General features: G+C 43.7%; 1 protein-coding gene across 4 annotated transcripts; it reads left to right on the forward strand.

The window, feature by feature from the left end:
• Positions 1-17999: 17999 nt before the first annotated feature.
• Positions 18000-78433, forward strand: LOC147898623 (uncharacterized). Of its 4 annotated transcripts, none has more exons than XM_087378958.1 (10): positions 18000-18122; positions 18223-18868; positions 19801-19929; positions 31389-31636; positions 32300-32428; positions 32557-32713; positions 66958-67100; positions 75638-75673; positions 76023-76854; positions 77783-78433. In XM_087378958.1, the coding sequence occupies exons 2-9, from the start codon at positions 18796-18798 to the stop codon at positions 76848-76850; spliced, it is 1743 nt and encodes a 580-aa protein (XP_087235084.1). In that variant the 5' UTR covers positions 18000-18122; positions 18223-18795; the 3' UTR covers positions 76851-76854; positions 77783-78433. The 4 variants fall into 4 exon arrangements, with proteins under 4 accessions (XP_087235084.1, XP_087235083.1, XP_087235082.1 ...); XM_087378957.1 differs by lacking the exon at positions 77783-78433 and adding an exon at positions 76944-77089; XM_087378956.1 differs by lacking the exon at positions 77783-78433 and having other exon boundaries at positions 76023-77089.
• Positions 78434-144179: the final 65746 nt, after the last annotated feature.

The following is a 144179-nucleotide window of genomic DNA, read 5'->3' on the forward strand; positions in this document are numbered from 1 at the left end:
TGCTTAAAGCACAAGACACAAGGCATAGAACATGCAGCAAGAGTATAACCATACCGAATGACACCAAGAGCACAGGAGCTTTGCATAGTGAACTACATCTAAAGGAAGGAATGATAGTATAAATATGCTCCATAAACCTCGACATTAACAATGGGATTGAATGGTGCAGACGGTGTCTTCAAGGGTTGCAAGACAACAACAATGATAAACCTATCAGGATTTCAATCAACTTCAATGACAGAGGGCTTGGGATTGGCAACATTCTACAAAGACACAATGAAATTGCTTCAATAAGAAACTATGTTCACAGAAGGATGCGAGTGCTTGCTCACAAGATTCATGAGACCAAACAATGAAACCATAATGATAATAAATGTGTACAAATAACAAAATACAAGCACAAAAGCACTACTACAAACACTAGATTCGTTAATCAAAACCATTCCAAATAGTATTGCTACATACTGCAATAGGCAACTTCAACATCAATTACAACACCCACACAACAAACAACAAGCAATTGCAAGATTTAATGTCAAAAAATTCAATGAAGCAAATTATAACTGAACCAACAACAACCCATGGGTCCACAATTAGTCACATTTGGACAAACAAAAGTGGCATACAACACAAACATGGAACAAATTTTGTAAATTGGTGGGATTATTCTGTCATATATACCACCATACACTGAATACTCTTCAATTTCTTCATGAGGGCAGGCCTTATGAAGTAAATTCAACTTGTTTTTGAAAATTATGTATTTTTGATTGGTTGTGTTGGATACTTTCACTACACCACATTTGTGCATGCCATTGGCATGTGTGTCATGCTTGTTGCTAAAACTCCAATTAGGCCCATGCAAAGGTGTCCTTTCTCTTTGTGGCGATGGTGGTGGCTTATCTTCAGGTTTCCTTCCGTGGGTTGGGCTACTCTGTCACATTTGTTGCTGGAACTCCAATTGGCCCCATGAAAAGGAATCCTTTCTCTCTATGGTGATGGCGGTCGATGATCTTTAGGCTTCCTTTCGTGGGTGGCATTGCTCTAGGTTTCCTTATGCAGATGTATGTGTCTCCATTCTCCATGGTGTCCTTTTGTTTTGCTCTACGGGTATGTCTTGCAGTTCCTCCTTGTTCCCTTTCTTTGTGTGGATGGTGGTGTGCTTCCTTTTGGTTCAAGATGGGTGCCTATGGATTCATTAGTGATAAAAAGTTTTCAAGATGTAGCTAGAAGATGCGAAAATGGGTGGAAATACACCGCATAGAACTTAGCATTTTGTCCGATAGGATCAAAAAGCTATTTGTTCTAGATCACAACACTCAAGCTGCAAGGAGGCTGCAAGCCCATCGAGTTGAGCAAATTGCTAATTACAAGAACATTTTCATGGAAGAACAAGAAGGCAAATGAAAGATTGTAGAACCTCAAGCCATTATATGTAAGCTAGGGAATGAAAAGATCATCCTTGAGCCAATTTAAGGCTGGGGGGTCACTATGTGAAAACCTCATATAGCATGTGACTGAGCTTGAGCATTGGTAGTCAGTCATTGAACTCATGGAAGGTTTTCGTTTTTCTTGTGGTTCTAGCAATACTCCATATGTTAGGAAAATAAAGAAGAAGAGAGCTACAAAATATATCAACTGAAAAGTCACTAGGCATTAAGACAAAACTGGGACAAAACTCAAGTCCCTCACTACTATCACTATGCAAAGAATCTTGTTTTCTTAGATTTTCTTGCTTGCAATATGCACATGTCTGGTGATGGTTCTCTCTAAGTCTTTGTAAAGGGATTAGACATTGCCATTATTGGTAAGACCTTCCCTATGGCTACCAAAACAAAGATAGACAAGTTTGAGGGTGAGGGATTTCACACATGGCAGGCCAAACTCAAGGTTTTCTCATGAAAAAGGGGATTTGGAATATTGCTAATGGCAAAGAGAAGAAACCTACTACTAGGGAAGGAGAAGCATTATGGTGGTTACCTAGGGATGAAAAGGCATTGGCTATAATTGCACTAGGATTGAGTGATTCCTTTATTCATCACATTGATGGTTGTGAAACTGCAAATGCTGCATGGAGGCAACTTGAGACTGTCTTTGGAGCACAGGGGAATTGTTCCAAGTATAGTCTACTAATTAAGTTCTTTAATCTGAAGCTGGACAAGAGAGAATCAATATCCTCACATCTAAACTCCATGAAAAGTATATTGACTCAACTAGCTAGCATCAAATTTGACCTTGATGATGATATTGTGATTGCTATATTGCTTAAAAGTCTACCTAATGATGAGTATGGTACTATTATGACTACTCCTACAAATCTATCAGAATCCAACTTGGTAGATATTGAGGCATCCCTCTCGGAAGAAGAAAGAAAGATTGAACAAAGGAATTTTCAAAGTTTGCCCTAATCCCAAAGTAAATTTATCATCTAAATTCAATTTATACTATAATTGCTTCAACATGTCACTCTATTGCAAACTATTTCTTTGTTGTAGTCCACCACTACAAGACATGGCCCAAATGTAAGAAAATGCAACATTATAGTCTTACAACATAATAAAATACAAATTTTGAAGTAAAATACAACATCCCCAACAAGTGCCTCCAATTCTTTGAAAACCAAATTAAACTTCATAACAATTCAACTTATTGCACAGATCTAGTTCAATTTGTACTCCATGCTCACAATAGAATGTATGAATCATTTTGCATGCATGATAAAATAATAGATCTAAAGCATATCAAACTTTTTTTTTTTGGGACAAAAAAAAGAGAGACTTTTTATTAAATCCTTCAAGATAATTTGTACAATATAGCTCTTACAAAAGAAAACTTTCTGAGTAATAGATAGCATAGCTAGAGCTACATATTTTATCCTAGAAAACAATAGAGCCAAGTATAGAGAAGTGTCTTCAGTCTTGAGGTTCTTCTTTGACTTGACAAAATATGAAGAGGGGAGAGGAGAAGAGTGGAGATGAGGAGAGAGGGCACAGCTAGAGAGCACACCACAAATGACTAACTGTACACTAGAATTAGTTGAAAAAATAGAATATATACAAACCCTTTTAGGGTTAGGGTTAGGGGATCTAACCCTTTACTTTATAGCACTCTATAAGGTTAGTGCTATGCACATATGATCACGTGATGGTGCTATGCACACATGATCACATGATGTTTCACACCCCTTTAATGGGAATGTCCTTCCTCTGCATCAAACCAAGAGCTAGTCGGTGTTTCTCAAATAGCTCTTTACCGAGTGGTTTGGTAAAGATGTCTGCAACATTTTCTTTGCTATCACAATGCTGCAATGTGATGTCACCAAGTAACACTCTTTCTCTGATGAAGTGCTCTCTGACATCAATGTGCTTTGTCCTGGAGTGATATACTAGATTTTTGGCCAATGCTTGAGCCGATTGATTATCACAGTATATTGTTGTTGGCTTTGACTCATCAAAGTAATCTGTTTCTGACAATAGTCTTCTGAGCCATATAGCCTCACATGCACCTGTAGTGAGTGCTCTATATTCTGCTTCAGTCGAGGACAAAGAAACAGTTGGTTGTTTGTTTGACAACCATGATATAGCACCTTGACCAAGGAAAAATGCATATCCCTGTGTCGATCTCCTGGTCTCATGATCTCCGGCATAGTCACTATCACAGTATCCATGCAACCATGGATGACTTCCTCTGTATTCTATCCCAAACTGTCTTGTACCTCTGATGTATCTCAAGACTCTTTTGGCTGCATTCCAGTGAGACTGTTTTGGATTTGCCATAAACTGTGCTAGTGAGCTTACTGCATAACAAATATCTGGCCGTGTGATTGTCAGATATATAAGAGATCCAATGAGTTGCCTGTAGTATCTGTCATTGACTGTAGGCTTTTCTGAATCTTTAGTAAGTTTCAAACTCTGTTCCATGGGAGTGGCTGCAATCTTGCAATCTGCCATATGAAACTTCTTCAGGAGACTGTCAACATACTTGAGCTAACTCATGAATGTGCTATCTGAATCTCTCCAGAACTCAATTCCAAGACAATAGTGCATAAGTTCAAGATCTTTCATGTCGAACTCTGCAGATAAGTCTTGTTTTAGTTTTCTGATGAAGCTATCCTTGCTTCCTGTCACAATCAGATCATCTACGTACAAAAGTGCAATAGTAATGTCGTCCCCTTGAACTTTGTAGTAGAGAGTATGATCTGCATTGGACTTCATGTATCCCAGATCAGCAAAATACTTGTCAATTCTGCTGTACCAACTTCTGGGTGCTTGCTTTAAGCCATAGAGACTTTTCTTTAGATGGCAAACCTTGTTCTCCTTTCCTGGTTCAACATAACCGGCTGGTTGTTGCATGTAGACTTCCTCGTCTAGATAACCATTGAGAAATGCATTCTTGACATCGAGCTGATACACATTCCATTTACTGAGTGTTGCTAGTGATATCAAGAACCGTATGGAATCCATCTTTGCTACTGGAGCATAAGTCTCATCATAATCTTGGCCATATTGTTGTGCAAATCCTTTTGCAACTAATCTGGCTTTGTATCTCTGAATACTGCCATCTGGATTGTACTTCACTTTGTATACCCATTTGTTGGCTATGGCCTTCTTTCCTGGTGGAAGGTCGCATAATTCCCAAGTGTTATTTTTATACAAAGCATCCATTTCTTCATTCATAGCAGTTTGCCATTCGGGCTTGTCTACTGCGTCTTCGAAGTACACTGGCTCTTCTGTAGCCATGATGGTAGTCATAAGAGCATAGTTGGTGGTTTCCACCTGAATTGCTTTGCCTTTCTGAGCATATGTCAATCTGGCTGGTGGTCTGCTTTCCCTAGTAGGCCGTCTGAGCTGCTGTGGCGCTGCTTGGGGTGTTGCTGGCAATTCTTGCTCTTCTTCATCAACCTGTTCTGTAGATGACTATGAAGTCGATGCTTCTATCTCCTGTGTAGGTGAGGTTTTCCATTCTGATTCCTCATCGAAGATTACATCTCTGGAGATAATGACTTTGCGGTTGATGGGATCATACAATTTGTATGCTTTGCTTTCTTCACTGTAGCCAACCATGATGCATTTGCGTGACTTTGCATCCAATTTCCTGCGATGATCATCATGTATGTGGGCATATGCTATGCAACCAAATATGCGGAGATGCCCAATGCGTGGCTTGTGTCCACTGAATGCTTCATAAGGAGTCATACCTTGTATCGGTTCGGTAGGAAGCTGATTAAGCAAGTAGTTAGCTGTAGCTATTGCTTCTGCCCAATACTGATTCGGAAGATGCTTTTCACTAAGCATTGCTCTAGCGCTGTCTGCTAAAGTCCCATTTTTCCTTTCAGCTCTTGCATTTTGCTGAGGAGTATCTGCACATGTGAATTGTCTTCGAATGCCGTGATTTTTGCAAAAGTTCATGAATGCTGAAGACATGTATTCACCTCCTCTGTCTGATCTCATGACCTTGATCTTTCTGCCTGTTTGGTTTTCTACCATGGCTTTGAATTCTTGAAATCTGGCAAACACTTCAGATTTCTCTTTCAGAAAGTAGACCCAACAATATCTGCTGTAGTCGTCGATGAAGGTCAAGTAATAAAGTGAACCATTGATGCTGCGGGTCTGGGCATAACCCCATACATCTGTATGAATCAAATCAAGAATACCTCGTGCACGAGAGGTACTTCTGACAAAGTTGGTTCGCTTTTGTTTGCCGAAGCAGCATGCTTCACAAACTTTTCCAAGAAACTGTAGCTTCGGAATCCCAATTGCCATATTCTGATTCCTGAGATCTAACATGTACTTGAAGTTGACATGACCATATCTTTTGTGCCATTTTGCAGATAGTGGCATCTGTTGCATTTGAGCTGACATGGCATGCTTATCTGGTACTATAGCTAGCATCCTGTATAAGCGTCCTTCCTTGACACCTTTTGCTACTAGCTGATCTCTTTTGGATTTGTCTCTGATAGTGCATTCATCACCGTCGAAGATGACTTTGTAGTTGTGTTCCGTCATTTGACTTACTGACAAGAGGTTCTTGCTGAGCTTCGGAACATAGAGCACATCTTTGACTAATCCTTTTGTACCAGTGAAATTGTTCATAGGGATAACACATGTCCCTTGAACCGGATTCGGTGTATTGTCTGCTGTGTAGATGACATTCTTTTGACCTTCTAATGGCTTCATTTCTATGAACCATTCCTGGTGATTTGTCATATGAGATGATGCACCGCTGTCGATGTACCAAGGATCATGTTCTACTTGGTCGACTTGATAGCTGAAATCCTCTTTGGGATTGAAATCAGTGTCTAGGTGCATTGTCTCAGTCTGATGCAATTCCTCACTTGCAAGAAACATATTTCCATGTTCATTTGCAAAATGACTGTGACTAGAATGTCCACCACGATGATTTCCTCTTCCTCGGGAATTCCCTCGATTATTGCTGGATTGACCGCCTTGGTCATACTGCTTCTTGCGGCAATCTCTTTCATAGTGTCCAAACTTGTGACAGTAGTTGCATTGAATGTTTGACACATTGGTGGATGCATTCCCTCGTCCTTGGAATCTTCCTCGGTTGGAATGATTTCCTCTTTGCTGATTTTGATGTTGCTGAGGATGATGCTGATGCTGATGCTGATTCTGACTTTGATTTTGTTGATGATGACCACTTTTCTGATATGTTCTACCTCTGTTTCTGCCTTTGCCTCTGCTTCTGTCTGAAGCTATGAATGCTTGATCATTAGAATGACCTTTACGTGCTTGAATGGCCTGAGTCCTGAGTTCTTCACCAAGTAGAACTGACTGAAGTTCTTTCAGTGTTGGAATTTGCCATTGTGGATGGCAATACTCTGGACTAGATTCTCATATCCTTCTCCTAGTCCATTCAGGATTACTTGAACCATTTCTGCGGGATTCATAGTCTCTCCTGCTGCTGCAAGTTGATTGTTGTAGTCTTTGATGCGGAGTACATAAGCATGACCGGTTTCACTGCTATTGCGGAAACTCTAGTTGATCTGGTTTCTCAGGGTGAGAATCCTGGATGTGTTCTTGGACTCGTAGAAAGCTGCGAACATATCCCATGCTTCTTTTGATGTCTTGACTGTGTTGAGCTGTCCTAGCATGACATCTTGCACATTCTGCTTGATCAGGTGATAGGCATACTTGTCTTTCTTATCCCATTCTGCTTGAGCTCGGGCAATGGCAAGATCTGCTACTGGTGCGGAAACTGTTTGTGTAGATGTAGATCCCGATGTAGATCCCGTTGCTGGTGCTGTGACAACAGATGGAGTAGAGCTACTGGTGGCTGTGGATCGGCCAATGGTCTAGGTATAGATCCATCGACATAATCCCATTTGTCCTGAAGCACAAGAATGGTCTCCATTCGGTATTTCCATGTACCGTAATTGGAGTTGTCTAACTTAGCAGATGCCTCCAGATTGAGGTTGCTAGTCGACATGGTGCAAACAATGTACTCAAAAGTGTCCTGAAAAACTCTGTATGAATCAACTGCAAATACACTGAAGATGCCAAGTGAAATCTCTATACCATCGGTGAAGATAGAACTGCAGTATATAAGATCTGATCTGTGTTACAAGGCTTGTGGCAATGATGCCGGGAATAGCCAAGAGGCTTTACAAGGCTGAAAATGATGTGCACAATGCCGTGAGATAGCCGAATAGGCTTTACAATGGTGGCATGTGTGTGTGAAATCAAGTGCTATCTGCCCACTGAATCAATCTGCAATGCCTCTGAACTGTGAAGTCTGCTCACTGAACTGATGAACGTAAGGTTTCAGGTAATGTAATGATGTGAAATCGGATGTGAGCGTATGGACTGACTCCGAGTAGGTACTAGTCGGGAATTTCGGGCATGGCTTAGATTGGCAACTTGGGGAATTCAAAGCGTCCCCTCTATGGCAATCTAGTCTACTCTGATCTAGATCTAAACCAACCGTCGATCGATGAAAGAGCAGCAAATAATTCCTTTTCTTTTGTTCTTTTTAAGTGCTGGGTCAGATGCGTCGATGTAGAGGCAAATGTGCGTGAAGGAAGTGGTTTTGTCGGCGAGGCACAAATGTGAGTGTAACTTGCGCCGAAATATGCGCGTGATGTAACGAGCGTGTAGAGCACGAAAAACCGAGCGACTTTCCTTTTTGGAGCACCCTCAAATTCTTCCTGGATCAAGAGATATGACTTGATCTAGGTGGAGGGGCAAAAGGAGTGCAAATGGTGCTCAATGATGATGTGTCACTATGAGTCACATGCAATGATGATGTGGCACTGTGCTTAGCAAGAGGTGTGCCAGTGAAGCTCTGTGCTGAGGTGGCAGGAGTGTGCACAGTGTGCCTGGCAAGGGACTGTGCCTGCAGGGGTCAGTGCTGACTGGACTGCTGAGGTGGCAGTGCTGAGGTGGCACAGATGATGTCAGCAGGGTGACGTGGCAATGCTGACGTGGCACTAATGATGTGTCCCTGATGATGTGGCACAGGTGATGTGGCTGATGACATGGCACAGATGACGTGGTTGATGATGTGTCACTGATGACGTGGCAAGTGACGTGGCTGATGACGTGTCACTGATGACGTGGCAGGTGATGTGGCAGTGGTGACATGTCAGCTGACGTGGCGCTAGTGATGTGGCACTGTGGATAAGGGTGCCACGTGGCTGTGGTCCTTGACCAAGCTCTAGGGTGTGGTGACCTTGAGGATAGGGTCCAAGTCAACTGCCACGTGTCGTAAGAACAACGACCGGAATCTTTTGAGATTCTGACGGAATCTCAAAGATTCCGTCTTCTTCTTCGATGGAGCCCTCTGGAGATCTCCGCTCGTTGGTGGCGCCAGTGTTGTAGTAGATGGCGATGGAGATGGCACGTGAGTTCGCGATGAGCCCGTTGTTGTTGCGCGGAGCGGCCGTTTGGTCGTCGATGCAGGTCGCCCGTTGTTGTTACAGGAGGCGGCCGTTGATGCTTTCGAGGGTCGTCGATGCTTTCGCCCGTGTGTGTGCGCAGATGGAGGCGACCTTTGCCAAGACTAGCGCAGCTCGTGGGTGTTCAGTTGTAGAGTGTTGAGGAGCTATGGGGGTGCCGTCCGCGCTGGAGGCAGTCGTCGTTGAAGATGCCGTTCGTTGGTGATGGAGCGCAGGCCAGCGATGGAGCCTTAGCTTCGATGTGGGTGGCGTTTGCCGTAGAGCTAGGAGCTAGAAGCTGGAGCCGCGAAAGGAGGTTGCCCATCCATTGTAGGCGGTGTAGAAGATGCTTTGCAGGAGGCTAGGTACGTCGGTTGGAGTCCCCTGTCGATAGCGCAGTGCGGGTTCAGGGCACCGATTGCCATGAGCACAGAGGCGGCTCCCAACGGCTGACTGTTGAAGGCCTTGTGTAGAAGACCTTTGAGGCTGCCTTTGAAGCGGTCATTTGAAGAGGAAGCTTGTGCATGGGCATTCGTTGGAGAGGTATTTTTTGCAAAGGAGCAAGCTAACCTTCTCTCAAAACAACAGGCTCTCCCTCGAAGGCTCAAAAGTACTCAGAGAAAGTACACATCTCTCTTTCTCATAGATTTGAAATCAGAAACCTCCCTCTCTCTCACTGAATCTCCCAAGAAGCACTCAAAGAAAGAATAATGGACGGAAATTTCCTCTCAATGGACGGAAATTTCTCTCAACGGAAGTGAACTCTCACAAGAACACTCGAGAACTCTCAATCTCATAATCTCTCTCACACTCTCAAGAAGAATGGCGCCTCAGCGGAAGGCAGAACCAAGCTCTGATACCATGACAAAATATGAAGAGGGGAGAGGAGAAGAGTGGAGATGAGGAGAGAGGGCACAGCTAGAGAGCACACCACAAATGACTAACTATACACTAGAATTAGTTGAAAAAATAGAATATATACAAACCCTTTTAGGGTTAGGGTTAGGGGATCTAACCCTTTACTTTATAGCACTCTATAAGGTTAGTGCTATGCACATATGATCACGTGATGGTGCTATGCACACATGATCACATGATGTTGAGCGTGAACTCTCAACATGACTAGTACCAAGGATGGACGGGCTGGTATAACTTGATTTTGAAGATTCTGTGGGGTATTAGAGCATCTAGAATAAGAAGCCAAATGATCCTGGGCTTCATCCTACAACTGAGAGATGTACTCATTGAAATTGTGTATGTCTAGATTGAGTAGGAACCTAGCTTGAGGTATAAAAATAACATGTTAGCTTTTAAAAAAATTGTGTATGTCGTGATTTCATAGGAATATAGCGTGAGGCAGAAAAATAACATGTTAGCTTTTAAATTTTTTGGCAATTTTGGAAAACTAATTAGAGAACAACTGCTTTGGCACTAAAGTCTTTATCCTTAAACTGAAATGCATTTTGGAAACCCAAATAAACCATAGTGCATGTGCTCCAACCACTACCCACAGGGCATAAGGGGTTTTGAAAGCATCTCCCAACAGTATGGATTTCCAATTGACAAGTTCTCCCATTTTGAACTGAATGAACTTCCAAACTTGCCTAGCACCAAGACAAGTAATGAAGAGGTGGACAATGTCTTCCTTGTGGCTTGGGCACATTTGCAAAGTCCATCCCCCGTTCCTATCTTGTGACCCTTGCAATTTGTCCATACAGCTTTATGTAAAAGTAGCCAGAGCAACATAGATATTTTCTCTGGTATCCTTTTGTCCCATATTAATAGGAACCTGGACCTCCATTTGTGTGTGTTATCTGAGAGTTTCCATCTGATTTTCAGAGTGGTTGCAACTTCCTCAATGCTGTCAGAGGGTGTGAGAATTGGAAGTAAGTGAGGGCTGCCAACCCAACTAAATTCTCTAGAGTAGATCAAGACTCTCCCTCCCTTCCAAGTTATCTCATTGTTCCAAATTTGTAACCTGTCCATGACCAAAATTTGATCTTGATTAGAAAGCTTGAATTCTCCTCTGATTTCTAACCAGGTTTTCCATCTTAGGTTACGTTTGTCCCAAAGCTACTCCCAACACTACAGTCCCTTCTTAAATAACTACCAGGCTCTAAAGAGATCAGCATCTCCTAAGTATTGTGTCTTGACGATTGTAGGGATCCAAATTGAGTCCAGAGCCATAAATGATCCTTTCCTAGTAAATATGATTTGACTCTTTATCTGTTCAAAAGCATGCCATAAGGTTCTCCCCAATTGACTGTGCAAGGTTTTGGGTTACATAAAGCTGATAGGATGGGATAATTTTTCCATTTAGGGACCCTACAAGGCCTGACAAATTTGAAATTTCTTACCAACTGGTTTGCCCATTCACTCTCAGGGTGGGTGATAGCCTTTAAAGTCCAAGTAGTTGCCTGTGTATAGGTTGCTTGTTGAATGTTGATAACTCCTAGCCCTCCTTCATTTCTAAGTCTTGTATAGAAAGCCCAATTGACTTTGGACTTTGGAAATTCTCCTCTTGGTTTCCTTCCCTCCCCACCATAAGAAGGATCTACATGTTCAAATAAATTTCTCTAGACCACTTCGAGAGGGGCACCAGCAAGAGAGGTAAAACATAGCTATAGTGTAAATGCTATGGTTAAGAACAACCCTTCTTCCAACCAGATTTGCTTGAAAGCCTCTCCATCTATCCAGCTTAGATTTTAATCTACTAAGAAACCATTCCCATCTGTCTTTCATACTCACCTTGAAGCCCATGGGAATGCCTAATAACCTGAATATTGCCCCTATTGTATTTTCTTACACCCCAATTGAGATAGCTCCTCTTGATCCTTTCCTGATAGGAGAACATACCCCGTTTTAGCATGGTTTACTTTGGATCCCGAGGCAAGGCGAAAGAGTTCAATACATTGTAGGGCATTTTTTATGTCTTGTTCTATGGTTCTTATAATAAGATTGGTATCATCGGCAAATTGATGACTCAACAATTGTTGTCCAAAAGGTAGATCAATCCCTAATATGTCGCCCTTTGCAACCTGCTTTGATCAGCTAGCCCAAAGTGTCTATTGTTAGCAAAAATAAGTGGGGCTAATGGATAGCCTTGTTTTATGGATCTTATAATCTCTATGGGCTGAGACATGTCTCCATGTATGCATACTTTTGCTGAAGCATTTGATAAAAGTATAGACACATATGAATAGAACTTGTCCCCCATACCAATATCCTTGAGTGATTGGAGTAGGAAATCCCAATTGAGCCTATCATAGGCTTTGTCAAAGTCAATCTTGATACAGCACATATCCTGATGGGTTTCCTCTGCATGGGTGCATCCTTCCCATATATTAATAATTGCTTCCAAAAGATGTCTCCCTTTAATGAAACCTTTTTGTTCCTAAAGAATCCATTTGTCCATTTTGTTCTGCAATCTCAAAGCAATGGCCTTGGCAAACACTTTATAACTAAAGTTCAGTATTGTTAGTGGCCTCCAATTCTTTAGTTTAGTTCTATCTCCTTCCTTTAGTATGAGCTTAATAATTCCTCCGTTTAAGTGTCCAGGAAAAGAGCCCACTTCCAAGCACCTATTACTTCCCAAAAAGCTTTATAAAATTCTATGGGAAGACAATCCTCTCCTGGCGTTTTTCTAAGGTGCCATCCATATGCACAATTGTCAACAGCATAGAAAGCAGTCACCCATTGAGAGCTAATCTCTTGTTGAACAGATTTGTCAACCATCTTTCTGAAGCACCAGTAGGGGCATAAACAGTTGTGACTGAAAATTCAATGTTCTAACCTTACAGTGTAAGGAAATCAATCTGCTACCGCTGTCTTTGTGAAAGCTAGAAATTCCCTCTTTGTAAATGTGAGTCCACAATGGAAGAAAAATAAGAGAGAGTGAGAGGAACGCATAGATTTGTGGGTGCTGAACCACCCTTATCTTCTATGTCATTCATATACATATGATGAGTATTGTCTACATAACCGGGGCTAAGGCACAATGGCCTTTAATCCTCCCCACAACCTCCCACTTAAAGGACAATGTGCCTTTAAGGGAGAACAACTAGTGGACAAACTATCCAATGCCCATCGAGACATGACAATACTCAAACCGCTGACTAGATAGACTCTTCGTTAGCATATCTGTAGGGTTATCATCTGTATGAACCTTGACAAGCTCTATGCACTTATCCTCAAGTACCTCCCTGATGAAATGGTACCTAATCTCAATGTGTTTGGTCTTTGCATGAAAGACCGGATTTTGTGCTAGCTGAATAACACTTATGGAATCACTATGCAATGCCAATACACCTGTATGAATCCCCAAGTCTCCCACTAGCTGATCAAGCCATATAGCCTCCTTGCAACCCTCAGTGGCTACAACATACTTGGCTTCTGTGGTAGACAAAGCAACACACTTCTGTGCACGAGAGAGATCCATGACACTGCGCCACCTGCAAAGGTGAACACATAACTAGAAGTGGATCCTCTGCTACCCACATGCCTTGCATAGTCTGAGTCTGTGTACCCAAGTACATGCATCTCTCCTCTACCAAAGCAGATGCACATCTCCTTGGTACCCTTCATGTAACTCCCAATGCCTCTTTCCTGGACTAGCCATATACCGGCTAACAACTCCCACTCCAAATGTAATGTCCAGTGTATTAACTATCATAGCATACATTAGACTCCCAACCGCTGATGCATAAGGAACCTTGGCCATCATGGACCTCTCCTCATCTGATTTGGGACTATTTGCCTAACTCAGTCTCACATATGGAGCCAATAGAGTACTTACTCCCTTCCCCTCCTCCATATTGAAATGCTGCAATACTTTTGTAACATACTCATTCTGTGAAAGCCAAAGGAGTTTCCTACTCCGGTCATGCATGATGCACATACCAAGAATATGACTTGCAGGTCCCAAATCCTTCATGTCAAAGGCCTCATGCAACTTGGCCTTTAATGCATCCAGCTCATAAGTGTTCTTGCTAGCCAATAGCATATCATCCACATAAAGTGCCATGAGTATATATATATATATATATGAATGACATAGAAGATAACGGTGAGAGAGTATTCCTATTGCAACATCTCCTTTCCCTTCCTCATGGGTAGTGTAGTATCAAACTCGTCTTTTGTCTATGACCATTAAACAATTTTCTAGGATTTCTCCTGTTACCTAGACCTCTTGGAGGGCCAAGAAAGTAGGAGAGGAGATTCTCCTTCAACCAACTGACTTCTGAGGGGGTCAGTCAGCCCACACACATTCAAAGCCAAAAAAGAGAAGGGGTTACTTACCATTTTTGCTTTTCCCCTTTTCAACCTTAGCGACAGGGCTTTGGGGGTGCTCCTTGGCCTTTAACTCAAGAGATCCTTCTTTTATTCTATAAAGTAACTTGTTGTTTACCCTTAACCACCATCGCTAAACATGAGAGGACAATCCACAAAGAAAACAAGAGTTGGGCAACTTTTTGTATACTAAAGGTTGCTCCTTGTAGAGATACTACCATTTCTACTGATAATGGCTAAGGTATCTGGTATTTCTTCAGCAACATCAAGCTTGACACACACTTGAGGATGTCTTCTAGAATTATAAACTGTTCTTTCTCTACATCAATGACCTAGACTAGACTCTGACATAGGTTGGCAGCTTGGTCAACCAGAGAAAAGGGGAGGTATGGTAGCTCAACCCACACCGGGATGACTGTAGATCTTGGTCTGTCATGATTAAATTCATGAGACCAATATTCTAGATAAAGTGCCTGGTGTCTAATTGTCCACAAGCTATGGTGTTAGGAATTGAAGGCCATGTCTTCTTTCTCAAATAGGAAAAAGTAGAACCCTTTCCTCGAAAATCTAACACAAGTAACAATAAGCCCCTCCTTATCCAATTAGTCCTTCTCCAATTCTTAAGAAATGGAGCTAGGGGTCTAGGACCTGGGAGAAAACCTGTTAGGGTGTGGGAAGAAAGCCAATCAATGGATTGTTCAAGCCTTTCTTCGTCCAAGAATGCAACAACCTTGCCTGTAGAATATGAGCTCATCTCATCATTGCCTTCTCGATTCTCTTACTGAAGTGGACGTGGAATGTGGTGTGGTTCATCACATCTTGAGTTCATGCTCAGTTCATGGTGCCTGAGGTTGCTTCATGCTTGTTGTCAAAGGATTGGCCTGACGCCACTCTCCTTTCTCTGAGGTTTGCACTTGTTGCTGTAGTAGTAGGGCTTCTTTTGGAATTGCTGAGAGAAGGGGGGGGGGTAGTGTGTGCACCATTTGCTTTCTTTCGGGCTTTGAATGCATTATTTACCTCCTGAACTTGCAGTGTTCTTGGCATCAAGACTTTCTAAGGGGGGAGCTTCTCTCTCTGATTTTGTAGCCTATTGATGAGTCATCACCCGACTCCACGTTGATGGTAACTCCCTCTCCCTTTCTGCTTGGAATAGGCAGAGCCAATATTGTTATGTGCAAAGGGGGGGTGAAGAGACCTCCTTTAAAATCCTAAAGGATTCCTATGTAAGAGGCCCTTTGGCTCGTTTTGCCATCCTCTCCGGAAGAACCAACTGGAGCGTGGCCACCAACAGTTCCTGCACTTCCTCCTCGTGCTGGTTGCTCTCTATGGTTGTTGGCATCGTTATAAAGCTCCTGAGGGGGGGGGAATGAACTTCAGTATTGATGTCTCTCAAGAAATTCATTCGAGTTTGAAGTTCCTGCAGGTCATCATGAGGAGACGAGGCTACATGCATGAATCAGAGAGGACTGGTACCAGCAAGAAGAGTCACATCAGCTAGATCATTGGTTGTCTCCAAGTTTGGAGGAAGATGCCTTCCCAAAGAGTCTATCTCCATCCTTTCACTCCCAAGTTAAAATTGCATATCAAACACATTAGCTACAAGAATAGGGTGACTGGTAGAATTTGTACTCCATTCTTAGAATACAATGTCTTAATCATTGACTACTTTGCAATTAAATAGTATCTATGATAAAATAATAGAGCTAAATCACATCAAATAGCTACTATAATAGGGTGATTGAGAGAAAGACCAAGAGGAGTTCAGCCTGCGAGATAGGGTGGATGGATCATGGATAATGGATGGGGATGGGAGATGAGGGGCTAGACATAGATATAAGAGGGCTGTAGCCTTGTCATATTACGAGCTAGCCCTATAGCAGGCCCAACCCTCTTGTAAAACCTAAAATTGCATTGCATTGTGACATAAATTTTGCTACAGATATTTTATGTGACTATGCAACACAAATTTTAAAAACATATTAGCATCATATAATGACATACTGGTTTGGTTGCAAATCAATGCAATTTTTGGTCTCATAACGACTAAATTTAGTCAATACTAATGTTACTTTGTGATATGTCTAGTATGACTCCTTTTGCAGTGCTATTTTCAATTTATAAATGTGTTGATTTGTGTGGCAAGTACAATCATGATGCCCATGATCTATTAGAAGTGGACGCTTATAATACACCCATCTCAAAATAATCTACTTTGATGTTCGAGACGTGATTGAAACATACTAGACAAGTCGTTGTCATATTTTGATTCCCCCTTATAGATGGATGCCTTATGGCCTTGGCCAACAGGTTGATAACCTTTGTCCACTAAGGACGCAAAAAAAAAAAAAAAAACTTTTAACAAAGTGCCTGTTTGTATTAAACAAGATGGTCAGTCCCAAAAACAAACAACCAAGTTTAAAAGTGTCGGCTTGTACTAACGGCGGGCAGTTTGCCCTTTAATAGTAACCACTAAGGACACAACTTGATGGTTGTTGCAATAAAGCAAACAATAGGTAGGAAGCTAGATAAGTCTAGGACTCAAGCCATCTATTGACATTGACCCCTTTGAGATTATATAAGCTTTCATTTTCCATCGATGGCTTCTTTACTCTATTACATGCATAAAACCAATTGATTACACCCATATCTCCAATTTTCTACTTTGTTACCCTTTAGAATTTACCACATGTTCACTTACCTATGGCTTTTACTAGTTTAATGAAAAATTTGGCAAAACTTTTGTTGATGCCTTTACCTATGATGTGAGCTTTATCAATCTTGATTTGTTAGAGCTAAAGTAAGTGGTTGCCTTGTTTTTATAGGCTAGAAATGCAAATCGTAGGCATATCTTCAAAGGGGTTACAAATATCGAATATCACTAGGGTCGAACCCATAATGAAATACAGGTTGACAAAGTTTCTACACCTAACTCCTTATATGTGCCATAACAACATACATGGTGGATGTACTACATGTTACTTACAATTGTAAAGCCTCCTATTATTGGTTAAAAGACTAACCATGCAAGAGAACTAGCGTGATCAATCTTTATCCAATCTGCTCTCTCTTATCATATAGTATAGTGTAAGGGATTGCTATGTCTTGCTAACATTTATTGTAAATTTTAAACTACTTACTATTTGATTGATAATGGTTTGACACCATCACTCGAGATAAGATGTCTAATCAACCTTGTCATAGGCCCAATTCATAGTGCTCACATCACACAACCCTTAACTTCATGTATTTAAACAGAGATGAAACAAGCCGAAAAGAGGAAGAGTTTAGCGAAATGACTTCCAAAGCAAGCGTAGGGTGAAATTCTCACGAGGTTGGAATCCACCACTGAGAAGGTTGACATGAGAAAAAAAACAAAAAACAAAATTATATTTGTATTTACACACACACACACACACAACAGAACTAAACTAAATAGGTACCTAAGAGTACATGAGCTCAAAAAATACATGAACTTAAAAATAAGACAATCAAAAAGAAAATGGGCTAAAGTTGGTCCTTAGATACATTGAGGATGCCAACTCCATAGGCCGCCACAGCAACTGGCTGCTGTCATCTGGACAAATATCAACTGCTGTGACGATCTTCAACATGATAGGAACATCATTCAACTAATTTCAAATGAGCATGGTTGAGGGGATTGTAGGTTTGGCCCAAGGAGAGGGATTTTGATCGTGAAGTGATTAAGGGGCGTGATTAGTGGGAGGAAAATGAAGAGGCATGGGATTAAGGCGGCTAAAGAGGACTAGACTCTAGTCGTCCTCTTCACATTCATTCAATATTCTACTCACTGAAGCACTGAAGCACTCTATCACTCTCACACAAATCTTCATGGATGATGATGAGCTTCTCCTACCTCCATAGCCATCGCTGCCAGCTGCTCCTCTCCCTCCTGAATGCCTTTCGCCCCTCGCTTCCCCTTGTAAGTTCCTCCCCTTTTTGCTTTCTCGTTTTGTTTGCAATTCGGCTTTTTATAACCTCTTGCTTCCATTTCAAGCCATTCCAGTTTTCCCCGCTCGCAGCTCTCTCTGCTTGCCGTCACGTCGGGCAGCTTTGCACACAATTCGCTTCCCTGTCCATTGTAACCTGCCGCGACTGTAGCTCGTCGGACCGTTCGTACCAACACTCTGCCGATCAGTTGCTTCTGATCGTTTTTCCGCATAATTGGATTTCCTACCAAACGACAAGACACACTCAATTTTTGCAACTGTACATCCCACTGAACATAACCAAACCTTTTGGTACGTCCACCTGTCTAGGGGTCGGCAGGGGCACGTGTCTCATCTCCGTAGGAACTTGTAATGGGGCTCTGGAATGGCCAGTGGGACCTTCAGAAGCTCTTTCTCTCGTTCTGATTTAGATTCTTTTGTAGAGTTGACACAAAATGTTGTGTTGCTTTTAATTTTGCCAAAGGCTGACAGCTATAAGAGAATTTGCAAGCAATTTTCGGTGTATTGTAGTCTCAATTCACATGGATTCAGGCAAGGTTTCAGTGATTTATTGGCTAATCTCATGTGATACCCCACATCACCTGGAAGACAGCTTGCAAATCCTGAATCTTTCTACGGTGTATTAGTCAATGAGTGCTCCTGTATATGGCAGTTTGGGTACAATTTCACCTCGGGGGATCCAAACCGATTGTAGTGGACAACTGCAGAATCCGCAACAGTTAAGAATTCTGAACAGCAAAAATCTGAATTTGTACGATTGGATATATTCTAGTCTTACAAGGGTATATGTGATGGAAAAGGGTATATGTGATTATTGGTGTTATCCGAACTGCGTTGGAGTTTTGGAATTCAATGTATTGGATTTCTGCTTATGCAATATTTTTTTTTTGGGGGGGATTTCTGCTTTTAGTCTTCCTTTTGGAGTCGAGACATTTCTTGTCTTCTTTTTGGAGTTGAGACGATGACTTACGTATTCTTCTCTAGAAGTCATTGCAGCAGTATTTCCACTGAAGGTGGTTTTTAAGGTTGATTTTCTTGTGGTGGCTTTTGCAAACTCTTACTTTTACAATAAATGCTTGTCGAGGCTCTTGTTTTGTGGTATTGGATAGTTGGTGTTAATCTCTTGAGAAGGCACAAGTGGCGTTCGGTGATCTGATACAAACTGACTTAAAAGAGGAAAGTTCATCTACAGGCTTGGTCATATGTTTATAATAGAGCAAGCATATCATGCACAGTTTCAAAATGCCAGCTTCTTTCTGTTCTGTAGTTAGAAGGTTTTGAAGCTCTAGATATCTGGTAAGCAGGTTAAAGTATCTCGTACATCCCAGGGTGCAGGTAGTATGATTTCAAAGGATCCTGTAGTGGAAGCTGAGATTATTTAAAAGGCCTTTGACTGTATTGGTTTTAATGACCTGTCAGTGAGGCTACATTTTCGTCACCCTTTTGCTGTCCAAGACTGCTGTATTTGACGTTCCATTTTTTCCCTCTTCCCCATATCAGACACTTCTTGTTGTCATTTTTTTTTTTCCATCTCTTAATCTATTAAAAATCTATCTGCTGGACTGATATGGCTAGTTTACTATATTCTTGTGTTGAAAGACCTCTATGTACTGGCTTGTGAAGCTTTTGTGATCAAAACCGTTCTTGCAGGTGATAATGTGATAACTCATTTCTCTATCAAGAAAAGCTTGCAGTTGGAAGGGATGAACAGTGCGTTCAACAACCAGATTTTAGCTGAGAAGCTAAGAAAGCTTAACAATTCGCAGCAGAGTATAGAAAGTATCCTTGGCCGTAGGATATGAAAGTTTTGTTTATAGTATCACTTCTGTACTTGTTACCACTTTTTTTCCTGTGGTATCCTGACAGAACAGAACGTATCTTTTGGAATTGTTGTCTGAGACAGTGTTGGAGTCATTGTTGTGCTTGCTGGGGAGCCTTTATTGCCTGAAGCTGAATTTTGTTCCTGGAGAGAGTGTTGTAAATTCTGACATCGATGAACGATTAATGAGCTGTGTAATAGATGCTGTCTATGTCATGCATGACCTGGTGAAGTTTTGGGGACAGACTCTTGCTCTGATAGGATTTCTTATGATGCAAAGCCATGACATTTCTGATGATGCTAAGTCCATGACATGTCGTCTGATGCTAAGTTTTGGCTTTGCATGTTTTGTTCTTAGTACCAAGTAACTGCCCTATAATTTCTGGGTACAGAGGGTTTCTATGTTTTGGTTTTGTTATATCTCCCCTTTTAACTAGGTTTAAGCTCTTTCTAGATGATAGACTTTCTTGCAATTCAAGAATACAACTGCAAGTGAGGAGTGAGTGCATATTGTGAGAAGTATCTGAGTTAATTGGCTTGCAGTGTCATCTTACAAAAACATCAGAGACAATATAGAGAATGGCACAATCCTACGGCTTGAGGTGGAGTCAGCCATGCATCTCTCCTGGTGGCTGGGAAGGGCTAATATACTTTCAACCAAATTTGAAGCACACATTTTACAAATATGCTTATCAACAGTAATATCTTTGCAGCAGGCATGGCAGATCCTCCAGAGGCTGTAGTGGATCTGATGTTGTAGAGGAGTCCCCTTTCCTTGGAAGGGGTGGTGGGGTAGCCTTAAATTGAAGAAAAGATATGTGTTTGAGCTCTGAACAACAACTTTCATGATGAGAAAATGCTAAGCTAGAGTCACAACTTGCTCTAAAGATGCTTTTGAAGTGCGTGCAAGTCTGTAAGGTATACAGACAGCAGATGTCTAATGAAATGGGCCTACTGTAGTTTCTAGTAGTTTTAGGGGTAGGCTAGAACTAGCAGTGTTAAAAAGTTTAAGTGAACACCATGAAATCTAGGGGTACGTGGGGTGTATCTTGAGCTCACGCTAGTAGGTGTAATAGGTTAACCCTGGAAGTGCTGGTGTAAGCCCTGTGAGTAGGGCTCAGGCTAGATGTATTTAGGATTTGTATTGTGTGGGATATGGGCGTATGCTAACCAAGGGTTGGCAACAACCTGAGATGTTTAGAGTAGAGCTAGCATTGGATGAGGTTTAGTTCCCTTAGGGAGGGCTTCTATTGCAAAAGTAGGATTACTTTAGACTGTAGGTTCTTTCATTCATATATGAGTGAGAGAGAGAGAGAGAGAGAGAGAGAGAGAGAGAGAGAGATTTTATACCTGTTTTTTGCTTAGTCACCTCCTTCCTTTCTTCTTTGTTTCTTGTTATCTTTCCCTTTTGTTTAATTGACATATTTAAGTAAGCACTGGTCTTGCCCAAGAGACATCGTGGGTCTTTAGAAGCCCAGCATAGCTGCTGATGCTTGGGCTCTGATGAAGACGTAAGAGTTCTCTTTTATTTTCAATGTAGAATTTTGGACTTTAGAACAACAAAAATCTGAATTTTGTACGATAGGGTATATTCTAGTCTTACAAAGGTATATAATACTTTAAGAAAAGCGTGGCTATTTTAGGAATAGCAGGCGTTTATAGCATCCCTTGTATTTGGGCTTTCATGCAAATTATGCTGGAGCCATGCTCATTTTTCAAGGTTCTTGGGGAACATACTCTCCCACGTGTATTGATGGGCCTTGGAGTAGTTTGACATCTGGCTGGGGGCCTCTTTGGGTATGGGACGCAAGTAGCTCACTGCCAGGGTAGCTATCTCTTTCGGTGGACTGGATCTCATGCTCGGGGGTGGTTCTCATACCTAGAATGTCACGGTGGTTGCTGCGCCTGCATATCTGCTGACTTTTTATAGATCGTCTCCTCCGCTGGTGGATATCTTGCTCAAGGATTGCCAACGTTACACGTGCCACTCCAAATGTACCATTTATTTTATTGCAGTGTACAAATCTCTCTTTCTCTCTCTCTCTCTCTCTCACGTCAGGAGCCAACCGCTTAGACATCTCCTTCCATATAGCCCTTCCCCAGCCCGTCCTGCGTCTTCCTTCACCTACTCCATCTATTACATATTTTGGAGTCTCTCCCTTGATCACATATATGGCAGCCTCTTATCCACAATGCTCCTAGAGCACATCGATAGCCTGCCAATGCTTGGTGGCAAAGCTCGCATCCACACGGCCGCACAACAATCGTGCCCTTACACAGTCAAGTTGATGGGTAAACCTGTTTAGGCATCTGTCCACAAAGTAGCTGGTATGATGATGAGTGCGAGGTGCTTAGGCAACATTGCCATTTTGAGACTAAGCACAAAATCGCTTTAAGGGAACAGATTGGCAGAGAGTACTGAAGCTTGCTTTGGCATATGAGATGGCAGTTTCTTACCTGCCATGAGCAAGAACTCTTGAGCATCCTCTACAGTAGTAATGAGACTTCTAGAGGAGCAGTTAGGGCTGACGTATTGCCCAAGTTTAGGCCTGTGTATGGGCTAGAAACAGCCCAGCCATTGCCCATGGAAGGGGCCTGAGGGCAGGGGAAGGATCAGCAAAGCAGCAGCAATAAGTCAGGGCTGGGGCCATTTATAGGCCAGCACCCTGGTCAGCGCAGCAGCAGCAGGACAGGTCAGGCCACAGGCCCGGCGGCCTGCCATGAGACTTGAGTCGGCATTCTGTGGGCCAGTCGGCCTTGTTTGGATCGGCTGGTCTCTGAGCTGGTCAGCCATGTCTGAGGCAAGCTAGCCCCTATAAATTGCCCAGTTAGGGGGCAGTTCAGTCTGCACCATTTTTGGCCTTCCAGGAGCACACCAAATAGGGGCAGATCTACGAGGGTAGAAGAGCCACAAAGGGGTGTGCAATCTGTAGCTACTGAAGCCTACAGGAAGGCATGTGGCAGAAAGGAGGAGTCTACCTCAATAGGACACCATACGGAGCTGTTTTTTTTTTTTTTTCCAAAAAGATACGGAGCCGATTTTGGTACCTTACCTCAGTGAAAGTGTTCCGAAGGTGTTGGTATCTGTATTGGCATATTTTTGTACTGTTTCTCTATGTCAACACATTATTTTTGTTAGAATTATTACTATAATTTAGTAGTGACCAATGTAATGTACTAAGTAGGCTAGGGGCACTTTTCCCTCACTTAGAGGTTTTTCCCCCTAACCACAGTTAGTTCACTAACTATGGTTAGTGAAGTGATAAGGTTTTGTCACTTAGACAAAACCCATCTATTTGCAACTAAGCTTTCAGCTCTCACTCTCTCCTGCTTCTTGCTCTCACTGTTTCTTTCTCTCCCATTCTCACATTTGGTATCAGAGCCTCGTTGAGCTCTTGCCTTCAGCCCAAGCTCCTTGTGCCCGTACAGTTCGTGCTCCTGTTGCTACATCCCGTCCGTACAGCTCTGCTTCTGCACCATTCCGTACAGCAGCAGTTGGCTGCTTCGTACGTCCGTACACTGCGGTGCCGTACAATTGTAGTGCCCGCTTCTGTAATGTACATGCGTTGACGCCCGTACCAGCACCCCCTGCATCATCGCCGTACAGCCTCTACCTGCGCTGTACTACTTGTCCGTACGTTCGCCGTACATTCCGTACAGCTTTTGCGTATAAGTCGTCCGTACCCGCGCGTACCTCTTCCGTACTGTACCTGCACGTGTCGATCTTCCGTACCAGCTCGCCCATATTGGATCTACGCTTCCGTACCGGACGTGTGGCGCCGTACATCTGCAGTCCTCCGTACATCGCTGGATGCTGCTTGCCGTACAGTACGTACGGTTGTTCATACATCTTCCGTACATTTCCGTACAGACGGACTGACAGTTCCGTACTGTTAGTCGTACAGTTTGCAGGTGGGCTTGGAAATTTACAGTTTTGCAGGACTTTTGAGCAGGGATCTACTTGCAAGGTTCATTTGCAGGCGCATTCTTTGCATATAGCCATTGTTTGGCTCAGTTTTGTGGGAGCACAGTTGGATTTTTTGGGTAAACATTGCAGTAAATCTGCAAGTGTTGAAGAAATTTGGGGCTTTTGCAATTACATTGTAATTTTGCAGTAAAATTTGGGGCTTTTGTAAAAATTTTGGCACACATTGCAAGCAAATTGCAAAGATTGGCCAAGAAATTGGGGCTTTTGCAGGAGATTAGCTATTTGGGTGAAATTTGGCTCAATTTCAACTCCAAATTTGGGGCTTTTGTTCAAAAATTGCAGATTTGGGGCTTTTGGTAAATTTGCCCCTTTTTGGTTGCAATTTCAAGCCACAAATTGGGGCTTTTGTGTTGGGAGAGCAATTTGATAGGTTTCAGTTCACACTGCCTCTTTTGTGAGTGCTTTGAAGTGCTTTTGGCAGGTTTTGGGAGAGATTGGATGCTTTGGCAGATTTCTGACAGAGACATTACAGAGATTTGAGTTGCATTTTTACCCAGTGTTTGGCTGTGTTTTTTTGGGATTTGTGCACTCCATTCCCAGCAAGGGAATTCAGATTTGCATTTGCTGTATTTTCTTTCTCAGACATGGCCCAGCAAAATCAGAATGATTTCGGTTTTAGTGGTCTCTCACAAGAGGACAAGTTGGATGGTACCAACTACTCCCTTTGGAGTTTTATGGTACGCAATATTCTAATTTCTCATAATTTGTGGGACTGTATAAGTGGGGACGAGTTCCGGCCAGCAAATGTGGCACCTAATACCCCTCCCCAACAAGGAGGAGGCAGAGGTCGTGCACAGGGTACAATTGCAGCACAAGTTATTGGTGCAGTTATACCTACCACTCCAGAGCAGAAGAGATGGGATTCACGTGATGCTTTAGCTTTGTCGTGTATTTCTCTTTTAGTAAAAAGATTCATCATTCCACATATCCGGTTGTGTAAGACCTCAAAGGCAGCATGGGATATTTTGGAGAGCATGTATGCAGCTCAGAATGATGCCAGGGTGTCTTTTTTGAAAAGAGAATTGTCTCATACACATATGGAAGAGGGCGACTCCATGTTAGTGCACCTCACAAAGCTACAGGACTTACGAGAGCAGTTGCTGAATATTGATGAGATAATTCCTGATTCAGAGATGATTACCACTACTCTGAATTCTCTTCCTGAGTCTTATCTCAGCTTTCATACCTTGCTGAATTTGTCTTTGAGGGGGGGTGCAAATTCTCTCACTTTTCACGAGTTAATAGGACTTCTGCTGCAGGAAGAGCAGACCAGGAAAAACATGGCTTCACGAGCAGGTGAACATGCCATGCTCTCAAAATTCAAGCCTAAAGTAAAGGGATAGGCAAAGACTTCAGCAAATCAGCCTTCCAGTGGTTCAGGACAGCCTTCTCAAAAGGCTAAGGGTGATGCAGGTAAGCCCAAGAAGAAGGGAATATGTCATTACTGCAAAAAGCCAGGTCACTACATTGGAGAATGCAAGAAAAGGCTTGCAAAAGAAAAGAAAAACAGCTCCGGTATGGCTGTCTCAGATTCAGCTCCTCATGCATCTGACAATGAGTAAGCTACAGCCAACTTTGTGGAGCACGACTATGCCTTCTTGTCTTGCATTTCAGACTCTCGGTTGGCTGCTCGGGATAGTACAGCCACTTGTAATGATGACACTTCTGCTTTTCTGACATGCAGTTATGATTCTTCCAAGGATGCATCAGCTTTCAGTGTCAATGAGACACATAATACATGGTATTTTGACAGCGGTGCCTCAAAGCATATCACTTCCAGGAAGTGTCTCTTCACATCTCTGCATCCACCACCCGTTGGTAAAAAGGTCACATGTGCCAACAACTCCTCCTATTCAGTTCGTGGTACAGGAGAAGTTGAACTTACAGCCATTGATGGCTCAACATTCAGAATTTCTGATGTCTTGTATGTGCCTGGTATCACAAAAAATCTACTTTCAGTGTCCACTCTTAACAGACCTGGATTTCAGGTCATTTTTGAAGATGACAAGTGTGCAGTCCATGAGAGAGAGCATGACTATGCCTTGAGATTGTCTGGCACTTTGTTGCGTGGTCTTTTTCAGCTTGACATGTATGAGAAAAGACCAGCACATGCTCTTGCAATTTCCACTCCTACTGCGGCTATGCAGAATGCGGAGTTATGGCACGCGAGATATGGACGCATGCATTATGGCAGCTTGATGACGCTTCAAAAACATGCCATGGTTGATGCATTGCCGCCTCTTGAAACACCTCCTCCACATGCCTGTGAAGGGTGCATTCTTGGTAAAATGCACAGATCTCCTTTTAAGAAGGATGGATCAGTTAAAGCTGTTCGAAAATTACAGCTTATCCATAGTGATGTCTGTGGTCCCATGAGGACTCCATCATTGGGTGGTCATCTTTACTTTGTCACTTTTATAGATGACTACTCCAACTACACTTGGGTTTATGGGCTGAAACGCAAATCAGAAGTGTTTATGGTCTTCAAACACTTTGCAGCCATGCTTGAGAATGAATCCGGGCTCAAGATACAGACATTACGCACAGATAGAGGAGGGGAGTACTTGTCTGCAGATTTTGATGCTTTTTTGAAAGACAAGGGCATTGTACATCAGCTTACAGTGAGGCTAACTCCTCAGCAAAATGGGAAAGCTGAGAGAAAAAATTGTACTCTTATGGAGATGGATAGATGTATGCTGAAAAGCAAAAAATTGCCTCACAAATTTTGGCTTGAAGGTCTCATGTGTGCCAATTATGTTTTGAATCGGGCACCCACAAAAGCTTTGAAGACCAAGACTCCCTATGAAGTTTGGTAAGGGAGATAGCCTTCTGTGGATCATTTCCGTGTCTTTGGATGCCTTGCTTATACTCATGTGCCTGTTGAGTTTCGGCATAAGTTGTCTGATAAGGCAATCAAATGCATTTTTGTTGGGTACAGTGCAGAGAGCAAGGGCTACCATCTCTACAATCCTGTCACACGCAAGATCATTGTCAGTAGAGATGTAATATTTTCAGAGAATTCAGCTCACACTCAAGCTGAATTTGATATGCCTTCTTCTTCCGGTGATGTCTTTGAGGGGTTACTACCCATTGCCTTGGGTTCCCCTGCTGATATATCTGATGAAAATCAGAATTTTCAGATACCTCCACATGCTGCGATTCAGCCACAGGATGTCATACCACCTTCTCAAGCCGTGGAAGAGGTTGTTCAGCAAGAAATTGCAGATATACATGCAGCAAAAACAGTCCCAAATTGGCTGTTACAGACTCTTAGGGAGAGTAAAATCGATGCTCCATTATTTGGCAGAACTCGGAGTGCAGTAAGAGATGGGGGAGGTGCTCTTTCAGTTGAATCAGCTTATGCAGGTACTCTTCTTGATGAGGAGGAACCTGAGACATTTGAAGAGGCACAGGATAATGTGCATTGGATGAATGCCATGCACGATGAGTTGCAGTCCATTCAGAAAAATCAGACATGGGAAGTTGTCGATTCACCACCAGGTAAACATGCCATAGGTACACGGTGGGTTTTCAAAGTTAAAAGAAAGCCCGATGGCACCATTGCTCAGAAAAAGGGCATAGACTATGAGGAGACTTTTGCTCCTACATCCAGAATGACAACCATCCGGTCAGTGATAGCAATGGCTGCAAATTTTCAGTGGAATGTTCATCAGTTGGACATAAAAACAGCCTTCCTTAATGGAGACTTGTTGGAAGAGGTTTATGTCAAACAACCTCCAGGCTTTGAAATTTCAGGAAATGCACTTCAGGTATGCAAGCTAAATAAAGCTTTGTATGGGTTGAAACAGGTCCCACGTGCATGGTATGTAAAGATTCATGCCTTTCTGACCAGCAAGGGGCTGCACAACAGTCCAACTGAAAGTACCCTCTACATCAAGAAGGATGGGGGGGATATTTTAGTCATCATTCTTTATGTAGATGACTTACTGCTCACAGGGTCAAATGAAGATAATATTGCAGATTTTAAAGCTGAATTGCAGACCACTTTTGACATGTCAGATTTGGGGCTGCTACACTTTTATTTGGGGATCCAGTTCACTCAAGAGCAAAGTGGCATCGGTGCGTCTCAATCCAAGTATGTGCAAAAACTCTTGGACAGATTCAACATGCAGGATTGTAAGCCCATAGCTACTCCCATGGAGCCGGGGCTGAAGCTTACAATGCATGAAGCAGGTGAATCATTTGATGTCACACTCTACAGTCAGGTTGTTGGATGCCTCATTTATCTCTGCAATACACGACCTGATATTCAGTTTGCAGTTTCTTTGGTGAGCAGATATATGCACAGCCCAAAGACTATGCATTGGCAGGCTGTAAAACACATCTTTGGTTATTTGCAAGGTACCAAGTCGTTTGGCTTGATGTTTCCCAGGGGGGGTGACTTGCAGATGCATGCGTATAGTGACTCAGATTGGGCTGGAGATTATGACACTAGGCAGTCCACAAGTGGCAATTGTTTCTTTTTCGGTAAAGCTTGTATTTCTTGGTTGAGCAAGAAACAATCTACAGTGGCTACCTCTTCATGTGAAGCTGAGTACAGGGCAGCTTTCACAGCGATAGTTGAATGTGTTTGGCTGCGTCGTTTATTTGCTGATCTTCATCTTTCATTGGAGGGTCCTTCTCCAATTCTCACTGATAGTCAGAGTGCTATTGCAGTGGCAAAGAATCCTGTGTTTCATGCTCGCACGAAGAGTGTTGTAACCATCTCCAAATCTTTGTGTGTGATATGTCTACTACACGGTGACGGACCAGTCATAAATCTTCTCATTTCGAAGAACATTTTTAAAGAAGATGCCTAAAGGCTTGAACTCATCCTAAGAAATTGATCCGAGGGGCTAGCACAAAAGCAACACGACAACGATGCATATGAAACAATGGAAGGAGGAAAGAGAGGCAAGAGAACGATGGCAAGGGTATCTTGGAAGAGAGAAAGAAAGTTTATTGAGTTATCGAAAGACCGAAGGGTCTATACATAGATTAGATACAATGAGCTGAATGGGTTAAGAGCCAGTATGGTGGATCTGCACCCAAGGCAAATACAAACATGAATACTAAATATTTAAACTCATGGGGAGAAGGAAAAATCTGTAGTGTAGTATCACTGTGGCTGTCCTTTGTATGCTGTCTGAGGAACGAAGTCCACTCGGCAGCTGAGAATGGATTATTGTTGCGGGGATGCTGTTCAAATTTGCGCTGTCCACTGTGGTCTCCTAGCAGTAGCTCTCCATCGGACAATTGACCTTGTCACCCCCCATCGGCTATGTCCTTGGTCTGGTAAACATTGAGGGAAAATCCCCAAGGCCCAAGCCTTATCTGTGCGTTGACACGTTGGCGGGTGGGCTATTGTGTCTCTTGCTTTGGTCTCGGCTATGCCATCTCCCTAGGGACTGCTGGTCCATGCTATCCTAGAAAAACTCATGGTCTGATGGAGTTTGACTAAGGTGCTTGGTCTCATCTCTGTGTGCTGAGCAGTTGGTCCTTGTGTCGTACGACATCATGAATGAAGATCGCTAAACATTTTTGATCCAGATAAACCAAGAGGCCGGAGAGGGGTATGAATCCATCTCTGAAAAGACAATGGTGATGGCTTGGGATCCTCATAGTACATAGAACATTTGAAGGCGAAGTGCTCTTCTGACTCTCTTGTAGATCAAATACGGTGCAGATGTGGCCCTCTCTAGATATGCCCTCAGCCTGTCTAGTCTCAATGTGTAATCGGTGTGAAGAAACACGGAACTGCCCAATCGAAATCCTCAAAGAGTGGGAAAGATGGATCCGAGTGTAGCCTGGCGGGTCGATGAAGCCCTCTTCTGAAATTTGTAGGCAGTAATCTCTGTAGAGGCTGAGCTTCTTAGGAAGCTCAGTAGGGGCTAACTAGGTCCTATATGTGTGTAGCTGTATGATATCCTCTTGAATGACCTGGTTAGCCTCGTGCAATAGAGGGGGCCTCAAGTGTATACTGGAATTGAGGCAATCAGTCCGTGTGGAGTCCAAGGCTCACAAATCATCTGCACGTACGGGCATACCGACACCTTTGATCATCCTCAGCTGCTAATGTCATGGTCGAGGAACCAAAAAATTCCATGACTCGGTGGAGGGATGTGATCACCTAGCATGCTGCTTCAAACTTGAGTGGGGAGACCCCAATCTCAACCAAAATGATTTTGTGTAAAACGGACTACTTATTGTGGATCATCTGTGCTAGAAGAGAACCTGGAGTCTCTCCACCTGAGCCAAATCCACCTCTGATAGATCAGGCCCTAGCATGGGCTGCTATACGTACTTGTTGGGCGGACCAAAGAATCAAAGAAAAAGAGAAGAGACCTGGCTTGGGGATGCTGGAATTGAGAGTGAAAGCATTGTCACTCAAGTCTGGCAAGTGTGGTGTACCCCCTGCTTAGTCGGCCCTGCATCATTGGTCTCATCATGAAAATCGGGCCAGAGAAAAGTACTCTCAGATATGTGTAGGATGCGATGATCTCCACCAGTAACCTATCAAAGATGAACTGCTCTCTATGCACGAATGCCCTCGATTTGTTGAAGATCATAACCCTGGTTTTATTGACCTGGAGAGGCTGTGGAGAGTGCGATGAAGCAGAGGAGAGGGGCTGCTGGGGAGTGAACTGCGAAAGGGATGGGCAAAGAAATGTGGGGGGGGAGGGGCAGTGCTGAGAGGCAGAGTGCAGGGAATGGCGTAGGTGGGGTGGGGAAGGGTGCAGGGGAGTGGGGCTGGAGCGGGATGCAGGCAGGGAACAAGGAAAGGCGCGGGGTTGGGGGTGGGGGAGCAGACAAAAGGGAGGGGTGGGGCTGGAAGCGGGCAGCAGGTACAGGGGGGGCAGGCTGAGAGAGAGAGAGAGAGAGAGAGAGAGAGAGAGAGAGAGAGAATCTAATAGCGATGGGGTGAAGGAAGAAAAATAGGAAACTTTAGAAAGACTGAGGCAGCAAGGTAAAATTTCTTCAATGGGTTAAAGAAAAGAAGAAACAGTGGATTGAGCAGCGGAGGAAAACTGGAGTTGTGCTATGGTGTAGAATGCATAACCTCAAAGGAAAACATAGGGAAAAAGAAGAGAGGATGCAATGCTCTAGTTGCTAAGAGGGAGTGGAAGGAGTACAAGCAGAGAGACAATGGATGCTGGAGAAAGAGCACCATTAGGAGTGGTTAGTTGTAGACTTTTGGTAACATAATGAAGTTTCTTTCCCAGCTTTTCACTTGCTTATGATTGTATTGTCCTCTGTTTATGTTTTGCCTTTAATGGGTTTGGTCTACATCTACACTATTTCTGGGTTTTTACTTTTGTTTTAATTAAGAAATCTTCTATTTAAGGGGTTTGAGTCCTCTAGTTTGCTTGAAGACTATATTGTGAATGCTTGGCTATACTTATGGCAATCTATTTCCTATACACTACTCAGCTCTGTCACATTGGTGCATTTTTCACCGTAAAAAAGCACGGCAGGTTGTGGAGACTTGGGATAAGCAGTTTCGAGAGTTGCCAAAGGAGCAGCGAATTGCCTTTTTGTACCTTGCTAATGATATTCTGCAGAACAGCAGGCGCAGGGGTGGGGAATTCGTTAGTGAATTCTGGAGGATTCTCCCTGGAGCCTTGAAGGATGTGATTGAAAAGGGTGATGATCATGGACGAAATGTAGTAATGCGTTTGGTAAGTGAATTTATACAACTCTGGGATTTCGACGGAGTAATGTTATCCATATTTGTGTCCGGAATTGTCCTTACAACAAGAAAGGCCAGTGTAAGTCCTAGATCCATTTGCAGTGTCATCAGGTTTGACCTATCTGCACAAAGGAATTATTGGCTGACTACCTTTATAGTATATACGGATTAGATGGGGAGGAGATAAGCAGACATGTATTTGTCTCCTATGCAGTTTTTACTGGATGGCTATCTTTATGATTATTGGGGAGGCTATAAGCAGGCATGCACATGTCTCCTATGCAGTCTATCGTAAGTGGAGAAGAAGCAAATTCTCTCTATTGCATTCCAAAAAGCATGGAAACATTGCTTTGTAGCAGGACAAAGGAATGCATCATGTTCAGCTTTCAAGTTGTGCTTTCGTATATACCTACACATAGTTATTGGTTTCATTAATACCACAAAAGATTCAGGGCCCGCAACACGTGAAGAGCTTGTATCTTCCTGTTTGTCAGTTTGTTGATAAAGAGGTGGGTGAATCAAAGACTACTGCTTCCCAAGAAGCACTGAGGAACACCTAACGCTCCATTATTTTTAAAATTTAATGTTTTCGTGATTGTTATAGATTTAATAATCTGTAATAGGTTATAGGTTCCTTGAATAAATGTGGCAGGTAGATATATGGGATGAAAGGAAGGTCTTTGGGTCCAGAGCGAGAACTTTGAGAGAGGAACTTCTTGGAAATGATCCACCACCTGAGTTGCTGGAGCATCATGTTAAATCAAGTCATTCTATCAAAATTGTAAGAGCAAGTACATCGCAAAGTAACAATTGAGTGTAACTTTGACATTCACATTGAGGTCGTGGCTAGTTTTTGTTTTGAGTCGATATTGAGTGTCCCACTTTTGTTGGGTGTGTTGAATGTTACAGAAAGTTCCACTGGGAGGAATTCAGGAAAAGTTGACAACAGCTTATCGATCTGTGCATGATGTTGCTTCTGATGAAGATGCAACGTTAGGTAGGTGCAATGCTGCTGTCATCCGCATCGAGGGGTTGGAGAAAGAGGCAAATAGTCTCCAAAACACTGGTAAGCAGCTCCATTATGGTTTGTTATGCTACTCTTGTGCATTTATCCTTCAGTCTTTCTTTTAAAACTTTGAGATTATTGGCATGCCTAAACAATTGATGATGATGTGTAGGAGATGCTTGTTCTGTTTTTACTAGTACTCTCATTTGTAGGCTTTCATTTTGCCACCATGCCCCCCTTCGTTTTGGTGAAACAAGAATTTACTTTCAAAAATTTATTATGTGTCCACGCTCTGACCCATTGCCTCTCGGTTCTGCTCTCGTTGCATTCAAACTCGTTACTCATTCCCTCATCTGTTAGTATAGCAAATGCATGCATTACAATAAGGCCTATTGTCTTGAATCGAGGCAGATATACAGGCCCATGGGCCGGCTGCGGCCCTACATGGGCTGACTATGGTCAGCCCTACCTGAGCAACTATGGATGGCAAGGTGGTCATTCTGATTGGATTGATTGGTTGCCCCCTAAACAGCCTGGAGTATGTACTAGTCCTCCTGCTGCTATTGGCTGGCCCTGGAGGCTGGTGACTGTGAAATTAATGGGATTCAAATTATGGTGACTAATGGCCTCTTTCCTTCGCTCATCTGTGGGACTCACATAACAGGCATCGCAGAAGTTTGTGAGCTTCATATTTATGTCAATTGTTGGGTGTGGGAGGTGTCACCACCTTCCTGATTCTACTTCAAGGTCATGTGAGCTGACCCTGGTGACCACATGGGACGATGAGGCATTAGGTGGCCAGATGACATGTCCTTGATGATGTGTTAACATGTATGAGGTGACAAGAATAGTTGCAAGGTGAGGTGGCATGATGTGGCAGAGGTGGCACATGACATGTCTCATGATGTATCGTAGTGGGTGAGGTGGCACATGACATGTCCTGATGATGTGTCTTTATGTATGAGGTGGCAACATTAGGTGGCAAGGGGAGGTGCCAAGGTGGTACATGACATGATGATGTGCCATGTGTGATGTGGCAAGATGAGTTGGCAGGTCAATGAGGTAATCGTTGACTTTGTATGCTGAGGTGTCATCAATTTGGTTTACTTTTGTTTTGTATGAACAATCGTATGCTGTGTGTACCATGGCTCACACCCTTCATAATGTCTTGAATCATGCAAGGTAGATCTGGCTGTCTTTTGTTTCTTGCCACGACCAATTATTGTTTTTGAGGGCATTGTTCAAAGATCTTCATAAGATGACAATTTTCAGAATGCCCGGATGCAAGCATAAGGTAGAACTGAGTCCAAGCTCAATGTGCATGAGGCACAAGAAAGGCAACTTGAATGTGATACGGCAGTAGAAAAGGATCCAAACATAGTTATGAAACTGAACATGAGCCTTAAATAGGCAATTTTTAGGGAAATGTCAAACTTGCCCTTAACTGCTCTAGGTAGCCCTACTACTCCCATGTAGCAGCACTAGTCCCATGTAGCACTTTATGAAAAATGCACTCAAGGTTTAATAGCTTTCTAAGCTTTTGGACTTACTACATTAATAGAATTAATGATAGTTGAAGGTAGAAATCGAAGGTGGGGTGCTTCAAAGCTAAGTTTCTTTGTACTTTTTAGGTTTGTACTATTTTTGGATGTCATGTAGTCTATTAATTAGCAGTAGTTAAAGGTGGAGATCAAAAGTGGGGAGCTTGAAAGCCAAGTTTCTTTTTAGTTTTTAGGTTTGTACTATTTTTGGATGTCATTTGGTCTCAAGTAGTCGTTTGCTTTGATTAATGTCCCCCCCCCCCCCCTCTTTCTTTAAAAAAAAAAGTTTATTAAATCTTAAAAAAATTAAAAAATAAAAAAGGTTCACTTGCCAACCCCATTGTTGAGTTTCCCACACGCTACTTGGAGTTTCCAACTTTTAGACCGAGTTCATCCACATTTGCGATTTGCCCCAAGGTGCTGCTAATTGATTTCCCCTGCTGCGATTTGAGTTCCAGCCTGTTCTTGGGCTTGTTTCCTAAGTGCGAACTAGCCAAACTGCTGTGATTTGATTATGGGAGTTGACTTTGAAGATGGTCAAGGTTTCAGCCATAGGTCATAGGGCCATATCTTGCATGCCATAACTCTGCATTTTTCATTGCTGAAGTAACTGATTCATGTTTATTCAGCTGGTAGAAAGACTACTTAATAGTTTTTTTCTCTATCCCTAACAATGCTCTTATCATCGTAAAAAATGACAGCAAAATCTTCTCCTAAAAGAGGAAATTGGCAGCAAATTCTACTTAATCCTAGCTCATAAAGGACATTTGGAAGACATAAAGCAGTCCCATGAACTCATGACAGCAAAGTCCTTCCAACTCCCTTCACAAGGTATGAGGAATTGTTGTCATAAGATACTCACTTGCCTCAGCAAATAAGTCGTTCCTTGAAGTAATGTGCCTGGAAGCCCCACTATCAAAATTCTAGACTGCAGTCGAAGCATCATTCACACCGAGTCAGGTAATCTCATGATTGTCATCATATCTACTGACCAAGAAGGACCAATCGTCAGCCACATAGTTTGAAGCACTACCTTTGTTTGTATCTGATGTATTGGAATCGGATAGCATTCTGGCTTCCTTCTTTTTCTTTTCTTTCTCCATCCCTGGTCCTGGAGTCATTGGTATGGTGTCCAGGCTTCTTCCAATAATGGCATTGACCCTTCTTTTTGTGATGACCTGCATATTTTCTTTGATGGCTGAGCTGAATCAGTCCTAGACTAATAGCCACCAAAAGAGGCTTTTTCTTGCAACAAGGCTTGATCCCCATCATGCACATCAATATTCATCTTCTTTTTCCTGCAATAACAGTCCCACTAGTTCGTGGAAAGTGAGTCGAAATGTATTACCCCATGGACAGATTTATAAAAGTAATGAAAAGACAATATTTGACTCTGACAATGAGTGCATAATAGTGGGCAGAAGTTGACTGCCAGATATCACCTCATCAATATCCAACAATTGTTCTCTAAGATCTTGGATCTTAGTCAGGTAATCTTACATTGAATCAGCTTTCTGCTTGTGACACTATCAAGTTGCCTTTTCAAATAAGAAACCTTGGCCTCATTCCCTGTATTCCAAGCTTGATTGGAAGTCTTGGAGGAATGGATATGAGGTATAATAATCCTTTTGTTAGACAAGGCAATGAGAGACATAGCCTCATCCCATCTCCTATGATCCTGAGTAGGAACAGCAAGTGCTACAAACGGATTACCTCCTTGCTGAGGTGTAGCAGGAGCAAAAGATGTATCTCTTGGGCGGACCTTTTCACTTGTGATGCCAAAGACTTTTTGCAACTTACAGATTCTTCACCATAAAACTCCCCATGGAATAATTGGTGCTGTCCAATTTATCCTTCTAGACTAAAACCCCAAACACATTTCTCGGATTTTGATTGTGATTCTGATTCTGAGCCATCTCAGATGTACGCACAAGTAATGCGCTAGAAATTTCATGTGCGGTGAATGGTATTGCACCAAACAAATTTCGGTGCCCCACAAGCCAATGCTTGGTCAAACTATGCACAACCTCCTGATTGTACCAGGAATTAATCTCTGGTTTTAGGACAGCGAAGGACCTTGAAACAGTTCAAATGTGCCGACAATTGCCAAACATGAGGCAAAAGTACCCCCCTCAGTGAAAGCTTGACATTCTGGGAAGAAGTAGGGTTTTTCCACCTCTCTCAGGGCTGGTACTGTTTATAGGACAGCACACTAAATGCTCCAGAACAGAGGCAATTACAGAATTGTGAAAACCAGTCGAAAGTCAGTGTAAACTAGTTGAAATTGTGAGAAAGAGAGAGTAGAGTGAGAGAGCAAGAGAGCTGAACATAACGTTGCAATAGCTGAAGTGAAGAAGTACAACAAAAGGGAAAGGTTTTGTCTAAGTGACAAAACCTTATCCTTCACTAACCGTAGTTAGTGAACTAATTGTGGTTAGGGGGAAAAACCTCAAATGAGGGAAAAGTGCCCCTAACCTACTTATTACATTACATTGGTCACTGCTAGAATATAATAATAATTCTAACACCTCCTTGCAGTGCTAATGTCATGTACAAGGAAATGATTAATCACCAAAAGGAGATAAGTTCAGGGCATTGCGAAATGCCTCAAACTTTTCACGTGGAAGTGCTTTGGTGAAGATGTCTGCAACATTGTCATGTGTTGACACATAGATCATACTGATCTCTCCTGCATGCAACTTCTCTCTGACATAGTGATAGTGAACCTCAATGTGCTTCGTGCGAGCACGAAACACAGGATTCTTTGCCACTGCTATAGCACTCTGACTATCAGTGAGAATCGGAGAAGGACCCTCCAATGAAAGATGAAGATCAGCAAACAAACGGCGCAACCAAACACATTCAATTGTTGCTGTGAAAGCTGCCCTGTACTCAGCTTCACATGAGGAGATAGCCACTGTAGATTGTTTCTTGCTCAACCAAGAAATGCAAGCATGTCCTAGAAAGAAACAATTCCCACTGGTGCACTGCCTAGTTTCATAGTCTCTAGCCCAATCCGAGTCACTGTAAGCATGCATCTGCAAGTCACTCCCCCTGGGAAACATCAAGCCAAAAGACTTTGCACCTTGCAAGTAACGAAAGATGCGTTTTACAGCCTGCCAATGCATAATCTTTGGGCTGTGCATATACCTTCTCACCTGAGAAACTGAAAACTGAATATCAGGTCGTGTATTACAGAGATAAATGAGGCATCCAATAGCCTGGCTATAGAGTGTGACATCAATTGATTCACCTGCATCATGCATTGTAAGCTTCAGCCCCGACTCCATGGGAGTGGACATAGGCTTGCAATCATGCATGTTGAATCTGTCCAAGAGTTTTTGAACATACTTGGACTGAGACATAACAATGCCACGTTTCTCTTGAATAAACTGGATCCCCAAAAAGAAATGTAACAAGCCCAAGTCTGACATATCAAATGTAGCTTTCAATTGGACTTTGAAATCTGCAATTACTTCCTCATTTGATCTGGTGAGCAGCATGTCATCTACATAAAGAATGATGACCAAAATATCCCCCCCATCCTTCTTGATGTAGAGGGTGCTCTCAGTTGGACTATTATGCAGTCCCTTGCTGGTTAGAAAGGCATCAATTTTGGCATACCATGCACGTGGGGCTTGTTTCAGCCCATATAAAGCTTTATTCAGCTTGCATACCTGATGTGCATTTTTTGAAATTTCAAAGCCCAGAGGTTGTTTGACATAAACCTCTTCCAACAAGTCTCCATTAAGGAAAGCTGTTTTAATGTCCAACTGATGAACATTCCATTCAAAATTTGCAGGCATTGCTGTAACTAACCTGATGGTGGTCATCTTGGATGTAGGAGCAAAAGTCTCCTCATAATCTATGCCCTTTTTCTGAGCATATCCTTTTGCAACCAGCCTTGCCTTGTACCGATCAATGGAGTCATCTGGCTTTCTTTTGACTTTGAAAACCCACTGTGTACCTATGGCATTCTTACCTGGTGGCAAATCCACAACATCCCAAGTCTGATTTTTATGAATGGACTGCATCTCATCGTGCATGGCATTCATCCAATGCACATTATTCTTTGCTTCTTCAAATGTCTCAAGCTCCTCCTCATCAAGAAGAGTACCTGCATAAGCTGATTCAATTGAATGAGCTCCCTCCATGTGCCTTACTGCACTACTTGTTCTGCTAGGCAACGGAGCTTCAAGCCTACTCTCCTTGAGAGTCTGAAGCAACCAATGCGAGACTGTTTTGGCTGCGTGTATCTTTTGAATTTCTTGCCTGACAACTTCATTCACACCCTGAGGTTGTACCAATTCCGCTAGGGGCTGAATCTGTACTTGTGAAGCTGGTGGAGGTTGTTGTAAATTCTGAGTTTCAGCGGGGGAACCAAATGCTATAGGAAGCATCCCCTCAAACACATCATCTGAAGAGGCTGGAATCTGAAATTCAGCATGTGTATGTGTAGAATTTTCAGAGAATATAACATCTCTATTAACAAAAATCCTGCGTGTAGCAGGATTGTAGAGACGATAGCCTTTGCTTTGTGAACTATATCCCACAAAAATGCATTTGAGTGCCTTATCTGACAACTTGTGTCTAAACTCCACAGGCACGTGGGCATATGCAACACAACCCCCCAAAAGCAGGTTTCCTCATGGGACCGCAGACATCACTGTGAATAAGCTGCAATTTTCTTGTAGCTTTTATTGCACCATCCTTTTTGAAGGGAAGCCTATGCATTTTGCCAAGAATGCAACCTTCACATGCATGAGTAGGAGGCGACTCCAAAGGAAGTAATGCATCAACCATATCATGCCTCTGAAGTGTCATTAAGCTACCATAGCTCATGTGCCCATACCTGGCATGCCATAACTCCGCATTCTGCATCACAGCAGTGGGAGTGCTAACTGATAATGCAAGATGGGATCTTTTTTCATATAAATCAAGTTGAAAAAGACCCCGATACAAAGTGCCAGACAACCTCAAAGCATAGTCATTTTCTTTGTCTTTGACTGCACACTTGTCATCATCAATGAAATCCTCCTCTATTGAGAGAGGACACTGAAAGCAAATTCTTCTTAATGCCTGGCACAAAGAGTACATCTGAAATTCTGAAATCTGTGCCATCAGTGGATGTGAGAATAATGTCTTCCACTCCACAGGAGTGAATTAGAAGAATTATTTGTACAAGTTACCTTCTTCTTGGTGGGTGAAGAATGCAGAGTCCCAAATAGAATTTTCTTGGAAGTGATGTGCTTTGAAGCACCACTGTCAAAATACCAAGTATGTAGTGTCTCATCAACATTAAAAGAGCATTCATCCTTTGAAGGATCGTAACTGCAAGTCAAGAAAGCATGTGTGTCATCATCATTAGTGGCTATAGAACTACCCTCTGTAAAATCTGAAGTGCAAGACATAAAGGCATAGTGCTCTTCAACCAAGTTGGCTGCAACATCTCCTCCATCATGAGAATGTGGAATTGATGCATCTGACACAGCCATACCGGAATCCCTTTTCTTCTCTTTGGCTATGCGCTTCTTGCACTCTCCAATATAATGACCTGGCTTCTTGCAATAATGACAGATGCCCTTCTTTTTCTGCTTATTTGTATCACCCTATGCCTTATAAGAAGGCTGTCCAGAATCAGCTTTATGCTGATGTGTGGGCTGATTTGCATGTGGCTTATGCTGCCCTTTACCCTTGGGCTTGAACTTGGAGAGCATAGCATGCTCGCCAGCCCAGGTTGCCATATTTCTGCGTGTTTGTTCCTCCTGCAAGAGAAGTCCTACCAACTCGTGAAAGGAGAGAGGATTGCTGCCCCCCCTTCAGCGAGGTGTGGAAACTGAGATAGGACTCAGGAAGAGAGTTCAGAGTGGTGGTGATTATCTCTGAATTTGGAATGACTTCATCAATATTCAGCAATTGTTCCCTGAGGTCCTGAAGCTTTGTGAGGTGAGAATTCATGGAATCTCCCTCCATATTTGTATGAGAAAGTTCTCGCTTCAGAAAGGAAACTCTTGCATCATTTCTTGCTGCAAATATACTTTCAAGTATCTCCCAAGCTGCCATAGATGTCTTGCATGACTGAATATGAGGTATAATGAACCTCTTGACAGAAAGAGAAATTACTGAAAGAGCTTGTGCATCTCTAGAGTCCCATCTTTTCTGCTTTGCTGTGGGAGCTCCTGGAGCGGCTGCTCCAATCACTTGTGCTGTATTTGTACCTCTACCCCTGCGTCCTGCTGTAGGAGTGACAGGTATAGGCGTTGTATCTGGTCTTTCTTCATCTCCATTTACATAATCCCAAAGATGTCTGCCAACTAAGATATTGCGAACCATGAAACTCCACAAGGAGTAGTTGGTGCCATCCAACTTATCCTCCTGTGTGAGAACCCCAAACACCTCATTTGAGTTGTTCTGAGCCATTTGCACCAGATAATCTCAAAGAATATAGCAGACTGACCAAGTGAAATCCCTTCCTGGGATATGAAATGCACAAGTAAAATCTGCAAAGAAAAATATGCCCACAGTGACAAATACTGTCACAGCATGTCAAAGGCTTAAAATGCATCACAATGCTCTGCTCAATGCCCAAAAATCTGCAAATAGAATCTGCAAAAAGTGGCAAAAGTCTGCAATTTGACTCATACTGAGTCCAAAACTGTTTGCAAACTTCCAAAATGCTCTTTTACCTGTAAAAATGCAAAAGCCCCAATTTCTTGTGGGAGATTGCATACAAAAGAGGGCAAATGGTTTGAAAGCCCCAAATGTTGCACAAATTGCACTCTGCCTGCAAAAGCCCGAAATTTCATTGCAAAATTGCAGTGTAATTGCAAAAGCCCCAATTTCTTGGACAACCTACAACCCAATTGCAATGTCTGTCCACGAATACGGAATGCCTCAAATTTTTGCAAGATCTAAGCCAGAAAATGGCTATCTGCAAACAATGCCTGCCAGAAAATAAAATTGCTAGAGTACCTGCAAGGATAGAGCTTGCACAGAAGGCTCTGCAATAGAAGTGTACGAAAGGCACATGCGCTGCTCTATACGGATTCCCACAGACGTGTAAGGTCGTACGGAAGGAACTGTACGGAAGGAGTACGGACGAATCTGTATGAAAGTACGGGCGAAGATGTACGAAAGTAGTACGGCTGTGTGTACGACGGATGTACAGAATTTGTACGCGACTGTACGGAAGGTATGACGGTACGGATGGTGAGTGTACGGAACAGTACGACGGCTGTAGTACGGATTGTACGGCAGCTGTACAGACAGTCCGTACGACTTGTACGGATGGGAGCTTGTGGGAGTAGGGAGCTTGCGGGCTAGGAAGCAAAGAGCAGGATCTTGCTGCTCTGATACCAAATGTGAGAAAGAGAGAGTAGAGTGAGAGAGCAAGAGAGCTGAATGTAACGTTGCAATAGATGAAGTGAAGAAGTACAACAAAAGGGAAAGGTTTTGTCTTAGTGACAAAACCTTATCCTTCACTAACCGTAGTTAGTGAACTAACTGTGGTTAGGGGGGAAACCTCAAATGAGGGAAAAGTGCCCCTAACCTACTTATTACATTACATTGGTCACTGCTAGAATATAATAATAATTCTAACAGAAATATTGTTTGCCAGGAGCAGAACTGCTGCGTCACAGTAAAACAGCACTAAGGCTGGTTCAAACATCCCAAAACAGGAGTGAGGGGCGGTTTTCTTCAAAACAGCATGAAAGCCTTTTCAGATGGTAAAACCGAGGAAACCACAAAAAATTCAGGCAGCCTGCGCTAACCTTTACCAAAGACCAGGTCAAAAACCACCTGGAAAACAGCTCAAGCAAAGGTGGTTTTAACTTAAACAGGGCAGCCTGTCCTAGAACAGCTCTAGGAGCTCTCTTGATGCCAAAAATGAAGGTGGACGGAAATGGGTCATACTCTAGCTTCACATTGTGCTTTCAAATTTGAGCATTGCGGCTATGAAACTGAAATTTTTGGTGCAGTTATCTTCAACAAATAAGCCCCTCTGGCACTAATCACCACCGGGGCTTCTCTCTGCCAACTTTCTTTTTAATTCTCAGCCACCCAATAGACTTGACAACATACAACGGACTTTCATAGTGATACCACATTGCAGATCTTTCCTTCTTAGTGCTCACCGTAGGTTCAGATATTTAGTAGGTGTGTTTGTATTCGTCCTGGGTGCAGACGCCCGTTTAGTGTCTTCACCATTCAACTCATTGTAACTGATTTTTTTAGTCATAGACCCTTTGGTCTTTTGAAGACTTTAATGAACTCTCTCTCTCTCTTTGTCATGCATTTGTTCTTCTCCCAAGAAATAAATAGAAATCTTTTATATTGACCTTGGTCATAGAAAGTTGACTCCGGTTAAGTAGAATTAGTTTCATTTTCCTTTGCATTGCATTGGTTAGTGACCACTGTGGGGATGCCCACAAGAGACTAGGAATAGTTCAAGAATTAGAATACATGCATTTGGCTAACCTCTAATGGGTTAAAGTATGGGATATTGTTTGTGCAAGGTGCAGGACTTTGGAGAGTGCTAGATTCCCCACTTTTGAAGGGGAAAAGCGGCCTATCTACCAATAGTTCCACAATCAACAATCACTTTCTATCTTCATGCAAATAAACTTCTAGTCCTAGCATGCAAATATGACATAACATGTATAACAGTGTCAGCTCCGCTTAGTTCCTACCACTAGCAGTTCAAAATCGGGGTCCTCAAAATCTGCCTATCATTTTTGCCCATCCCTTAGCTGCGGACATTCATGTCCAACGCCTTGTTATCCTCTTGGATCAAATAGAAACAAGCCAATACATCTCGTCCATCGCTCACCACATATAAGCAAACAAACTGGATTAAAAAACCATCTTATCCCCTACAAAGCACAATTGTACCCATCTCTTTCCTCTATGAAACGGCAGCCACATTGTCCAAGAATGTCTACACAACAAACTGTCATCATTTGATAAAGCATCCAAAGGTAAGCTATCGTGCCATACATCTTCTAAGGTGTCCCAATCCATCATCTTGTCAAAGTCCTGTACCACATAGGGATTCACCCACACATAAACATTCGAGTGCATCACAACACCAACTCGTTGCAACACCCAGAACCTCTCCTTCCACAATTGATTCATCCATAATTCTATTTCATAGATGTAGAAACTAGAAAGCATCGTCAAAGACTCCATCACATAACCCTGCAACACTACTTCCCTCTCCATGATAAGTGCATCTAGAAGCTCTTCTACATGTACCTGTGTGATCTTGAGCTAGAACTTCAAAAGACAATACCTGCATCTCCTCTGTTTTATGAGAAAGCAAACTTTTGTCCATAAGGTCTTCATCCCAATTAGGTCTCAAGGCCCACTTATCATGCAAAACATTCTTACATATACCATATCTCATCCTTGCATCACATGCAGACGCAAACCTATTCGCTTTTCATGCCGCTCTTGTGTCTGTACTTGTTCTCCACTAATAACCTGCTTGGTCACTTTTTCCATATCATCACCATCTGCTATACCTATAGGCACTCCACTCATGCTTTGCTTCCAAATCTTGTAAGTACCCTCCATGAAGCTACTTTCAAATTGAATATTGGATTCTTTGGACTTTCTTGGAATCCCAATTGTATGAATCTCTTCATCGTCTAGTCCTTCTCTTGTGCATACCGTACTGCCTCATCAAATCGAAGAGGGTTCTTCAGTTCCACTTTCAATCTAAGATCCGGCATAAGGCCTGCAACAAATCTCTCCTTAATCATTTTGTGTGGGATCTCCGGACGTAAAGCTACTCTCCAATGGTTCCACAATTTAGAGAAACGAATCAAGTATTGATCAACATCTTGGTTCAGCGCCTGTTGATAATTGCATAGCTCCTTCCAAATGCCATTGGGGTCTCTTTCCTGAGCATATTGATCTAAGAATGCAGCTCTCACTTCCCTATATGTAGGCTCTCATGAGGGGTCTTGGGCCTCTCGAAACATTGTTGCATGGTGGCTTTGTTGGGGTAAAGGCACATTGCCACCCCTTTATTAAAGATATGACACCTATGACTGTCTTAAGACAGTCATAGGGTGAAAAACCTAATCCTAATAAAACTTAAGAGTTTGTGGTGTGGCTCATCACTTCACACCCACATCTTTGGTGTCACTCCTCTCTCTCACTCTCTCCCCGTTGTACTTCTCCCTCATTCCTTCCCTCTCAGCTGGTATCAGAGCCTATCCCTCCCTCTCCACTCCGGGTCTATCCCCTCCCTCTACCTTCTTCCCTCGGGCCTAGTGCCCTAGTGGCCAGCACGGCGGCAGCGCGCAGGCGCAGGCATCGAGCCGATTCGCGCGCCGTACAGTCTTGTACGGACGTACGGCCGTCCGTACAGCCGTACGGACACCGTACAGTCGACCGTACCGTACGGACCGCCGTACGGATTGCGACAGGGAGGTGCATTTCGATTTGGAGCTGCGTCAAGGAGCTTCGTCAGAGAAGTGCATTTCGAAATTTTTTTTTTCTTTGGATCTGTACCCTGCACAGGTACAGCAGGTACAGTGGTACTCTGCACAAGTACACAGGTACAGAAAGTACAGCAGGTACTGCAGTTTTTTTTTGGGAGAAGAAGGAAAAGGAGAGAGAGCACTCTGCTCTTCATTCCCGGATCATTTTCAGTTCTCAAAACTGTGTGTTGAAGAGGACTTTTATGCTTTTGCTGAGTGCAAATCTCAGCTTTTGGGTGACAATTTTCAAAGGGCTTTTGCCTGGAAGCTTATGCAGTGTATGCCTTGAGGCAGTGTGGAGCCAGGGAGCCCACATTGGTCTTGTTTCCGCAGTGTATTCAGTGACATTTCTGCAGGTCACATTTTGTGTACGACACCTTGGAAAATTTCAGTTGAGCCACGCTTGGCCAGGGCGCATCGAGTTTACTCGGTCCCTAACTGTCCATCGTTGACAGTGCTCAAAAGATTTTCTCTTCAGTGTTTGTACGTTGGGATCTGTGTTGTTATTGTGTACACAGGGCTGTTTATGCATTGCATTGTCAGGTGAAAGTGCCAGGAGAGCGCTGCATTTTGTATGCTACCTCAGTGTTGAGGTGTGTTTTACTTGGTACAGGTGTCAAATCAAGGGGCTTTTGCCCAGATTTTGCTTTAGAGAACTTGGGTTACTGTTTGAGATCTTCAGATGCCTTTTATCCCCTTGGCAGAAGGGTGATTGCTTGGGATTTGTCCCATTTTCTGTTGCAGGTTTGTGACAGGCTGAAGAGTCTGGAGCTTCTTTTTCAGTGAACAAAACAGTGTATGACAAGTGGTTTATGCATATAAAATCAGTGCAATACCTCATCTGAGGTGGGAGAAGTGATCAGGAGAGCAGTGTTTTGTGCTTCGTCAGCTGATGATGCACTGTTAAAGCACTTGTGGAACAGCTGCAGAATTCTGAAATTACTGTTTTATGCCTATTTGAGCACGGTACAGTGTGTCAAAAGGTACAGTAACTGGAGGGAAATTTTTTGTTTTGCTGCAGATTCTTTTGACAGTAAAAACAGCACTATTGTGAGTGCTCCTGGCTCTTGATAGAGCAGGTTTTTTTTCTGAGAAATCAGAACTTTATTCAGTCATTTTTTGACTTACAGGGAGTCAGGAACTTTCCTTATCTGATATGGCATCAGGGGGAAGTGAATCTTCAATTCTGAACATAAAAAAATTGGAAGGAGCACACAATTATGCATTATGGGCAGAACAATGTTTGAATGTACTTATGCTAAAGAAGATTTCTAAGCCCATAAGGGTGAAGGGTGTCAAGCCATTTGACATGGCAGATGATGAATGGGAGGAGCTTGATTTGTCCGCAAGGGCAGCTATCATGCTTACTATTTCTGATACTCTTGTGTTCAATGTTCAGGCTGAAAAGACCTCTTATGGCCTATGGCAGAGGCTAGCAGAGTTGTATGCCCAAAAGAGTTCAGCTAGTAAGGTTTATTGGTTGAAGAAGCTAGTTGATCTTCGCATGAAGGAAGGTACAACTATGACCTCACACTTGAGTGAGTTCAATGCCATCTTTACACAGCTGATTGCACAGGGGTTGAACCTTGATGAGGAGTTCAAGGCCACTTTCTTGTTGTGTACCCTCCCTGAGAGTTGGGACACTTTCAAGACCACCCTGTCAAATTCAAATGTCATTCTTATGTATGCTGATGTGGAGAGCTCTCTCCTTATGGAGGAGATGAGCAGGAAGAACAATATGGGCAGCAAGTCTTCCAATGCTTTGCAGGTACAGGAAAGAGGCAGGACTCAGCAGAAGGGGAGATCTGCTAGTAAGTCCAAATCCCGCAGTCAGTCCCGTGGCAAAAAGGATATTGAATGCTTTTATTGTGGCAAGAAGGGACATGTGAAGTCTAAGTGCTTCAAGTTTATACGGGATCAGAAAGCCAAGAAGGCTAAGGCAAAAGATGCAGGCAGTGGAAGCAAAGGCAAAGGCAAGTCCAAGGCAGATGACTTGGATGCAGTGAATGTTGCAGCAGAGGATAGTGACAGTGACATACATGATGTTTTATGCTCTTCTGCTGTAATTGCACATACTTTGGTTATTGATGGCCATGACATGCACACCTGGCTCTTGGATTCAGGTGCTTCTTTTCATGTTACTCCTCATAGGGAGTGGTTTACTTCCTACACAGGTACTCATGGAGTTGTTCATCTTAGGACCAACTATGCATGTCAGATTGCAGGGATTGGCAGTATACAGATAGTATTCCCTGATGGACGCATATTTATGCTTGATGGTGTTCGCCATGTGCCGCAAATGAAGAAAAATCTGATTAGCACTGGCTTGTTGGATGACAGTGGTTACCACACCACATTTGGGGATTCCAAATGGGTTATTACTGATGGCCAGGTTGTAGTGGCTGAGAGTTATAAGAGTGATACCTTGTACCCTCTTTATGTTTCTAGTGTAGGTAATCATGTTGTTGCCATAACCGAGCTGCCAAAGGTTTCATTGTGGCATAGCCGGTTGGGACACATGTCCATTAAAGGAATGCAAGAACTGTCACGTTTGGGTTATCTGCCGTCTCTTTCATTTTCAGATTTGCCTACTTGTGATCATTGCATATTTGGCAAGCATTCTATGACTCCTCATAAGAGGAGAACTCCCCAAAATAGAGCACCGCTTGATCTAGTGCACACTGATTTGTGTGAGATGCCACAGCTATCACTAGGGGGTGCAAAGTATTTCATTACTTTTATTGATGATGCCACACGCAAAGTGTGGGTCTATTTCTTGAAGCATAAGAGCGAGGCCTTAGATGCTTTCAAGAAATTTGTCGCTCAGGTGGAGAATCGGACAGGTCGCAGGCTGAAATGCCTCAGAGCCGATAATGGGGGTGAGTATGTGTCAAATGCTTTTGTACAGTTTTGCGAAGCTAAGGGCATTAAACATGAACTCACAGCCCCTCATAATGCATCTCAAAATGGTGTGAGTGAGCGGATGAATCGAACTATTCAGGAGAAGGTTCGATGTATGTTGTCTTATACTGCATTGCCCCATGGCTTTTGGGCAGAAGCCGTGCAAACAGCAGTTCACATAATTAACAGGTCGCCGAACAAGGCTTTGGAGTTGAAAGTGCCAGAGGAGGTGTGGTCTGGCAAGCCACCTTCATATAAGCACTTACGTGTGTTTGGCTGCGAGTGCTTTGCTCATATACGCAAAGAACTGCGCACCAAACTGGAGCCAAAGTCTTCCAGATGCATCTTTATGGGTTATGGTGACGAAGGTGAAATGGGGTACAGGTTATGGGATCCCGTTAAACGGAAGATTATACGCAGCAATGATGTCATCTTTAAAGAGGATAGTGTACACAAAGAACCCGTGCAACCTATGGAATACAGGAGGGTTGTTTATGATGATGTCGGACAGCAAAGAATGCCCATTTATATGCAGCAGCAGGCTGCTGCAGATAACCCTGTTCAAAAGGGTATACAGGCTGAAAATCAGCCAGATAATTTTGCCAATGATGCACCACTGAATATGCCAGCAAATGGGGCTGTAGAACAGCCAGATATGGTGGTACAGCCACCCGTCATGCATGACGAACAGGCTAGACAACAGCCTAATCCGGAACATTTTGTTAGGAGGAGCACCCGTGTACAACGGCCTCCTGACAGGTTTGTTCCAGGAGCCAACAATGTGGCTGATTTTATTATGCTGACAGATTGTGGTGAGCCTTCCAGCTTCAAGGAAGCTATGGGAAGAACAGAGAAAAGGAAGTGGGAGAAAGCCATGCAATCAGAAATGGACTCCCTACTTGAAAATGATACATGGGACTTGGTGCAGCTACCTGCAGGCAGAAAGGTTTTGCCATGCAAGTGGGTTTACAAAGTCAAAGTGGATTCAAATGCTTTACCAAGGTATAAGGCCAGATTGGTTGCCAAGGGATTTAAGCAGGAGAAGGGCATTGACTTTGATGAGATCTTTTCCCCTGTAGTCAAGATGACTACTTTGAGAGCAGTGTTAGCTCTTGTTGCTCATGAGGACATGGATTTATGTCAGATGGATGTGAAGACTGCTTTTCTTCATGGAGATCTCCATGATGAGATCTATATGAGTCAGCCAGAGGGATATGCTGTTAAAGGGAAAGAGCAGCTTGTGTGTAAGCTCAAGAGGAGCTTGTATGGACTCAAGCAGGCACCAAGAGAATGGTACAAGAAGTTTGATGCCTTCATGCAGTCCCAAGGGTATCATAGGTGTGAGACCGATCATTGCTTGTACACCAAACGGGCAAAGGATGGCAGTTTGATGCTACTCATTCTATATGTGGATGACATGCTAATTGCCAGTAAATCTCAGCATGAGATTAGTGCTTTGAAGAAACAACTGCATAAGTCTTTTGACATGAAAGACTTGGGTGATGCAAACCATATTCTTGGCATGCGGATTACTCGTGACAGGTCCAAGGGACTTTTGTTTCTGTCACAGAAGGAGTACATTGACAAAGTACTGCAAAGGTTTAAAATGGAGGGGGGGAAGTCTATTAGTACCCCGTTGCCTCCACATTTAAAACTTAGCAGTAAGGACAGCCCCAGATCAGATGATGATAAGGCTGAAATGGCCAAGGTTCCGTATGCATCTGCAGTTGGTTCTTTGATGTATGCCATGGTTGCCACTCGTCCGGATATTGCTTTTGCGGTGGGAGTCATGAGCAGGTATATGGCAAATCCAGGCAAGCGGCACTGGGAAGCAGTGAAAGGTGTCTTGAGTATCTCAAAGGTACCAAAGACTTGTGCATATGCTATGGTAGGCAAGATGCATTGGTGCATGGTTTTACAGATTTAGACTATGCAGGGAATGCAGATAACCGGAAGTCTACTACCGGTTATATTTTCACATTTGCAGGAGGTGCTATATCATGGGTGTCTCGGTTGCAGAAATGTGTTGCACTGTCAACTACTGAAGCTGAATATGTTGCAGCCACTGAGGCTTGCAAAGAAGCAATATGGCTTACTCGGTTGGTGGGAGATTTGGGCATTACAGGAGATATGCCAGTTTTGCATTGTGATAGTCAGAGTGCTATCATGTTGGCAAAGAATCCGGTCTTTCATCAGAAGACCAAGCACATAGATGTGAAATATCATTTCATCAGGGAGGTACTGGAAGACAAGTGACTTGAGCTTGTGAAGGTGCATACTGATGATAATCCTGCAGATTTGCTCACTAAGAGCTTGCCTACAGAGCGGTTTGCACATTGCCGCCACATCATGGGATTAGGATGAGACCATTCTTATTTTATGGTCTTGTATACAGTAACTGTATATTGCTGTAATTTTTATTCTTTTCTCCCCTTTAGGCACATTGGCCTTTAGGTGGGAGGTTGTTGGGGTAAAGGCACATTGCCACCCCTTTATTAAAGATATGACACCTATGACTGTCTTAAGACAGTCATAGGGTGAAAAACCTAATCCTAATAAAACTTAAGAGTTTGTGGTGTGGCTCATCACTTCACACCCACATCTTTGGTGTCACTCCTCTCTCTCACTCTCTCCCCGTTGTACTTCTCCCTCATTCCTTCCCTCTCAGGCTTCGCCTTTCAAATAGTAGGTTAAGATCTGCAACAACACCTTTGGCTTCTGTCCTTCATCAAAGCTGTGAACTCCATCTCTTCTACGAACCTGGCAACATCTTCATGGGGTAGTTCCATGAATCTAGGAAAATCTTATGCCATCTCTGACTTCGAGTCACACCCTCGCTTAAGTTCTTCTCCTGTTACCACAGTGCCAAGGATATCTCCTTACTGGAGGCTCCAAAACAGTGATAAGAGAAATTTAGGGACTGTAAGTGACAACTATAACAGCTCTTCAACTCACAAACATAATAAGCTCATCACAGATGAAGCCCATAACCCTATATTCCATCAACGTCTCAACCGCTTGCAACATCCCACCCTCTCTAGATTGCGCTATGCCGAAAACATAATATTCACAAACACGATATAGGCCATCCTTCAAGGTTATTTCTCATAAAGACAAGGATATATAACATCTGACAAGAGAATCAGCGCTGAAGCTAGGGAGCGCTTCTTCCACAGGTCCAATCTCTGCTACAAGATAGGAGCAGCCTATCAACACAAGCCAGTAGCCTGTAGTATTCTCGGTTTTTGACCCTCTTCTTTGCGGATTTTGGCTTCAACCTCTTTTTAAGAATTGTAGAGCTCGTTCTCAGCTTTGCAACAAAGAAAAGAGCTCCCAAATCCAAGTTACGGATCAAAAGTTAATCACAAAAATATAGACTGCTGCTTTTTCTGGGTGGGTGAGACTGCTGCATGCTCTTTACCCACGACTCCACTGGTCTATCTACCAATAGTTCCATAATTAACAATCACTTTCTATCTTCATGCAAATAGACCTCTAGTCCTAGCATACAAACATGACCTAACATGTACAACAATATCAGTTCTGCCTAGTTCGTACCACTAGCAGCTCAAAATTGGGGTCTTCGAAATCTGCTTGTCAACATGTGGGAGTTCTCTTTAGGTCACATATGAGACCCTATACATCTGTGATGAGGAAGGAGGAGCATGCACGCCACATGTGGGTACGGATTCAATCACCTGGTACACGTTCGATTTTTGTTGTAGTATGCTACTTCCCCCAGACACATCATCATACTCACATGAGGTTGCCATAGAGGGTTATAGCCCATATGAGATGATATATGATGATATCCCGGAGTTCTCTAGAGAGGCAAAAATCCTACTGTTGGGTGACTTCAATGTGCGTAAAAGGATCGACAGGTGGGTCTACTTGAGTTCGAGGCTGATCATCTTAGCGTACCGGACATAGACTTTACAGAGCTTGAGATAGCACGACGCTCAGATGATGCACCACACGTTACTGGATATGGCCGGCATCTATTGGATTTGGGAGCCATCCATAACTTGATTATATACAACAATCTTTGTCAGGAGGGCTCACCGGGCTCACCTCCTTGAGGAGTCGAGTACAGTAGATTACCTTTTGGGATCCCCAAGCCTTTGTTGTTAGAATTATTGCTATAATTTAGCAGTGACCAATGTAATGTAATAAGTAGGTTAGGGGCACTTTTCCCTCACTTAGAGGTTTTTTCCCCTAACCACAGTTAGTTCACTAACTACGGTTAGTGAAGGATAAGGTTTTGTCACTTAGACAAAACCTATCACTCTATTCAGTTGTAACACACTCATCTAATTACAACTATCGTTTTCAGCTCCCTCTCTCTCTCCTGCTCTTGCTCTCACATTTGGTATCAGAGCGGGTTCTTCCTGCTTATGCTCCTGCTGCACATTCGTCTCCAGCTCTCGTCCTCCAACAGCTTGTCACCACAATGTAAATATCCTAAGTCAAAGTACAGTTGACCATTTATTTGATCATAATTAAAGAGTTTTATATGTGTTAATTATGGTCAAAGAGTTATTTTAATGGTCAAAGGATTGACTACGGTCAAAGATACTTGACTCTAGTCAAGTAAACCTGACTACGGTCAGAGAGTGTTGACTTCGGTCAACAAGACTTGGCATGCGCCAAGAGGGTTAACCTCGGTTAACCAAGATGTGCCAACTTCGGTTGGAGAGACTTGGCTATAATTAAGGCGCCTCGACCCTTGGTCAAAGCTCTTTAATTATAATCAAGAGTGTTGACTCCGGTCAACCAGAGAATATATATATTTATTTGTATATATATTTGTTTAGATGTGCACATGTGTTCAGTGGGGACGCCCACCGTGACTAGAATTAGTCCACAGTATGTTATTTGCATGCAAAGCGCTAACAATTAATGGGTGCCATGGTGGTGCGCTTTAATTAATTGTTGCAGGTACTAGGAAGAATTATTTTTCCTAAGCGTAACGGGAGCCTGACAAGCATCTAGGAGGCGGTTCGTGTGACCGAGAGCTTTGAAGACTCCATAATGGCCCTTAGTGGCATGTAATAGGACTTAGTCTAGATCTAGACAAGTGGCATGTTGCCAATTTGAATTGAGCTTGAAGCTCTTGTAATAAAATGGATTTTTCACGTTTTGTAACGTAGAGAGAGAGGTTTCCAGACAGCTCTATGCTGAACTTCTGTAACAGATTTTTCTCTCATGAATAAAGACCTTCGGGGGGGTCCAGCCCGACGTTTTGTCCTGGGCCCTAGTGCATCTTCAGAGAGAGGGAGTGAGGGAGAGCTTATGAAAGTACAATTGCTGTCTTTTATGAGTAGTAATGGCTGTCTTTCAGTAGTGAGCCGGTTAATATTGGTATCAGAGCGTAAGATTTCATTTTCTTCCTAGAAAGTGACGATCCAAGACTGAAGAGTGCAGGCTTTGGCCTAGAACATCTGACGGAAAGTAAGCCTGAAGGGAAGGTCATCATTGACGGTTAGCTATGCAAAAAAAACAGAACGGCGTCATGATCTTCCGGGTATTTTTGCGAAGTGAAACAGTGAGTAAAATGGTGGGTATTTGCGTTGCCTTGCAGAACGCAATGAGCGACATAGTTTGCCTGGGTATCGCGTGAACGTGCGAGGCGATCTTTGACTTCCTGTGTCAAAATTGCATACTGCGTGAAGGCGATAGCGCTCGAAGAGGCTACGCTATGGTGCGGGCTGGAAACGAGTAGGTGTAATGTTTGAAGCGAGGTGCTGGCGAAGGCATGGGGAAGGTACTGCAGACGTTACCACGACGCAGGCGCGACGCGCGACGCCAGTCAGCCAGCCAAGGTTTGAACCTTAGGCTGACGTGGCAGGCCTAACCGACAGGTGACGTGGCAGCCAGGTGGCATGCACGTGCAGACGCTGACATGGCAGATGGGCAGTGGGCTTGATGACGTGGCAGTCCATGCTGGCAGACAGCTCAGCATATGACGTGGCACTGACACGTGGCAGACAGCGCAGTAGCTGACGTGGCTTTGACATGTGGCAGGGCTGACAGAAAGCTGATGTGGCAGATGCTGACGTGGCACTGACATGTGGCAATCCAGTGGTTAAATTAACTCTGGTTAGCTAACCCTGGTCAGAGGTCTAGTTAACTTGACCCAACCAGACCAGTCTGGTCACTGTAACCAGACTGTGACCAGTCTAGTTAGTCCAGTTGCAGACTGACCAGACCAGAACCAGTCAGTCTGGTTAGAGTAACTAGCCAGTTACTCCATCTGGTTACTGTTCTTTTCAACCAAAAAAAAAGAAAAAAAAAAAGAACAGTTGCAGAGATTGTTCCTGCTAGCAATTTTCACTTATCTGTCAGACTTTTACTGTCAGAAAAGCAGCAGAAAAACAGAGAAAACAGAGAAAACAGAGAAAGCAGATTTCTACTGTCAGAAAACAGCAGAAAAGCAGAGAAATCAGAGATTTGCAGAAAAAGAGCATGCATGCCTTTGAGCAGTGAAAAGAGGGAAAAACAGATGCCTTTTGAAGCCATCTGCAGCAGCCAGAAAAAGGGCAATATAGTTGTTGATGCTTTGGCTACTGTGTGGGTATATGCCTTGAACTGACAGCCAGTACTGGCATGCAAAACACCTCTTGTTGAGGTATTTTTCTGTTGGAAAAGCAAAGGTAGTTGTGCATCAGTTACCTACACGGTGTGAGAAATCTGCAGATCTCAGAATATGGATCAATCACCTATCCAGTGGGATTCACAAGATAGGGATGTACATCCAAGACAGAGAAATGTGCCGCAAACTCAACAAGAATTTGAACAGATGGTACGCACTCGTATACAAGAGCTGGAAAATCTCAAAAGGGATCCCAGGGCTCAGCATTTGTTTCAAGCAGAAGCTATGCGTAATCCAGTATATGACGTGCCAATGCCAGAGGCACACTCTCGTGTACAGCCTGAGAAAGAGAGATCTCATAGGAGACGGTCCCATAGCAAAAGAGATCGAGGCATCATCACCGATCTCCTAGTCCATCACCGTCTACCTCGAGTTCGACTTCTGTGTCTTCTTCTTCCTTATCAGATAAACCATCCAGGAAAAGAAGAAAACACAAGAAGTCTAGGAAGAGAAAGACGTCCAAAGAGACCAAGGAATTTAAAGAGGGAGGAAAATCTGTCAAGTTTATGACCTACAATGGACAGTATGGTCATACAGACAAAGCATTGCAGTTTATCAGACAGTTTGATGCTGCATTCGGTACAGAAAAATTTTCAGAATCCTCCAAGTTAAGAATGGTCAGTTTACACTTGACAGCAACAGCTAGTGCATGGTGGAGTGCACAGACCACAGATGGGTCAGCCCCAAGGAAGTGGAAGGACTTCAAGAAAGCCTTCTACCAGCAGTTTATGCCTAAACAGTTTAGAGACCATGTTCTTCAAGACTGGGACAGCTTGCACATGGATGCAAGAGATACAGTGGATGGGTACAACCAAAAGTTTTGGGATGCTTATTTGCAGGTTGCACCTTTCAAAAAGATCTCCAAAGGCACCCAAATGAGGAAGTACAGAGCAGGTCTCACTCCAAGAATTCAGGCAGTACTGAATGCTTTGGGGACAAAGAATATTCAAGACCTTATGCATTCAGCTTCAGTAGCGAGTCTTGTGCCGCTACAAGATCCATCTACAGTGCCATCCTTGCATGCAGGACGTGCTGATAAAAAGAAAACTGATTTTCCAAAATCAGAAAAGAAAGAGTATCCCAAGGCTGAAAAGAAAGGGTTTCAGCCTCAGAAGCCGAGGGGTACTCAGTTTTCAAGAACTTATAAGGGCAAATCTCTATTCACCCCTGAACAGATAGCGGAATTCCGTAGAGATGGGAAATGCTTCAGGTGCGGTAAAGAGGGGCATGTGGCTGCCCAGTGCCCAGAAAAGCCTTCAACTTCGAAGGGAAAAGAGGCAGAGAAGCCACGAGGACCGCAAAAGCCAATGGCGGGGGGAATTCCTGATATATTGGGTCATGCTTTGAACCCAGAAGAACGAGAATTGCTGCTATCATGGGGCAAAGTTAGAGACCTGCAAGCGCTAATTTTATTTGATCCAGGGGCTACTGATAATTTCATATCAGAGGATCTAGCCTTGAGGCTGGGAATAAAGACGGAAGAGTTAGGCAGGGCTTTGGATGCCGATCAAATGTTTTGTGGGAATCCTGTGCCAGTTACTCCCTTGATAGGGAAGCTCCGTCTTCATGTTCAGAGTTATGTGGATCAGGAAGACTTCTTCATTTCTCCACTAAAACATTATGATGTAGTTTTGGGAATGCCTTGGTTTCACCGCAAGGCAGTGAAGTTGACTCTTCCTGAAAGAGTGCTTGAGTTTGTGCATAGGGGGAAAAATCAGCGTTTAATTGCCAGGAAGGGGACACTATCCCCATTGTATCTGATGTTTCATGTGGTAAAGCAATAAAGTCTACAATTTCTGCGTACATGGTTTTTGTAAAAGAAAAAGGTAATGAAATACATGCTGAAATGAATGATGCAGACAAAGATAAGTTTCAGTTTCTTGTAAACTTTAAAGATTGCTTTTCTGATACTTTACCAGGGGAGTTACCCCCAGAGAGACCAGAAGATCATCAGATAGAGTTAATGCCTGGTAGTGAGCCACCAAACAGACCACCTTATAGAGTCAGTGCGACTCAGAGAGAGGAGATTATGGCTCAGGTACAGGACTTGCTGTCCAAAGGGTTGATTCAGCCCAGATCGTCTCCTTTTTGTTCCCTTGTACTGTTAGTACAGAAGAAAGATGGTTCATTCCGTATGTGCGTCGATTATCGCGCACTGAACAAAATGACCATCAAGAATAGATTCCCTATTCCGGGTATTGATGATGTCCTGGATCAATTAAATGCAGCTTCAGTTTTCAGCAAGATAGACTTAAAGAGTGGCTATCACCAAGTGAGGATACAGCCTCAGGATGTGCACAAGACAGCATTTCGCACTACATTCGGGTTGTATGAATACTTAGTGATGCCTTTTGGGTTGACAAATGCTCCAGCCACATTCAATAGAATGATGGATCGTATCTTCCGAAAGTACAGGCATTTTACGGGTACTTTCTTTGATGATATCTTAGTTTTTTCTAAGACAGAAGAAGAGCACAGAGAACATCTTGCTGTAGTGTTTCAAGAGCTGAGAAATCATCAGCTCTATGCAAACAGCAAGAAAAGTGAATTCTTCTTGGAAGAAATCCACTATGTGGGGCATATAATATCCAAGAATGGGATACAAATGGATCTAGCGAAGATCCGTGCCATTCAGGAATGTCCAGAGCTGAAAACTGTGCATGAAGTTCGAAGTTTCCTAGGCTTGTGTTCTTACTACAGAAGGTTTATCAGACATTTTGCTGATATTGCAGCTCCATTACATGACCTTACTAAGAAAAATGCAGCCTTCACATGGGGATTATCACAGAAGAAAGCATTCAATACACTCAAGGAGAAGTTGACTACAGAGCCTATTCTGGTAGTGTCGGATCTTTATCAGCCTTTTGATGTTGATTGCGATGCTTGTGGGGAATGTGTTGGGGCTGCATTGCATTAGAATGGTCATGTAGTAGCCTATGAAAGCAGGCGACTTCGGGATGCAGAAAGATATCTAGGAATTTATGAGAAAGAGTTATTGGCTGTAATTCATGCCATCCATACATGGAAGCACTATCTTTTGGGTGCAGATTTTACTGTCAAGACAGATCACCAAAGTCTGAGATACTTTTTGACTCAGACCAAGCTTTCCGAGAAGCATATGAAATGGGCAAACATGGTGTCAATGTATCATTTTCAGATTGTCCATACTCCAGGAATTCGGAACAGAGTGGGGCAGATGCTTTGTCCCGAAGACCCTAGATTTTGGTGAAATTTTACAGCAAATGCAAGAGGGGCAATCCACCAGTCACTATTCCCTGAAAGATGGGTATTTAATGAAAGATGATTGCCTATGCATCACCCAGGAGATAAGGAAAAAGATTTTGGGGGAATGCCATGCACCTCCCTATGCTGGACATAGAGGAATTACAGCAACAACTCTAGCACTAGAGAGCTATTTCTTTTGGCCAAGGATGCGGAAAGATATACATCAGTTTGTTACTGAATGCCTTACGTGTCAGAAAGTGAAGTATGATAGACGGAAGGCACCTGGCCTACTTATGCCTCTTCCCGTGCCTCAGGCACCATGGGAAAGTATTACAATGGACTTTATTTTTGATTTGCCGAGATCAAAATCAGGGAGTGATGGGATTTAGACTATCATTGATAGATTCATCAAACAAGCTCATTTCATTCCGGTTCGCAAAACCATAAAGGCAGATCATATGGCTAAGCTTTTCATGGCACAAATTTTTAAACATCATGGTATGCCTAAGTCCATTGTTAGTGATCGAGATCCCAGTCTATTCTGGAGAGCTTTATTTCATAACATGGGGACGAATCTGAATTTTTCTTCTTCTTTCCATCCCCAGACAGATGGTCAAAGTGAAGTAGCAAATTCTACAATTTTGGATATGCTGAAATGCTACGTGGGTGACCAAAGTTCAGACTGGGAAAAGTACCTACCGTTAGTAGAGTTTGCTTACAATAATACAGTACATAGCTCTACAGGGAAAGCCCCTTTTGAGGTCATATATGGAAAGGTGATTTTGCCACCTATATTGAGGACCAAAGATGAAATATTTGCAGCTGATCAGTTTGTAAGAGACCTCCAGACAGCTTACAGTCAAGTCCGGACAGCAATTGAAAGGTCTCAAGAGAAACATAAAAGAGCTGCAAATAAGCATAGGAGACAGTTGGATCTTAAGGAAGGGGACTGGGTACTTTTGAGGTTTGAAAAAGCTAGGCTCCGCCGCAAGTTTAAAGGAAAACAGAAAGTGTATGCAAAGTTATCTCCTAGATACTATGGCCCTTTCAGGGTTACAGAAAGAATAAATGAAGTTGCATACAGATTAGCATTGCCAGAGCATTGGAGGATTCACAATGCATTCCATGTGAGTCTTCTAAAGAAATTCCAGGGACCAGAGCCTACAGAACCAGTATCAGAGGATCCACTAGAAGTGGATGAGCTGGAGGAAGTCCTTCAGCCAGAGCAAATTGTGTACCATACTGTACGTAAAGGCCCTCAGGGTAAGCAATTTTACAGGTATCTTGTAAAATTCAAGAATTATACGGCATTAGATGCCAAGTGGATGGACGAAGACATGTTAACCGATCATCCACAGCTTTTGGATGTTTACAAGGAAGCTTTTCAGTTGAGGTCAACTGAATAGAAGCCGAGGGGATGTCACCACAATGTAAATATCCTAAGTCAAAGTACATTTGACCATTTATTTGATCATAATTAAAGAGTTTTATATGTGTTAATTATGGTCAAAGAGTTATTTTAATGGTCAAAGATACTTGACTCTAGTCAAGTAAACCTGACTACGGTCAGAGAGTGTTGACTTCGGTCAACAAGACTTGGCATGCGCCAAGAGGGTTAACCTCGGTTAACCAAGATGTGCCAACTTCGGTTGGAGAGACTTGGCTATAATTAAGGCGCCTCGACCCTTGGTCAAAGCTCTTTAATTATAATCAAGAGTGTTGACTCCGGTCAACCAGAGAATATATATATTTATTTGTATATATATTTGTTTAGATGTGCACATGTGTTCAGTGGGGACGCCCACCGTGACTAGAATTAGTCCACAGTATGTTATTTGCATGCAAAGCGCTAACAATTAATGGGTGCCATGGTGGTGCGCTTTAATTAATTGTTGCAGGTACTAGGAAGAATTATTTTTCCTAAGCGTAACGGGAGCCTGACAAGCATCTAGGAGGCGGTTCGTGTGACCGAGAGCTTTGAAGACTCCAGAATGGCCCTTAGTGGCATGTAATAGGACTTAGTCTAGATCTAGACAAGTGGCATGTTGCCAATTTGAATTGAGCTTGAAGCTCTTGTAATAAAATGGATTTTTCACGTTTTGTAACGTAGAGAGAGAGGTTTCCAGACAGCTCTACGCTGAACTTCTGTAACAGATTTTTCTCTCATGAATAAAGACCTTCGGGGCGGTCCAGCCCGACGTTTTGTCCTGGGCCCTAGTGCATCTTCAGAGAGAGGGAGTGAGGGAGAGCTTATGAAAGTACAATTGCTGTCTTTTATGAGTAGTAATGGCTGTCTTTCAGTAGTGAGCCGGTTAATACAGCTCGTCGTCCGTACGATCTGTACGGACTGATTCTGTACAGCCCGTCCGTACGTGCTCTGCCATTCCGTAGTGTCCCATTGCCAAGCGTTCCGTACAAGCTTCTGGTGCAGCACCCGTCCGTACACCTCGACGTCTGTACAAGGTACGGGCTAACAGTTCGTACTGTATTGTCGTACTACCTGCAGATCGTCCGTACGTGCACGTGTGGCGCCTCGCTGTTCGTACAAGTTGTCAGGTCCGTACACCTGCAGTTCGTCTGTACAGGTCACCATTCTATCCGTACAACATGCGCCGACTGATTTCGTACCAGCGCATACTGTACTTGCATCGTACCTGTCCGTACCAGCTCTTCGTCCATACTACTGTCCTTGGTTGCCTTCCATACAAGGCGTACGGACTGTTCCGTACAGTCTTCGTACCTGATGTACATTCCGTACTGGTTTGCTGTACAGCATGCAGCACACAGCTCGTCCGTACAGTACGGCCATCCATATCTCTGTCGTACGGTCACCGTACAGGCCGTACATCCATAGGCATTCTTGCAGTTGGTCGTCTAGCAGACATTTCTTTACAGATAGCCATTGTTTGGCGTAGTTCTTGTAGAAAATTTGGGGCATTTTGTATTCGCGCGTAGACATTGCAAACACTTTGCAGGTGTTGAAGAAATTTGGAGCTGCACTTGGAGGAAGCATTGTAGACAGATCTGCAGATTTGGGGCTTTTAGTAAATTTGCCCCTTTCTAGTTGCAATTTCAAGCCACAAATTGGGGCTTTTGTGTTGGGAGAGCAATTTTGCAGCTTTCACTTCACACTGCCTTTCTGTGAGTGTTTTGAAACACTTTTGGCAGGTTTTGGGAGAGATTGGATGCTCTGGCAGATTTCTGACAGAGACATTACAGAGATTTGAGTTGCATTTTTAGCCAGTGTTTGGCTGTGTTTTTTGGGATTTGTGCACTCCATTCCCAGCAAGGGAATTCAGATTTGCATTTGCTGTATTTTCTTTCTCAGACATGGCTTAGCAAAATCAGAATGATTTCGGTTTCAGTGGTCTCTCACAAGAGGATAAGCTGGATGGTACTAACTACTCCCTTTGGAGTTTTATGGTACGCAATATTCTGATTTCTGATAATTTATGGGACTATGTAAATGGGGATGAGTTCCGGCCAGCAAATGTGGCACCTAATACCCCTCCCCAACAAGGAGGAGGCAGAGGTCGTGCACAGGGTACAATTATTGGTGCAGTTATACCTACCACTCCAGAGCAGAAGAGATGCGATTCACGTGATGCTTTAGCTTTGTCGTGTATTTCTCTTTCAGTGAAAAGATTCATCATTCCACATATCCGGTCGTGTAAGACCTCAAAGGTAGCATGGGATATTTTGGAGAGCATGTATGCAGCTCGGAATGATGCCAGGGTGTCTTTTTTGAAAAGAGAATTGTCTCATACACATATGCAAGAGGGCGACTCCATGTCAATGCACCTCACAAAGCTACAGGATTTACGAGAGCAGTTGCTGAATATTGATGAGATAATTCCTGATTCAGAGATGATTACCACTACTCTGAATTCTCTTCCTGAGTCTTATCTCAGCTTTCATACCTCGCTGAATTTGCGTTGAGGGGGGGTGCAAATCCTCTAACTTTTCACGAGTTGATAGGACTTCTGCTGCAGGAAGAGCAGACCAGGAAAAACATGGCTTCACGAGCAGGTGAACATGCCATGCTTTCAAAATTCAAGCCTAAAGTAAAGGGACAGGCAAAGACTTCAGCAAATCAGCCTTCCAGTGGTTCAGGACAGCCTTCTCAAAAGGCTAAGGGTGATGCAGGTAAGCCCAAGAAGAAGGGAATATGTCATTACTGCAAAAAGCCAGGTCACTACATTGGAGAATGCAAGAAAAGGCTTGCAAACGAAAAGAAAAACAGCTCAGGTATGGCTGTCTCAGATTCAGCTCCTCATGCATCTGACAATGAGCAAGCCACAGCCAACTTGGTGGAGCACGACTATGCCTTCTTGTCTTGCATTTCAGATTCTCAGTTGGGTGCCCGGGATAGTACAACCACTTGTAATGATGACACTTATGCTTTTCTGACATGCAGTTATGATTCTTCCAAGGATGCATCAGCTTTTAGTGTCAATGAGACACAAAATACATGGTATTTTGACAGCGGTGCCTCAAAGCATATCACTTTCAGGAAGTGTCTCTTCACATCTCTGCATCCACCACCCGCTGGTAAAAAGGTCACATGTGCCAACAACTCCTCCTATTCAGTTCGTGGTACAGGAGAAGTTGAACTTACAGCCATTGATGGCTCAACATTCAGAATTTCTGATGTCTTGTATGTGCCTAGTATCACAAAAAATATACTTTCAGTGTCCACTCTTAACAGAGCTAGATTTTAGGTCATTTTTGAAGATGACAAGTGTGCAGTCCATGAGAGAGAGCATGACTATGCCTTGAGATTGTCTGGCACTTTGTTATGTGGTCTTTTTCAGCTTGACATGTATCAGAAAAGACCAGCACATGCTCTTGCAGTTTCCACTCCTACTGCTGCTATGCAGAATGCGGTTTGCCTTCTCTTGAAACACCTCCTCCACATGCCTGTGAAGGGTGCATTCTTGGTAAAATGCACAGATCTCCTTTTAAGAAGGATGGATCAGTTAAAGTTGTTCGAAAATTACAGCTTATCCATAGTGATGTCTGCGGTTCCATGAGGACTCCATCATTGGGTGGTCATCTTTACTTTGTCACTTTTATAGATGACTACTCCAACTACACTTGGGTTTATGGGCTGAAACGCAAATCAGAAGTGTTTATGGTCTTCAAACACTTTGCAGCCATGGTTGAGAATGAATCCGGACTCAAGATATAGACATTACGCACAGATAGAGGAGGGGAGTGATTATCTGCAGATTTTGATGCTTTTTTGAAAGACAAGGGCATTGTACATCAGCTTACAGTGAGGCTAACTCCTCAGCAAAATAGCAAAGCTGAGAGAAAAAATCGTACTCTTATGAAAGCAAAAAATTGCCTCACAAATTTTGGCTTGAAGGTCTCATGTGTGCCAATTATGTTTTGAATCGGGAACCCACAAAAGCTTTGAAGACCAAGACTCCGTATGAAGTTTGGCAAGGGAGAAAGCCTTCTGTGGATCATTTCCGTGTCTTTGGATGCCTTGCATATGCTCATGTGCTCGTGGAGTTTCGGCATAAGTTGTCTGATAAGGCAATCAAATGCATTTTTGTTGGGTACAGTGCAGAGAGCAAGGGCTACCGCCTCTATAATCCTGTCACACGCAAGATTATTGTCAGTAGAGATGTAAATATTTTCAGAAAATTCAGCTCACACTCAAGCTGAATTTGATTTGCCTTCTTCTTCCGATGATGTCTTTGAGGGGTTACTACCCATTGCCTTGGGTTCCCCTGCTGATATATCTGATGAAAATCAGAATTTTCAGATACCTCCACATGCTTCGATTCAGCCACAGGATGTCATACCACCTCCACAAGCCATGGAAGAGGTTGTTCAGCAAGAAATTGCAGATATACATGCAGCAAAAACAGTCCCAAATTGGCTGTTACAAACTGTCAGGGAGAGTAAAATTGATGCTCCATTACCTGGTAGAACTCGGAGTGCAGTAAGGCATGGGGGAGGTGCTCTTTGAGTTGAAACAGCTTATGCAGGTACTCTTCTTGATGAGGAGGATCCTGAGACATTTGAAGAGGCACAGGATAATGTGCATTGGATGAATGCCATGCACGATGAGTTGCAGTCCATTCAGAAAAATTAGACATGGGAAGTTGTCGATTTGCCACTAGGTAAACATGCCATAGGTACACGGTGGGTTTTCAAAGTTAAAAGAAAGCCAGATGGCACCATTGACAGGTACAAGGCAAGGCTGGTCGCAAAAGGATATGTTCAATAAAAGGGCATAGACTATGAGGATAATTTTGCTCCTACATCCAGAATGACAACCATCCGGTCAGTTATCGCAATGGCTGCAAATTTTCAATGGAATGTTCATCAGTTGGACATAAAAACAGCCTTCCTTAATGGAGACTTGTTGGAAGAGGTTTATGTCAAACAACCTCCAGGCTTTGAAATTTCAGGAAATGCACTTCAGGTATGCAAGCTGAATAAAGCTTTGTATGGGCTGAAACAGGCCCCACGTGCATGGTATGCAAAGATTCATGCCTTTCTGACCAGCAAGGGGCTGCACAACAGTCCAACTGAAAGCACCCTCTACATCAAGAAGGATGGGGGGCATATTTTAGTCATCATTCTTTATGTAGATGACTTACTGCTCACAGGGTCAAATGAAGATAATATTGCAGATTTTAAAGCTGAATTGCAGACCACTTTTGACATGTCAGATTTGGGGCTGCTACACTTTTATTTGGGGATCCAGTTCACTCAAGAGCAAAGTGGCATCGGTATGTCTCGATCCAAGTATGTGCAAAAACTCTTGGACAGATTCAACATGCAGGATTGTAAGCCCATAGCTACTCCCATGGAGCCGGGGCTGAAGCTTACAATGCATGAAGCAGGTGAATCATTTGATGTCACACTCTGCAGTCAGGCTGTTGGATGCCTCATTTATCTCTGCAATACACGACGTGATATTCAGTTTGCAGTTTCTCAAGTGAGCAGATATATGCACAGCCCAAAGACTATGCATTGGCAGGCTGTAAAACACATCTTCCGTTATTTGCAAGGTACCAAGTCTTTTGGCTTGATGCTTCCCGGGGGGGGGGGTAACTTGCAGATGCATGCCTACAGTGACTCAGATTGGGCTGGAGATTATGACACCAGGCAGTCCACAAGTGGCAATTGTTTCTTTTTGGGCAAAGCTTGTATTTCTTGGTTGAGCAAGAAACAATCTACAGTGGCTACCTCTTCATGTGAAGCTGAGTACAGGGCAGCTTTCACAGCGACAGTTGAATGTGTTTGGTTGCGTTGTTTATTTGCTGATCTTTATCTTTCATTGGAGGGTCCTTCTCCAATTCTCACTGATAGTCAGAGTAGTGGCAAAGAATCCTGTGTTTCATGCTCGCACGAAGCACATTGAGGTTCACTATCACTACGTCAGAGAGAAGTTGCATGCAGGAGAGATCAGCATGATCTATGTGTCAACACATGACAATGTTGCATACATTTTCACCAAAGCACTTCCACGTGAGAAGTTTGAGGCATTTCGCAGTGCCCTGAACTTATCTCCTTTTGGTGATTGATCATTTCCTTGTACATGACATTGGTACTGCAGGGGGTGTTAGAATTATTGCTATAATTTAGTAGTGACCAATATAATGTAATAAGTAGGTTAGGGACACTTTTCCCTCACTTAGAGGTTTTTTCCCATAACCACAGTTAGTTCACTAACTACGGTTAGTGAAGGATAAGGTTTTGTTACTTAGACAAAACCTATCACTCTATTCAGTTGTAACATACTCATCTAATTGCAACTATCGTTTTCAGTTCCCTCTCTCTCTCCTGCTCTTGCTCTCACATTTGTGTCACATATACATGATCTCACCGTCCCTCCCCCCCCATTAGGCGCTGACCACTCCTACTTGACTTTCAACGTCTCAGCCCCCATGCCGGGCATAAGACAGAGCACACCAGCCCCCACTCGGGTCGAGGTGCATTTCGACCACGCCCTTGATACAGTATACATGAGTCACCTATCGCATGAGCTACCAGACTCCCTTGGGCACTATAGAGAACTTGCCCATGCTTCAAATACTCTAGTATAAGTAATTCAAGATGCCGTAGTCAGATCCTTTCCCATGACTCAATCTACATCACGTTCCCCAGCTGAAAAGATGCAGATCCCATGGTTTGATGATGAGTGCTTAGAGATGAGATCCCACCTCATACGGGCGCAGGCCCTGGGGCGCCTTACGGGGATTGAGGCACATTTGACATTATGTCGAGTGACTCGCCAAAAGAGACATGTTCTCCTCTCACATCGGATGGATAAGATGATCGGATCTTTTCGAGGGGGAGACACCACCTTTGCCTCTATGAGGGTAAGCCACCCAGTCCTATCACTGATCTAGGGGTTTGACACACCTATGCAACTTTGCTCTACGATGTTCCAATGCAGGCACCGCCGGGCTTCTCCTCTTTACCTAGGCCCACCGCGTCCTCCGCTGCCTCCTGCACATGGACTATGGGACCTGAGTTTGTGGTGTGTTTTGGGTCTCTCTCTCTCTCTCTCTCTCTCTCTCTCACAACGCTCCGTGTTGTCTCTCCTCCTCTCTCCCCATTTTTATGCTCTCAATTTCCCCTCTCCCTTTTTTCTTCCATCCACGATTTTTCGGTTTACCAAATCCAACTAAGATAAGGGAACTGGTTGGAGATAGATAGGAGGTGATTTCCGTATTTAGTATGTACAATTTACTACTTGACATCATGATCGTTAACATTTACTCTCATCATAGAGAGTGTGACATAGATTGTCATTTTTCAAACCGAGGCTTTCTTTTGACTTTTTCTTGTATATTGCAGTATTAAGTACCTTTGTCTAAAATACTTGACAAAATTTTGTCTAGGTTGGAAATCTCATGTTGTCTATTAACTTTCACACAATACTTTTGGAGATTTTGAAGGCTTGATATCTAATGCCTGTAATTTTCAAGCATTTGTGCTCGAATATCATTCTTTTTAATATCTAAATGTGCATTGTTGTTGCAACATGTTGAATTGTTTATCCAATGCTTGGAGATGAACTGCCTTGAAATGTTGTTAACCATAAAACCATTTAGACATTTCATGTCATCTGCAAGTATGCCTTGCAACCAAGCTTATGCTTGAGTATTTATACTTGTCACTCCCCTTCCTCGCTCTCTTTCCCTCTCTTTCCCAATCAGTTTTCTCTTTGCAAATCTCGAGGTCTCCTTTTGCTTTGTGGATTCTATTCAGGAACTTTTTGAGGGGAGGCATGTTTTCTTGAAGCTGGTACATGTTTGTTTTGCTGAAAGGGACGTTCTGCGTGTTATGGAGCTGACATGAATGAGTGTCTTTTAACTAGTGTTTTGTATATCGAAAGATCTTTTTCTACTATAATTTTTCATTGTTGGAATTGTAGTAGAAATTGTGTTGATTGGACTTGACTGATGGTCTATTGAGGCACATTTGAGCAAACTTTTTATTGTGGTTGTTGCTCTTTGGCAGGCGAATTGCAAGATATAACCACGCTGGCAGATGAATTGCAAGAGCAACAAAATATCCTATCCAAGTGTATTGAGCAACTAGAAATGAGTGAAATGGCTAGGGCAGCTCTTGTGTCTCACTTGAAGGAAGCATTACGAGAGCAGGTAAACTAAGCTAAAGGAAGAAGGATTTTTTGGGTTTGGCATAGCAAGTCCTCTTTTAGGAGATGCCTCTTATCAATTACAGGAACTTTTCCTTTTTTAGGCAATGTAATTGTTTTTCCTTAGCTGAAAACGTCAAATATCAAAATATAAATGGCAGGCAAACCTGTTCGTTTTTTACATAGCTTGTCATAACCAGCCTAGAGTTAGGACACGACAAACATTTTCAGTGGTGTTGTAACGTGGCAAATTGCCCGGCAAGCTGACATTAGTGTGACCTTGTGCAAAGGAAATATGACATGGTGAATATGCAATGAATTTCACTACTCAAGAATGGTCTTTTTCTTTGCAAATATAGTTAGCTGAAATACATGACCCAAATACAAGACTTTTGAGAGAAGAATTCCTTCTTGTTTGGGTTGATAAGGAAGGAAGGAGTTGCCTTGCAAGGATTTGACACTGATTTGAAGCTGTTTTTTATGTCCTCTTTTATTATTAATAAAGATGAAAATATTATCAAACTGTTTTTGCTCGTTTGGGAGAGACTAATATCAAATCGTATAGTCTTCACAAGCACTTGTAGCTTGAATGAAGAGAATGTGGAACTTTTTGATTGGCCTTCTCCTTTAGTGGTAGCCTTTGTCACGGCTGAGTCTGCCCTTCACTATACGAAGATGTAACCGGCCTTAGATCACTAAGGGCAGTGTATCTGTCTCTACCAACTCACAAAGATGAAAATACAGCCAACTTAAAGGATTGCCTTTGTCCACAAACCAAACTCAAAGCATAGAACTTCACTGCACAGCATCATGTAACCATTCAAGACAAGGGAGGCTAGAATGCCCCTACTCAGAAACATAGAGAGTGACACCTGTTGGCCCCAACACTTGGTGCCCCTTGTGGTATTTATTTAAACTGGTTAGCTCAAAGATACAAAGGGACTCCCTTCAAGAGCTCACCCGCAGGTGCAACCGAGTACAACGCCAACCCATGGCTGTGCTAGTGACCAACTCCCAGTGCTATTACCTTGGTTCCTTTCAGCAGACATGCATAATCACAAGTAGACCAGTCTGATAGCATGCCAAGCAATGCATTTCCCATTTCCAAGCCACTACCGAGCCCAAGGCCAACCACTGCATCCCCAGGAAGAGAGTATCACAACCAGTGCCCCAATCCTCTCCCGGGCCAACGGCAGGGCATCCAACCTGGCAGGAACGCAGTAGGAATGGCTGTAGCAAAGAGTGTAGAAAGAAGATGAGAATTCAGCCAACAGAAAGAGCCTGTTTCAGCCCGAAACAGCTCCAGAAGTAGGATGAGAAGCGGACAGCAAACTCTGGTAGGAGAGAGCTGCCTAGGAGAGTCTTCCAACACCAGAAAAGATCAGAGAGAAGTGTGTCCAGCAAGCTGTAGCAGATCAGCCAAGAATGTGTCCACCAGAACAGAGTTTACAGCCCACAAACAGCTCTGTTTTCAGTGCGCCTTGCACCAGGCAGGAGTAGGAAGAGGGGCGCCCATGAATATGGCTTCAGATGCAGAAAAGAAGAACTTCTGTCGCAAAGAAAGTCGAAAACAGCTTCAAAAGTGGCCCAGAATGAAGGCGTCTAGGTCCCAGAAGCATGCCAGCAACAGAGGGCACCAAGGGGAGAAGAACTGTCGTGAAGAAAGCATGAAATTCTGGTTCAGCAAGCAAAGGGAGAGCTGCAGAAATCCGCCATGAAGATAATGAGGCTGCTCTGGTAGGGGTGAAGTCATAAAATAGAAAGGAAAGCCAAGGAAGGGATCCAGGGGCTTCCAGAGGTGACACAAGGCAAGCAGATAGGCCACTAGCAGACACCTAGGCAAAAAGAGGCGTGGGATTTTTAATGCACCTAGGGGGTCAGATGGCACACCATGACCCTAGTGCAAAGGAACCAATGACCTTATTTTGAAGGATCTCTAGGGGGTTAGTTTTTAAAGGATGACCCCACTGAACCAAACCATTGACCTTAGAAAATGAAACCACTCTAATAGCTCCAGGAGTTGCACTAGCTGCACATAAAATCATAGGTACCTTTTGGGCATTAACTAAGGCCCCTAGCCTGGTACCCTAGGCCAAATTCAGTGACAGTTCACGTCCCTGTGACAAAGACCTTTGTATAAATATATGCTCAAGTATGTGTGCGAGTGTGTGGGTTTGTATGTGTGAGAGCATATGTTTATAGTGTGTGGATTTGTATGTGAGAGCATATGGTTATACTATGGTCTACACCCACTGTTGGGCGCTGATGAGTTTTGTTCTTGCCTTTAGTCAACAAGGCTTGGTCATCATCATACCCCTTTTTCCTTGTTTGTTCTTCCTACCCCATAAGCTCCTGAAATGGAGTGGAACTGTACTCCCCTTCATGGACTAATTCAAATACGTCTCTAGCAAAGAGTTCAAAGTCGTCGATGTAATCTGACTTTCAGATATGACCTCATCAATATTCAATTGTTGATGTCTAAGATCCTGGATCTTAGTCAAATGACTGACATTGAATCCTCCCTCAACATCTTGACATTATCAAGCTCTCTCTTCAAGAAAGAGACCTTGGCCTCATTCCTTGTCAGATACAAACTCTCCAAGGTATCCCAAGGATTTTCTCCATTTCTTCCACCTTTGGTCGCTCTTCTTGAATTGGTTTTGTGGGTGCTGGTCCTCGATATTTATTTAGAAGACTTTGTTGGAGTTGAGCATCTCGTGATGTACCAGGTGTAAGAGTAGGAGAAGGTTGAGGGGCTTGTGTAGACACCCCCTAGGCCGTAGACCCGACCTAGTTGGTTGGGTTCCTAGGGCAGTACACTCGGGCTAGGAGCAGCGGTACCGACCTGCTGGTCGGCCTCATTGTGGTAGCCTAGTCGGCTCACTATAGCAGACCGACTAGAGAGGGGTGGGGCTATATATAGCCCCCCCCTTCCATGATTGTATTAATCTCTTGTATGGGTTTTGCCCAGCAGTTGAGGGCTTTTCCTTGAGATCCCTTGTACTCTCTCTCTCTCTCTCTCTCTCTCTCTCTCTCTCTCTCTCTCTCTCTCCATCTTGCAGTTCATATCTTGTGGTGTGGATACTCTCTCTTTTAGCAACACGTGGAAGGATGCGTTGCCAATAGGCATTCTGGTTCTAGATGGAGAATTGCTTGCTTGTGTGTGGTAGTGGTACCTACGGGATGGTGCAGCTAGGGAGGAGTTTTGTTTGAGGCAGGCTTCCAAGCAGGACCATGAGCCATAAGGAGTTATTTCTGCTTATACAGGTGGCCATATGTGTACCAATTTGTATTTGTTTGGACTTTATGAGTTGGTAGACCTAGAGGTGGTTTCTTGTTGTTTTGCTACAGCCATTGTATGATAAGCTGCTAGAACTCCGGATGGGTCGTGATTGTCAGTGCGAGATCCCCAGGGACTATGCACTGAGTTCATTGCATGTGGGATTAAACTCCTAGCCCCGATCTTAGCAAAGCTATTTAATGAAGCTGTTTGTTTGGGGTTTCCACGCACGTGGACCATTAACACTATCTCACCCATTCACAAGGCAGGGGATCCCATGAGCCCAGAGAACTACAAGGCCATTATGATTGGACATGTCATGTCCAGGATTTATGCATCAATACTTGATTCCAAGGTCAACAGATTTGCGGAGTGTCGAGGACTTAGAGCAGCAAGACAGGCCGGATTTTGGCGTGATCATGGGACCATGGACCACATTCTCACTCTCAGATGTATTATCGAGGAGGCGAGGGCACGGAAGCAGACGGTTTACTTTTGCTTAGTGGATTTCCGCAAGGCGTTTGACACGGTTTCGAGAGCCCGCCTCATACAGCGTCTACAGGTTTTGGGTTACGACTAGGAGATCATTTGGGCTGTCATGACACTTTATGAGAGTTTCATGCAGAGTCCGGACAGGATCTCGGTGGATAGACGAGATCATGAGCACTATCGAGGTCAAACAAGGGTGTCCATTATCACCTACCTTGTTTGGCCTCTACATTGACGAGCTTAAGACAGTGATGCAGACACATGGTGGATAGGCTGCTCTCTTTCGAGCATGCTGATCTGGATATTGGTTTACGCAAATGACGTGGCTCTCTTGTCTTCCTCAGCAGAGGGGCTCCACAGACACCTTGACACACTATAGTTCTTTTGTGAGTCTCATGATTTGAAGGTCAACCTGGGTAAAACCAAGGTTATGATCTTCAATACATCTCGAGCTGTCATGTGCCAGGAGATTTGATGGGTCACTGGTTAAGGTAGTCTCGTCATACACTTATCTTGGGGTCATCTTTTTCGGACCCATCTTCATTATGAAGCCTGCGATGCAGGCGCACTTGAGCATAGGATATGCTTCATTGGCTAGACTAGAGAGGCAGTGCTTCCGCTCTCACTTTCAGGATCCACGGACCAAAGGGTTGCTTTTTGACTCCTTGGTCCGTCCAGCGGGGATGTATGGCAGTCCATGTTGGGAGCTAGACTTATCGGATACAGAGTGGGCCAGGGTGGAGCGGCTATAGGTTCTCATGTTATCACAGATGATTCGTGGTAATCCATCCGTTCCTCATCAGATCATTCGGGCAAAGTTTGGGTCACCCCCATTACAGCTAGATGCTGCATTTCAGGTCATCACGTATCTGAACCGAGTCAGGGAGTATGGGGATTACACCTCTGGGCGTAGCAGGCTACCATGGCTAGCACTGTCCTCTTCTATGGCACTTGCAGCAGGAGCATAGTTGCTAGGAGTTTCTGAAACAGGAGGTTTCAAACGGGTTTCATACGTTTGAAACGGGTTTCATTCAGAATGTGAAAATATGTGCATTTATACCTAGGGTATGCATCATGCCATATATAAAAATGTGCAAATAAAGATTGTAAGTGTCTCCATAGTGCAGACATGATACAAAAAACATACATATCAAGTATGAGCACCATACATACTGAATCCTGATCATACAAAAAGCTAGAGTCATCAATGATCATACATACTAGAGTACTCAATGATCATCATCACACATACATATTGAATGATCATACATACTGAATACTGATCATTAAAAAAACCAGAGTCATCAAAGATCTTCCCAAGACCTCCATGGACCATGAAGGTAAAAAGGTCAAACTACAAATGGAATCCAAAGATCTTGAATCCTCCCAGTACTGTCTATCAATAATTGGGGCTGTATGAAACGGGTTTCATACGTATGAAACATGTAAACGTTTCATACGACGTGGCACAGCTCAGGAGGATGGTTCGGAATTTCCTGTGGTCCGGAGGGGATGGTCTCAGAGATACCAGAGCTAGGGTAGCCTGGCAGACAGTCATTCTTCCGCAGGCTGAGGGTGGCTTGGGGGTCATTGATCCAGAGCTCCAGAGTGAGGCCCTGCTGGGCAAGTTAGTTATCCGCGGTTTGATCCGGGGGGGGCAAACGTGGAAGATGTTACTTCAGCAGGGGATCAGTTCTTGCACCGCGCACCGAGGAGGAGAGTGGCTACCGTCCCTCAGGTGGATCTTCATCTCTGCACCGCTTACCCGCCCCCGTTCCCCGCTCATTCGTAGCCTGCTCACGGTTTGGAGGCGACTTCGTCTCAGTCTCATCCAATTGCCTCCTAGCAGTCAGGAGGAGATCGACCGCCAGCCGCTCATCTGGAACGATCAGGTCAGAGATGCCTCGGGCCTTCAGCTGGGGGAGAGGTCGCATATCTCGTGGGACGGCTGGATGCGGGGGCCCGCCCGGTCCCTTCGAGTTTGGAGGGACACTTACAGACACTTGGAGACTGCTGCTCTAGCAGCCGCAGCCAGGGGTGTCCGTGGAGCTCAGGCGAGGCGTACAGAGATAGATGGAGTGATTCCTGTCGGATGGTTGGTTCCACCAGAGATTCAGACCCTCATGCCTGGTGATGCTCGTTGGCTTGGACAGTTCACCCCTCGTGGCATCCCACTGGTTGTTGCAGGCCGGCCGGACGACACCTCTGTCTTCTTCTTCGCCGTTTTGGGGGACGGCCGACTCAGGAGAGAGGGTGCGCTCATCGACCCCCTTCTCTCGTGGCAGAGGGTTCGTGTCGTAGGCCTGGTGGGGAAGGCTTGGCGGATTGATCCTAGAGTAGAGTAGGATCAGCTGCAGGTGTGGCGTCTCTGGCTTTGGGAGGGGCGGGCCCTTTCAGAGCTTGACTGGGACCCAGGAGAGTGGAGATGGCCAGAGGTTGTGGCAGACCAGGGGCCGACCGGTATGCTCAGGGTCTTTCCAGGCTATTTCTGCAGGCCTTCTGGAAGGCCTTGTGGGAGAGCTGGCGGCCGCGGAAGATTTCCTACTTCCTTTGGCTACTTGCCCACAAGGGACTTCCAGTGGGGAGCTGGTTGCGGCAGATTGGTCAGGAAGGACTCTGTCAGATTTGTCATGAGGACGAGGAGTAACCAAAGCACTGCCTATGGAGCTGCACTCGCGCCCAGGACGTGTGGAGGCGGGCCTTCGGGATCCTTACTCGTGCAGCACCGGAGTTAGGTTTGATCACTTGGGGCGCGTTCTGCTGGTGCAGCACCACACCTGGCTATCACTAGTTGTTCGAGGCAGGCCCGCAGGACCCTATGTTCCTCATCACACAGGGGACTTGGGGGCTGCTTGAGGGCATCCCGCAGCACTTGGCAGAGGTGGACACAGGATCTCAGGTTAGGCAGCCAGTCTGGGAGATTATTAGCAGCATCGTCGGATGGCACATTTGGACCTCGCGCTGCGCGCAGATCCTCGGAGGTACCTCTCTTTCGACTGCCCAGGTCATGGCCGACATCTGGAGTGAGATTATCCACACGCTCAGAGGCCAGTGGGACCAGATCCAGGGGGATTCCCGGGCTGGCCGGGAGAAGCGGAGATGTTTCCTCCGTGATTGGGATACGCAGGGCCTCTTCTTCAAGCATACATCTCAGGGCCTTCAGTGGCACTACTCACCGCCTCTCTGGCTGTTTATTCACACCCGCCTGATCCCTCCGTGAGAGAGAGCTTTTTGTTTCCTCTTAGGGCTGCGTCCGATTTGTGAACGCAGCCCCGTCAGCTGCAAAACTGACCCCATGTATTCTTGTTTTTTCGAAGTAATATAATCAGCACTGTTTTTTCGGCAAAAAAAAATAAACTTTCTTTCTTTCTTTCTTTCTCAGCTTAGAGAGGAGGTGACAACCATGAGGACAACACCAGGGGGCTCCCCAGTGGTTGCAGAGGCTCAGATAGCCACAATGCAGTCGGCCATCGGGGAGACATCTAGGTGGGTGGTGTGGCAAAGCGGGGGCCTGCAAAGGCAACCGTTTCGGCCACTATCGAGGGCCAATAAGGCCCTCAACACCCACACAAACATCATGCCCATGGATGATGCGATTGCCTTTGTGACCACTACTTTGGGGGTCAGGTGAGACTAGCAGCATTCTGATGTATATCAGCCCTACGGGACCATCTAGAGATATCTATGGATGAGGACCTGACATCAAGACCACATATGGCTTGAGGAGGGGGCTTTAAACATATGGTCTAGCAAGCCATATATGAAACTGCCACATGGACATAGTCCAAAGAGATATTCCACATACAAAGTGGGAAATTGAGAAGGAAGAGATGTAATGGCTTGAGGCAAGAGAAGGCCCATATTTCTGGATCCATTTTGGGGGATTGGGCTCTCTCTTGGGTGGCTAGCTAGCGGCCCATTGACAGGTTTCATTCCTTGACTTGTGTTGTTTTATCAACATGTCTGGCAGAAAATATATCTACAGCCTTATAGACACATTTATAGGCTTGTATGACATTTGCCTTTATGCCCACCATTTATAGACACATTGTCTCTAAAAGGCAGGCTGACCAGTGCAAGTTTGCTTGATCCTTTTAGCAAACATACGACTTAAGAATATAGTTTATACTTCAAGCTGCTGAAGGTAAATGGCAAGCTATAGCTTAAGGTAAATGGCAATTTTTCGGTGTTCAAAATCTCATCTACTTTGATTCTTGGGTATCGAGGCTCGCATGTACAGCCCCAAGATGCATGCTTCCTACAATACAAGGAGCTGGTTCATTTGTTGTGTTCACCCTGCAGAACTCGGATGAAGAGAACATAGTCACATGAAGGAATTGTGCCTGTCGTATCATCTAGAATACTACCTTGAAAGCTGTGCTTTCAGACCCCAACAACCATGAAAGACAGAAGTACCTTGGTGTCCCAAATTCCCATTTCTAAGGGGGAGTTGATAGCATTCATTTACAAGACTTCCAAAATTTTCCCTTATCATATAAGGGACATTGATTGAAATGCCAATGGATGATGTCGTGTCATGAAAGGATCGATATTAATGAATATTGTAACATAAGCATTGGTTTGTTAGTTCAATGAATTTATCTGTATTAGATGCATGTAGATGTAATATTAATTATTGAAAACTTCAGCAGAATACAAGAAATATAATAGAATAGATTAATAGATGCTCTATGGATAAGTTTTATGAAAGATCGTTCATTTATAATTATTATATCGATGTGCATGATAATAATAAATGATCTTTTGCACAGGAAAGCAAGCTTGAGTTGATCCGAACTCAACTTCAGGTTAGTGCATTTACTCTCTCTCTCTCTCCCCCCCTGCTTCCCCCCGCCACCCCCCTTTTTCCCTCCTTTGTCTGCCTGCCTTCTTTGTCTTTTTCTTTCTTTTTTGTCTGATAATTCTAAATTTGAATATTTGATGTATTCTAGGTTCACAAAGGTATATGTCTATTTAACTTTCACTCAAAGAGGGATGCAATCAACTAAAAAGTAGAATGGCTTAGAAAAAAGGTGCTACGATCTAGAATTCAAGAAGAGATTACTGTTTAGTTGTTATATTGGTCTCCTTGAAACTTGAAATGGATCTTGATAATTGAATGCATGGGTTGTATTGATGTGTGTGACAAACGTGCAGACTGCTCAATCTCAGGCAGAACATTCTGGCAGTCTCCGTCAGCGGCTTTTGGATAACAGTAATACAGGCATGGGTGAAATCATTCAGCATGGACCTAGAGAAAATGGACCCGATATGCTGAGGGATTCTGTTACAAATCAACAGAGTCTGTCTACAGGAGATAAGCTTCCCTGGCCACCAGTCTCTGTTGTAGAGAGCATGGCCCCGGTAATTGACGAATCAAAGAAGCCCAAAAGTGCATCAGCAATCGCGGCAGAAGTTGCAGCCAAGCTTACTGCCTCCACATCTTCTGCTCAGGTGCTGACGTCTGTGCTGTCATCGCTTGCTGCTGAAGAAGCAGCTAATATGAGGACTGCAAGTGCACCTTTAGATGCCCCTTTGAGCACCTTTTTTCCCGATAAAAGGCAAAGATTGAATGGGACTGATCAAATTCAGATGTCGGATGCTTACGTTCATCATCTTCCAGCACCCTCAGCATTACAGAGCTCTGCTTTGCAACATCAGCCTGTTTCTTTGCAGCCACATGCTTCTCCTTCGCAGCAGCAACCCTCTACCATGCAACACCAACTCCCTCCTCCTCCTCCACTTCCACCACAGCCACAGTACATGACGAATTCTGTGAATGTAAGCATGCAACGTTTTGGATTTGCAGGTGGACTTCCACCTCCTCCACCCCTGCCCATGCAGGGCCAGCTGGTAGTAGGCATGCCTCGAATGGTTATGCATCCTCAGAACACAAATCCTGGGCCTTACCAGACACTGCAGCCATCAGGAATGGGATTTTACAATCAGCCTCCATTGCCTGCTCTCCACCCTCCACGGCAATAAAATGGTTTGTCTCATTCCAAATCAACCTTTGGTGGCTGCAAAAATCTTGCGATGGGTGCAGCGTGTCCACCTTATGATATTGAGTTTCTGCAGGAAAAATGAAAATTGTTGTGCACACAATGACATCAGTATTTCAGGCGTGGGAAGTCAAAGAATGAGGGTCTAGGTAATTTGGAATCAGAAATGTAGATTTTGTGTTGAGGCAATGCTTGTTATGCCATGACATTGACATTCTTGTCTGAATAGTTGTGTAATCAAGTGTCCTGTCTGTGGCAACAGCTATTGTCTCAATTTCAAGGCACGAAGATATTTTCTGCAAATGGTTTGTCTAGCTACAGCATGCAATTTTGCAGATTTTGTAGTAAATGTGTTTTCTGGCCCTTTTCAGTGAGTGTAACGTTGTGGACAGCCGATTCGCTATACTGTCACGAATGTTTATAAACGTGTTTAAGATGGACATGTTTCAGAGCACGGACAATTAAGGCCAACACTGAATGGAAGAATGATGTATCTAAAATATTGATTAAGGATTCATGTTGAAAAAGGTTTTAAAAAACGAAAAGAATTTCTGCTATGCACTATTGAGGGTGGCAGATGCTTTGAAACAACCATAGTGTACGCCTTTTTTTAATTGTATTTTATTTTTATTTTATAAGGGCGGTACCCTTGGATACTCTAACCCACCGGTATTTGGTACACATCAAGAATATACATGCTTTTTAGGCTTTGTATTATTTGGAGACTAGAAGTTTGGATGAAAGTTCCAATTTGCTCTTTCTTTGCTAGTAATCTTGCTACTCATAATGGCTGCGATTTCAGGTTTGATTTCAACTCCATATCTGTTGCATTTGCTTTCATTTTGATAGTTGTGCTCTAATGTTTGGCTTGTTTCTTAATTAGGTGTGATGATATATTCATTCAATACAGTGCAGTTTTGCAGCTTCTGTGGACCAAAGGTAGGTCATCTATGGGGAGATTCCTCTCTTGCTGAAGGATTTACACTTTTTCAAATGATGAGGGAGGCCTACAAAGGAGAGGTGACATAATGTTTGGCTCGTTCGATACAGTTAACTTGGCTCCTTCTACAAATCAAATTAAACAATACAAGGCCTGCTTAATAGCAGTATGAGTTGCTGAAAACTGTGTTCTTCCCTCCATGCTGACCTCAAGTATTTTTAGATAGGGATCTCCATTGCCTATCCCTCAATGAGAGTTTTGTACATAAGATGGGAGCCGAAAGGGCTTTCTACATGGAGACCCAAGCTTGTTGTTGAGCACTCGCACTAGAAGAAGAGAGGTTGAGAAGGAAAGTCTTTTATGAAGTCCTTTGTGGAAGCCAAGAGGTCAAAAGCATAGCACATAGCAACTTAGATTACTATGAAGTCAAAAGCTTCAAAAAGATGGGACAGCAAGTAAAATATTATGGTGTAGTTAAAGTAAGTTTATAGCCATCTTTTCCGTTTTCAAAGTTTGGACTACAATGGAGCTGTTTGATTGCTAAGCACCTTTTTCAATCAAAGGGAGCTTCTTTATTAATTGTAAAGGGTGATCATGGCTGTGATACTAGTTGAAGGTGAAAAGGGAGCAAAGGTGAAAGTTGAACGTGTTCCTTAATTGTCATTGCCACAATGCTAACGGATGATGATGTGGCATATTCATTGACAATACCATCTGAGATATATTATATCTTTGCTTAATGTGCTACAATTTGTCCCAAGGATTTGGTAAGGTCATTGAGGCGATTCATGATACAACATTGGCTAAACATGCTAGGTGTTTCTACAAATGAAAACTTATAGTTAACTAATTCATCTTATTAACACAAGAGAATTAATGTAGACATGCCAATCATAAGATTGGCAAGATTGAGAATCCTTGCTTCTTAACTTTGAAGTTCTAGCATTAATAGCTTGGGTCCACAAAAAAGTTGTTACATTTGTAACTTTGCCTACCTTACATATGCAGTCGGGTGAAATTATGTTAAAATGTGAGTATCAAAAGACACCTTAAAGGAAGATTTGTAGCCAGGCTTGTTTGTAGTCATGCATCATAGAGTGAATTTATAGTGTAGTTATGGCCCCTTACATATGTTGTTGGGAATACACGTGAAACCTTGTTAAAACGTGAGTATTGAAAGAAGCATTAAAGTAGTTTTTAAAGCCACGCATGTTTGTACTCATACGTTTCATAGATTGGATTTATAGCTTAGTGATTTTCTTTGGATTATTCTATGCAAATAAATGATTTTAAATCAAGAAGCAACTTGGAAGATGTGCTTGGATTATTCAAAAGAAACGACTTCGTTGGGTTTTCTTGTCTTGTTAGCATATGCTAAGGTTAAGGCTCCCGCTTGTCTAGGGTCCCATGTTAATTTGTTTATGGTGGACTTGGGATTGTTGATGTTTAAAACATAAGCTGGTTTTATTGAGCATTAACCTAATTAGGGTCCCATGTTACTTTGTTTAAGGTGGATGGGGTATTGTTGATGTTTAAAACATTCTATGTTATGTGTATATACATGCATGTGTGTGTGTGTGTGTCTAGAGTGGTGAGCTGCTTCGAGCTTTGGTGCCTTTGTCCTCTTGCCTTCTTGTCTAAGGTTCTCAGCCCTGTACAGTCTCCAAACAAGCCCCCGACATCCCCGTGTGCCATCCCGTATAGCTTGGCACCGTCTTGTATGGCCCTGTACCACTCTCGTTTCATTCTTTGCAGTCCCGTACACAGCCTTTTCATCCTCTACGTCAGCCTCCGCATCCGTATTCTGTACGATTCTCGTACAGATTCCCTCGGTATAGTCCTCATACGATCTAGTACGGCTTGTGTTTTTGCTTCGTACGCTCTTGGTACAATCTCTGTACTTTCTCGTCTTCTATTCATACAGTTTCCCTTCGTTGACCGTCCATACAATTTCAGCCCCTCGTACAACTTTCGTACTATTTCTTCTTTTTCGCCTTTTGCTACTAGTACGGTTTTCGTACACGTGTCCTTCGCTCTGCCGTACAGGTTTTTTGTGCTTCCTCTTTTTCTTGCCTGTAGGCCCTTTCACTCTCTCAATTCTTATGGCAAACTATGCATATGAGAAAACCTTTCAGAAGGAAAGGCAGGTTCAAAACAAAAAACAAAAGCAGCTCATGGGTGAGGAAGACCGTATTCATGTCTCTGCAGAGGTTGAGCTTGTTTATGAAGTGATGCATGAGGGCTTTGAAGACACTCGAAAGAGTTGGAAAGATTTGGTTCCCACAATGGGCATCATGGTTGATGTAGATGACATTTGATCCTGTGAAGGATTATGCTAAGCAGGCTATTATCATCTTCTTTTTGGGCCGTATGCTTGCTACTATTGCAGATGTTGGTAACTGGTTGACTAGAGCCTTGGGTGGTTGCTATGTTAAAAAAGTACATTATGCAGCAAACGGCTTTTTTGAGATAATCATAACTGATGAAGAGCATAAACAGATTTTGTTGGAGCATTCTCCTCTCTTTTATGGACATCAGATGGTTCATGTGTTGCCTTGGTCCCCTATGAGGGATTATTAGGCTTTGATTTGACACCGTGGTCCTGTATGGGTAGAAGTGGTTGATTTTCTCCAATGCTTAGCCTCTCTTCTACTAAAAATTGCAGCTTCTATTGGTAAGGTGGTTTGTCCATCGAGACCAAATGGCAATTCCAACAGATTTTGTGTTTTGTGGGACATTGATAATCTGACCTCAGAATCATATTCCGTTAATAGTCAACAATGTTTCGATGGGCAGTGCCTTTTATAAGTTGAAATGGGATTTATTTGCAGGTGCATGCTTTGAATGTAAGAAATTTGGGCACCTTGCTTCCCAATGCCCTTCACGTGTTCCCAAAATGCCATTGGAGGTTGAATCTCTCTCGCTTCAGAATAAGAATTCTAATGTCTCTTTTGTGATGAAAAATAAGGGCATTCGATAGCTTACTGTTTAAAAGGAAAAAGGCAAAACGCAAGTTGCATCGAATGATAATACTCCTCTTTTTGTGCCTTTTACATCTCAAACTCAAGTGAGGGAAAAAAACTTTGACTCAAGCTTGGCAAACTCCTAGAAAGGTTATCTCGCCTAGGAGACCCTTGCCTTCCAAGACTTGGAATGGTGCATCTTCCAAGGGAAAAACTATTGAAGAGAATTCTGGAATTGGTATTACTTGGAATGCAGTGACTGCGAATCGTACTTTATTTCCAGAAGAGGAAGGTGTTGGCCTCTTGGCTTCTCCTCAAGTTGATTCTTCCTCTCAAGGGAGAGGCTTGGATATTGAGGTGAAAATGTAATCATAGACAGCTTTTTAGTTGTACATACTCGTCTAATATCTGTAAATATGCTTGATCATATCAAATGTGTTACTCTCAATGTACAGGGTATGTGTGATGGTAGAAAATGGAAATATGTGTGGATGTATCTCAACAAATTATAGCTAGATGTAGTCGCATTATAGGAGCACAACCAACACATGCATGTGGGTCAGACTGGACACTTTGTTGGTTATGACATTTTTTTTGCTAGGCAACACTCTTTCTCAAGGGTGGCTTTCTTGGTGAAGCATGATCTTCAACCGCTTGTGGCCCTCAATGATCATCAAGGTAGATGGATTGTCATACAATGCATCATTCAAGGAGAGATTTTTTCATTTGCCTCAGTCTATGCTCCGCAATTTTCGCGCGAAAGGGCTTTGATTTGGGATGCTATGCAAACTTATCCATGGAGACATTATGCTTTCATATGTGGTGACTTTAATAATGCTTCACAACAGGGAGATAATACCTCGGGTAACACTCATATGTTAGCCTCTGAAAAGCAAGCATGGTCTCAATTTCGCTTCAGCTTAGCTTGGTTGATCTGTGGAAGGAATTACAACCCATGTTGTCGGGCTACAACTTTTAGCATAATGCCCAATCTTCTTATTAGGCACGCTTGGGTAGAGGGTATTGAGTTGATGCGCAACATTATGATAATTTTATTTGTAAACTTTGGATTGATCATGCCTTCATACATTCGGATCATGCGCCTCTTTGGTTAAGGCTCTCCCTACATGCTTTTCCATATGACAGATTGCCTTGCAGAGAGTTACTACTGATAAATAATAGTTATTTGGAGCATGCTGATTTTAAAGCATTGGTTTGTGATGCCATTCAACCACTTTCTCATCAGACACATATAGATCTTGATTATGCATGGCAGGCTTTTGTTGCTAGAATGCAAGATGCTATTTAGGATTATGACAAATCTCATATGAGAGCAATACGGGAGATTGTTGCTCATGCCAAATACACTTGCCAAGATTTGACAGAGCTTGGTTATCTTAGGCCTTTGTCTTCGGAAGAACACATGTTGCTATGCCAGGCCAGATTTTGTCTCCAATCTAATGATAAAAGAAAGCTCATTAAATGGGAAACATGCTCTCGTCTTGATAAAGGTTGCTCCTCAAAACAAATTTTTAAAAGCGTGCATTACAAGTGATAGGCAGAAAATATTTGCCGGATACGGCGGATGCCTCATGGTGCCTGGTCTTCATCTCGCTCAGAACTTGCTGCTGCTTGTGTGCAACACTTCTCCTTTAATTTTGGGCATGTGGATCCTCCTCCTCATATTGTGTCTGCGTGGCAACTTCTTTTACAACATGTCCATCCTTCCTTTTTGCTACACAAGCTTTGGAATTGGAAAGCCCCTTCACAAAAAGTGAATTGTCTAATGCAGTTAAATCTTGTGGTAGATGGAAATCTCCAGGATGGGATGGTCTCACTATTCAATTTTTCTTGGCTTTTTGGGATCTTCTAAAATCTACTCTGTTGCACATGGTTAATTCAGGTTGGGAAAATCAGCAAATGCCAATGTCATGGACGAAAGGACTTGTGAAGCTCCGTCCTAAGAAGCAATTATGTGATTCACTCTCTAATTGGAGACCAATCACGCTTATGCCGGTCATTTACAAAATCATAGACAAAATGCTTGCAGACTGTATCACTGGGTTATTTGCATGAGGGGTTGCATCCTTCTCAATATGGGTTTATCCCTCGTAGGCATATCATAGACAATATTGCAAATGCTTATGTTGGGATGAAATATGTAAAATACACATAGCAGGATGTTCTACTCTTGCAGGTGGATATTGCAAAAGCTTTTGATACAGTTCAATGGGAATTTCTCGCAAACCATGCGAGCTTTGGGGTTTGCAATAAAAATGCAGCAAGTTAACTACTGGCTCTATGAGGACATCAAATTCTCTTTGGAGACATTTCTGAAGAATGGACTCTTTTGTTCAGTCCGTCAGGGATGTCCCCTTAGTGCTTTGATGTATGCCATTGCTACGCATCCTATCTTGTAATATATAGACCATCTGGTGGATACAGGAATCCTTCATGGCTTGGAAATGGCAGAAAATCGTAGCATGGTTGCTCAAGCCTACACTAACGATTTCTTTTTTACCCCAAAGAATACTCAGAATGATCTCTCCGCGTTGATTTAAGCTCTTTCACTCTATCGTTTGGCAGCTGGTCTTCATGTGAATTTTGAAAAGACTAAGATGCTTCCCTTGCACTCTAAAGGCTGGCATGGTCTCTTATGGCCAGGGTAAATAATTCCACTCACTTAGATTGTTCGTCATCTTGGTTACCCTTTGGGTTGGGGGATCACCCGTCATCAGCAAATTGATTGGGTGCTTGTCAAGCTCAGAAAAAAAGATTGAATATTGGAAACTAGCAACCTGGTCATTGCATGTTTGACTTCGAATAGTGCAGTCCATTCTAGTGGCCTATATTCAAATCTATTTGCCTCTGATCATGTTCACCAAAGTGGATCTTGCTTCTTTCATGTTTGCAATCATGGAACTCTTTTGGCAATCCAAGCATGGCCGAAAAAGTCTAAGACTGGTTTCAATACATCGACTATGTTCACTAAAAATGCATGAAGGTCTTAATATCATTAATATCCAGGTGCACATCCTTGCCCACAAAGGAAAAATGCTGCTGCAATTTATACAAAGGGGTTAGCCTTGGGCTGTTATGATTTGCTCTCTGTTACAACAAATTAATACTTTTGCCTTTGGTCATTGGCAACCCACTCAGTGGGACTTCTTACTTGGTTGCTTTGATGGTACATTGCATGGTTGCCCTTTGGTCTCCAGCTTGCTTCTTGATTGGAGGCATGTCCTTTCTCACTTGGAATGGCATCGCCGTGATTCTCTGATAGGAAATTCCTTGAGGGCAGAAAGCATTCACTGATCAAAAGCTTTTCAGCCTCCGGTGGCTTTACAAGAACCTAGACGTTCCTATTTTATTACTTTCAGGGGAATTACTTTTGTTGGAGATGTCATTCATGATAATGGAACTATTTTACCTTTTCTCTTGCAGCCACACGGTATGGCTTGGGATCTCATTGTCGTCCTCTATGGCAAAAATTACTTGTATGCTTTCACCTTTTGTCCCAATTCCTCCTTTGGAACTTCAAGATAGGCTAGAGGATTGGATTTTGACTTCTCGCGAGTGCTCCTTTCGTCCTTTGAGGCTATCTCAGATTACTGTTCCTGCATAATATAAAATCCTTTTGCCTCAGCCTTGGGTTTCAAATAAGGTTAATTCTATTTGGCAAATGCATTGGCCAGCTAAATGGTGGAGAAAGAGGCTAAGGCAACTTTGAGCATATAAAGTTCCTCTTTGGCAACAAGTCATTTTTTGGAGAGTTCTTTTGGGGGTTCTTCCATGTGGCCAATTATCGGCACGTAGACACATTACTCCTGCTGGGATGTTGCAGATGTTTGGCTTCTCAGGAGATTGTGCTTCATTTGTTCCAGTTTTGCTTGTCCTCTGAGTTCCTGGATTTTCTTCGATAATGGTTGAGGACGAGATTACTGACTCTTGCTTTTGGGAAATTCTTCTGGCTCTTTGGTTTTCATCTGCACACTCAGGAGTTTGATCTTTTCTTTGTTTGCTTTCTTTAAGCGTTCTCTGTAGCAATCTTTTTTGGGCCCTGCAAGAGGTCAAGGTAACACATTTTTTGGTGATTCAACATTTTCTTTGTTTGCTTTCTTTAAGCGTTCTCTGTAGCAATCTATTTTTGATTACTTGCAGACTCACTACATCGATCATGATGTATATTTAGCATATACAAAGATTTTCAACTAAAGCTCCTCGCTTTGAGGTGGCTTTTCTTGTAATATAAGCAATCATGGCTTTCAGTTAAAAATATGTGTGTGTGTGTGTGGCGGCAGTCCTTATATGATGCCTTGCATGAGGAGGATTTGGATGTCTCTTGCATTGATCTTCTCTTTTACTATTTCTGATGGATAGGGCATTGGCTCTTTTCTGAAGCACTGCCCTAGGTATTGTAAAATGGTTGTTTCATAATATAATGTTCTTAGTTTCACAAAAAAAATGTGTGTGTGTGTGTGTGTGTGTGAGAGAGAGAGAGAGAGAGAGAGAGAGAGAGAGAGAGAGAAAGAGAGAGAGATGTTGAGAGTTCATGCTCAACATCATGTGATCACGTGTGCATAACACCATCATGTGATCATATGTGCATAGCACTAACCTTATAAAGTGCTATAAAGGAAAGGATTAGATCCCCTAACCCTAACCCTAAATGGGTTTGTATATATTCTATTTACAACTCCAATTATGGTACATGGAAATACCGAATGGAGACCATTCTTGTACTTCAGGACAAATGGGAGTATGTCGATGGGTCTACACCTAGAGCATTGGACGATCCAGCCACAAGTAGCTCTACTCCATCTGTTGTCACAACAACAACAACGGGGTCTACAATGGGATCTACAGCTACACAAACAGTTTCCGCACCAATAGCAGATCGTGCCATTGCCCGAGCTCAGGCAGAATGGGATAAGAAAGACAAGTATGCTTATCATCTGATCAAGCAGAATGTGCAAGATGTCATGCTAGGACAGCTCAACATAGTCAAGACATCGAAAGAAGCACGGGACATGTTTGCAGCTCTCTACGAGTCCAAGAACACATCCAGGATTCTCACCCTGAGAAACCAAATCAACCAGCGTTTTCACAACAGCATTGAAACCAGTCATGCTTATGTACTCCACATAAAAGACTACAACAATCAACTTGCAGCAGCAGGAGAGACTTTGAACCCCATAGAAATGGTTCAAGTCATTCTGAATGGACTAGGAGAAGTATACGAGAATCTAGTCCAGAGTATTGCCATCCAATGGCAAATTCCGACACTGGAAGAACTTCAGTCATTCCTACTTGGTGAAGAACTCAGGACTCAAGCTATTCAAGCACGAAAAGGTCACTCTAATGATCAGGCATTCACAACTTCAGATAAAAGCAGAGCCAGCAGGGCCAAAGCCAGCAGAGGTAGATCATACCAGAAAAGTGGTCATCATCAGCAACAACATCATCAACAAAATCATAATCAGCATCAGCATCATCCTCAGCAACATAAGAATTAGCAAAGAGGAAATCATTCCAATCGACGAAGATTTCAAGGACGAGGGAATGCATCCACCAACGTGTCAAACATCCAGTGCAACTACTGTCACAAGTTTGCACACTATGAAAGAGATTGCCGCAAGAAGCAGTACGACCAAGGCGGTCAATCCAACAGTAATCGAGGGAATTTTTGAGGCAGAGGAAATCATCATGGTGGACATCTAGTCATAGTCATTTTGCAAATGAACATGGAAATATGTTTCTTGCAAGCGAGGAAATGCATCAGACTGATACAGTGTACCCAGACACTGATTTCAATCCCAAAGAGGATTTCAGCTACTATCAAGTCGACCAAGTGGAACAAGATCCTTGGTATATCGACGGCGGTGCATCATCTCACATGACAAATCATCAGGAATGGTTCACAGAAATGAAGCCATTAGAAGGACAGAAGAATGTCATCTACACAGCAGACAATACACTGAATCCAGTTCAAGGGACAGGTGTTATCCCTATGAACAATTTCAATGGTATGAAAGGATTGGTGAAAGATGTACTCTATGTTCCGAAGCTTAGCAAGAACCTTTTGTCAGTAGGTCAAATGACGGAACACAATTATAGAGTCATCTTTGACGGTGATGAATGCACTATCAGAGACAAATCCAAAAGATGTTAGCTAGTAGTAGCAAAAGGTATCAAGGAAGGACACTTATACAGAATGCTAGCTACAGTACCAGATAAGCATGCCATGTCAGCTCAACTACAACAGATGCCACTATCTGCAAAATGGCACAAGAGATATGGCCATGTCAACTTCAAGTACTTGTTAGATCTCAAGAATCAGCATATGGCAATTGGGATTCCAAAGCTACAGTTTCTTGGAAAAGTTTCCGAGAAGCATGTTGCTTCGGTAAACAAAAGCGAACCAACTTTGGTAGAAGTACCTCTCGTGCACAAGGTATTCTTGATTTGATACATACAGATGTATGGGGTTATGCCAAGACCCGCAGCATCAGTGGTTCACTTTACTACTTGACTTTCATCGATGACTACATCAGATATTGTTGGGTCTACTTTCTGAAAGAGAAATCTGAAGTGTTTTCCAGATTTCAAGAATTCAAAGCCATGGTAGAAAACCAGACAAGTAGAAAGATCAAGGTCAAGAGATGAGATAGAGGAGGTGAATAAATGTCTTTAGCATTCATGAATTTTTGCAGAAGTCACGGCATACGAAGACAATTCACATGCGCAGATACAGGGTATGACTTCCTACTGAATTGATACAGGGTATGACTCCTTATGAAGCATTCACTGGACACAAGCCACACATTGGGCATCTCGGCATATTTGGTTGCATAGCATATGCCCACATACATGATGATCATTGTTCGCAGGAAATTTGATGCGAAGTCACGCAAATGCATCATGGTTGGCTACAGTGAAGAAAGCAAAGCATACAAGTTGTATGATCCCATCAACCGCAAGGTCATTATCTCCAGAGATGTAATCTTTGAAATGGAAAACCTCACCTACACAGGAGATAGAAGCATCGACTTCACAGTCATCTATAGAACATGTTGATGAAGAAGAGTAAGAATTGCCAGCAACCACCCAAGCAAAGCCACAAGATCTCAGATGGTCAGTAGGGAAAGCAGACCACCATCCAGATTGACATATGCTCAGAAAGACAAAGCAATTCAGGTGGAAACCACCAACTATGCTCTTATGACTACCATCCTGGCTACAGAAGAGCCAACGTACTTCGAAGACGCAGTAGACAAGCCAAAATGGCAAACTGCTATGAATGAAGAAATGGATGCTTTGTATAAGAATAATACTTGAAAATTATGCGACCTTCCACCAAGAAAGGAGGCCATAGCAAACAAATGGGTATACAAAGTGAAGTACAATCCAGATGGCAGTATTCAGAGATACAAAGCCAAACTAGTTGCAAAAGGATTCGCACAGCAATATGGTCAAGATTATGATGAGACTTATGCTCCAGTAGCAAAGATGGATTCCATAAGGTTCTTGATATCACTAGCGACACTTAGCAGATGGAATGTGTATCGGCTCAATGTCAAGAATGCATTTCTCAATGGTTATCTAGATGAGGAAGTCTACATGCAACAACCAGTAGGTTATGTTGAACCAAGAAAAGAGAATACGGTTTGCCATCTCAAGAAAAGTCTCTATGGCTTAAAGCAAGCACCCAGTAGTTGGTACAGTAGAATTGATAAGTATTTTGCTAATTTGGGATACATGAAATCCAATGCAGATCATACTCTCTACTACAAAGTTCAAGGGGAAGACATTATTATTACACTTTTGTATGTAGATGATCTGATTGTGACAGGAAGAAAGGATAGCTTCATTAGAAAACTAAAACAAGACTTATCTGTAGAGTTTGACATGAAAGATCTTGAACTTATGCACTATTGTCTTGGAACTAAGTTCTGGAGAGATTCAGATAGCACATTCATGAGTCAACTCAAGTATGTTGACAGTCTCCTGAAGAAGTTTCATATGGCAGATTGCAGCCACTCCCATGGAACAGAGTTTGAAACTTACTAAAGATTCAGAAAAGCCTACAGTCAATGACAGGTACTACATGCAGCTCATTGGATCTCTTATATATTTGACTATCACTCGACTAGATATTTGTTATGTAGTAAGCTCACTAGCACAGTTTATGGCAAATCCAAAACAATCTCACTGGAATGCAGCCAAAAGATTCTTGAGATACATCAGAGGTACAAGACAGTTTGGGATAGAATACAGAGGAAGTCATCCACGGTTGCATGGATACTATGATAGTGACTATGCCGGAGATCATGAGAGCAGGAGATCGACATAGGGATGTGCATTTTTCCTTGGTCAAGGTGCTATATCACGGTTCTCAAACAAACAACCAACTGTTTCTTTGTCTTCAACTGAAGTAGAATATAGAGCACTCACTAGAGGTGCATGTGAGGCTATATGGCTTAGAAGACTATTGTCAGAAACAAATTGCTTTGATGAGTCAGAGGCAACAACAATATACTGTGATAATCAATCGGCTCAAGCATTCGCCAGGAATCCAGTATATCACTCCAGGACAAAGCACATTGATGTCAGAGAGCACTTCATTAGAGAAAGAGTGTTACTTGGTGACATCACACTGTAGCATTGTGATAGCAAAGAGAATGCTGCAGACATCTTTACCAAACCACTCGGTAAAGAGCTATTCGAGAAACACCGACTAGCTCTTGGTTTGACAGAGAGGAAGAACATTCCCATTAAAGGGGTGTGATGGAATGTAATGATTTGTCCTTCTTCGATTCCCCAAAATCATCATCTTGAGGGAAGGCCTACTCATGATGTTGATCTTGAGCGAAGGTGTTGAGAGTTCACGCTCAACATCATGTGATCACATGTGCATAGCACCATCATGTGATCATATGTGCATAGCACTAACCTTATAGAGTGCTATAAGGGAAAGGGTTAGATCCCCTAACCCTAGCCCTAAATGGGTTAGATCCCCTAACCCTAACCCTAGCCCTAAATGGGTTTGTATATATTCTATTTTTTCAAGTAAATTTAGTGTACAGTTTGTCATTTGTGGTGTGCTCTCTCGCTGTGCCCTCTCTCCTCATCTCCACTCTTCTCCTCTCCCCTCTTCATATTTTGGAGAGAGAGAGAGAGAGAGAGAGAGAGAGAGAGAGAGAGAGAGAGGTCGAAATGGTTATGAATTTATCAACAAAAAATGTGGGAAACAGTAAGTTTGTCATTTGACTCAAAAACTATACTAGATGAAGCAATGTGCCTGCATGGTTTTTTTGGTTTGCATGTGCATGAACTTGATACTTTTAAAATCAAGCCCCTACTTTGTCCCCCACTTTATCTATAAAATAGAGATCTTATTTGATAAATAAGACATTGGATTTTTAAAAATAAAGACTAAAATTTTTAGTATAATAAGTATTAAAACGATATATTTTTATTATTTTGATTTATTAAATTAGCATAATATATTGTTTTTAATACTTTTATATTATGTGTTTATACATTTTTTATTTTATGCGCACAAATAATAATTTATATGTAATTTATTATAATCATATTTATTAATTTATTTAACCAAATTTAGCTTTATAATTATTTAACAGATGTTGAAAAAGGATGTATTTGGGGTTACTAAATATCTTTACCAATAGAAAGTTGCTTGATATATCTTTTGCAAAATAGATATTTTGAGGCTTTGGTGGATAAAAAGAAACCAATTGTGTCAAATGTGTTGCTCTAGAAAAAATCTATTGACAATCCTATCATGTTTAATGGGGCTACAGATTGAGAGAGAGAGAGAGAGAGAGAGAGAGAGAGAGGGAGGTTGAAACGGTTGTGAATTTATCAACAAAAAATGTGGGAAATAGTAAGTTTGTAATTTGACTCAAAATTTATAACAGACGAAGCAATGTGCCTGCATGGTTTTTTTGGTTTGCAAGTGCATGAACTTGATACTTCTAAAATCAAGCCCCTACTTTGTCACCTACTTTATCTATAAAATAGAGATCTTATTTGATTTATTTTGTTGAATGAGACATTGGATTTTTAAAAATAGAGTATAATTTTTAGTATAATAAGTATTAAAATGACATATTTTTATTATTTTGATTTATTAAATTAGCATAATATATTATTTTTAATACTTTTATATTATGTGTTTATACATTTTTTATTTTATGCGCACAAATAAGCACTTATATGTAATTTATTATAATCAAAATTATTTATTTATGTAACCAAATTTAGCTTTTATATTATTTAACAGATGCTGAAAAGGATATATTTGGGGATACTAAATATCTTTACCAATAGAAAGCTGCTCGATATATCTTTTGCAAAATAGATATTTTGAGGCTTTGTGGATAAAAAGAAACCAATTGTGTCAAATGTGGTTCTCTAGAGAAAATCTATTGACAATCCTATCATGTTTAATGGGGCTACAGATTTTGTGCTACAATTCATCAAATTCCTTGGAAAATAAATTTCACCTTCCAAGCAAGGAATTCTTATAGGGGGCAATTTTGAGAAAGATTTCAAGGAGGCAACAAGAAAGTTCTAAGTATAATGTAGATTGAGCCTATTCATGGCTAACACTTTGCTTATGCTTGTAATCTTTCTAGAGAAGCACTTAGGATTGGAAAGATTGGTATGAAGGCATTCAAGACGATACCTCAATTCCATCACTTTCTTGCAAAGATATGTATATTTAATCATCCAATAAAAATTCAAGATGTGTTTTGAAAGATTAAATCATGATATTGTTACCATGCATAAGATCATATCTATCTGAGAGACTCTACAAAAGAAAAAGGTCATGTGCAAGACATATGGTCTCTCATAACCATTGCGAAGAGAACTATCACAAAAGTAGAGGTACAAATGCTCATAGATTTCTATACTTGCTCAAGTGTAGTTGTACCAAGGGGAAAACAAGAAAAAGATAAGGTGGTTACAACTTTCAAGTTTTTGAGGAATAGGTACCAGTCCATTGTACAAGTAGTAGTTTTCATCCTGATGAATTGTTTGATCAAATAGTAGATGTCAACGTTCATGTGAGAAGGGAGATATACCATTTCATGCCCCATCATGTCTTTCATATGAGGCCGAGGTTGAGAAAAAAAGGGTAATTGTATGGATGTGGAGGTCAGTGAAGTATCTACCACATACAGATACAAAAATAGTAGGGGAGAAGCTTCTACAAAAAAATACATATGTAATAATATCAGAGTAGAGACTTCTACAAAAAGATTGATTTTTTGGGAAGAACGACAAACACCATTGCATGGAGGAAAGCATCAACATATTGATGAAATGTGATGCACCATGTGGAATCAAGTATCTCCTAACAACAAAGAGTATCTCCATTAGTCAATGTGATATTGACATGGGGTGTTGTGAAGTAGATAGTAGCTTTTATCCATAACAAGGAAAAAGGCATGGGCATGTAAGGGGTATGGATTTGAGAATGTTGCTGCTATGATGAGAATCCCACAATAGGTGATAACATATCAAGAGAAGTGGCCAATTGAGAACCAAATAAGAGTATCAAGAAAATTGAAATAAAGGCTTTCAAGACATATTCAAGATAAGTTTAGAATTTGGAAAGCTTGAGGAGTATAAGGAGTTTCCTATGAGGACTTCCTTTCTTCTTATTTGATATGGGACAAGTTGTAGCTCTTTTTCTTGGACGAACACCAATTCCAATTATCCTTGATATGCAATCTTGTCATCCTTGTTGATAGAATACTATATAACCCAATTGCTAGAGTAGGAACATGCAACATTTCCCTTTTTATTGATAAAGAAGACAAAGAACTATGAGATGGGAATATGAAATATTGTCATTTATGTTAAATTTAACTCTATACTTTGCTTTATTAGCCAAATTCCAATATGTGCCATGTAATAATCCTGTAATAATGCGATATGCATTATTGCAAACACTTTTTCCATTTATAAGAGGCCTTATCTATTGTCCTGAACTTCACCTTCTCTTATCATTTACAAGAAAGCAAGACAGTCTTGTGAGTAGGTATTCATTTCTTCTGCTCCCTTTCCTTTGCCAAACATGTTCTCTATAGCAGATTTCTGCTGACTTGCAAAGAATTTTTTGGCAGAGGCTCTGGAAATCCCACCGGAATAGAAAAATCACTCTCTTCTTTTGGCTTTTTATTCATGGTGGGATAGCAGTGAACCATTGGAGGTCCAAGTTTGGAGTTGACCCTTCTTGCCCTCGCTGCCTTTCTGCTTTGGAGACAATACAACACTGCCTATGGGATTGCAGACAAGCGAGAATCATATGGAAGGGGATTGCAAGACTTTTTAGCACTTTTGTTCGCCTACCTGTAGGAAGCCCAAAATAAGGCACTAGACACCCTTGAATAGTGAATAAGTAGTGCCGCACTAGGGCCCTTTATATAGGGCCTAGAGGCACCTAAAATTGCTAGACTAGTTTGTAGACTAGGTCGATCTCGTCCTATAGACATAAGTCTACTCAAACCCTACAGCCTACTGCCATGCGTTTGTCATAAATCATACACCTCTGTTGCATTCTTCTTGCTTGCCCCAATAGCATTTCTTGTCCAATTTGATCCTGGAACCTACACAGGTCTGCAAGTCTATCTCTAGCCCTTTGACTTGGTCTTGATAGCTCGATTTGGCAATTCTTGTAGGCTCTTCTTTGCTCCATGCTACTATTGCATCTATTATATTCTCTTGGAAACTTCGGTATCCATATTGCCCAAATGGTAGCCTATATGCTGCCCATGTGGCATCCTTGCACGCCATCCTAGATTTGCCCCTATGGCACTCCCTTGCCCTACCCATGTGGAATCTCTAAAACCTTGCTAGTACACCTCCACCATGTCCTCATTTGGGAGCCCACAGATGGGAAGGTGACCCAGACAATCCCAACAAGGTCACATTGTTACGAATGAGATATTTGTTCGAAGACCTCATCAACACATGATATCCCACAAACGTTATTGAAAGGGTTACCTTGAAGTGCAAGCTCATCTAACAATACGCTCTTTGAGATAAGGATTAGCCTTCCTATAATACTATATAGCTACCTCAATATATTACAAATTTAATTAAATATTTTATGCATTGTTTAGTGAATAGAAGACACAATTTGTAACAAAAATAAAACCAAAGTAGAATTTATTCTCAATTGCTTTGATTTCAATTTTGGCAATTGAAATGAAATAATGTGTGTGTGTGTGTGTGTGTGTGAGAGAGAGAGAGAGAGAGAGAGAGAGAGAGAGAGATCTTCAATGTAAAGATGAGCAAGTGGTTGACCTAGAAATCATAGAACTAGGAGCACTTGGTGTGTGTAATTTGAGGTTTGAATCTAGGATAACATGGAATTTAGGGGTGTGTAACCCAGGATGTTGGAGTGTGAGGCCCATGGATAAACATTCAAAATGAGCCAACAAGCCTTCCAAAATGGAACCTATGAAATTCAAGGAATGCCTAATGTTAGCAAAATAAAAAATTTGGGGTTCTACTTTGATCTATGTTAAGAACTATGCAAGGCATAAAATGGATGTTGCACTCAATTCAAAATCTATCATGGATTTGAAATGGGGGGAAATTAAAAAAGTATGAAATCAAGATCCGAAGCACACTCGGACCTAAGACAGAATATTGTCCTGGATTTGAAGTTCAAAAAATGAATTTGAGATATGTGATCCAAGAAAGAATCTAGAAATGTACCGGATTTAGGATCTAGGAGCTATGCCGGGGCTATGCCAGTATCCAGATTGGGATGAAATCAAAGCAAAATATGCATTTTGAATTCGAGAGAGGGATGATCCAAAATGTTAATCACATTATTGAAGTGGCATTTGGATTGATGAGGGAACCCAAGATGAAGGCCTTGAATGTTGTCAGATTTAATTGATGACATTAGCTGTAAAGCAACCTTGATGATGTGGCAATGTTGAAGCTAATGGTGTGGCATTGTCTACCATGGGATTGTGCCAAAATTTTTATGGACTCCACAAGAAGGTGCAATGGGATCCAGTGGAATCAATGTGGTCCATGTCACTACCATTTTTCCTTTTTAAAAAAGTGTCACTATATTGAGGATTTTGTTGTGGTTGAAAACTATACTAATAGTGAGCTAGTCACAATTAAATTCCACACCATGCCATAGATAGACAAACAAACAACCACCGTATAACCTCCATCCCATAGTCGTGCAATGACTCCTTAACATCCCAATGAAAGGCCAACAGGATGATAGGAGGGTCTTTCACCACTTCAACATATCCAAGGATCACTTCATTACAACATGTCATATGGGATTAATGTCCCTCAAATATACATGGATCATAATGCTTGTACAAAGCACTCTAAACTCCAAAAGTTCACCATTGACATGCCATGTAGGGTGAAGGTCAATGCACTAACAAGAATGGCTTCATGCATCCATATATATGAATATTGTGTTTGTATGCATGAGAGGATCTAATGTTATCCGGATAATGTGGCATGCATGATGACCTAATTCTATCCATACATGCATGATGATGTGGCATGCACTATGATGATGTGTCATCTTGCCTTAATGATGTTGCACATCAATTGTATTACATGCAGAGAGATGAGGGGTTGAGGTGGCACGTAGGGCTTTCCAAACAATGACATGGCAACAAGCAAGCTAATGATGTGTCACTTTGTACGAGCTCAAAAGGTTAGGTGATAATTAGGCCCTTGCATGGGATGAGGTGGTAGGAACCACCCCATGACATGTCTTTGATGGTACGTCAACATTTACGAGGTGGCACTAATAGTTGGCAATGTGATATGGCATGATGTGTCATCAAAGTTGAAGTGGCAAATGACATGTACCTTATGAGGTGTCACCATTTATGAGGTGGCAAATGACATGTGCTTGATGGCACGTCCTTTCTGAGGTGACAAGGGAAGTCAAAAGCCATGCTCATTGTGTAAGTTTATTTGGCACATCAATGAGATCACCATCGCTTACTTGTTATGGGGTGAGGTGGCAATGTGAATTGTCAAGAGGGTTTCCTATTTCTAGTGGGAGTTCATGCTGATGATGTGTCCCATGTGTTGGACAAGTTGCCCCACCCAAAAGCTTGCCATTGAATTTGTTATTTCCCCCAAACCTAGCTTTCCAAACCTAATACCCAACCTATATAGCCTTGGGATATAGGTTGGGTATATATATATATTTGCTTAGTAGGGAAAATTTTTCCCTTTCCTTACTTAGATTTCACACAAAAAATCATAGCTCCATCATGTCAATTGTGGATTCGGATATGTTTGGAGTTCTTTACAAATCAAAACATCGCTTTCAATTTTCTTAATGAATTCTATAACAAATTGAAGTAGAAATAAATCCTTTGAGCTTAAGGTAAAAATCAAAAGTAGATCCCACAAGATTTAGCTATTAAATTGCTTTCTTATGTGTCCATGAACCCCCTATCAATTCAACCATAAATTTAAAAAAGCATATTTTTATAAAAGTTTAAACATTTTATAACTACAAATACATTAGGTTAATCTTTACATGATATGAGGTTTTCCTATAAATTGATATGGCTTTAAAATTGATTAAAATTAAGGAAGACATGATTGATTTAATATCGCAACACCTACACATTAAAATATGGGATAGGTCTTATACATCTAGATAAGAATATTATACCTTTGATATTCAATCAAATGGTATCAATGTGCACAAAAACATTTATTATATTTCATTAGAAGACCATAAAATGAGATTCCTTAAGGGACTAAGTGAGAATAGCCATTTAGTGTGCAAAAATGACTAATTTCCCCCTTAAAATACCTCGAGAAAGGAACTTGGGCAAGTCACCTTAGGTAGCCATTTTCAATACTATACTTTTTTAAAACTTGAGCCCTTTCTCACCAACTTGTGGTGTGTCACCATTACTATGTGACACCTCAATGATATCTCCTTAATTTATTGGATCCCTCTTCATAATTTCTTTCCATATTTTAGAAAAGTGAGAATAAAAAGGATGACTATCAACAAATCCCTCTTGGCATACAAGGCACTTTTAGTTGGACTATTGTTTAGATCCTAGCTGGTCAAAAAGTGTATCTTCACATACCAATCATGATCTTGTTTGAGACCATACAATCCTTTACATAGCTTTCACACTTTAGCTTCATGTAGAGACATCACAAATCCAATGGGAAGACTTACATGGACTTACTCCTGCTTTAAGTCCCCATTACAAAAACTTGTTTTTATGTCCAACTAATAAGCTTTTCAAGCATAATGAGTAGTCAATGAAACAATGTGCTTGATAGTGGCCATATTAGAAGTGGGGGCAAAGGTCTTCATCATAATCTATTTCCTTTTTGTTGAGAATAGCTTTTGGTAACTAGGCTTGCTTGAATAGCCTTTGGTAATTAGGCTTGCCTTGTACTAGTCAATGATACCATGAAATTTACTGTTAACCTTGTAAGAGCCATTTTTTCCAACATCCTTTTGATTATGAAGATTCCACTGAATCCCGTGTTTGGTTCTTATGGATTGAATCCAATTCAGCCCACACATCTCTCATCCAATGCACTCTCTCAAGCTTCCTCAAGGTTGTCATGTTTATTTGCATTGCAAAGTGTGCTTATCCAAGTTGTGTTACATATAGTGGTCCTTGTAAACCTCTTGAACCAACCCCCGTTCTATTGGGAAGAAGAGCTAACAGTTTACAACCCTCAAGATTTTTCTTTAGCCACTTGGGGATTGTTCTAGCTTCTTGAACATTTTTCTTTCAGGGACTCTAGGAAATCATTTTGGAATTGAGTAAAAGTCAATTCATTAACTAGTGGCGTTTAGCTTAAAGGATCTTCTACCAAATTGAATTTCCCTTGCAAATATGTCAATTAAATATCATATCTTGCATCAATTCAACCCCTCTAGCTTTTCTTCCTTTAAGTTTTGGCTGATTGCAAATCCAGTTAATACTTTCTTGATCATATATGATCTCAAATTTATCACAATACAAATAGTGCCTCCATTTCTTTAATGCATAAACTATAGCATACAATTCCTTCTCATATGTCAAGTAATTCTATTTTGTGTAGTCTAACTTCTTGCTTTCAAAAGCTACTTTGGTCGACCTATTTGTAGAATTACTACCCCAACATCAAATACACTAGCATATGCTTCAACCGCTAATGGTTCATTGGGATCCATTCCAACATTCATCAAGAGTGTAGCCCCATTGGTGCTTGGGCTTTGATACCATGAGAAAGTAGAGAGAGAGAAAGAGAGGGTGAGAGAGAGAGAGAGAGAGAGAGAGAGAGAGAGAGTACACCATACAAATCTATACTGTACAACTCTTTGAAAAATGAAGGAGTAGACACTTATAAATATACAATTATGGATTAGGGTCACCCCCTAAAAATTAAGGATTAGGGTTAATGTTGCTTCCCATTTGTGCATGCATGGACATAGGCACGCACACACGTGCACGTGAGCACGCGCGCCTACACACACACACACTGGTAGTCTATACCACTCTACCCTTACACTCTATTAACAAGATTTGCATGTGATACTTAACATTATCAGTGATTCCATTAACATTTTCTTGTTTGCGTTAATGTTTTTATTTAGGAAATTCATCTTTTATCCCCAAAAGTACAAGAATAATGTTACGACATTGGTAATTGGAGCACATAATCAATAAATCAAATAAGTATACCACCAATAATTGGTGGTAATAAGGGGATGATAGGCAATAATATTGTCTATATTGGTAGCCTAGTCAGTTGTTTACAAAAGGCTTGTGAGAGCTGCAACAAGCGCTCTTCATTTGCCAAGATTGTAGTCCATAACTCTTGTAGTTAGCATGTTTGGGTAAGGTAGACCTTGAATTGAGTTGTGGGAGGATGAGAGTGAGGAAGAGAGTATTCATTACGGTTGTAAAAGTGGTCAATTGCTCTAATATCTAGCATATTGGGATAAGGGTTTATTACAATTACAACCCAATGAATGTGATGGGGACTATGGAAGTAGAGTGACATAGTGAGACTACCAAGAATCTATTTTTTCTTTTTATTGATCGAAATACTTGGTGGACCATACTTTATGGTCATGTCTTGTGCTAGTAGTATCTAGAGAAATTGGATTAACATGTGTCTATGCTTTTAATCATTTTTTTTGAAAAGCTATAAGCATGGAGACAAGAAACATATATATAGGTACTAGAAGTATTGCACAAGTAATGGAACGAGATTCAAGTAGGAGGCAAGTTACAAATGCAGCTCTAAAAATAGAGACCTCACTCATTCATACTATGCACCATATGGTTGATGATCCCATGACTAGAATTGTTGATGGCAATGCAAAGCAAAACTAAGCTCTACGATCACAAGTGGACACAACGTCCTCCCCGCATAATACTCATGAGAGTTCCATTCAATGTATAACTAGATCCTTTGTTGAGCTTTCTCGATAGCACAAAGGAGAGCAAAATATAGTCAATCTGAAAAACATAAGTCTATTAGCCCAAAATGGAAGCTCGCAATCAATTTGTATATGGAGATGCAAACTTTTTCATGAGGAGAAATTTGGAGGTGCCCTCATATAAGGAGTCACCTAGTTGGTTCTACAAATAAATCTATTGCGTGTCTCCATGCTTTAGGGTGACTACAACCACTCTACAATTAAAAGATAAACTAGAGGCAAATGGAAAAAGGCAAAAAACAACAATTTGCGAAGTTATGAGCAATAGTTCCAGCATTTGCATTTTCCATCATTTTGACACAATCTCCTACTTCGATCATACAATCTTGCATAAGTATTGAGCCTAATCAAGCCCATTTCAATAGTATAAGTGCAAGCATGCCTCAATTGGGGAACCAAGAACACCCATATCTACACCGCATAGAGCCAGAGTTACTTCTGGGAGTGGAAGTCAAAGCATGAGGCAACCATCAATTATACAGAGTATTCGGATCTAGCACTTGAAGATGGCTCAATTTATTCATGGTTCATCAAGTTTTTGTTGTAGTTATTCATTGAGTATGGTTCACAATGAGTTCCTCCCACCCCTTGTCCATGGCTTTTGGCAATCTTTTCCCACATATCTTGCCTCTGCTCACTTTGCCATTGGCAAGACTTTGTGGAGTTTGTTGGCCTTAACTGACCTATTTTCCACAGTTGGAAGCTGTACTCTCTTCCATGGTTAGACAACTAGAAATTTGAGGTACTTAAACTTCATAGTAAGGTCCTTGCTATAAGATTAGGTTTCACTATAATGTGACAGAAAGGAATCAAGTTGATGATGTAAGGAGAGGTAGTTGGATTTCGAGTATTATATAGCTGGTATTCTAATAGTGTCTTATACATCAGCATGATGTTGAACTATTTATCAATGCGTATTTAGAGCTCTGATGCTTTAAGTGAATAGGGCCCCCCATCGAGAAGAAACACTGCATTAGTTAATTTGTTCGTGTTTTGAGGGGGGCAGCGATGCTCAATTAATATAAGGTATGTGCATTTAATTGAGGGAGGGGGGTAGGCTGGTTATCATTGCAGTAGGAAGATTTGAGAGAAGGGACCTACTTGGAGAAGCTTCTGCTCCCCAAAGGCTGCTATATAAAGAGCAGGCCAGTCTGAAGGACGAAAGGTTGAGGAGAAAGGGGGCTGTGAAAGCCTCCCATAAAGGAGGAATAGGAGGGGAGGGCTGAGCGGAGGGAGAAGGAGGGGAGGGCTGAGTGGAGGGAGGAGGGGAGAGGAAGGGGAGGGAGAGGGAGGAGAGAGAGAGGGAGGCAGGAGAGGCTGAGCGCACCAGCAGAGCGGGAGTGGAGATGCAACGAGCCCGATCATGGAGGGGAGGCAAAATTGCACGAATTACACGAATTAAGCATAGGCTATAAATCCGAATGAGGGGCGCGATGGAGTGATTAATTAATGCGAATAGGTGAGAATGTGAATAGGTGAATAATTAGAGCTCTGATGCTTTAAGTGAGAAATGTCCCTCAGAATTGATGGCTGAAACACTGGTAATAAGTCTGCCATCCATGTAAGCTGGTCTTTAAAAATTCTAAAGGTCAAAGTACTTTTATACACTGGAATTACTATTTGTGTTCAGCTCGAATACAAGAATTGCCTACACAACCTTTCATGGGAGAAAAGCAAACTAATGGTCTAGAAATCTCCGAAATTTACCCTCACCCTTTGCATGTGCTTAAACCGATAGTAAAGAGAGAGAGAGCTGTAGTCTAGCTAAAAAATTTTAAGAGGCCATTACTCTATTCCAATATTTTTTCTTTCCTGCATTCATGTGTGAATCTGTATAATGGGATCTTAGCATTCCATTATGGCCTCTGTAATTTATGTTGATTTCTACTTAATAAGGCATTTGAACATAGATATACATTTTGCTCATTCTTTACTTTAAGTGCATCCATTGAGACAAATTTTTAAAAAGGCTTTTGTGTATCATGATAGTAGTGCCAATTTTCCACCTTTTGTTTGCTCTCACTGACTATCTATATGTTTTGAAATGGTATGTTGTACTTGGAATGTGTACAACACTAGATGCTGTAATTATTAATTATGGATCCTTGTTATCGAGAAGTCTATGGTGCTTATAACACATGATCAATGAATTGCCAAGTAGGTCGAGAAGTTGAACACAACATCTTGATGAGAATGAAATGGGGTTACTAGGTAAGCCTACCAACCACCAGATTTATCCATTGTTTGTAGAGAATAGCCCTATTATAGAATTTGTGGTAATGTGTGTCCAATTGCATTAAAGAATGGGCTATGACTGGAACAAAATGTTTTAAAGCTTGTTATCCACACTCTTATGCAGATATGGGAAGCACTCCGACACGTGTATAAGTTGTATTACCACATCCCTCCAAACCCGACAATAGATCTTGGGGACAGTTCATCGAAAGAGTGTGCTCCAACATTCTATATTTGGATTTGCAAACCAACTAACCCTGCAAATGTGAAAAAATGGATAGTGGAGACATCAGATAGCAAACATGCCCTATTGAAATATAATTCCACCAGTTGTACACGAGTGTGTAGTGTGGTGTGGACACACCCTAGAGTTAAGAAAGCGGATGAGATAATGTCAATGTAAATGTGTATGAGGAGAGGAATAGGCAATGGAGAAGAAGAAGAAGATGGGTTGAAGAAGAAGGTTGGTCCCTTGTGTTTGCCCCACGCACATACGTGCACACACACACACATGTTTTCGTTTGGTATCAGAGCTAGGTGACTATCTATAACAACTAGTTTAGCCATAGGATCATTCACAAGCTGACGTTCAACCTCAAGCAATTTTAAAATTGTATAATGGAGCTTATTTCTTCCTACAGGCTACCTACGAGGAGACACCCTATAAGTACATTCCTTAGCCCTTTTATCAATGTCAGAGGACTAGATTAACAAAGCCACCTCTTTTGCTTTAGGTATAGGTTTCCTCACTTTTTTTTGTCAAAGAGCCATAACAATTGGCAGTGCTTCCTAAAAGCAAATCAAGAGAATGCGAACATTCACATGAACTCCAACTGTTACCCGTTCCTATTGTCAAATATTGGCACTCTTGCATACCCTAGAAAAAGGATGTGGGAGGAAATAGGAGTCTCAAGCATTTTCTCACACAAGCCATACTAAAGGCTTGATGATTTTGAATAGGTAATTCAGAAGTATAGAAGAATAGCATTAAGGTATGTGCATCTAGAAGTATTCATCAAGATTTATGATGAGAGTACCCTAGAGATCTTAGGTACAACATAACCTTCTAAATGATTTTGGTGATCATTGTAGAGCCAATATAGAATCAGCAGATCTAGTAAAGGGCATTGCCTATGGGTTACTAGGTGCTCAAGTGAGAGAGTTGTAGTGTAAGCAACTTGTATTCTGTATCGAAATGTTCTACATTGAGACTTCTCATGATATCTCATAGAATAATTAGGTGGGTTCTATGGTTTTTATGGACACTACTACCTTACACAAACTCTACCTTCAAAATCAAGTTCATGTTGAGAAGTATAGTTACAGAATCATTGAATAGATTTGAAAGGTTACGTCTTTTGTTTTGTTCTTTCTACCCTAGTTTGTGAGGCCTTAAATTTATTTGAAGGGGGAACAAAGTTAAATGATTGGATGATCTAGGGTTGAAGCAAAGTACTCCTTTAAGTGTCTCCAGCATCACCTCGTCTGGAAGGCGGTTGAGGTCTTCCACATTACGCATATTTTCGGTACTCCATTGTCATTCAGCACCAAAGCTAGTGTTGTAGGGGACTCCAAGACCCTATTGAAGAATACCCTAATGGGAGGAAGGATGAATTTGTATTCCTTTGGGAGGCATTTGAATTGGAGAGTGATCCGAAACTTGAGTACATAGCGAGCTGAGTCCATATCGTCCACCGTGGACCGAGGTAGTTTATGTACGGGGTTTGCTTGTAGATAGTACTTGGCTACAAGAGGGTGACACACTAGACATCGCCTTCGTATTGTGTCCGGTGTAGACAGAAATGTAAGTTTAGTTGGTTCTACATCTCTCCTATGCATTGTCCATTTACTTGCTGCACATCTACTTTAAGTACACATAAGGAAAGAAGTTTTGGATTCCACATATAACACCATTATGTGAGCTCTATTAGTCTTCTGCTGCGTATACCCTTTGTGTCGTATTTCTAACATACGTCACTAAAGACCGCCCAAGCCCTAGTTGAGCAGGGCCCCATAGGCCGAGTACCTGGGCCCACGATTGGTTTTCTTCTTCATCCTGGCCCAAAACATCTGCATGTTAGGTTCCTCTCAGTCCTAATCATCCCACCCTACCACAGTTCCGTACAGCCTCTGTAAACAGCCCATACAGTACCCGTCTGCATTCCGTACACAATCCCAGCAGGGCCCTGAGTTAATCGTGACCTGTTCCAGGTCAACAAACCCTTCTACAAACTGTGCCGGACTGTCCCAGATGGCTGCACCTATGTCAAGCTCCCTTTGGTCCATTGGAACCGCTCCATACAAATACCATGCAACCTCCACTTGTTACGCTCTAGCCGAGGTAGCATGACCTCGGAAGAATCAGTCGACATTTCCCTTAAAGGATCTATGTTTGTAATTATTTGTTTGCGCTTCATGTAATTGATCAGGAGGGAATTAATGTCAAGGTCCTAGGTGAGGGTTGATAGCACCAGACTAGGTGGATCTAAGGCTAAGGGCCTAATGCAAGGAATGTGTCTAGGGGCAAAGAATTTTAATGCATCCCCAGAGAGGGGTGAAATGTTGCATTAGGAAGGCCCTGTGATGATGACATGTGGCATCTAGATCCATCTAGGGAGATGGGGCTTGTTGAAGCTTGAGAGAGAAGAGAATAGGGATTTTTCACGTATGTTTGATTCGGAATTCTCTGTCTGCTTGAAAGCTTCAGCAAGGTTGGCTGGGTGGATTAACTCCGGTGCTGCTCCCGTGATCTGTAGTAGGAATAGTTGTTTTTTGTGTTACATTTGGTATCAGAGCCCAAGGCTAGGAGTCACAGAGGGATCGTGGTATACAACGGATCCAACAATGGTCTACGGTGGAAGCGATTCGTGACGATGACCTTCATGGTGGCTGAGCTCGAGTTGCAGGCCTGGACCGCCCTGGTGGGCTGATGACGTACGGCTAGTTACCTGATGGGATCGACGCTGATCTACGATGAAATAAGAGGGCGCTGCCCGTAACGACGGAAAGCAGGTGTGGAACGGAAGGTTGGCCTTGCCCATAATCTACGATGGAAGCGTGGGGGATCCCGTAAGGCTGTGACGAAACGCAGGGTAGATGGACGCATGGGTGGTGGCTCGTGAATGAGGGAGACCCTTCGATGTTGATAGTCCGTGACTGACGCCAGATCAACGGAGAACCCAATGGAAGGTACTAAGAGCGTAGAGCGATTAGGCTACTACTGACCTGCGACGGACGGACGAACACGAACAAATAGAGATACGTATCGAGGTGTTCCAACGTGCAGCGTAGAGGTGACGCAGATAGGCGTGGAGCGCTAGTCGACGAACAACTGGCCCCATATTCAGGATTTGGACAGAGCACGTAAGCTATGACTGCAGACTGGTCGCAGGAGCGCAGGGGCTTGAACAGTGCGGCAAACTGTTAGCGGGATCTGCATGGAACCAAGAAGGGTGTGGTGAAATCGTTGATGACCAGGGAGCTCTCTTTAACCTCCATCAGTTTCGTGTTTTTTTTTCTTCTTGATTTAGTCGGTTGATGCTCTACTTTCATAGACAGGATCTCGTGAGTGATCAGCCTGCATGAGGCTTTGATGTTGTAGCAGGGACAGATTATGCTTGAGGTTATGCCTATGTGCTACAGTCTGAGTTTGTTTGCAGGAGATTCCCTAGGATAGGGAAAAGCGCTGTTTGAGATATATACCTGTGTCAAATGCCTGGTCAGTGTGCATGTGGGATTGCAAGTATTCCCTAGTATAGGGAATTGTGTCAGAGTGTCAGTACACTGGATTGTGTCAGCTTGTAAATACAGTTTTCTAGCGGTGTTAAAAATAAATTGAAAAAAAACAAACAAAAAAAACAAAACACCCATTGGACTGGATGGAAGCAGAAGAGGGAGCTTCCAGGAGGGACCCTAGTGAGTCAAGATTCCGGCCGACCCAATTGGTGTCGCCCCCAATAGCTCGTACTTTATCTGGCAGGATTGCATTGCTTGAGGATGCCTTGCAACAGTTATTAGCGCAGCAGTTACAAGCCAATGCAAGGCAGTTTGAACTTAGGAGAGCGATACACAGTATGTCTGCCAGACCTTCTCGAGAGGAGAAGAGAAAGGCTCCAATGGAACTGGAGTCTAGTGTCCATACGGTCGAGCCTAGGAAGGCTAAAGTGCCAAATATTGCCAATTACAGGTCAGAAAAGTATTCTGGTCGGATGAACGACCGTAGCTCCGATTTCATTGAGACCTGGTTACACAAATGGGACAAGGCGTTCGCCATTTGTGAAATCAGAAATGACATCAAGAAGATCCGTGAGGCCACCCACATGTTTAGTGAGGCAGCGGATCGGTGGTGGATTAAACAACAAAAAGATGGTATAGCATCCACTATCTGGGAGGGGTTTAAAAGAGAGTTCAGGAAACACTTCTTACCTCCTGACGAAGCATCCCGAGCTTGGGATCAATATAGGAACCTTTGTCAGAGAAATTTATCGGTGGCAGAATACACTGATAAGTTTCGAGAGAGTATAATGAAGGTTGATGAACCCCTGCCTCAATCAATCCAAGTGAAAGATTTCATATTTGGATTGAATGATCGAATAAAAATGGAAGTTCGGGCTAAGTACGCGAACACGTTAGATGATGCAATAGCTATAGCCCTGAACTATGAAGATGCCAAGGGCAGCAGGCCAAGTGGGTTTGCACAGGTCGGAACCCAGTATGGGTATCCGAAGAAATCTGGGTTTAAGAAGAAATGGACTAGTAGAGGGAGTGGTTCTCAGCCGAGTGGTCAAGCCAAGCAGGCGAAACCAGCTTAAACTCCTAAACCAAGTACCACCATTGGAGTGAAGAGGAAAGTAACCCCAATGGCAGCCCGGGCTTGGTCTAAGTCTCCCTTAAACCCAGAACAAAGGGAAAAAGCGAGGAGAGAAGGCTTATGTTTTGGTTGCCTTCAGCCTCATCAGTGGAAGGATTGTCCACGTAACAAAGATCGTCGGATGGCTGAGATGGTGATCTCAGAATGCAACGTGGAGATGGAGGGAAGTCCCAGAGCGAAAGAGATGCAGATTCAGCTAGCGGGATCTTCTCAGAGGTTAGTACCTTGTTTGTTATGTGTGTCTGTTGCTAAGCTAGTGACGAGTGCACTTGATAACATCCTATCTAAGCCCGCAGCAACGGGGTATACAGCCTTTAATGATACGGAGTTAATTAAAATGAAAGGGCAAGTGGCCAATCATGATGTCAATGTGTTGTTTGACTCGGCGTCAACTCACAATGTGGTTAACTCCAAGCTCGTAAAGAGGCTGAAATTAAAGACAAGTCCATCTGACTATGCGTATACAGTCAGGATGGCAGATGGAAGTTCAACTGAAGTATGGGACCAAAGGGTTACCCAGTTGGAGCTTCGGATTCAGGACTATGCTGAGAAGCTTGATTTTGAAATGACCAAGCTTACTCATGCAGATATAGCCCTGGGTATGGCGTGGCATTTTAGGAAGAATCCAGCCATTGATTGAAAAAAGCACGTATATCAATTCAAGTTGAATGATGTGCTTTATGTCTTGCGAGGTGAGAAAGATATACCTCAGGGATCGTTGATTTCCGTGATGGAAATCCGAAAAGCTCAAGAAGAGTTTTTATTCCTTTGCACAGCATCGGTAGAGCCGGTTGATCATTCTTCGGCTAGCACCGATGTTACACAAAGTGGTGAGATGGCCAAGTTGGCTAATCTTATAACAGAGGAGTTCTCTGAATGTTTTAGGGATGAACTACCTTATGGGTTACCTCCAGAGCGGAATGTTCAGCATAAGATTGAATTGATTCCGGGGGCAGAACCTGTAAATAGACCTCCCTATAGAATGAGTTTTACTGAAGAGGCGGAGGCGCGTAGACAATTGGAAGAATACCTCAAGTTGGAGTAGATTCAACCAAGTTTCTCACCTTTTGCTTCGCCAGTGATATTAAAGAAGAAAAAGGATGATACGTTTCGCCTCTGTATAGATTACAGAGCATTGAATAATATTACTGTTAAGCACAAGTATCTGATGGCTCGGATTGATGATTTGCTAGATGCATTACATGGAGCCGTGATTTTCAGCAAGATAGATCTTAAGTGTGGCTACCATCAGATCCGGATTAGAGCCGAGGATGTGCATAAAACCACTTTCAGAAGCAGGTTTGGTCATTATGAGTTTTTGGTAATGCCCTTCGGACTTACCAATGCTCCAGCGACATTCGTCATGCTTATGAACGATTTACTACGTCCGTATATCGAAAAGTTCGTAGTACATTTTATTGACGATATCCTGATATTCAGTAAAAGTATTACTGAGCATCGTGAACACTTAAGAGTAGTGTTCGATACTTTGAGGAAAGCTAGTCTTCATATAAATAAAAAGAAAACTATACTGTGTATGGTTAGGCTTGAATATTTAGGATTCATAATTACTCCATAGGGGGTAGAAATGGATCCAAAGAAAGTGGCTGCGATACTAACTTGGCCAATCCCTCAGAGTCTGATCGCGCTGCGATCATTCTTGGGGTTTGTCCAGTTTTATAGAAGACATCAAAGGATATTCCAAGATAGTATCGCCATTGACTGATCTGACCTCAGATAAAGTACCTATTATATGGGGACAAAATCAACAAGAAAGTTTTAACACCATAAAACAAGCTGTGGTCACAGAACCGGTGTTAAAAATAGTTGATCTCCAGAAACCGTTGTTCCTGGAAACCGATGCAAGTGGCATTGCGGTGGGAGCAGTCCTCCTTTAAGAGGGAAGGCCAGTAGCCTTTGAAAGCAAGAAGCTTTCTCCCTCTCAAAGGAATTGGCCAACTCATGAATTGGAGTTGTATGCTGTTATCCATGCTTTGAAAACATGGAGGCATTATTTATATGGTTCATAGTTTTATGTGGATGTGGATCATGATACTTTGAAACATTTTTGTAAACAGCCTGACTTGAGGGGCCGCCAAGCTAGGTGGGCAGAGCTCATGCAGGAGTTTAATTTAACGATTCGGTACCGAAGAGGAAAAGATAATAAGGTGGCTGATGCGTTGTCTCGCATTATGCACAACCTGAGTTTCACGGTATTAGAGAGTGCTCTAATGACCAAGATCAGAGAAACTCAAAAAGTGGACGAGTTTGTCCAGAGCCTATGGCCTAAGGCTCATGTGTTAAAACCCGGGAAAAATGAAAAGGATGACCTGGCATCCAGAAAAGGCCAAACTTATGCAAGATATACCATAAGGGATGGTATGCTAGAAAGAAATGGCAAGGTTGTAGTACCTAGTCAGAATGATCTCAAGCAAAGAGTCATTCGACAGTGCCATGATAGCCCGTGTGCGGGACACCTAGGAGTCGAGAAGACATATGATCTCGTGAAGCAAGATTTCTTTTGGCCAAAGATGAAAAAGCATATTCATGAATATGTGACACGGTGTTTCTCGTGTCAGGTAAGTAAGGCCGAGCGGGTGAAGCCACCCAGACTTTTACAACCCTTGGAAATACCACTGAGTAAGTGGGAGAGCATTTCCATGGACTTTATTGTAGGGCTGCCTACGACACAAGGAGGGTATGATTCTATCCTTGTGGTGGTTGATCGTCTAACCAAGATGGCTCACTTCATTCCGACTAGAGAGTCTGTTAGTGCCCCGCAAGTGGCGGATTTATTCATTAGACATATATTTCGTCTGCATGGATTGCCTAGATCCATAGTGTCAGACAGAGATGTCAGATTTACCGGTCATTTTTGGACAGCGGTATTTGAGACACTAAGGACTAAGTTGGGAATGAGTAGTGGGGATCATCCTGAGACGGATGGTCAGACGGAGAGAGTCAACCAGACTTTAGAGGATATGCTGAGAGCATATGTGTCATTGAGACAACATACATGGGACAAGTGGTTGCCATTGTTAGAGTTTGCCTACAATGATAGAGAACATTCCTCTACCGGGTTTAGTCCGTTTGAGCTGAACTATGGTTATAGACCAGCCAATCCAACTATAGTTGAAGTACCTCAGAAAATGCCTAGTACCGCGAACTTTGTGGTTCAGATGCGGGAGATGCTAGCACTTGCGAGAGCTAATATCCGCCAAGCTATGGATAGAGCCAAGGTATATGCGGATGAAAACCGGTCTATAAGAGTATTTAAGGAAGGAGAAAAAGTTTTTCTCAGAGTTCCTTCGCACTCGAAGTCGTTGACTTCAGGAGAGTGTGCTAAGTTATCACCTCGATACTGTGAGCCGTGGTTAATTCTAAAGAGAATAGGCAAGGTAGCCTATAAATTAGAATTGCCACAGGGTTGTAAGGTGCACCCGGTTTTTCATGTTTCGCGCTTGAAGAAATTTTTGCATACAGGTGGCTCACTAATCGAAGGTGTGGTTTTGTTTCAGGAGATAGAGGATAATGCGAGGCACAAACCAATAAGAATCCTGGACCGAGGAACAATGCAAATATGAAATCGGAAGATACCCACGGTGTTGGTTGCATGGCATGGTCAGCCTCTATCCGAAGCTACCTGGGAATCCGTATACCAGTTGCGGAGAGTGTTCCCAGACTTTATCATCGAGGACGCTGATGTCTGAAGAGGGAAGGAATGTTACGCTCTAGCCGAGATAGCATGACCTCAAAAGAATCAATCGACATTTCCCTTAAAGGATCTATGATTGTAATTATTTGTTTGCGCTTCATGTAATTGATCGGGAGGGAATTAATGTCAAGGTCCTAGGTGAGGGTTGATAGCACTAGACTAGGTGGATCTAAGGCTAAGGGCCTAATGCACGGAATGTGCCTAGGGGCAAAGGATTTTAATGCATACCCAGAGAGGGGTGAAATGTTACATTAGGAAGGCCCTCTGATGATGACATGTGGCATCTAGATCCATCTAGGGAGATGGGGCTTGTTGAAGCTTGAGAGAGAAGAGAATAGGGATTTTTCACGTATTTTTGATTCGGAATTCTCTGTCTGCTTGAAAGCTTCAGCAAGTTTGGATGGGTGGATTAACTCCGGTGCTGCTCCCGTGATCTGTAGTAGGAATAGTTGTTTTTTGTGTTACACCACTGACATCCAGGTAAGCTCCTTGTATGTGATGCCCACATGTCAATTTATCATAAGACTTCTGAGTGTCATGGTAGAAATGCCTCAAGTATTATCCCATCCATATGTTCATCTGTTAGAGGTCAACATCTCCTGATGTCACCTAAAGAGAGAGGGCCTTGCTTGTGGGTGTGCCCACCTAGTGTGAGGCCAGGGTAGATGAGTGAGGGCCTGTGTTGTGGGTGTGCCAGCCCCAGGTGAGGGTAGTCTAGGGGAGGTTGGAGGCATAGGTCAGGCTGTGTGGCAGCCTCCTGCAGGGCTGCAGGCTGTGGCAGCCTGGTTGGGGTGGTTGGGCAGGAGTAGAGGCCCCCCCTTGGGCTGCCTTTGAGCCCTGTATAGGGCAATGTGGAGGGCAGGGAAGTCGGCCGTGTGGGCCGGCCATGTGGGCCCTCTGGAGTCGGCCCTGACCAGCCCCTTGGAGGGCTGCTACCAGGCCCTTTTATAGGGCAGAGGTGGGTCGGCCCACCCTCCCTTTGCTGGTCGGGGTCGGCTATATACCCTTTGCTGGTCGGTCTTCTAGGGAGGGGCTGGGGGATATTCATAGGCCCCCACTCAGCCCTCATTCACCAATCAGCTGGAGCAGTTCTTCCAGCCCGTAGAGCACCAGTTGGAGCAGACCTTCCAGCCCTGGTTGTGCATCTTTTGGAGCAGGTTGTGGAGCAGTTCTTCCACACCAGTGTGTAGCTCCTTGTGGAGGTTGTTGAGAGGTTGTCTTCAGCTCTAGAGCAGCTTGTTGTGCAGAGGTTTTCCCCCAGGCGTAGCAGGGCTTTTGCCAGAGATCACTTGCAGTTCTCTTGTGTCTTTCTCTCCTTCTCAGTGTGGCGTGCGTGAGGCGTGCTCTCTCTCTCTCACTTCTGTTCATTTCCGCTGCACTTCTCACATCATCCTCTAAAATTGACCATCGGTATCAGAATGGTTTACTACTGTGCTTGGAGTAAGTACGGTGCCCACTATTTGTTAACATTTTTTGCCAAAAGTGACCTATAAATTTCACTGGCAACCTGAGATGCTGAATACTGTGTCTTGGTACGGATGAAATGGGCTTATTTTGTAGAAGGCAACCCAGAATGGGTAATGGCTGCAACAACCTAGCTGGAAGTTTGCTGTCCACTTTATTTTATTGGCATGGCAAGCACTCAGTAACATATTTCACCACATCGTTCCAAACATCCTCCAAAAGAAACTTTATCCTTTCAAGATCTTTGTAAATTCTAGATGATTTTCACATGAGGTGCTGAAAATATGGTTGCTGCCCTCAAATTTTGCATATACAAGGCCATGTATTCAATACTGGTAAATATAGTTGCAAAGACAACAAACTGTGCAAGCCCCATTCTCAACAAGGCATATGCAACCACATTTTCCTTTCGTAGATTGCATCAAAGTCAACCACCTCTTTGACTTGGTCAACAAGTTGGGTTATGTAAGAAAGTATGTAAGTATCCTGTGAACAGTCTCGATTTTGCTCTTGCTGCCATACCGGTAGCGATGCACCTTTTTGACAGCATGTAGGATTCCCAACATCTCTCGGTCATAAACATGGTAAGTGGGGCCTTTGTCATCAATTTTCTACTTTTTCTGCAGCTAGAGGCCGTCCTCTCTTCCTTTCTTCCCTTGCCCCCCCCCTCTCTTCCTCCCCACCCCCTCCATTTCCTCATCTCCTTTAATTTCTCCTTTAATCCCTCCTGCTCTTGTTTGTTTGAGGAAAGGAATTTTCAGATTGTGACCTTACGGTCGGGCTGGAGGAGCTCACATGGCAGCTTCCTCAATTCCCAAGTTCACGCCAGGATCTCCCTTTTCCCTGGTGGGACAAACAACAGGTTCAATAGGCACTCCCAAGAAATTCAGGATAGTGCAGTAATGGAATGCTTTGTTTCTCTCACACCTACACGAAGCTACATTCGAGGCAAACCTCGTGCTCGAGCGTAACGCCACCCAAGAGGTTACCATCTATGGGAGGGGGGTCTTCGTTCTCTATCTTAATGTTGTTGAAATTTAGGTGGTCACCTCCCCGTTTGTAAGCCCCCATATGAGGAGAGCGTGGAGGAGGTGGATCATGATAGGATGGGGCTGCCACATGGACAGCATATTGGCTGTCATGTGGGCATCACAAAAACATATGAAAGACAAATCATGGGGCTGCCACAAGGGCAGCACATAGAAACACTGAATCCATTTTGACTAGCTGCGTGACCCTGAGAGTGTGGTCTTAAGTCCTCTACTTTTGTTAACTCAGCATTCTAATCACCCTAATTACCGATTTGTGCCTAGCCCGTTTGTTAGATGTCGGGTGCTCTTTTGTTAGATGTCTTGGGCAAACTTACTCTTTTGTGAGCAAGTTTGCCCAATCAGCGGATGAATAAAGTCCGAGTTCTCCCTCCCTTCTTCTTGTCTATCTCGAGTGAGGCTTGCAATTGTGCATCTAGAGTGTTTGGAAAGAGTTCTATAGATCATTCCGCTACATGTGAGGTTTGAGTAATTTAGACCTCTATTCTCTGACAAGGTATCAGAGCCAACAAAGGAACTCTTGTATTTACTCGGAAGGAAGGAGTCCCTCCAAGTTCGAAGACGACACCCCGATTCAAGAAAGGTGTGTACTACTCTTGTTTTGGTTGCTACAGCAAGATCTGTTTTCTTTTATTAGTAAGTTTTAGAGTGATGTCTACTCCCACTACCGCTTCCGTTTCTTCGACAACTCCCACTTCTAAAACCACTCCTACTACCATTCAGAATTTCGGAGAAGCAAGGAAACTTGATAGGACAAACAATCCCTGTTGGAAGGTCAAGATCTGAAGCCATATTGTAGCTAGGAAGCTATGGAACATCACAACAGGGGTTGATCCAAAGCCCCACGACATATTGTAGCTAGGAAGCTATGGAACATCACAACAGGGGTTGATCCAAAGCTCCACGACATCAAGGATGCTTCCGGGAAGAAGACCAAAACGAGCTTGAACAATGGGAGGACAAGGAAACCCAAGCCCTTGCACTGATCATCGGGACGACGGCAGATTCTGCCATTCCACATATTTAAATAGCTAATACGTCTGATGAGGCGTGGACAGCTCTGAAGGACTTGTATGAGACAGATTACACGTCCAGTCTCCTAGCTATTCAGCATCAGCTGTTCAACATAAACATGGAATAAGGGGATCATATACTTGACCATCTCACGAAGGTGAAGGTGGAGAGAGATTAGCCCGCATCAAGTGGTCAAAAACAAGACTCAAGCCAGCTAGCACTACTAGTGCTTGGCATGCTTCCAAGTAGTTTCAAGAGCTCTATGACTATTGTGACAGCAAGGGAGAGAACCAAAACTCTGACATTCGAGGAACTCATCCCCTTGTTGCTATAGAGGGAGGCTCGGGAGGAACTCTATGACAACAACAATGACAGCATTTTTGGCAAAGGAAAAAGGAAATTCCAACAAGGGTAAGTCTAAAGATGAATCCAAGGGTGACAAGTCAAGTGATGTAGAAAAGAATAAAAGAAACCAGGAGAATAAGTGTTTCTATTGCGAGAAACCTAGCGTTTCGCAAAGGATTGCCAGGAGAAGCATGAAAATCTGAAGAAGGAGGAGGCCAAGCCCACAAGACAACTTCACGCGGTCAATGAGCATTGCTCAGCTCATGCACTAAGTGAAGGCAAACAAGGCTCGTATGTGGACAAAAGAGCATCACGACATATGTCCAACAAGTAAGGATGGTTCAAAGCCATGGGGCCTACACATCCAAACTCGAAGGTGATGGTGGGGAACAACAAGACATGCCCTATGAAGGGTATTGGTAGTATTCCATTCATGACACACTTGGGAGACGAGAAAGTAATCTCTGGTGTCTCTATGTGCTTGACCTTTGTGAGAACTTACTATATATGAGTCAAATGACAAGAAAGAGGAAAGAAAGAAAGAAATAAAGTTTATTAAAGTCTTCGGAAGACCGATGGGTCTATGAGACTGTGAAACCCTGGTACAATCAAGCTGTGAAGATGCACAAGGGAAAGTTGGTGGATGGACTTCCACCAAAAGTAGACGCGGACGGATTCTGCAAAGCTTGCTTGGAGGGCAAGCAAAACACCAAAGCCATTGCCAAAGGAGACCACATGGAGGGCCAAGGCCCTGATGGACTTGGTATGCTCTGATATATGCGGACCCATGTCAACAAGCTCATTTGTAGGTTCTTTCTAACTTTTATTGATGATTGTAACCTTATGGTTTGGGTGTATTGCTTGGCAAAGAAATCTCAAGCTTTTGATAAATTCAAGGATTGGAAGGACAAGGTAGAAAAGGAGTCCGAGAATGTGATAAATACATTCTGTAGTGACGGGGGGGGGGGGGGGGGGAGTGCATTTGACGCTTTCTGTAAGAAGAATGGAATCAAAATACAGCTTACTACAACCCACGCATCTCATCAAAACGGATTTAGAGAAAGGAAGAATTGTATGTAGTGGAGATGGGGTTAATCCTGATGAGGGGGAAGAAACTGTCAAAAGGGGGTGAGGACTCTCAAAAGGCCTATTGGGGTGAGGTGGACGATACAACCATGCACATCTTGAACAAGGGCAACTTGAGGACAAAGCACCTTAATGACGCCTACTGTGGTAAGAAAGCAGTCATTTCACATTTAAAGGTTTCCAGTTTGTACATGTGCATAAGGATGAAAGAAAGAAGTTCGATACCAAGAGTTGGAAGTGTATATTTGTCAAGTATAGTAAGGAGTTGAATGCCTATTCCCACACAAGAAACAAATCCTTGTCCATAAGGATGTTATCTTTCAGGAGATGTGAGTCCCATCCACAAGAGGTGACCCAAGAAGTAAAACCCCACTAGTACTTAAATTGAGAATCAAGGAAAAGGAAACGGATGAAGAGTCCGAGAAGTCAGAGGTGGGGCACGAAGCACCATAAGCACAAGAACTACCGAAGAAGCCACCAGCAATGGAGAAGCAGCTTCCACGATGCTATGTGAGGACACTACATAGACATAGCTGAGTCAAGTTTTGGGGTAAGGAGGTCTCTGTCTAAGTCATCAAACCTCACATGCAACAGAATATCTATAGAACTCTTTCCAAATACTCTACATGCACTCAAAAATTAAAAGTCTCACTCAAGAGAGCAGACAGTAGATAGAAGAGAAGAAGAGAGAGAGAACTCAGACTTTATTCATCCACTGATGTGGGAAAACTTGCTCACAAAACAGCACGAGACATCCTGGAAAGGGGCTAGGCACAAAGCAGTGTGATTAGGTTGATTACAATGCTGAGTTCACAGAAGTAGAGTACTCCACACACTCTCAAGTCCACGCTGCCAGTCGAAATGGCTTCAGTGTTGCTACACACAATGTGGAGACGTGTGGGGTTTTTAATAGGCTGGACCCTGCCAATGGACAGCCGACTTAGTCTGCCAGAGAGCCGGCTGGTAAACCTCTGTTTACCCAACTTGGCCAGGTCCTGTTGCAGATGTAGGCGCCTACTGCCAAGACTATAAATAGGCCCTTGCAGTCCATTCTCCAGACTGTGTTTCTAACTGCTGCCACACAGTCCTCTCCCACACCATCGCAGGTATTCCAGGCTCTTCTGCCCATGTAGACAGTGCTCCAAAGCAATGTGGACAGACACACACTCCTGGTCTAGGTAATCCCTAACCCCTCTTAGTCTACTTACCCCTTGTCCTCCTCAATCAGGGGTCACAAGTGGGTCAATGATTTCTAACCCCCTCTCAATGACACAACTATGGGCCAATCCCCATCCATCGAATGAGGTGTTCCAATTGGTCCCTTGGAAGCGCCTTCGTGAAAACATCTGAAATATTGTCAGTGGTTGGACAAAACATCAACTCTACAATCTCATAGATGATAAGCTCCCGAATGAAGTGGTAATGGATCTCCATGTGCTTCTTTGTGCATGAATATGGGGCTCTTTGCGATATACCGAGATGTATCGAGGAACATTCCAAAACTCATCCTCTAAAAACACAACATAGTGCAGTTTCAATCTCACTCACAAGGTTGACTCCATCACGCATAGCAAGGACTAGCTACTATGACATCCCCATTGAAGTCATCAGCACCCAACTGTGGGTGTCGACCATAGTATAAAAATATGCTCTCACACATACAAATCCACACACACCCACACATACTTGAGCATCCATTTATACAGAGTATTTGTACTGAGTTTCTGTCGGCACTCCGGAGGTCAGTTTCAATGTCACTCTACACAACCGTACGTGAGATTCTCATGGTCAAGGGAAGACTTAGCCATGATGAACGCTAGCACTAAAAGAGAAGGCTAACCAAAAAGTAATCGAAAGTCTCTTCATTCAAGCTACAATTGCTTGTGAAGTATAAACCATTTCATTTTAGTCTCTCCCAAACAAGTGTCTAAATCTAGCTGATAGGGCAATGCACCATTTAAGATAGAAATAATTATCGCAATACCAGCAGGCCGCAACATGGACGAAAACTTCACAAGGTGAAATTTCCATGTCGGCTAATACGGCAAAAGCATATACTTGAATGAATCCAAGAACAGATGAATCCAAGAACATTCACAAACTCATCCTCTAAAAACACAACATAGTGCAATTTCAATCTCATGATAGTCGCTCACAAGGTTGAAAACCATAAACTCCATCACACATAGCACGGACTATAAACTATGACATCCCCACTGATGTCATCAACGCCCAACACTGGGTGTAGACCATAGTATAAAAATATGCTCTCACACATACAAATCCACACACCCACACACACACACTTGAGCATCTATTTATACAAAGCCTTCGTACTGAGTTTCTGTCGGCACTCCGGAGGTGAACGGTGGATCCAACCATGACAAAGGCTAGCACTAAAATAGAAGGCTAATAAAAAAGAAGCCTAAAATCTATTCATTCAAGCTACAACTACATGTGAAGTCTAAACGATTTCATTTTAGTCTCTTCCAAACAAGCATCTAAATCTAAATATGAATCTAAATCTACATCTAGATCTAGCTGATAGGGCAGCGCAACATTTAAGATGCAAAGAATTATCGCAATACTAGCAGGCCGCAACATGGACGAATACTTCACAAGGTGAAGCATGTCCGCTAATACGGCAGAAGCATATACCTAGATGAATTCAAGAACATTCCCAAACTCATCCTCTAAAAACATAACATAGTGCAGTTTCAATCTCATGATAGTCACTCATAAGGTTGGCAACCATAAACTCCATCACTTCTAGTAGGGACTAGCTACTATGACATCCCCATTGATGTCATCAGCACCCAAAAGAAGGTGTAGACCATAGTATAAAAATATGCTCTCACACATACAAATCCCGACACCCACACATACTTGAGCATCCATTTATACAAAGTCTTCGTACTAAGTTTCTGTCGGCACTCCGGAGGTGAAGGGCAAACACAGCCATGACGAAGGCTAGCACTAAAAGAGAAAGCTTATCAAAAAGTAGTCCAAAATCTTTTCATTCAAGCTACAACTGCTTGTGAAGTCTAAACCATTTCATTTTAGTCTCACCCAAACAAGCATCTAAATCTACCTGATAGGGCAACACACCATTTAAGATAGAAAGAATTATCGCAATACCAACAGGCCGCAACATGGACGAAAACTTCACAAGGTGAAATTGCATTTTCGCTAATACAGCACAAGCATATACCTAGATACATTCCCAAAATCATCCTCTAAAAACACAGCATCAAACTCATGATAGTCACTCATAAGGTTGAAAACCATAAACTCCATCACGCATAGTAGGGACTAGCTACTATGACATCCCCACCGACGTCATCAACGCCCAAAAGTGACTGTAGACTATAGTATAAAAATGTGCTCTCACACATACAAATCCACACACACACACACACACACACTTGAGCATCCATTTATACAAAGTCTTCGTATTGAGTTTCGACACTCTGGAGGTGAACCACAGACTCAACCATGACGAAGGGTAGCACTAAGGAGAGCAAGCCGCAACATGGACAAAAACTTCACAAGGTGAAATTTGCATGTCCGCTAATACGGTAGAAGCATATACCTAGATGAATTCAAGAACATTTCCAAAATCATCCTCTAAAAATACAACATAGTGTAGTTTCAATCTCATGATAGTCACTCATAAGGTTGAAAACCATAAACTCTAGCACGCATAGCAGGGACTAGCTACTATGACATCCCCACTGACGTCATCAGCGTCCAATAGTGGGTGTAGACCATTGTATAAAAATATGCTCTCACACATACAAGTCCACACACCCACACATACTCGAGCATCCATTTATACAAATTCTTCGTACTAAGTTTCTGTCGGCACTCTAGAGGTGAAGGGCAGACTCAGCCATGACGAAGGCTAGCACTAAAGGAGAAGGCTAATAAAAAAGAAGTCCAAAATATCTTCATTCAAGCTACAACTGCTTGTGAAGTCTAAACCATTTCATTTTAGTCTCTCCCAAACAAGCATCTAAATCTAGCTAATAGGGTAACGCACCATTTAAGATAGAAAGAATTATCGTAATACCAATAGGTCACAAAATGGACGAAAACTTCACAAGGTGAAATTTGCATGTCTGCTAATACGGCAAAAGCATATACCTAGATGAATCCAAGAACATTCCCAAACTCATCCTCTAAAACACAACATAGTGCAATTTCAATCTAACGATAGTCACTCATAAGGTTGAAAACCTTCTACCATGGACTAGCTACTACGACATCCTCACTAATGTCATCAGCGCCCAAGAGTCGATGTAGACCATAGTATAAAAATATACTCTCACACATACAAATCCACACACCTACACATACTTGAGCATCCATTTAAACAAAGTCTTCGTACTGAGTTTCTGTCGGCACTCCGGAGGTGAGCGCCAAACTCAGCCATGACAAAGGCTAGCACTAAAGCGTAAAGGAGAAGGCTAATAAAAAAGTGGTCCAAAATCTCTTCATCCAAGGTACAACTGCTTGTGAAGTCTAAACGATTTCATTTTAGTCTCTCCCAAAGGAGCATCTAAATCTAGCTGATAGGGCAACACACCATTTAAGATAGAAAGACTTATCGCAATCCCAGCAGGTTGCAACATGGACGAAAACTTCACAAGGTGCATATATCCTAGATGAATCCAAGAACATTCCCAAACTCATCCTCTAAAAACACAACATAGTGCAGTTTCAATCTCATGATAGTCACTCATAAGGTTGAAAACTATAAACTCCATCACTCCTAGTAGGGACTAGCTACTATGACATCCCCATTGATGTCATCAACGCCCAATAGTGGGTGTAGATCATAGTATAAAAATATGCTCTCACACATACAAATCCCAACATCCACACATACTTGATCATCCATTTATACAAAGTCTTCGTACTGAGTTTCTGTCAGCGCTCCAAAGGTGAAGGGCAGACTCAGCCATGACAAAGGCTAGCACTAAAGGAGAAGGCTTATAAAAAAGTAGTCCAAGATCTCTTCATTCAAGCTACAACTGCTTGTGAAGTATAAACCATTTCATTTTAGTCTCTCCCAAACAAGCATCTAAAGCTAGTTGATAGGGCAACGCACCATTTAAGATAGAAAGAATTATCGCAATACCAACAAGCCGCAACATGGACAAAAACTTCACAAGGTGAAATTTGCATTTTCGCTAATACGGCAGAAGCATATACCTAGATGAATGCACAAACATTCCCAAAATCATCCTCTAAAAACACAGCATCAAACTCATGATAGTCACTTATAAGGTTGAAAACCATAAACTCCATCACGCATAGTAGGGACTAGCTACTATGACATCCCCACTGACTGTAAGAGCTTACAAAGATATGGTGTTGTAGGCATAAAGTCAACCCTATGGTTAACCAGTAGTACTTGGGTACTATATATACCAAGTACTTGTATTGTTTCATTTGAACATTTCTATTGGAGCTTTCTTGTGTGTGCACTCTTGCTCACTTGTGTTCACAACCTGTCTCCACTTTGTTCCTACATTTGGTATCAGAGCACTTCCGTCTCTAGAGCCCACATTCCCGCGCTTGCTTCCAGACTCCCGCAAGCTTGGTGCTCCAGTTCGCGTTCTTGGTTCTCACATTCAGCTCTCCAGCTTTTGCTTGAGGTAGCTCCAACAGTCCAGCGGCTGTTTTTTGATCTCATGGCAGACAGGTTACGTGTGCCAATGATGCTTCTCAAGACATCATCGGAGTTGGGCACATTCCTATTCAGCTTGATAATGGGAAAGTTAACTATATCCGAGATGTTTGGTATGTTCCAGATTTGAGGCAAAATCTGACTTTAGTTTCAAACATTGCCCATGATCAACATATGTTGGTTGAATTTCAGGATAACCAATGCAGGATCAAAGATCCAAAGAAAGGGTATGAGGTTATAGCAACAGGCACATATGACAGAGAGCTTGATGCTCAGCCTTATGATCAGAAGGTATTGGCCGTAGCAAACACTTCCCAGGCTGATTTATGGCATGCCAGGTTTGGACATGTCCATCACAGGGCATTGTCCTACTTGTACAATAATAATATGAATCAGGGAATGCCAAAATTACAGCAACCAGCAAATGAAGTGTGTGAGGGGTGTGCACTTGGCAAATTGCATTGCTTGCCATTCAGTAAACAAGGCAAGAATTGGGTCAAGGCAACCAGAGTGTTGCAGATAGTGCACAGTGATGTATGTGGCCCCATAACTATTCCCATGCATAGAGGAGCAAGGTACTTTGGGACCTTTATAGATGACTTCTCCAGATTCACATGGCTTTTTCTCATGAAGGAAAAATATGAGGTATTCTATTGGTTTCAGGAGTTCAAAGCTATGGCTGAGAACCAAACCGATTCTAGAATTGGAACACTCAATTCAGATGGAGGGGGAGAGTACATGTCACATGCATTCCAGGGATTTTTGAAGCAGCATGGGATTAAACATCACTTGACATGCCCACAGAATCCACTCCCTGAGAGAAAGAATCGTACTCTCATGGAAATGACGAGATGCATGCTGAAATTCAAGAGAGTCTCAAAGGCTTTTTGGGGAGAAGCAGTTGTGACAGCCACTTATATTCAGAACAGATGCCCTACCAAAGCTTTGGTTAATGTGACTCCATTTGAGGCTTTAAGCCAAAGGTTAGTCATTTCAGAATTTTTGGCTCAGTGGCATATGCTTTGGTTCCAGATGCACATCGGACAAAGCTTGATGACAAGAGTGTCAAATGCATTTTCGTGGGATATAGCACTGAAAGCAGGGGATTTAGGCTTTATAATCCCACTACCAGGAAGGTAATAATCAGCAGAGATGTTCTCTTTGCTGAGAATGAGTGCATGCAGCCCGCTAGTGCAGACTTGCCACCATACGATGACACCTCTTTGGACATCATCCAGTTTGAGGATGATGAGACGGAGTCTCCTGATGCTTCCCCTTCTACTTCTCATAGTTCAGATGGCTTGCCACATGTTGAGGATGGCTCTCCCTCAAATGTTTCAGATTTGCAGCCAATTAATGAGAATAGACAGCCTCATGTTTGGAGGCATTATCAACGTCGTGAGGCCACTAAAGATGTTGATGCAGCTCCGAGTGGTACAGCAGAGAAATCTATTCCACGTTGGGCAAGGTTGACCATTCAAGATGCTAAGGATCAACCTACTTTGGGAAAAACCAGGGCCAGCACTCAGAAAAATCAGAAAAAGGTCAATTTTGCTTTGATGACCTTAGTGATGGAAGCTGAAAATGAGCCTCAGAGCTTCAAGGATGCTCAACATAATCCGGCATGGCAGAAAGCTATGGAAGCTGAGATTAAATCCATTGAGAAGAATGCCACATGGGACTTGGTTGATGCGCCCATTGGGAAAAATGTGGTTGGCACAAAATGGATTTATAAGGTGAAATACCATTCAAATGGCACAGTTGAGAAATACAAAGCCCGTTTGGCTGCCAAGGGGTATGCACAAGAGGAGGGGATAGATTATGAGGAGACATTTGCTCTAGTGGCCAAGATGACCACCATTCGTTCTGGCATCTCTCTTGCTGCGTTTTATGGTTGGTCAGTATATCAGATGGATAATGGAGATCTTAAAGAGGAGGTCTATGTACATCAGCCCCAAGGTTTTGAGGTGAAGGGACAAGAGCACAAGGTATGCAAGCTCAGGAAGGCTCTATATGGGCTGAAGCAAGCACCTCGTGCGTGGTATTAGAATATACATCAGTTTTTGCTGTCCCAAGGCTTCGTAAACACTCATACAAAGCCAAATCTGTATGTTCTGCAGCAAAAATCAGAATTGGTCATGTTGGTACTATATGTGGATGACATCATACTCATTGGCAGTGATTTGCAGCAAATTATAGCAATGCAGTCCGCTTTATGTCACAACTTTGACATGACAGATTTGGGCCTATTGCATTATTGTCTTGGCATTGAGTTTTGGCAGACCCATAATGGGATCTCTATGTCACAGACAAAGTATTCGAAGGGGTTGTTGCAGAAATTTAAAATGGAGAACTGTAAGTCTGTGGCTACTCCATTGGAAAAGGGACTCAAGCTAAGTAAGCATGATACTGCTAAAAAGTTTGATGGCACTTTGTACAGGCCGTTGGTTGGCAGTTTGATATATCTATGCTCCACACGGCCTGATATTATCTACGCCACAGGGCTTTTGAGCCAGTTCATGCATTGTCCCACGATCACACATTGGAATGCAGCAAAGAGGGTTCTCAAATATGTCCATGGCACTCTCTCGCTTGCATTATGCTTCAAATTGTGATCTAAAGCTGAGTGGTTTCATCGACTCAGATTGGTCAGGGGACATTGACGACAGACGATCTACTACTAGCTATCGCTTCTCATTGGGTTGAGCCTATATCTCATGGCTCAGTAAGAAGCAAGAGCGAGTCTCTCTTTCCTCCAGTGAAGCAGAGTACAAAGCTGCAAATTCAGCCACTACGGAGTTAATGTGGTTAAGGAAGCTTTTGCATGACTTGCATCATGCACAGGATGGCGAAGCAAACTCTATCTTCTGTGACAGTCAGAGTTGCATTGCCATAGCCAACAATCTTGTCTTTCATGCTCGCATGAAACACATTGAAAATCATTATCATTATGTACGGGATTGTATTTCTGATGGCTTCATTGATCTCATCTATTGGCCATCTGAGGACAATGTGGCGGATATCTTCACTAAAGCCCTGTCAACAGATCTTTTCTTACGACATCGACATGGCTTGGGGATTAGAGACATTCTCACAATGTCAAGGGGGGTTGTGAAGTGATTCACAATGACATTGTTTTCATGTACTCCCATAGGTTGCATATCCATCTGGATGAATTTGTGCAACCATGGTACTTTAGGTACTGCAGGGTACACCTGAGATATTTCCAGGGTACTTTCAATCATATCTTTGAGGGGGGATTTGTAAGAGATCACAAAAATATGGTGTTGTAGGCATAAAGTCAACCCTATGGTTGACCAGTAGTACTTAGGTACTATATATACCAAGTACTTGTATTGTTTCATTTGAACATTTCTATTGGAGCTTTCTTGTGTGTGCACTCTTGCTCACTTGTGTTCACAACCTGTCTCCACTTTGTTCCTACACTGACGTCATCAACGCCGAAAAGTGGTTGTAGACCATAGTATAAAAATGTGTTCTCACACATACAAATCTACACACCCACACATACTTGAGCATCCATTTATACAAAGTCTTTGTACTGAGTTTCTATCGACACTCCGGAGGTGAACCGCAAACTCAGCCATGACGAAGGCTAGCACTAAAGGAGAAGGCTAATTAGGAAGTAGTCCAAAATCTCTTCATTCAAGCTACAACAACTTGTGAAGTCTAAACGATTTCATTTTCTCTCCCAAACAAGCATCTAAATCTAGCTGATAGGGCAACACACCATTTAAGATAGAAAGAATTATCGCAGTACCAGCACGCCGCAACATGGACAAAAACTTCACAAGTTGAAATTTGCATGTCCACTAATACGGTAGAAGCATATACCTAGATGAATTCAAGAACATTCCCAAACTCATCCTCTAAAAACACAACATAGTGCAGTTTCAATCTCATGATAGTCACTCATAAGGTTGAAAACCATAAACTCCAAGGACTAGCTACTATGACATCCCCATTGACGTCATCAGCGCCCAACAGTAGGTGTAGACCATAGTATAAAAATATGCTCTCACATATACAAATCCACACACCCACACATACTTGAGCATCCATTTATACGAAGTCTTCATACTGAGTTTATATCAACACTACGGAGGTGAAGGACAAACTCAACCATGACGGAGGCTAGCACTAAAGGAGAAGGCTAATCAAAAAATAGTCCAAAATCTCTTCATTCAAGCTATAATTGCTTGTGAATTCTAAACCATTTCATTTTAGTCTCTCCCAAACAAGCATCTAAATCTACTTGATAGGGCAACACACCATTTAAGATAGAAAGAATTATCGCAATACCAGCAAGCCACAACAAGGACGAAAACTTCACAAGGTGAAATTTGCATGTCCGCTAATACGGCAGATTTTTTATACCTAGATGAATCCACCAACATCAGCATCAATCTCATGATAGTCACTCATAAGAGTGAAAACCATAAACTCCATCACTTCTAGCAGGGACTAGCTACTATGACATCCCCACTGACGTCATTAGCGCTCAACAGTGGGTGTAGACCATAGTATAAAAATATGCTCTCACACATACAAATCCACACACCCACACATACTTGAGCATCCATTTATACAAAGTCTTCGTACTGAGTTCTGTTGGCACTCCGGAGATGAAGGGCAGACTCAGCCATGAGGACAAAGGCTAGCACTAAAGGAGAAGGCTAATCAAAAAGTAGTCCAAAATCTCTTCATTCAATCTACAACTACTTGTGAAGTCTAAACCATTTCATTTTAGTCTCTCCCAAACAAGCATCTAAATCTAGCTGATAGGGCAACACACCATTTAAGATAGAAAGAATTATCGCAATACCAATAGGCCGCAACATGGACAAAAACTTCACACATGTGTGCTAATACGACATAAGCAGTTGATGCTGCTCCTGCGAGCCTCCCCTCCCCCCCCCGCTAGCTCTACCTCCCCCCCCTAGCTCCTCCTCCTCGCCTCGACCACCCCCACCCCCTGCCTCTCCGCCCTCACCCCCCCCTCACCCGCCGCCTCACCTCGCCGCGCCCCTCGCCTCCGCTCTCACCCCCCCTCGCCCCCTCTGCCCCCCCTCGCCTCTCCGCCTCATCTCGCCTCTCCGCTCCCTTCCCCCTCGCCCCCCCTCCGCCTCACCTCGACTCACGCCGCCCCCCCCCTCGCTTCACCTCACCCCCCCTCTCGTCGCTCCGCCTCACCTCCCCGCCCCCTCGCTTCACCCGCCCCCCGCTTCACCTCCCCGCCCCCCGCTTCACCTCCCCGCCCCCTCGCCACACCTCCCCGCCCCCTCGCCACATCACCCCCCCGCCCCTCCCGCCCTCCGCTCCTCCCCGCACCCTTCACCCCGCCCTCCCGCCCCCTCACCTCCCGCCCCCTCACTCCGCTCCGCCCCGCCCTTCCGCCCCACCCCTCCACCCCGCCACCTCCCGCCCCGCCCCGCCTCCCCCCGCTCCCGCCTCCTCCTCACTTCACCCGCTCTCCGTCCCCACTCCCCCACCCCGCGTCACCTCCGCCTCCCGGCCTTCCGCTTCGCCTCCTCCGTCCTCCGCCCTCCATTCTCCCCGCCTTCCGCCTCCGCAACCGTCCTCTTCACACCCAGGCTCCACCCTCCCGCTTCTATCCCCCCCTTTTTTGGGTGGCAGCCTTTTCTTCATCGGAAGCTCGTAGTTTGTCTTGGCGGTATGGCGGCTCCCTGCCCGGAACCGGAGGCCCAGTCGGACCCTCCCTCTCCAAATGCCTACCGCGTTATCCTGACAGAGCAACAATCATCTCGTGTTCAGGAGGTTGCCAATGACTTTGCCCGTACCTCTGTTTACGGCAGAGTCATTGGACACTCTCCCTCCAGATCAGCCATTAGGGACTGGCTCCAGTCCACTCTCATGCTAGAGGATGGCCATATTGAGGAGGTGGCCCTTATGGGAAGGGGCATCTTCTGGCTCAAACTCTCCAATGAGAAAGCTACGAGCAACCTGATTGCTGGTTCCCCCACGTCGGTGGATGGAAAGATTATCATGACAGTCCCGTGGTACCGTGGATTCAGCGCAGCGGATTTTGATGTTCGGTTCCGTATACCTCGCCATCCAGTGACGCTAGTTTTTCCAGGTCTTGCTGCTGAGCTACGGCCGATTGTCAGGGACCTGGGCTCCCATTTTGGCTGGGTTATGCACGACACTTTCGCCGACGCGGTGACTACGGCAGGAGCCCCCCGAGTCCGTGTGGCTGTGGCGGATCCTGCGACTCTCCCTGCAGTGATCGAGATCGTGACAGATGCCGGCAGCATCACCCAGAGCATGGTAGTCACCGGACAGCCAGGCCAGTGCCTGAGGTGCCACGGCTTTGGGCACTTGGCGGCTGCTTGTCCACGTTTCGCCAGCTCTTCTCGGCCTCCCCCGCCCCCGCCGGACAGCCACGTCAGGAGGAGCCGAGGCAGCCGGAGTCCGGTCCAGAGTTAGTGGGCGGTTGGACTGAGGTTAGAAGGAAAAGAGGAAAGAACAAGAAGATTTCGGATAAAGGCAAGGAGGCAGAGGTTACCCATCCTGCAGCAGCACCTCAGAGACCTGACAGGCAGCCGCCCCAGGGACCTGGGAGAGCTTATTCTTCGACGGTAGCCCGCCCTTCACAGCCTCAGATCCCCCTCTCTTCCGCTCCCCCGCCCCTTTCCACTCAGTCCCAGCCCCTTCCCCAGTTTCACCCCCCTTCTCCCGACCCGCAGCTTCAGCCCCCGCCTCTTCCTCCTCAGTCTCCTCCTCCTCCTTCTCAGCCCCAGTTCCAGATGCATCCCCATCCCCCTCCCCCCGTCTCTCTCGACTCTCCTGCAGAGTTAGCTGCACCGTCGGCTTCCCAGCCGAGGGCAGCCCCCGTTCCTCCTCCTCCACCTCCTCCGCTAGTCGCCTCCGTGGAGTCTGAGTCGCCTACCCCCCAGCCTCCTCCCCCCCCCCCTCCACTGGCAGGACACCCGGAGTCTACACCACCACTGGAGCAGGCTTCCCTGTCCGCTAGCCCCTCAATGGCAGACTCTGATGGGTCTCAGCTTCAGGAGAGAGAGCTTCCTCGAGACTTTTACAGATCTGGCCCCTGGGACTACTTGGATGTGGCCGACCTCGGGACCTTCCCGGCTTGTCTCGACATCAGTATCTTCCTGCTCCGCAAAGGGGCGGATGGGAAGATTGCCGCCTTGGCCCGTAGGGATGGCCCTAGCTTTGCTTTCACGTTCCTCAGCGACGGCACCGAGACCTGGACAGACAACTCGGTCTGGGAGGCTCTCAGAGAGCAGACGCACGCTCAGGTTTGCTCCTGGATAGGCCCGTCCGGTGGGCAGCTTCTCGAGACTCAGTGGTCCGAGGGCGATGTGCGCCTGCGGTGGCGTTGCGCCGCCAAACGCTTCCGACTGATTGTGATCCTCAGGCCTCCCCTGTCATGGCCCCTCCCCCAGGATGTCAGAGCCTGGTCCCCTCAGAAACTCCGAGCCTTCTACGGGATGAGTACCTCAGAGATCTCGAGCTGGCTCGAGAAAGCATTTGCTCATGGCACCAAAGGCCTCTCGCCTTTGCTGAAGGTGTTGAAGAACGGGCAGGACGACCCCGCCTCCCCCTCCAAACCTTCTCATAAGCGGCAGCGCCTCCACTCCGATATATCAGCTTCTTCATCGACTTCGACCGCGAGCAGACAGTTGTTCGCAGCCTCCCATTCCTCACCATGAGCCTACACCTCGTATCCTGGAATGTGAACGGGTTTCACTCTTCTGGCACCCGTGGTCCCAGGAAGCTCATTTTGCGTCAGGAACTTCAACCAGCAGTGATTGGTCGTTTGGATGTACTTCTGCTCCAGGAGCACAAGCTTTCTGCGGCTCATTCCCGTAGCTACGGGAAGGTTCTCCCTGGACGTTCCCACACTTATTGGGAGCCCTCGATCGGCGCACAAGGGAGGAGTGGAGGTGTCTGTACTTCCGTGTGCGAGTAGTTAGCCCAAGGAGTTTTCGGTCATGGCACGTTGATCCCAGGCCGAGCCTGGAGGGTTCCAAAATAGGAATCCTCAACATTTATGCTCCCACAGACCTCCGGTGCAGAGCCACCTTCTGGAGGACACTTACAGGGATTCTTCCAGACATGGATTCCTGGATTGTTGGAGGTGACTTCAACAATCTGGAGACCTTGGAGGACCAGCAGGGCAGAGGTCCGGAGTTTACAGGTATGGCTCAGGCAGAGCAGTCCGCTTGGGACTCTTTCATCTTCGCGACAAGAGGTAGGGACAGTTGGAGAGACCCGTCCTTCCGGCGTTGGCACGGGAGCCTGGACTTCTCGTGGGGCTTCCGCAGGGAAGGAGGCAGACTCCTGGAGAGGCTGGATAGATTTTATGTCAGTGATTGGGCCATTAGCAGAGGCGGTCAGGCGGGTATAGTTCCAGGGACGACACTTTCCGACCATGCGCCTGTGCTCCTATCATTAGACTCGGCAGCCCAGGCCCTTCCCCCCCGTTCATGCCGGATTCCCGACTCCATTTTCTCGAGGGTGGACGTGCGCAGCAGTATCTGCAGTCTATGGGACAGAGATTGGGGCGAGTGCGTGGATCTGGTTGATTCGGTGGCGCAGGCTTTGCAAGAGTCCAGCCAGATTTGCCAGCTCGCAGCCCTACAGGTTCGACAGGAGTGGTGGGGCAGAGAGAGAGCTCTTCGGAGGGACCTCGCCTCCATTCAGCGTCTCCAGCAGGCAGCCCCGGGCTCGGAGGAGCTTCGGATCCAGGCCCTTCGAGCCAGAGCCCTTCTTGAGGAGCTCTCCAGCGTCGGTCAGAGTTTTCCTATCACGCCTCTCCTTCTGGGCTCGGAAGGGTGACCGGATGAGCAGGGAGTTCTTTAGGACGCATGGCCAGAGAGCAGCAGGTGATCAGCTCCGGAGTCTCAGGACAGCAGAGGGGCACATTGTTACGGATCCATGTGAGGTCTTGGGGTTGGCTACCGACTTCTATAGGACTCTTTTCCAGCAGGAGCCGCTTGCCCCTCGCACTCGACGCTCCTGGGAGGAGGTGTGGAGGCACATTCCATCCCTGGTCCAGCCCAGCATGCAGGCGACGTTGTTGGCACCGTTCACTACGGACGAGATGTTGGAGGCCTTGATGGCCATCGATGGGCAGAAGTGCCCGGGCGAGGATGGGCTATCCTGGGCATTCTTCACCTCCTTCTGGGATCAGATCCATCAGCCCCTCCTAGCAGCTCTTCAGAGGATTTTCAGCACCGGTTATATGCCAGAGAGCCTCTCCTCGGGACTGATTTGCCTCATCCCGAAGGGAGGAGATAGACAAGAGATCTGTCAGTGGTGCCCGATCACCCTACTTACCACTGCTTACAAAATCCTTGCCAAGATGATCAGCGCCAGAGTTCGGCCTCTACTTCCAGACCTCATTCATGACACTCAGACAGGCTTTGTCCAGGATCGCAGTATCCTGGATAATGTCTTCACCTTCTCAGAGGCAGCGGAGTGGGCTCAGCACAGTGGGTCACACCTAGCCATCCTACTTCTCGACTTTGAGAAGGCCTACGATCGAGTGGACTGGTCCTTTCTGGAGGGAACTCTGGAGCGACTAGGTTTCCCAGCAGGATGGATTCAGGGTATTTCAGCGTTGTACAGGACAGCTTCTAGCAGGGTCATCATTGGCGGCAGGATGGGTGAGCGTTTTCGTCTGGAGAGATCAGTGCGTCAGGGCTGCCCCCAGGCTCCTTACCTGTTTCTCTTCTTCGCTGAGGCTATGACATACTACCTTCGGGCGAGATCTACTGGGCTCAGGGGTGTTCGCCTCCCACTCCGGGAGGACACGGAGCTCCTGGACTCGGAGTATGCGGATGACACAGCACTGTATGTCCAGGATGATGAGATGATGCTGGAGAGGGTGAGGATGGCCCTAGAGATCTTCTGTTCGGCTGCCGGTGCGAAAATCAACTGGAACAAATCAGTTGGTTTTCTCACAGACCCCGGGGCGTGCTCTCAGTGGGGGAGGTTTTTGGGTTTCAGGTGGATTCCGCGGGGACAGACAGCTAGATATCTTGGTTTTCAGGTCGGCCTGGATATCACGCCAGCTCAGCAGTTTCTCCCGGTGCTAGATTCCATCCGACGGAAGCTGGCTTTCTGGAGCACTGCTAAGCTCTCCCTTGCAGGTCGTGCCCTGGTAGTCAACCAGGTCCTCCTAGCCACGGCCTGGTATGTGGCTTCCTGTTGGTGTTTCTCGAGATCCAGCGTGGCACAGCTTAGGAGGTTGGTTCGGAACTTCCTTTGGTCCGGGGAGGATGGCCTCAGAGATACCAGAGCCAGGGTTGCTTGGCAGACAGTCATTCTTCCGCAGGCCGAGGGAGGCCTGGGGGTCATCGATCCAGAGCTTCAGAGTCAGGCCCTGTTAGGCAAGCTAGTCATCCGCAGTTTGACCCCGGGGGGGCAAACGTGAAAGATGTTACTTCAGCAGGGGGTCGGTTCTTGTGTCCCGCGCCGAGGTGGAGAGTGGCTTCCGTCCCTCAGGTGGATCTTCACTTCCGCCCCGCTCACTCAGCCCCGTTCCCCACTCGTTCGTAGCCTCCTCATGGTGTGGAGGCGGCTCCGCCTCAATCTCATCCAGTCCCCTCCTAGCTGTCAGGAGGAGATCGATCGCCAGCCGCTTATCTGGAACGATCAGGTCGGAGATGCCGAGGGCCTTCAGTTGGGGGAGAGATCACACATCAGGTGGGACGGCTGGATGCGGGGGCCAGCTCGGTCCCTTCGAGTTTGGAGGGACACGTACAGACATTTGGAGACGACTGATCTTGCAGACGCAGCTGGAGGTGCTCGTGGAGCCCAGGCGAGACGTACGGAGATCGACGGCGCGATTCCAGCTGATTGGTTGGTCCCACCTGAGCTTCAGATCCTCATGCCAGGTGATGACCGTTGGCTGGGACAATTCACCCCCCGTGGCATCCCACTGGTGGTCGCAGGGCGGATGGACGACTCCTCTGTTTCCTTCGCGGTTTTGGGGGATGGGCGACTCAGTAGAGAGGATGTGCTCATCGACCCCCTACTCCCATGGTAGAGGATTCGGGTCGTAGGCCTTGTGGGGAAGGTTTGGCGGACCGACCCTTGCATAGAGCAGGATCAGCTGCAGCTTTGGCATCTCTGGCTCTGGGAGGGGCGGGCCTTGTCAGAGCTTGATTGGGACCCAGGAGAGTGGAGATGGCCAGAGATTGCGACAGGTCAGGGGCCGACCTCCTTCTTTGCCTACAGCACGACTCTGGGCAGGCGAGTTCTAGGGAGGATGCAGAGCCGCCCTCCCACCCAGTGGCCCAGTTGGTATGCACAGGGTATTTCCAGGTTTTTTTTGCAGGCCTTCTGGAAGGCCTTGTGGGAGAGCTGGCGGCCGCGGAAGATCTCCTACTTCCTGTGGCTTCTTGCCCACAAAGGTCTTCCAGTGGGGAGCTAGTTGAGGCAGATTGGACAGGACGGACGTTGCCAGATCTGTCATGAGGACAAGGAGTCACCAAAACACTGCCTATGGAGTTGCACTCGTGCCTAGGAAGTGTGGAGGTGGACTTTCGGGATCCTTACTCGCGCAGCACCGGAGCTAGGATTGATCACTTGGGGCGCGTTCTGCTGGTGCAGCACCGCACCTGGTTTTCATCATTTATTCGAGGCCTGTCAGCAGGACCCCACATTCCTTATTACACAGGGGACGTGGGGGCCGCTCGAGAGTATCCCGCAGCACCTGGCAGAGGCCGGCACAGGAGCTCAGGAGAGGCAGCCAGTCTGGGAGATTATCAGCAGCATCGCAGGTTGGCACATCTGGACCTCGCGCTGCGCGCAGATCCTCGGTGGCACCTCCTTATCGACTGCCCAGATCATGACTGACATCTGGAGTGAGATTATACATACCCTCAGAGGCCAATGGGACCAGATACAGGGGGACTCCCGGGCCGGTCGGGAGAAGCGGAGACACTTCCTCCGGGTTTGGGACACACAGGGCCTCTTCTTCGAGCAGGCTTCGCAGGGCCTTCGGTGGCGCTACTCACCACCTCTCTGGCTGTTCATTCACACTCGCCTTATCCCTCCGTGAGAGAGAGCTTTACTTTTGTTATCTTTTTGGGCTGCGTCCGATTTGTGAACGCAACCCGTCAGCTACAATGCTGACCTCTTGTATCTTGTTCTCGAAGTAATATAATTAGCACTGTTTTTTCCGCAAAAAAAATACGACATAAGCATATACCTAGATGAATCCAGGAACATTCCCAAACTCATACTCTAAAAACACAAACATAGTGCAGTTTGCAATGGCAATACAACTCTGATTGTTGCACATGATCATTCTGAAGCACACTCTATCTTCCAAAATCCATCTCAGCCACATCATCTCACATGTTGCAATACAAGCAGCCTAATACTCTGCCTACGTGGAAGAAAGGGCTATTGGCTGTTCCTTGCTAAGCCATTACCCCTAACGCAATCATAAAACAATAGCTTAAAGTTGAACGCGGGGTATCCCAGTCACCTGCCCAATTTGAGTCACAGAAACCACCCAACTTCAATCTTGTGCTGTATGTGATGCCATAAGTGGTGGTACCCTTCAAATCCCTCAGCATCCGTAATCCTGCCTTTCAGTGAGTCCCCTAGGTTTTGAAGACAACTACACCAACGGAAAAAGAAATGTATTGTTAGAAATTACCCAACAGAGGGTACGCACAACGGAAGACTGACAGTAATGCCCAGGAGCTCAAAGAGTGTGCGTGTGGGGTGTGGAATCACAAACTCTTAACTTATGTGCATAAAATAGATGTGCAGACTCATCAATAGACAATGAACCAGCCAGATAGAGAAACCACCAAAATAATATATTTCTGTCCAAAACTATGGACACAATACAAAAGAAATAGATCCAGAATCCCACCAATGGTGTGGTCCTCTGATCTTACCACAAGGTCATTCTCCTATCTGCCAGTTATCTCTAGACTCGAGCCCGCGTGCTCCACCTCGAGCTTCTGTAGACTATCTGTCCAGATCCCTTCCACCTTGCTGTCTTTACACCAGCCCAGGTGGGCAGCTCTCTCAGCTCTTAGTCTGCAGCTCCTTGTGCTCCCTTCACCTCCTGAACATAGGCCCAAGGGAAGCTCCTTTGCTGCTCCTATCTGCTGGCTGTTTGCTGCTGCAGGTGATGAATGAATGAGGCAAGTGCCTCTCCTTTTATAGGGCACAAGGCCTGCCCCAAAAAACTGACCAGCAGCATCATTTTGGCCGACCCAAACAGGCCGACCAGTCTGCTGGAAAACCACCCTTAAAGGGCTCTCATTACAAGGGCCCTTGGCCCACAACACTAGGGCTTTGACCCCCATTTCAAGGGCAGATGCCCTCTTATATATTCAGGGTCCAGCCCCACCAAACCTGCTGCAAACAGTGCGTCTCCATGTCCTAGATCCATCGCAATCTGTCCCAGACTATCTTGCCTCTGCTCCAGGCTTGTTCCAGCTCTAGGGCTATTGCCCGAGCTCCGTACATAACCCTGAAACCAGCCATACAGCAGGCGTCTGTAATCTGTACAGATCTGCCATGCTTCTGCACTATTCTGACCCTCTGATCTGCTCATAACAGCTCTAGATGTGCTGCCCACATGACAGCCAAGATGCTGTCCATGTGGCAGCCCCATCTTATCACTCAATCCCTTCTGGCTCTTGTCCTCATGGCATCCAATCAGATGCCCATGTGGCAGACACTCAAACCCCAGGTCCACCCCCCCCATGCTCTCCTCATATGGGGGCTTACAGATGGGGAGGTGACCTTTCCAACATGTATGGCCTGCCTACCATCCTCCGATACCTACTGGCATCTATCAGCTAAGATGTATCCTGACCCTCAGCTTCAGCCCAGTCTCCATTGGCGTCACTACCGCCATGTAGTCCTCCATCTGGAACGCTTCAATATCTCACGGCAATACTTCTCTTGGGAGATGAAGATGATGTGTTCTTTCTCCTTGACTTCTATCCCGTGAAAGTAGTGAAGAAGACTCAAATCGTCTAGAACTCTGGCATCAAAAGCTTCTTGACATGTGAGATCTTATCCTTATGATCACCTATAAGTGGATCAAGTCATTAACATGCAAGATTACAATTAACGTTCTCTACCCATTTGACAAGAGATACAGGGTAGCATCTGATGGACTTCGACTTAACTCGATTTTGTTGAACACGTCGTCGATGTGTTGGTACCACGCTCTAGGGACCTGTTTACACCCACGAATAGAGCCTTATTCAATTTGCCAACTTCTGAAACTGAACCTGAAACTTGAAAACCATGTGGTTGGTCCACACATACCTCCTTCTCCAAGTTCCAATTCAGAAATGCAGATTTGATATCCATTTGGAAAATGGACCACCCATGGTGGGCAGCCAAGGCTATCACCTCACTTGTTGTGGTTGGGACTCCGTCTCCCCTACTGATAGGGGTTTGTTTCTGATCTAGGTTGAAGAGCCATAGGCTTTAGACTCCTCACTATACCCGATGAATATACAGTTCCGGATCCTAGAATCCAGCTTCTTTCTTTCACCCTTATGCACACATACAAAGGCAGTAGAACCGAAACATTTAAACATGAAATGACAGGCTTCTTACCATAGTAGGCATCATAAGGTGTCTTGTCCTCAACTTGCCTTGTCTTCATCCTGTTCAGGATGTGCATGGCTGAATTAATGGCCGTAGTCCAATAGGCCTTTGAGAGGTTCTTCCCCCTCATCATTGGTCAACACCATCTCCACTACCACAGGGTGTTTTTCCTTTGTGCAACTCTGTTCTATTGAGGTGTGTGGGGCGCACTAAGCTGTATTTTGATTCCATTCTTCTTACATATAGCGTCAAATGCTTTTGAAGAAAATTGCCCCCCCTATCAGTATGCATGTGTTCACAACCTTCCTAGACTCCTTTTCTACCTTAGCCTTTCACTCCTTGAATTTATCAAAAGCTTGAGATTTCTTTGCCTCAAACCATACGGGTACAATCATCAATAAAAGTCAAAAGTACCAAGTACAAATGAGTTCGTTGACTTGGCCCCGCATATATCATAGCATACGAATTCCATCAAAGTCTTGGCCCTCGTAGATGTGGCCTCCTTCGGGAAAGGATCCACATGTTGCTTGCCCTCCAAGCAAACCTTGCAAACTCCATCCATGTCTGTTATTGGTGGAAGTCCATCTACAAACTTTCCCTTCTGCATCTCTCACAAGTCTTGTAATTATTGTGACCAAATCTCTCATGCTATAATCTGGAGCCTCCTTTGTCACCATGAACCAATAGTGCAATGATGAAGTACAACCTATCTTCTTCAACTCCTTAAGTCATGATCTCTCTGGTATCTTGGGATCTTACCAAGACTGACTTTTTATTGAACTCTACCTTCATCGAGTTTCTTGTCTCATCTGACTCACATATAGTAAGTTCCTACAAAGATTAGGCACATAGAAAACCTCGGAGATTACCTTCTCATCTCCCAAATCTCTCATGATAGGAACGCTGCCAATCCCCTTCATAGAGCGTCATGTTGTCCCCCACTCTACCCCTTCCAATCTATATGTGCAGGCTCCACGGCTTTGAACAATCCTTTCTTGTTGGATATATGTTGTGACGCTCCACTGCCACATACCACCCTTGTTCGCCTTCACTTATCGCATGAGCTAAGCAATGCTCAACAACCACGAAAAGCTCTCCTGTAGTCACATTGCCTGATTTGGATTTGGACGACTTTTTGGACTTGGCTCCTTCCTCTTCTTCTGATCTGCCTTCATCTTCTGGTAGTCCTTTGTGAAGTGGCTAGGTTTCTCGCCGTAGAAACACTTCTTGTTCCGGTATCTTTTCTTTTTTTCTACATCACTTAACTTGTACTATTATGCTCTAGCCGAGATAGCATGACCTCGGAAAGATCGGTGGGCAATTTCTCTTAGATGACCGACTTTTGTAATATTTTATGTGCGTAAATAAAATGGTCAAGGGAAGTAGCTGCCAAGGTCCTAGGTGAGGGTATATTGGCATCGACTAGGTGGTTCTGAGTGCTAAGGCCTAGGTGCACCTAAATGTGTAAAAATGCCAAGGGGCAAATGTTTTAATTGTGCCCTAAGAGAGGGGTAAATGGTGTACCAAGCTAAAGGTCTAAAATGATGACATGTGGCAAGAGGGAACCATCTAGGGAACTAAGGGCTTGTGGATAAGCATGAAGGAAATAAAGTTACGTATCTTTTGTACATGTGATCCATGAGATAGGATGGGTGGATTTTTGGGATGCCAGCGCCTGTGATTAAGGATTAGATAGTGAATCAACGAAAAAGCTGAGAGATTAGAAAGTGTTCGTTTCATTTGGTATCAGAGCTGTCAGGCTGAACGAAGGGGTTACGTATGAAGGCGTTCACCGAGTCGCTCCGGTTTTCTGAGAACTTCGTCCGTGAATCGACTGAAAGAATGTAAGATCAGTTATGAATGTATCATTTGGTTCCCGTAAGGCAGGTTGACGAAAAAGTTAGTTGAGGAGTGTATCAACGAAAATCCAAAGGCGATACATGGAGCTGGGTGAAAGATCTGCGAAACAGATAGTGAATTAGCCCGTGAATTGACGAAGGAACTCTTTCAACTTCTTTCCGTACGTCAAAATTACGGGAAGAGGGTCGCTGTCCCCTTCGCTATTTCCTACCAATTCTGCACATGAAAGTTGACGCCGCACAGGCCTAGCGTGATGATGGGCGACGTACGGGCAGCGATGGCAGCGTGGTGGCTCGACGGCGATGTATGGCTTAGTCGGGACTGGGAAACCTACCCGTTGTAAGAGCCTTGGCGATCAATTTTCGGGTAGAGCAATATATTTGGAGCTTCCTACAAGACCCACCTCTAGTGACCTTGTCGAGAAACATTGGAGGCAGCTCCTCAAAGCAGTAAATAGCATATCATTCCGAAACAGAGAGCAGGCTTCGGGAACTCGAATTACGTGGAGTTTCCAGGGAGCATTTTTTCCATTTTATACAAATTTTTTTGTTTGCAGTCGATTTGTTCCTGTACAACAGAGTTTGCAGTTTATTATTCCTGTACAGCAAAGGGGAATCTGAAGTGAAAAAACTATTCTCCCTTTTGAAACAATGGAGGCAGAGGGATCAGATTCCAGGGTGAATCCTGGTGAATCTAGAGCGCGATCTATGCAAGAAGTGTCCCATCACACAACACCTACTCTGGTGGGTAGGATTTCTGTATTAGAAGATGCTTTACAGCAGATTATGAACCAGCAGCTTCAAGTGAACGCTGGTCAAAATGAAATTAGGGAGATGGTGCAAGCCTTGTCGGCTAGATCATCTAGAAATGAAAAGGGCAAAGCTCCAGTAGAGCCAGAGCCCAGTATACACTCATCAGAGCGTGCGAAGGTCAAGGTACCTAATATTGCTAACTATAGACCGAAAAAGTACGCTGGTCGGATGACCGAGCGCAGTTCTGATGTGATCGAGGTTTGGTTACACAAGCGGGAAGAAACCTTCGCCATTTGTGAAATCAGATCTGATCTAAAGAAAATCCGTGAGACCACTCACCTGTTTATTAAGGCAGCGGATAGATGGTGGATAAAGCAACAGAAGGATCAAGTTGCCCCTACCACCTGGGAAGGGTTTAAGGCTGAATTTAAGAAACACTTTCTTCCACCTGACGAAGAGTCCCGAGCTTGGGATGCTTATAGAAACCTTCGCCAGAGGAATTTGTCGGTGGCAGAGTACACTGACAAGTTCAGGGAATGTGTTGAAAATAACAGACCCTCTCCCTATGTCGGTTCAGTTGAAAGACTATATCTGTGGACTGAACGACAAGATTAAAATGGAAGTTCGGGCTAAATATGTGACTACATTAGATGAATCTATTGCAGTAGCCTTGAACTATGAGGATGCCAGAGGCAGACCTAGTGGTTGCTCGCAGCCAAGTGGCCAAACCAAGCAGGTGAAGCCGGTTCAGGGACAAGCAAAGACAAGTACCACCGTTGGGGTGAAAAGAAAAGTAACTCCAATGGCAGCCCGAGCTTGGTCAAAGTCCTCGTTGACCCCTGAGCAAAAAGAGAAAGCTAGAAAAGAAGGATTGTGCTTCGGCTGCCTTCAGCGACATCAGTGGAAAGATTGTCCACTGAACAAAGACCGTCGCACGGCCAATATGATAATATCTGAATGCGACGCGGAAATGCAGGAGAGTCCCAATGCGGAACATATGCAGATGCAATTGGCGGGACCTTCTCAGAGGTTAGTACCTGTGTTGTTAAGTGTGTATGTTACTAAGTTACTAAGCGGTGCACTGATAACATCCTTTCAAAGCCCGCAGCAACGGGGTATACGGTTTTCGATGAGCCCGAGTTGATTAAAATGAAAGGGCAAGTAGCCAATCATGATGTGATTGTGTTGTTTGACTCAGCGTCAACGCACAATGTAATCAACTCGAAGCTTACAGAGGGTTACCCAGTTGGAACTTCGAATTCAGGACTATGTTGAGAAGCTCGACTTTGAACTGACTAGGCTTGCTCACGCAGATATACCCTAGGCATGGCTTGGCATTTTTGGAAAAATCCAGCCATTGATTGGAAAATGTTTTGCGAGGTGAAAAGGATTTACCTCGAGGACCATTGATTTCAGCCATGGAAATTCGAAAGACTCCGAAAGAGTTTCTGTGTCTGTGTATAGCATCGGTAGAGTCAATTGATGATGCATCGGCTAGCACTGAGGCTACCCAAGATGGGAAAATGGCCGAGTTGGCTAAAGAGATATCGGAGAAGTTCTCTGATTGTTTCAGGAGATAGAGGATAATGCAAGACGCAAACAAACAAGAATCCTGGACCGAGGAACAATGCAAGTGCGAAATTGGAAGATACCCACGGTGTTGGTTACATGGCATGGTTTACCTCTATCAGAAGCTACTTGGGAATCCGTATACCAGTTATGGAGAGTATTCCCAGATTTCATCATCGAGGACGTTGATGCTTGAAGAGGGAAGGAATGTTATGCTCTAGCCGAGATAGCATGACCTCGGAAAGATCGGTGGGCAATTTCTCTTAGATGACCGACTTTTGTAATATTTTATGTGCGTAAATAAAATGGTCAAGGGAAGTAACTGCCAAGGTTCTAGGTGAGGGTGTATTGGCATCGACTAGGTGGTTCTGAGTGCTAAGGCCTAGGTGCACCTAAATGTGTAAAAATGCCAAGGGGTAAATGGTGTACCAAGCTAAAGGTCTAAAATGATGACATGTGGCAAGAGGGAACCATCTAGGGAACTGAGGGCTTGTGGATAAGCATGAAGGAAATAAAGTTACGTATCTTTTGTACATGTGATCCATGAGATAGGCTGGGTGGATTTTTGGGATGCCAGCGCCTGTGATTAAGGATTAGATAGTGAATCAACGAAAAAGCTGAGAGATTAGAAAGTGTTCGTTTCATGTACCCCTTAGACTCGTCTTTAGACTTACCCTTGTTGGAATTTCCTTTGTTTGTTGCCAAAAATGCTGTCATTGTTGTTGTCGTAGGGTTTCACTCACGCCTCCTCCTGTAACAACAAGGGGTTGAGTTTCTCAAATGTTAGAGGCCCGGTCTTCTCTCGTACTGTCATGGTAGTCACAAAGCCCTTGAAACTCCTTGGAAGAATCCCAAGCACTAGCAATGATAGCTGGATTAAGTCCACTTTCTGACCAATTGATGCCAGCTGATCTATCACCGCCTTCACCTTTGTGAGATGGTCATATACTCGATCCCTGTTGAACAACTCATGTTAATGAGCTATGATCGTGGACGTGTTGTCTGTCTTGTACAAGTCCTTCAGAGCCGTCCATGCCTCGCCAAACATATAAGTTGTTTGAGTATGTGGCAGACATTGCCCCGATGCACTATGGACATATATACAATCCTACTCCAAGTAATCCCTAACCCCCTTAGTCTATTGACCCCTTGTCCTCCTCATTTTTGGGCTCACAAGTGGGTCAACAACTTCTAGCACGTAGGTACACAAAACCCTCGTCTTTAAAAACCAAGTACCTTCTATGTTCATCCACATACTTCTTCTGCGTGGCTTGGGTGTATTGCATGTTCTTTTAAGCCATTTGCATAATAGCCTCCATTCTTTCCAAGTAATCTTGTGCTTGCTGATTTTTCACAGCCCTCGTACATGCAAAATTTATCAACAACCATATTTTCAAACTTGCAAGACCCCTCACTTCAAGATTATCTTGAATAAAAATTGCATAATTTACAAAGACATATGAAAGGAGAAAGTTTCTATTGGGAAGGTCTTTCGAGAGATGTGGTGCAATATGTTATTGAGTGATTAACAAAATAAATGGACAGCAACAAATTCCCAGCTAGGTTGTTGCAGCCATTACCCATTCTAGTAGACACAGACATAGCTATGGATTTGATCACTATGTTGCCTTCTATAGATAGAGGAGGGGACAACATCTATGTCATGGTTGACTGGCTATGAAACTAAGCCATTTCGTCCCCACCAAGACATAGTATTCAGCATCTCAGGTTGTGTGAGAAATTTATGGGTCACTTTTGGCAATAATTCTTTACAATAGTGGGCACCATACTCACTCCCCGCACAACAAACCATCCCGAAAGTGAAGAACAATTTTATAAGGTGGACAAATGGGTGGAATAATACTTGAGGCACTTCTTCCACGACACTCAGAGGTCTTGGGATAAATGGCTTGGACTTGCTGAATCTTGCTGCAATAGTACCAATCATTCATCTATTAGGATGAGGCTGTTTTGAACCAATGTATGTGGCAAAGTAAGGATACCTCCACAATTTCAGACATTCCATGTATCCAATAGTGGTAAATAGCAGAGGACAATAGACTATGCCAGCCCACTTTCTCGACAAGGCATACGCAACAAAAAATGTATTTTCCTTTCCTATATTCAATTCAAAGTTGTATGACTCCACTAAACATCTCTTTGACTTGATTAACAAGATGGTTTACAAAAGAAAGTGTCGTGTGATTAGTCTCGACTTTGATCTTGCTGCCATATAGCTAGTGATGCCACTTTTGGAATCATGAGTGCTGCCAACATCTCTGCGTCATAAACATGGTAAGTGAGTTCTTTGTCATTGATTTGCTGCCTTTTCGCAGCTCGAGGCTGTCCTCTCTTCCTTTCTTCCCTTTCTCCCCCCTCCTCCTTTCCTCCCTTTCCCCATCTCCTTCCAATTTCTCCTTTAATCCCTCCTTTCCAAGTGTCTCATTTTGCCCTCCCTTTCCACCCTTACTTTGCTTTCATTCCTAGTAGGTCACATGAGCTTGTGCTTGTCTAAGGACACAAATGGGTTAGTGCCTTCTAGCACCGCCTCTCAATGACGCAATTGTGGGCCAATCCCCATCCATTGAATGAGGTGCTCCTGTTGATCCCTTGGAAGTGCCTTCTTGAAAATATATGAAATGTTGTCAGCGGTTGGACAATACATCACTCCACAATCTCGTCGATGATGAGCTCTCGAACGAAGTGGTAATGGACCTCAATGTGCTTTCCTTGTGCATGGACCTCTATGTGCTTTGTTCGTGCATGTAACACAGGGCTCTTTGCAATGGCAATGCAACTTTGATTGTCACGCATGATTACCATTGCATCCTTCTGCTGATACCTGCTGGCATCTGTCAGCTGAAATGTATCTTGAGCACTCAGCTTAAGCCCAACCTCCATCAGTGTCACTGTCCCCTTGCAGTCCTCCACCTGGAACCACGTCAATATCTCACAACAATACTTCTCTTGAGAGAAGTGAAGAAGACCCAGATCTGTCATCTCGAACTTCTTCATCTAAAGCTTCTTAACGTGCGAGATCTACTCCTTATGATCACCTGTAAGTAGCAAGTTATCAACATACAAGATTACAATTAACCTTCTCTCCCCTCTGAGAAGAGATATAGGTTAACATCTAATGGACTTCACTTAATCCAATTTTGACAAAGAAGTCATCAATGCGTTGGTACCACACTCTATTAGGCTCTTCAGCCGTACAGAGCCTTGTTCAATTTGCAAACTTGTGAATCTGAACCTAAAACTTGGAAACCTTGTGGCAGGTCCACATATGCCTCCTCCTCCAAGTTCCCGTTCAGAAATTCAGATTTAACATCCATTTGGAATATGGACCACCCATGGTGGGCAGCCAAGGCTATTGCTGTCCGAATGGTCAAGATCTCATCGAAGTCGAGGCCCTGTACCTAAGCATACAAACTTGCCTTCATATTTTTCCAAACTTCCATCAAGTTTGAATGTTACTTTACACACCCACTTATTTCCAGGGTTTCTTGGCTGGAGGGAATCCTAAAGGAAGGCGCCAGCGTCCCTCCATTAACTTTAGGTATGTTTGTCACCCAAGACTCCTGCAACGTGCTCACATACCACCATGGAAGCTTCTTCTCCGTTGTTGGTGGCTTCTTTGATGGTTCTTGTGCTTCTAGTGCTTCTTGCCACGCCTCTGACTCCTCTGACTCTTTATTCTTTTAATTGCCAATCTAGATACTGGTGGGGGTTCCTCTGGAACTTCTTGTGTTACCTCTCCCCAAAGACATCCTCCCTAATGATAAGCATTTGTTTCTTGTTTGGGTCAAAGAGATGATAGGCTTTCGAATCCTCACTATACACGACAAATATACACTTTCGACTCTATGACGTCTGCTATTTATGAAAGTCCATTCACCAGCTTTCTTTTCTACATCTTTGATTAGGTCTTGTAATTGATGTGACCAAATCTCTCACACGAGTCTGGAGGCTCCTTTGTCAACATGAACCAATAGCATTGATCCTGTACACTTCATTTTCAACTCCTTGAGCTAGGATCTCTCCAATATCTTTGGATCTTACCAAGATTCCTTGTCACGTTGAACTCTATCTTCATCTTGTTTCTTGTAATAAGACTCTACAGATAGTCAATTCTTACAAAGATCACGCACATAGAGAACACCGGAGATTACCTTCTCATCTCCCAAAGTCTAACATGAATGGAATGCTACCAATAACCCTTGCTGGAATTTCATTTGTCATGTGCTAGAGATGCTTTGTCATTGTTGTTGTCATAGAGTTTCTCTCGAGCCTCGTCTTGCAACAAAAAGGGACCAAGTCCCTCGAATGTTAGCGGCCTGGTCCTCTCTCATGTTGTCATGGTTGTCATGAAGCTCTTGAAACTCCTTGAAAGCATCCCAAGCACTAGCAGTGCTAGAGGGATTGAGTCCACTTTTTGACCAATTGATGCCAGCTGATCCCTCACCACCTTCGCTTTCATGAGATGGTCATGTACTGAATGCCCTTCTTCCATGCTTGTGTTGAACAACTGATGTTGGAGAGCTAGATCCTAGACGTGTTGTCCGTCTCGTACAAGTCCTTCACAACCATCCACACCTTGCCGGACGTATACATTGTTTGAATATGTG

This window comes from Dipteris shenzhenensis, chromosome 9 (assembly GCF_047967505.1).
Source record: "Dipteris shenzhenensis isolate YYH24624 ecotype China chromosome 9, Dip_SZ_1.0, whole genome shotgun sequence".
NCBI classification, from domain to species: Eukaryota; Viridiplantae; Streptophyta; class Polypodiopsida; order Gleicheniales; family Dipteridaceae; genus Dipteris; species Dipteris shenzhenensis.

Bases quoted from the DNA above. Each gene is read 5' to 3' on its own strand.
- LOC147898623 (XM_087378958.1), top strand. From the start codon at position 18,796: ATGGCAGTTTGGGTACAATTTCACCTCGGGGGATCCAAACCGATTGTA. The intron at 19,930-31,388 runs GTATCCTTGGCC...TACACTACTCAG, and splicing joins TTCGCAGCAGAGTATAGAAA to CTCTGTCACATTGGTGCATT. The intron at 75,674-76,022 runs GTTAGTGCATTT...ACAAACGTGCAG, and splicing joins TGATCCGAACTCAACTTCAG to ACTGCTCAATCTCAGGCAGA.